This window comes from Rhynchophorus ferrugineus, unplaced genomic scaffold (genome assembly GCF_030347505.1).
Source record: "Rhynchophorus ferrugineus isolate W39M unplaced genomic scaffold, kcgeb_rfMv2 rfM8, whole genome shotgun sequence".
Taxonomy (NCBI): Eukaryota; Metazoa; Arthropoda; class Insecta; order Coleoptera; family Curculionidae; genus Rhynchophorus; species Rhynchophorus ferrugineus.
The window spans coordinates 6483712-6627890 of record NW_027472587.1 but is presented as its reverse complement, the minus strand read 5'-3'; the positions used below and the strand labels follow the sequence as shown (position 1 = coordinate 6627890).

At 32.5% G+C, this 144179-nt stretch overlaps 8 protein-coding genes and 1 long non-coding RNA gene across 14 annotated transcripts; 5 read left to right on the top strand and 4 right to left on the bottom strand.

Annotated features, from left to right (window-relative positions):
* The first annotated feature begins 318 nt into the window (after positions 1-318).
* LOC143200929 (uncharacterized) lies at positions 319-64719 on the top strand. Of its 3 annotated transcripts, none has more exons than XR_013006850.1 (4): positions 319-1336; positions 32179-32261; positions 54484-55295; positions 55732-56607. XR_013006850.1 is itself a non-coding variant. In XM_076411724.1 (4 exons), the coding sequence occupies exons 1-4, from the start codon at positions 611-613 to the stop codon at positions 64476-64478; spliced, it is 1164 nt and encodes a 387-aa protein (XP_076267839.1). In that variant the 5' UTR covers positions 319-610; the 3' UTR covers positions 64479-64719. The 3 variants fall into 3 exon arrangements, 1 of the variants encoding a protein (XP_076267839.1); XR_013006849.1 differs by having other exon boundaries at positions 54484-55309; positions 55735-56607; XM_076411724.1 differs by lacking the exon at positions 55732-56607 and adding an exon at positions 64365-64719 and having other exon boundaries at positions 54484-54724.
* A 3568-nt stretch (positions 64720-68287) lies between these two features.
* On the bottom strand, positions 68288-76500 carry sax (type I BMP receptor saxophone). Of its 2 annotated transcripts, none has more exons than XM_076411721.1 (9): positions 76407-76500; positions 76134-76238; positions 75650-75892; positions 75266-75596; positions 74887-75174; positions 74613-74835; positions 74372-74559; positions 74005-74230; positions 68288-71266 (listed from the first exon to the last, which is right to left on the bottom strand). In XM_076411721.1, the coding sequence occupies exons 2-9, from the start codon at positions 76192-76194 to the stop codon at positions 71117-71119; spliced, it is 1710 nt and encodes a 569-aa protein (XP_076267836.1). In that variant the 5' UTR covers positions 76195-76238; positions 76407-76500; the 3' UTR covers positions 68288-71116. The 2 variants fall into 2 exon arrangements, with proteins under 2 accessions (XP_076267836.1, XP_076267837.1); XM_076411722.1 differs by having other exon boundaries at positions 76304-76433.
* Positions 76423-78916, top strand: grsm (probable aminopeptidase NPEPL1 granny smith protein). The gene is made up of 8 exons (XM_076411723.1): positions 76423-76557; positions 76843-77181; positions 77243-77524; positions 77580-77804; positions 77862-78007; positions 78057-78213; positions 78272-78559; positions 78625-78916. The coding sequence occupies exons 2-8, from the start codon at positions 76852-76854 to the stop codon at positions 78772-78774; spliced, it is 1578 nt and encodes a 525-aa protein (XP_076267838.1). The 5' UTR covers positions 76423-76557; positions 76843-76851; the 3' UTR covers positions 78775-78916.
* LOC143200934 (carbonyl reductase [NADPH] 3) lies at positions 78903-80015 on the bottom strand. Its single transcript, XM_076411733.1, has 4 exons — positions 79875-80015; positions 79564-79824; positions 79286-79518; positions 78903-79235 (listed from the first exon to the last, which is right to left on the bottom strand). Exons 1-4 carry the CDS (start codon positions 79896-79898, stop codon positions 78926-78928), a joined length of 828 nt encoding a protein of 275 aa, XP_076267848.1. The 5' UTR covers positions 79899-80015; the 3' UTR covers positions 78903-78925.
* LOC143200931 (carbonyl reductase [NADPH] 1) lies at positions 79910-81937 on the top strand. 3 transcript variants are annotated; one of them, XM_076411728.1, is made up of 6 exons: positions 79910-80019; positions 80746-80789; positions 80852-81112; positions 81170-81408; positions 81460-81614; positions 81673-81937. In XM_076411728.1, the coding sequence occupies exons 2-6, from the start codon at positions 80769-80771 to the stop codon at positions 81834-81836; spliced, it is 840 nt and encodes a 279-aa protein (XP_076267843.1). In that variant the 5' UTR covers positions 79910-80019; positions 80746-80768; the 3' UTR covers positions 81837-81937. The 3 variants fall into 3 exon arrangements, with proteins under 3 accessions (XP_076267843.1, XP_076267844.1, XP_076267842.1); XM_076411729.1 differs by lacking the exon at positions 79910-80019 and adding an exon at positions 80367-80399; XM_076411727.1 differs by lacking the exon at positions 79910-80019 and adding an exon at positions 80560-80691.
* Positions 81938-81959: 22 nt separating this feature from the next.
* On the top strand, positions 81960-83683 carry LOC143200933 (carbonyl reductase [NADPH] 3). The gene is made up of 5 exons (XM_076411731.1): positions 81960-82115; positions 82448-82708; positions 82763-83001; positions 83127-83281; positions 83337-83683. Exons 1-5 carry the CDS (start codon positions 82092-82094, stop codon positions 83489-83491), a joined length of 834 nt encoding a protein of 277 aa, XP_076267846.1. The 5' UTR covers positions 81960-82091; the 3' UTR covers positions 83492-83683.
* An 860-nt stretch (positions 83684-84543) lies between these two features.
* Positions 84544-85764, bottom strand: LOC143200935 (general odorant-binding protein 83a). The gene is made up of 7 exons (XM_076411734.1): positions 85607-85764; positions 85481-85556; positions 85372-85424; positions 85282-85317; positions 84838-84943; positions 84718-84785; positions 84544-84658 (listed from the first exon to the last, which is right to left on the bottom strand). The coding sequence occupies exons 1-7, from the start codon at positions 85676-85678 to the stop codon at positions 84641-84643; spliced, it is 429 nt and encodes a 142-aa protein (XP_076267849.1). The 5' UTR covers positions 85679-85764; the 3' UTR covers positions 84544-84640.
* Positions 85765-85984: 220 nt separating this feature from the next.
* Positions 85985-127302, bottom strand: LOC143200923 (uncharacterized). Its single transcript, XM_076411715.1, has 2 exons — positions 126973-127302; positions 85985-91681 (listed from the first exon to the last, which is right to left on the bottom strand). The coding sequence occupies exons 1-2, from the start codon at positions 126973-126975 to the stop codon at positions 86354-86356; spliced, it is 5331 nt and encodes a 1776-aa protein (XP_076267830.1). The 5' UTR covers positions 126976-127302; the 3' UTR covers positions 85985-86353.
* Positions 112673-116481, top strand: LOC143200730 (uncharacterized). Its single transcript, XR_013006798.1, has 2 exons — positions 112673-112879; positions 116449-116481. It is a non-coding gene; the product is annotated as an uncharacterized LOC143200730 (long non-coding RNA).
* Positions 127303-144179: the final 16877 nt, after the last annotated feature.

Sequence of the window (144179 nt, the reverse complement as noted above, 5' to 3'; positions counted from 1 at the left end):
TCATCAGGAACTTTCTTAATATTTTTATATATCACAGATATTTTGCTAAAAAGTAAAATAGGCAATTAATATTAATTTTATTTGACTTTATGTTAACGTCTTCTTGAGATGGTAAAAGTTTTGAAACGCTTTTTCGTTTCATAGAAGTTTCAAAAACAAGGTATTAAATAGAAATATAATCAGTGTATATTCTAAAGATAGAATGCGTTTAAAGGGTACTGTATATGTTAAAAGGCCAGCTTGATCCCACCATATGTCACTGCGAATAAAAAAAACGGACCAGAGGAAAGAAAAAAAAGTTTAATCACGACCGCGTTCGCTCGAATCCGATCGCCAGACGGCGAATGCAGAGTGCGCCAGCTTCTCGCGCATTTATTCAGATTGGGTCTGAGGCAACTGACTCGGAGGATCGTCGGCCAGACGGGCTCAGTTCGTTTTTTCGTTCACGCTTGTAGTTGTGCAGCGCTCGACTCGACGATTTCGGCTTCTTGGTCGGCATCGCGTCGTTGTTCCCCCCTCTGGACTCTCCGCATTCCACACGCTCGACCTTTCGCCGCCGGTAGCCGTTTTTGCTTTTGTTGCCGCTCGCCCCAAGAGCCGATAAACCACCATGCCTGAAGAAACCGAAACGGTCAATGGTAGCCCGGTACCAGAACAGAAATCGGACGCTGAACATGGTTCCGAAGGACAGACCAACGGTCAAACCGTCGAATCCGAACCCAGCCATGAAGAAGTCGACGTTTGTACGCTAAAAGCGAAGATCATCGCTGAAGGTGAGACTATCGAGGCACCCGTTTGTCCCTTGGTGAAGGAAACTGAACCGGAACAAGCAGTTTCCGATCTAGTGGAGGAAACCCTTAATAACTCAAACGAGAGCAACGGAACTGCGCTGGAGGAATCTCCTCAAGAAACAGTCCCTGCAGTCGAAGCTGAACAGACGGTCGTTGAAGCGGTTCAAGACGAACCGGAACCAGTTCCTAGCGAGCCCGAGACCCAACAAGAAAGTGCCAAAACTCCTGAACCAGAAGTGCCCCAGCCGGAAGAACCAGAACCAATTTCGGAACCGGCACCCGAACCCGTAGCTATTCAGCCTCGCGCCGTACCTTTGGAAATCAGCAAACCCGTATCAAACGGACAAACCAACGGTGATCACGTCGAGTTAAAACCGGAAGAAACTGACGAAGACCCTAGTACCAAAGCCAAAGTTTTAAATGGTACTATCGCCAACGAACTTAAGACTGAAGACTATAAGCTTCCAGAAGTTGTAGAGGTCAAAAAGCATTTCGAACAGGTCGAGTCGTCAGCCCCTGGTGATGCCCCTCAGCTACCCAGAAAGGTAAGTGAGAACAGACACTTTTGGCAAGAAAGTAATTTTGTTGTGTGTTATAAAAACTGATATTACTTTCTTGCCACCCCAATAATGAAAAAACACTTGACATCAGGTGACAAGAAAAACGGCCAGGTTTTGTCGAAATTCTTCACATAATTCTTCTTTAATTTTCTGTATTTCAACTTAACTCTTTTATTTCATATATTTTATACTTAGACTTTAATTTTAATATATGAACAATGAAATATAGGCTTATCTTCTATAGAACTCATACATTGTGCTATTATCTCTAATATTTTACAAACATTATAAATCTATTTTTAAATAATGTTTAACCGAAAACTGATTCGACAAAATTCCCTATTCTTATTTTCACGTTCAATTGTCTATCTATTTGATATTAATATTTTGAAATTAAAAAGAAGAATATTTATTATACGAAATATAAACCGGTCGATGTAAAACGATTTTTTTAATACCGATTTATTTATTGATTTTTTTATACATACAGAAACACATAATAAAAACGAAATGGTATATATAGTTTCGATTTTGACACTGTCATTTTTAGGGCTAATGAAGTTAAAAAAATGGGGTTAAGATTTTCAGTATATGTCATTTAGAAAACATTTTGAGAGTCGCTGATCTCAGACCATCGGGAATTCCCGATGCGTCTTCTGTGATATCGACCTTTTGTTAGGATACTGACCTTGGTTATTGCGAATAACGTTTCAGCTATGTCCTATACGTTAAGGAACTTTATATCTAGGAAACTATACGATTTATATATATTTTTTATCTTTTTTTTTAATTGATATGAGGTAGGATGATACATAAATATTATAAATTTGGTTAAAAATAGATGATGATTCGAAAATTTTTGATCAATGCCTGTCTGCACGCATCGATCGCTCCATTCTGCCCATCCCGTGTGGATTCGCACTGAAACTTTTGAACGGTGCTGTATATGCGACGTCTGCTGCAGGTTAAAAGATACCGATCATTATTTTCAGTCGAATTGGTCGGGGAAAGGGGGCGTGCGTTTTCCATGACTTGTTCCCTATCCATGTCGCGACAAATTCTCATCGTCCACCTTTTGTTTCCTCTAGAACAATGATACTATTGTCGTTCTTGATTCGACAGCCTGTCAAAGACGTAATTAATCGATTTTCCCGCTGTCTAACTCAACAGCGATAAAAATCAGTGATATTTCCAAGATTGTTTTATAATAATATCCTCGCGATATTGGTAATAAGATTTATTACCTTTTGCGAAACGATCGATAACACCTAATATTTGGCATATGTGAAGTTCACGCCAATCACGGTGATTAATTCGTTATAATCGACATGCACATACAATTATTTATTTTTTCCCTGTCTTATAATTCAATACTTCGTAATCTATCCCAAGGAGCCCATTAATAAATTAGCCCGTCTTCAGATAATCCATACAATAAAAAACAAAACTGAAATAAACTGGAAGGGTGTGCCAATATCATATAATACACACAGTGTTGTTAGCTTTATTTTTTTTCCCCTATTGATATCTGCTGAAATAAGTATCAGATTAAGTACACATTAATTTTGGATAGTGTTAAATATAATTAAAATATTAAAGGCTGACATTAGCAGTTACTTGAATATCTTCGTATAATTTAAATAGATTTATTCATAATATATTTTAAGGATGTGTAAATTTAAAGTTAATAAAAAATTATTGTTAAATTATAAATTGACTTATAAGACAACATAAAACAAAAGCAAGAGGGGATAATAAAACAGTATTGTGTTGAAGGTGATGAAATGAATGAATTAAATTAATTGAAAGTCATAATTAAACTAACGAATTAAGAAAGTTTCTTAGCGATTTACTTAGTTTCTTAGCGAAGTACGAAATTTATTGGTGAGATGGTGCGAATGAAAATGTTTTTTTAGGTTATTGTCACGTTTTTTTTAATCTTTGACCCATTTGGATGATTTTTTTGGGTGTGTTTACGTAGATTCCAGAATAGTTTAGATTCACAACCGGACTCTATGGAGGCACTGCGATACGGTTCCAGGATTTTCTAAAAATATTTTCAAAATTTTTCCATTATAAGAATATATCACAGTAAAATCACTAATTGGATGTAATGGTGAACATTTTATAGAATTTATTTATTGTTCAAACAAAAAGCCAGTGTTCGTACAAGACATCTGTTGGCTCCGCTAGTATCATATAAAATATTATAAATATTCCTATTCAGTAACCATTTTGTTCGTTGCAAGAATTCTTAACCCAATATATGACATCGACTATTAAATGAATTTATTTTTATTGTGGCTAAGAACAATGAGATGTTAAAATATTCTGTGTCTGATTATGAAATCAAGAAACTACATGTGTTGGAATAATTTTCATGTATTAAGGATAATTATTTATAGAATTTATTTCACGAGATTGTTGTAACGACTTGCATCAAATAATATTGTTTATAATTTATAGATTATAATGAAACTGAACTACATATAAACGTATTTTTTAGCGATATTGTTGTAATTGATGAAATAATCAATCAAGTCGGTCAATATATCGTTGATGTTGACATGTAATGGTATTGTGATCCAGTTATCGGATAGTATAACCGTAAAATATGACCTTTCATCATTTATTTTTATAGCCAGTAAAAATTGCGTTTAGTTCAATGTCTTTTATTAACTTCATAATTCTTCAACGTTACAAAATAAATAAAATTTCTTCGGTAGATCGTCAATATGTCCCTAATATTATGTTATGTTATCTTAGTTTGATTATCTCTTCCTTTTCGATGATATTTTAGGTTAAGTAGTAAGTGGAAAATATAAATTGAAACAAATATTCTTTTCATAGCCCTCTGATCTTATACTTATTTATGTCATTCTGGTAATAATTTTTAAATTGGGATCTTTTTTATGGAATTTAAAGTTTTCTGATAATACTTTTCGTTGTTACATTCACTATATGTTAAATATTCGTTTGTGACAAGAGTGACTGTTTCTTCTTCTACTTTGGAATTGGCACAAACTGTTTGAAACGAATATTTTGAATTTTATTTATGCGAAATAGTATCGTTCTACCTGGACAACGAATTATTACGTGCAAAATAATTTTGTTGACGCAAAGGTTTAGTAAAAAATAGTTGAGTCACATCATCACATGATAGTCATGTTTATGCATATAAAAAGATTAGAAGCTCAAGATATATCAGCATTACAATTGTAATTGCAATAAACAGTTTCCTTTTATTGTTTTAATTTCGACACAGGCTTATATAACAACATTTTAGTTTTTAAGTTTTCCGTTTTAAAATATTTCGTAACTGGTCCATCATAATCTCGAAAATTATTGCAGGTGGGTCATAAAAGATCTAGTGTTGAATTGATAGTGATGGGTATTTGTAATTCAATTACTTCTTAGAATGTAATTTGTATTTCGTATTTTAAATACATTTTTTTAATGAATTACATCTTACATTAGATATGTTTAGTACAATCTTAATTTACAAATTAATTTATTACTACTGCTCTGTTGTACTTATATACAGATCATACATCAGTATGTATTTCCCTAATTAGAATAAAACTAAACAAGTTGATATGGTTTGGTTCGCTTCAATCTTCTGATTTCCTTGCGTGTTGTCCAGTGTATGTATTGCTTCCACGGTGCTGCGATTTAGCAACCTTATTTCATGTTTTAAGGCAGAATCTTAGATCACTTCGTAAATCCTTTTGATTTGGAGGCCATTGTGCCGCCACAGAATTTTGTTTTCTATGCCTTGGATTACTAGTTGGTTTGATGTTTTAATACAACCCCATATTTGTACCCCATCGGTCCAAATTGGCTCTATGATTGACTGATTAACCAATATCTTTGATTTTACGTTGAGAATATCGTTGAGAATTAACCAGCACAGTTGTTTGACTTTGAATTTAATCTGCTCTGCTTTCTGTCTTACATAATGTTTCTAATTTAATCTACCATCGAGATGTTTAAAATACATGGGAGATAATATTTTGTAATAATAATTCTATTTTGTATTTCAATTAAAGCAAAGCATGTATTTTGACCAGCTCTGGGTTGATGAAAGAGTTTAAGAGTTCAGTGTATTGCTTTATTAACATTTTCTAAAGAAGTAGATAATCGAAACATTTTACAATGTAGCTCCAACGGCATTAAAGGTAGATCATGTTTGAATTCTGATTTGTGGAGAGTACCTTATTTTGTTTCAAATTTAGCGTAACTACTTTGTTAACAGGTCAATTGAAAAGTCCCCGGCCTACCATAGTAAAACACATTTTTTGGCGAAATTAGTTTTTTCAACATAATTCCCTTCAAGGGTGATACACTGATTATAGCGACCCTCCAACTTTTGATGCCATTTTTGTAGTACGATTTGCGATTTGCTTCAAAATAGGCCTCAGTTTCGGCGATCACCTCTTCATTCGATGAAAATTTCTTCCTGGCGAACATTCTTTTGAGATCTGAGAACAGGAAATGGTCGCTGGAGGCCAGATCTGGAGAATACGGTAGATGAGGAAGCAATTCGAAGCCCAATGCGTGGATTTTTGACACGGTGCATTGTCTTGGTGAAGCAGCACTTTTTCTTCAAATGCGGCCGTTTTTTGGCGATTTCGTCCTTCAAACGGTTCAATAATGATATGTAGTAGTCGCTGTTGATGATCCTTCCTTTTTCAAGTTAGTCAATGAAAATTAATCCATGCGCATTCCCACGCTTTGGAGCGGGTTCATCGTGTGCAGTCCACTCGGATGACTATCGTTTCATTCATCGTCACATATCGACGCAAAAACTCGGGTTTATTACGCTTTATCATCTTCAAACACTCCTCCGAATCATAAATTCGTCGTTGTTTTTGGTCAAAAGTGAGCTCGCGCGGCACCCACTTTGCACAGAGCTTTCTCATGCACAAATATTCGTGAATGATATGATGTACACGTTCAGTTAATATCTTTAGAGTGTCTGTTATTTCATTCAATTTCAATTTACTTCACTGCGTTCACCGTCTTCACCACGTCTAAACTTAGCATACCAATCCTTGATGGTTGATTTTTCTGGGGCAGTGTCCGGAAACTCGGCATCAAGCCAAGTTTCTGCTTCAACTGTATCTTTTCGCTTCAAAAAGCAATATTTTATCAACACGCGAAATTCCTTTTTATCCATTTTTTTTTCACAATAACAAAAGTTGCATCACTCAAAATGCTATAATTCACAAATTAATGATCCGGCAGCGGTCAAATTTATACACGCATCTTTTGAGGGTTATGGCTAACTAAAAAACATATGGATTTAATTCTAGTAGTATCTATGTGTCAGGCCGGGCCGGTTCAATTAACCTGTTACACTTCACACCAGAAACAGTCACACTTCTTTAAAAGTGTATGGTTAAAATGCCTCAGATTTTTCTCGAAAGATTTATCCCATTGGGAAACAAGTGAAAGTTGGAACTTATTTATTTTATCTTATATATCTTATATTTTAAACGATCTTATATATTTACAATGAAGCAATTTCATTTGTGCAGTAACATGTGAATATTTGGACAACACTTGGACGTATGCTGCGCACATGAAAGCTACTGCGATCCGTGCGAAAAAAAAAACGAAATCGACCAGCTGTCATTACAGGCATGGCCAACTGAGTTTTATCCGTTATAGATAATTAACCATACCGGTTTGCTAGGTTCAATGGGGATTTTGTACAGCTTTTGCATTATGTATCGCCAGTGTATCGATATAAATATGTATAGGAACCGATTCCTGCAACACGGTGTGTTTACAACAAAAGCCTTCGCGAATTCGGAATCTCGCCTCCTCCTTCTTCTTCTTCTTCTTCGTCCTGGTAGTCGTGCTGGCACTCGTTTAAAACTCGTTTAAGACGGCATATTTTCGGCCTTTCGTAAACCGAGCGACGGACGCTTTCGGAACATTTTAATTGACTGAAGAAGAACAGAAACCAGAAAGCAGAATTTGTAATGGAGGCAGGTCACCGCACACATGTTCAAATATTTTTGTTTCGCGTTTTTTAAGAGCATGTATTCCATGAGCCGGCATAAATAAATTCAAAATTAATGGATGTTTCATGTGGTTTATAACGATGAATAGAAAAGGGTACCGCAATATCCAGTCGGTAATACGTGACAGCTCTCAAGCTATTAGATGATTGATATTGATATGTTCTACACAGTTTACATATAGCGCTAGATACAGATTTATCTACAACGCAACGGCCAGTATTCATTCACATTTTCCTTCTTAAGAAACGCTTTTTAATTGAATTGAAATAAACTAAGCTCATATTTCAGTCAGATGTACAACTAGACTGGAAGTTGGAAAATACAGTTTAATAGCTCCCAATCTGTCCATGTGTATTTTGCGTTGCGTCGAAATGACAAAAACCAAATTATATCTCTTGATGGATACCTATTTTCTCAAGCAGAATCAGCTAAATACCTTGGAATACATCTCCATGGTAGTTTAAACTGTTACATCATGTTAGACAAAAAGCAGAGTAGATTAGACTCAAAGTCAAGCAACTGTACTGGTTAATTGGAAGATACTTTCAACTTGACCTAAAATCAAAGAGATTGGTCTATTAGTCAATCATAAAGCCTATTTGGTCCTATGGAGTGCAAATATGGGATTGTACTAAAACATTAATAATCTAAAGCACCCAAAACAAAGTTCTACAACGTTCTACGTTTAGATTTATTTTAATTTGCGAAATACATACTGATGTATTAATTAAAATATTTGAGTCTCATATCTCAAATAGTCCAACCACTTTTTAATTATTTGTCAATTCACCTTACCATTACTTTGATGGATGATATCCTTATGCATTAAATACATTCACAAAAATAATCTTCCGTCAAAGTAACCCACTTGCTCACACAGCTCAAGAAATCCTCACCAAAATCGTTGAAATACTATATAAACGGTTTCAACATCGAGTTTATTCACCAGATTTAGTACCCTCTGACGTCTATTTTTTACACCTCAAACAGTTCTACGATCAGTTGCTACAATCCAGTAACTTTTTTTTTATTTTAAAAATACATGACACCCATATCACAACTAATTATTCAGTATCTAGTAGTTTTTCCTTTAATATTGTTTTTAAGTTGCATATCTAAGATTTTAAATCCAAACTTAATTAGCTTCTGATGGGTGTACTACCACTGGTGCACTCTACGTAAGTTTAAAATACGGCATAGTCTTCACAATACTAATTTGTTTATAGTATAAGTTTGTAGATGTGAGTAAATCCACTATTGTCGAGCAGTTGTAGTATTTAGACGTTTTTATGTTTACACAATCTCTCTAGGTGCTTTCTTGCAAACTGTTTGATTTCTCTGACCTAACTCTTGCTGTAATCTAACAATGCTGCGAAATAATTTGTTTTGATAAACTTGGATCAAAACGATATTGAATTTCTTTGTGGAACCCCATAGTTACACATAGTAGGTCCGCACTGGCTTCAAGATCTGTTTATATAATAACAATCTGTTGTGGAGTAATAATTCGAAATGTCATCCAAGCAGCCACAACTTTTTTTAAGCCTCGATTCTTTTGTTTTGTTTGTTGTTTTTTACTGTTTGTTTTGTGTTGTTTGTTGTTATTTTTATAAAAAAGAACACTATGAAACAAATGAAATTCAATTCAATTCAACTGCCAATAAAAAGTTATTTAAGAGTTCTTCATGATTTCTGACGAGTTTGGAGTGTTCTTCGACAATATTCAATAATACACCCTTCAACGCCTCTGTAAAAGTAGATATTACCAGGGAAGATCAACGCTTTTCCATACATACCCAAGTATTTCGTTTTATTGACAATTTCTATCTATATTCTATACAATAAAACAATGTACGTCATCAAAATATATGATGTCATCACGTCGCAATGTTGCCGCGTTAACTTAGAATTTGGGTTTGCCACATTTGCCGGCTATTATCACTAAAGTTCTGATGAGTTTAGTAGACAATTTGACAACCCTGCCGACCAGTACCAATACAAATCGAATTTTATAGACTGATTCGGTTACATGTTCCGACGTATCAGCCAGTATTCTTTCGCTTTTTAATTAGGGTAAAATGAGAAGGAAAAATCCGAGTTTAAATCGAATTATATATTTTTACAAACTGCAATTGGCAGTGTATTCGACATCATCTATGACCTGCATTGACTGTTTTATTGGACGGTCTATAGGTATTACTGATTCCAAATTATCTCTTATCTGCAGTTACATATTCCAATTTCTCTTCAATCCAATTTCTTGCTGATGATTTGCTGTCATTACTGAATTTGACCACAAGCATCCATTCTCTAAATCAAACAGTATATCTTAGTAGCATAACAATAAAGCTATATAAATAAATATAATAAACTTTTGTTTATCAAATTACATCTAACCTTGTTCAAAGTTCACAGTATAGTTCTGATATTGTCAACATGATGGCACTGCTAAAAATAACATTTAGCTAATTTTGACGTAATTTTTACATTAATTATATTCAAACATAATTATAAAATCTTTTCCCAAAATAAAATCAGTCTTATCTGTTACTGAAGTTCAACTTTTACGTGTTTACAATTATTAGTGTGTACATAGTATCTATACACAATAATAATACAATAAAAAAACTTACGAAATTTAATATAATTCAGATTACAAGATCCTGATTTTCTTATGGCTTGTTATTAAATATGTTCTGAAAATTACCAGTATAAAGACAATTAATTTTAAATGTCAAAGAAATATCTTGAAACCCGCCAATATGTTTCTAAAATATCATGTTCTTCCGTTCTTATGTTTTTTTACAAAACGATAAATAATGTTTATCTGTTGATAACTTAAGTGTTGATTCATGTTAGACAAGTTATTTTCTTTGTTAATCACCCCGATTAAGTCAACGATGAAGACGAATTTGTTACCAAATTCATGAGTTATACATTATTCAGTCGCTAACATCGAGAGATCAGACTATAGGTACAAGCTGTTGATCTGATTGGGCGTTGTATAGAAAAGCGCGTGAAAGACACCTCATGCTCGTACGTAGGTGGAACCTTAAATAAGATCGAGACCGAAACAGCCTTCGAGACAAATGCAGTTTTGTTGCTTTTAACAAGGTTCGCTTAAGAAGGTCAAACGACATATGGGATTTTACTAAAATCGGATTAAATAGCCGAGCGATAAATTACTGAATTGTGTTCTCTGTTTTTACATTATGTCGATAATTACATTAAAATTTAACAAAACGACGTATTGTTTGGTTTTTTATTACCTAACCTTAAAATAAAACGTCACTGGATACATATGATTTTCTAAACTTGGATTCCAGTTCCAGTTCAGTCCACACAGGGACGCCTGGAATGCGTACTAAATTTCTAGAATCCACAAATTAATCGAAAATATTCTTTTAAATTCAAGTTTTATATATACTAAAAGTACTATCAAGAACTTTTTATAAATATTTAATTTTAAATAATTTTAATTATTAGAAAAAAAAAGAAAAGAAAATAAAATATGTACGGTTACAAATCTAATTAAGTTATCAATTTATAGACATTATATTACAAAGTAACAGCAAGAACTTTTTATAAACATTAAATACAAATATTGGATTTTGAAATAATGTTTATTAAGGGAGAAAAAATGAAAAATCAATATGTACGATAACAAAACATAATTTATTTATCTATATATATATACATTCAATATATATTATATACACATATCTATGTAAATACCTATGTACACATACCATCTCTCACTCTTTCATGTCTTATAAATTCCAGATCGATTGCCAATTAATATCAATTAATTTGCTATTGTATTAAATCAAATTCGAAACATTTAATTAAATAATAGAACATATAGTCGCCTGGACGAAATTTCCTCAAATGCCTATTCGGTGGTTTGACAATATTCACAACTCGATCGCATGCAAATGTCAACGTCGTAGAATGACGCGAAACCTGTCGAAGGTAACCGAGTACCGACAATGCGCCACTGAAAGTAGCGACTGTTATTTTTTAACCTAAAAATAGAATACTAAACGCAAATGTTGTTATAAAATGGATATATAGAGCTTCTATTTTTTGTATTTTGTCCCAAAAGAATCTAAAAATTCACTTGCTCAGTATTCAACAAGAAAATCTTACAAACTAACATGTTTTCGTTTATTTCAATTTATTAAGCTTAAAAAGAAATCGTCAAATCGTTGAGACGCATATAAAAACGAAAACACCTATTATAAAGAATATACAATAGGTTTCAGTTCAATTATCACGAAAATATTAAAAGAAAACAACAAAGCAATATTAAATTTCGACTAGTTTTCATTTCAGCTTCGATCTGTTCCATTTAATCATCGATTATAGCGATTTTTCCGACGTTAAATTATTGTTATTTAAATGAAAGTGGTTGCAGATAAGAATAAGAACGAGACACGATCTTTATATAATCAAACGTTATTTAGTTACTTTCATTTTGTTAATTACCTTGATTAAAAAAACTGATTATTACCATGGTAACGCTCGTTTCTACGGTTAAGTTAAGGCTATATCGTTGTTATTAAATGCGATGCAGTCGATTACGAAATGTTTGTTGTTAGACTGCATTGATTTATGAGACCTTCGATCAAAAAAAGTGATGTGTACTTCAACAACATTCGACAGTAAACACTCCCAAGACTCTATGTTAAATATATGACTTTTCTCTATACAAGAGCCAGTATAGGAGGAAGAAAAGTTAGTAGAGGGCGCTGTGACTTGTATCGAGTGGGTATAAATTACCAGGGATCAAAATAAAGTTTCTCTTTTGTTCCGAGGCCATAAGTGGTGTATTAATTCCGTCCCGTCCCGAATCATAAGGTATTCGTAAAACTCTATAATATTTATCAATTTCCCAACAAAATATTTAGCTATATTAATACTTTCCATCTAATTAATACTAATTCTAATTTATTTTAAAATTAACAGGTTATGATAGATTTCTTCTTCTTTCAATTTGACATAAATTTGAGAAATTTGAATATGACTAGGGGTTTTCTATGAATGTCTAACATTGTGAAAGCATTGCTTGCCAAGATTGGTGGTCACATTTTGACATGGTTATGTATATAAAGGACCCGTTTTTAAAGGTTATTTAAGAGTTCTTGAGTATTTTTACAATCATTAAAGAAGTCCAATCAGACAGTAACAGTTTGATCTGCTTTAATTATATTGGAAGGACACAATGCTTGCAAGGCATTGAAGGCAGGATACTTTCAGTGTCTATATAGTTTTTCAGAATGGTTGAACTTTGTCACAATTCAAGATCGCCAAATTTTTGATAGCAATCTTCACGTTGGTTTCCGTCAATTTGAGATTTATGCATATCAAATGTATTTGTCATTTAGGTTGTACTAATGGTTTCAAAACATCATTCAAACATTTCAAAACTAATACCCATACCTAATAGCACTGGTGCGACAATAAAATAACACATTACAAAAAATAAATCCTGTGATACAGCTTTGACATAAACATAGTTACAGAAATATCCAATGCAATAATGGCATAATTCACCGTATTCATTGATTGCAGCATCTGTTGTTCAATGCTTCAAAATTAATTCACAGACTTACAAGTATATTCTATTAAAAACTGATTTTTTAATAACAACCACACCACAAATATAGTGGTAAAAGAAAATATGAAAATGTATTTAAGCGATGTAAGCAAACCCTTCAAATGCTTTTCTGTTATTTCTGAATTACTTTTCTTTTTGATGCGCCCACTATTTATTTATTTACGTAAGATTACTATTAAATAAGGTACATTGGATAGGGTTGCGTATGGAATGACACATTGGGTACATACGGCCTTCTTGGTACATACGCGCTCACTATCCATGACTGTTTTAAATAAAGATTTTTGTTGATCCAACATTGAATAATACGTAATTGAAGAAGTCTTTCTTTATTACAGGGGTGGTAGTGGATTTGTTGTCATGGGGTAAATATAAATCAATTAGTGTTAAATAATATGGACCCAGTTCTAATTACCGTCACCTAACATCGTCTTGTTGAAGACACACATAGTCTAAATCAATATGATCCAATATAGACCGATAGAACTTGGTAATATCACAATCATTTTTGAAGTTTTTTTTGGTCTATGATGTCTCGAACAATGAGAAGTTGTAGATGTCTTTGTTTTTTGACAATAAGATGTAGATGATCTAGGCTCAAAATGCGGAAATATCAATAATTAACCAATCAACCAATTAATGTTCGTCTGGTCGGTCGGTCCGTCGGAATGTGTGGCTGTCGTTGCGATTGTTTGTTCGAACACTCACTACCATTTTGTGGAAGGAATTTGCACGGGAACTGAAAACACTGGTTGAATAAAAACTTGTTTATTTCGTCATTGAATGATACATTTAGTCGACGGGAGAATTGACGGGATATTAGGTTAGGTAGAGGAAGTATGGTAGCGCTGTGAAAGTGGTACTGTTGCAAGGGGGTAAAGAAAAGAAAGAAAGCGAGACGTCATCGTGGTGGTCTTTTATAGCCTGGAACCGCATGGTACCAGTCCATTGTCAACTTTTGAACTTGCTGTATAATAATGCATGGTGGCCTAAACGGTAGTAACGGTCGTTTTTAATAACGATGTTTGTACTTTCGGAAAAAATTTTTTCGGACATATTTGATTAAAATAATACCATCAAACTTAATAAACTAGCTCATTGGACTCAACATAATCCAATTATGAATATTTATTGTATATTTGTTCACAATTTCATTAACAGCTTACAGTTTACAACAAGTAAAGCCATCACGTTGGTAAATAAAGCCTTTCTTCATAGGTTTGATATGAAGGATAGCAATATATTTGTAAATTTAGTTATGATATCGTTTTCTACTCATACATATCAGGTTAAATAACATAAATAAAACAGAGCACATAACAGGGAAACAACAACATGGAAACGATGATTTTCTTTAAAACATAATCGTTAGCATGAAACCAAAGTAGCTACTGTACAAAATCTGTCACGAAACACTTCACTAAGAATGGAGTAATGATAGGTATGAGTTTTCAGACAGCTATGGTTCATGACATAATAAGCCGTCTCCCCAGGTATAAGTGTACATCGATTATTATGGTAGAATTTGCTACAGATTTAGGCTTTATACTAGAAGAAACAGTTTTTTGAAAGCTCCCTATACAGATACTCAGTCATTTGCTGTACTTTAATCCCTAAATATTATATTTTAATACTTATATTTTGGTTAGGTATTCTGTATATTTTAATGTGACTATATTTATTACTTTTTATCTTACATTCATTGCTTAATTATCTTCAGAAAAAGTCAATATTTTAAAGCTTGAACTAAGTTCTATACCTAACGTTCTATGTTTAAATCGTTTAGAAAGTTCAACTTTACTATAATTTGCTTAACGCTTTCATTATTTTAAATCGTTTTCCAGTGGTATAATCAAAGATCCAGTTTTACTCTGACAGTTTAATGATATTTTCAAATGATTTTAATAATTGGTGTAGCTTCTATCATTATATCATAGAGTTAAAATTGGTAAATATATATTTTCAAACCATCTTCACGAACGACAAATAGAAGTTAGAATCTCATCGCGAGATTATAATAGTTTTTGTTGCTCTTTTTCGCATTTTTTTTTGATGGTTAGAATGCTCGCTAGGAAAAAATTTTCGTCAAATGAAGGAGTGATCGGCGAAACCGAGGCTTATTTTGAAATAAAGGGCAAATCGTACTACAAAAATGGTATCGAAAAGTGGGAGGGTCGCTATAATCAGTGTATCACCCTTGAAGGGCATTATGTTGAATAAAAAAAATAATTTTGCCAAAAAAATGTGTTAGGCCGGAGACTTTTCAATTGACCTGTTATTTCATGCTTTAAGGGGAAATATTAGATAACTTTGTAAATCCATTTGATTTCGAGGCCATCGTGCAGTTCTTCGTTGGTTACGTAACGATAAGCATTGGTAATTAATCATAGAACGTTATTTTGGCAGCGTTGTATTACTAGTTGGTTTGGTATTTTAGGTCCAACCCTATATTTGCACCCCATATTTTTGCAACCCTATATTTGTAGGTCAAAATAGGCTTTATGATTGAGTGATAAACTAATCTCTTTGATTTTAGGTCAAATCGAAAGTATCTTCCAAGTAACCAGTACAATTGCTTCATTTTGAGTCTGATCTGTTCTGCTTTTTGCTTAAGATGACGTTTTCAATTTAACATACAATTAAGATAGATGCCGAGGTATTTAGCTAATTCTGCTAAGGAATCGGGCATCCATCGAGTTATATAATTAGGTTTTTGTTATTTCGCCGTAACGCAAAATTAACATGGGCAGATTTGCAGCTATTAAGCTGTATCTTACATTTTCTAGTATATTTGTATATCCTGTTAGCGATATATCTTTTGTCATAATAACTGTGTCGTCGACAAATGTTCCAAGTACTGTTTATTTTGTTCTTGGGATATCAACAGTGTTTCGTTTAGAAATCAGGGTATGTTATTTGTTAATGCTTATTCCGTAAAAAAAATTGGGCCCATTCTTTTTGGTTTTGGAAATATTCGACCCAAGTTCTTTGGAAATAGCGATCTAAGTCAGTGCTTTGTTAGATATCAGGTCACAGTACCATTCAAGTCGCCGATAAAAGTCAGTAATGAAATATAGATCGATAAGTTAAAGATATATCCTGAAACGTTTACCACGGGTATTTCTGTTCCGATTTATGAATATATTCTGATATATAATGTTCTGATATCAAAAACCCTAACAGGTGATGTGGAAATCACTATCTCCAGCTTTTTTCGAACATATTTTTCGTTTCAAATATATGTTCATCTGTATATAACGAAAAATCATGTTGAACTTTTGGACCTTTCCCATATTTCTCGTATGTTTTCAACATTTTCTAAAAAAAATCGCAATTTAATCAAGGCATAAAAATCACGCATTTATTTTAACAATGATATAGATAAGCCAACGTCAAATAAAGGCATCGCACTGGCAAGACGCCATTGGTTGATGTTTTACGTTCAAGAATCTTATCAGGTTGAATTTAAGAGGATTTGTGCTGTGTATGACTATGACGTGGATGGAGGATTAAGATAAAAACGCCTTTTAACGTTGTGCACACACCATCCTTGCTGAGGATCTGCAAATATAGAGCACTTTCCTGTCAGTCGAATAATTACCAGATTTGGTCAACGTTCAGTTTGGCACGTTTTTAGTTATTTTTTTAAAAATATTTTCTCGTTCGTTTTATAAAATATAAAATGTTAGATAACCAAAGATGTAATGAAAGTCATTAATTACGTTTTGTACATACTTTAGAAAATATTTGAGAAAGAACTTAATATTTTCCAATGATTTTGTCTTTTCTTCATTAATTGTCAAGCCATATGACTCTGTAATACGAACTATATCATGAAGAATGCTCGAAATCTCAACATATATGTCAATGAATATAGATCAGTCTCAGAATCAATGAACTGTATCGGTTAGTCGGAAGATACTCCGAACTTAAGCTAAGATTAAAGATATTGGTTCATCAGTCAATTATAAAGCCCATTTTGGACTTATGGGGTGCAAATATGGGGTTGCACTAAAACATCAAACCTAGTAGTAATATAACGTTACCAAAATAATGTTCTTTCATTAATTACCAATGTTTAACGTTACGTTACCTACGAAGAACTGCACGATGACCCCGAAATCAAATAAATCTACGAAGTTATCCAAGATATCGTTTTAAAACATGACATAAAATTGCTAAATCATAGTAACATGGAAGCAACTGGACAACCCGAAAGAAATCAGAAGATTGAAGCGAACCGAACTTGAGAGTTGAGAATGTAACTAACCAGTACAATTATTTGATTTTGAGTCTCATCTGACCTGCTTTTTGTCTAAGAGTATGTTTTCAATTTAACCTACAATTAAGATAGATGACGAGGTATTTAGCTGATTCTGTTTAAGGAATCGCAGGTTGTATAATTAAGTTTCGGTCGTAACGCAAAATTAACATAGACTTATTTGTAACTATTAAGCTGCATTTTCCAGCATCTAGTATATTTATAGGTTTTATTCACTGCCATTTGTACTTTTTCCACAGTCAGAGATATATCTTTTGTCATAAAAACTGTGTCGTCAGCAAATATTTCAAGTAGTGTTTCTTTTGCTCTTGAGATATCAGCAGTGTATCGTTTAGAAATCAGGGTGTGTTATTTAGTATTTATCTGATACCTTAGTCCCAGGTTAATTTAGATGCTGCGCTGGTCCTTTTTCTCTTCGTTTCCAAAACTCTCTTAACCTATTTTGTTTCTTTCACGAGAAGAATATTACTATTAAATTAATTTGTAAATTAAGATTGAACTAAGCATATCTAATATAAGATATAGTAAGAAAAAAATCACCAAACAGTAAATCATTCAAGAAGTTTCTAGCATCATATTGAACGCCATGTCAATGACACACAATGATTGATGAATACGTAGTTGATACGTTTCCAAATATCTCTTAAGGTGATAGATCGGTAAAACGAAATAAATCAACGTCCACGAATAAATTTTCGTTATTCGAATGTAATTGTGATCGCTACTCGATTAAGTCAGATTAAAAATCCCGGAACTTAACACGAGAACTTACGATTTGTGGTAATAACAACCGTAAGCGTCTTGAAAATCAGTTTTAATTAATCGATAAACGTTCAGATTAGCGAAATCTACTCGAACAATAAAGGACGGTTAATTTGAAATTGATAAATTGCAATAAAGTTAATCCATCAAAGCTCGAAATGATAAGCTGTCTACAATTTAAGTGATCATTGATTAAATATATCACGTATCATTTTTGAATAACGAATGTATTATTGGTGATTTATTTCCTGTGTGGAAATGTTGAGAAAAAAACAACGATCGATTATCTGAATAACTAAGTGAAACAATACAATGTGTCGACTAAATAGGATGTCTACATATCCAAATAAATACACTACTATGTTTATAATGATATATTATTATTTAATAGTGGCTCCTGGAAATTTGTGTATTAAGGGGCTATACTAGTCTAGAAATTTTAAAACTGATTTTTTTATATTCTCAACCATTTAATAATATGCCCTTAAGAGGTTGTTTTAAAATTTAAATTATTTTCGATATATAACGATTTATTCGATAGAGAAGTATCACACCAAGATCTTAAGTAAATGAGTTTAATAGAACTTGAGACATCATATCAACCGTCTCGGAAAAAGTAGTTTCGATGAAAATGCCTTTAAGTTTAATTTTTAAACGTCGTGGTTTAGATGCCACGTTACTAAAAGTGAATTATGGCTGTAAAAACATGTTAGTAATTCAAGCTTTGATTTTATATTTCGGGAATTGGCAACACTGTTGTCATGTGAGTCCATCTGACGGTTCCATCGTAAAGTTTGACATTTTTGATGATATACGTACTCAGAACATTTTGTCGCACGGACGCTATTTGTTTATTTTATATTTAGTTGAAAGTTTCGTCTCGGCAAAAAAATGGAATTGAATGGTGAACATTTTCGTGCGATGATTTTTTTACGATTTTCGACGTGGATTATCACAAAAAAAGTGCATCAATCAACTTAATTTGACTTTTGGCGATGAAGCTCCATCAAAAACCACCGTGTATCACTGGTTTGGTGAATTCAATCGTGGTCGCAGTTCGCTGTCCGACGAGTTTCGTTAAGGTCGTCCAAAATCGGCTGTTGTGCCAGAAAACATCAATGTTGTGTGCGAAATGATACAGCAAGATGGTCATGTCACCTATTGTGAGATTGAGGCATCCCTAATTATTATGTTCGCATTGGATCCCACACAATTTGACAATCCCTCAAAAAAAGGCTCGTGTCGATTGGTACAAAGAAATGCTTAAGAAATTCAATCGCGGTGCTTCGCAAGACTTTTATAAAATCGTGACAGGTGACGAATAATGGATATATTCGTATGAGCCTGAAAGTAAGCAGCAGTCGACTGTATGGGTGTTCCAAGATGAACCAAACCAAATGAAATTTCAAATTAAAATTCCAAATGAAACCAACAAAAGTTGTTCGCGCACTTCAAAGAAAATGGTGCATATTGCAGCAGTGCCTCTAGAGGATTGTGGAACAGTAAATTCTGATTGGTACACAAGCGTTGGTTTGCCAGAAGTGAAATAAGGAAAACAAACAAGAGACGCCGGATTGTTCTTCATCATGACAATGTGAACTCTTAAACAAGAGAATATTTGAGCACTCAAAACATCGAATTGATGGGTTATCCGCATTACAACCCTGATTTGGCACCCAATAACTTCTTTTTGTTCCCATCCGTAAAGAATAAACTGCGTGGTCAACGATTTTCACCGCACGAAGAAGCTATTGAAGCGTTCAAAATGTTTTGAAGATACCTCATTCGGAATGGAATAAATGCTTTGAAAATTGGTTTAAGCGTATGTAAAAGTGTATCGATCATCGTGGCGAAACCTTGAAAAAAATATATTCGCAGCTTAACTATTTGTTTTTTTTTCCTATTCCCGAAATATAAATAGTGACGCTCGTAATTATAATTATTAATCTATGAATTCAGAGTAGGAATAACAAAAAAATATTATTTTAAACAAACAATATGAGTTATCTCTACCATCCGAAAGGTCGATTTGGTCACACGAGTGTGTGGGTAATTCGACGAATTCGATTCGAAATCTTTTATTCGACAGAAATGTCCAAACCATTGCAATATGTGTCTTTAGATTTTCAAATGTTTTACCGATTCACAGATTGTTGAATGTTAATCGAATTATTTCATATCTAACTTGATATCGGAGGAAAAAATGTAGTATTTGCTTTAGGCATCGCATTTGACAGGCTCAAAGCTTACAGATATCAGAAACTAACAGTGTCTTTATATTGGAGCCACTTAAAAGGATTTTCAAGTGTTTGAAATAATTTTAATTGGATTTTAGCTTTGATAGTAATATTTGCTCTCTTCCACACGCAATCTTCTCCAAAATCGGCTGTTGTGCCAGAAAACATCAATGGTGTGTGCGAAATGATACAGCAAGATGGTCATGTCACCTATTGTGAGATTGAGGCATCCCTAATTATTATGTTCGCATTAGATCCCACACAATTTGACAATCCCTCAAAAAAAGGCTTGTGTCGATTGGTACAAAGAAATGCTTAAGAAATTCAATCGCGGTGCTTCGCAAGACTTTTATAAAATCGTGACAGGTGACGAATAATGGATATATTCGTATGAGCCTGAAAGTAAGCAGCAGTCGACTGTATGGGTGTTCCAAGATGAACCAAAGCAAATGAAATTTCAAATTAAAATTCTAAATGGTTCCAAATCAAACCAACAAAAGTTGTTCGCGCACTTCAAAGAAAATGGTGGTTGTTGAATGTTAATCGAATTACTTCATTTCTAACTTGATATCGGAGGGGAAAATGTAGTATTTGCTTTAGGCATCGCATTTGACAGACTCAAAGCTTACAGATATCAGACACTAACAGTATCTTTATATTGGAGCCACTTAAAAGGATTGGCAAAACAAGGGTTTGAAATAATTTTAATTGGATTTTAGCTTTGATAGTAATATTTGCTCTCTTCCACACGCACTCTTCTCCTGCTTCACTGATTCCAAATACTTGAAGTCCTGCACTTGCTTTGACTCGAAGCCGTTGAGATTTATAATAACACTTTTATCCACCGGTTGTCAATACTTTGGTCTTACTACAATACATTGATTCATTGATTCTCAAGCCGTATTGCTGTGCTAATATAGAGAATATGGTGTTATCATCAGTGTACATCAGATCGGTTAAGAAGTTTATAGCATTATGTTAAATCCCACATATATTTTATATAAGTTTCATTGTTAAAGAGCAGTGGATAGGCGACATGTTTTTGGCAAACACTGGATTGAATTTCAAATGGATTTAACAAATCACTTCGTACTCGAACACTAGCTCGAGCTAACATAAATGAAAACAAGGAAAATCACTAAAAATGACCTTGCAAACGATTGCATGCCTTTCAAGTCTGACACTTTCCTCTACAAAATGATGGAGCGCGAAAATGTTGTCTACACAACCACGATTCTGTCTAAATCCTTCTTGCTCATCTCAGTTTTTTTTTCATTTCAATCTCTTTGAAATCTCATTTGTATAATTTTCTCATTTATAATACTTTTCCAACAATTAGTAGAGGACTTATTCCTCCATAGTTTTTGCAGTCTTTACTTTTTTCAATGTGCATTTTTTTATACTGACGAATACTGATCTTACATTTGATATGCTTAGTACAATCTTAATTTATAAACTAATTTATTACTACTATTCTGTTGTACTTACATTAATATACAAGCAAGGCATGTGCGGGACTAATAAAACATTATGTATTTCCCAATATGTATTATGTATAGTATAAAACTAATCTACTTAAGCTAAACTTAAAAATACACTTATACACTAAACTAGTTCGTGTGGCTTGGTTCGCTTCGATCTTCTGCTTTCCTGCGTGTTGTCCAGTAGCTATATTGCTTCACGTCACTGTGATTTAGCAAACTTACTTCATGTTTTAGTGCGAAGTCTGGAATCACTTCGTGTATTCGTTTGATTCCAAGGTTATGGTGCAGCTCTTCGTTGGTTACGTAACGATAAGCATTGGTAAATAATCGTAAAACTTTGTTTTGGGTGCGTTGGATTACTAATTGGTTTGATGTTTTAGTGCAACCCCAGTTTTGCACCCCATAGGTCCAAATAGGCTTTATGATTGACTGATAACCTGATCTCTTTGATTTTAGGTCAAGTTGAGAGTATCTTCCGACTATCCAGTACAGTTGCTTGACTTTGAGTCTAATCTGCTCTGCTTTTTCTCTGACATGACGTTTTCACTTTAACCTACCATCCCGATATATTCAGTTCGCCGCAATGCAAAGTTAACATGGATAGATTTGGAGCTATTAAATTCTATTTTCCAGTCTCTGTTCCATTTGTATATCTTGCTGTCCGCTACTTGTATTTTTTCTATAGCCTTAGATAAAGATACATCTTTTGCCATTATAACTGTGTCGTCGGCAATGTTCCAAGTGTTGTTTCTTTTGTGGTTGGGATAGTCCCAAGACACTACCTGGTGTTCAGTCGAAATAGGTTTAAGTGTTGAGAATGCCATGTGAGACTAAATATTCTTTCGAAAATATATGATCCAGCAGTCGACAGTAATTCCGCGGTAGCAATTTGCTGATTTTGTAGATTAATCCCAAATACCATACCCGATCAAAAGCTTGTGAGACATCCAGGAATATTGCAGGACAGTATTTCTTTTCTTCGAATGCCTTTTTAACAACCGCTGCTACTTTGTGCACTTGGTCGATTGTCGAATGATGATTCCGAAATCTAAATTGGAAATCTGGTATTTCTGTAGATGATTTAATGCGTTTTAACAGCAGTTTCCCAAATAATTTCGATATAGCAGGTAGCAGAGCAATAGGCCTGTAACATCCAACTTGTTCTGCCGGTTTGTCAGGACCCTTTAATTTCAAGAAATCTGCAGATGAGACACATTGATGTTTCAAGAGGAATAAGTCGTCAGGAGTAGTTTCAAAAACTTAAAAGGAGTGTATTAATGAAAAAAAAAAACGTCGAAATGAAAGTACACAAAAATCATCATCGGATATCGTTCGATAAATTGAAATTCAGATGTTTGAGTCAAGCTCTGAATGCAAATTGTCGAAATAGAAGTAAAAATCTGATTGCGCAATAAGAAGCATTTTGCATTTTTTTTTTGGCCTGGAACAGGATAGGGGAATCCTGTTACGAATATCTAGTCGGGAAGACCCGCAGGAATAAGCGAGTTGGACTGGTTATGTGGAGACTACCTCTGGACTACCCACTGAACCCCACCCTATCAGCTGATCTAATGACCCTAACTGATACTTCTTGCTGTTAGTAAGGAGGGTGCCCGTAACCGGTGACACCGTTAAGAGACACAAGGGCCAGGCAAGGACGTGGCGTCGTTATCACACCACGCACGCTCATGCGGTACATGAGAATCGCTCGCCGGAGAAGGTCGAGACAATTTGGAGTTAGAGCACGACGGGGAAGTGTCGGCTGTGATAGAATAAGGCCACGAAGAGCCGAATGAGTTATTGGCCTAAAATATCGCCCAGCTCGGTAATACATCTATTGTCCGAGAGACGAAGAGTGGAGAAATATCTCGAATAAACCTCGGATATAAAATCGTGAACTTGGGGGACGTCTGTTTCTCTATGAATTTGATTGTTCCTGACGAACCAGGGGGCATTGATTATTCTCCTAAGAATTTTGTTTTGAAAGACTTGAAGACGTTCCACCTGGCTAGATGAGACGTATTTTAGATAGACACTGAAGCCGTATAGAACGACTGATCGAACCAGCATCTTGTATAGGAGAGATTGTATAGAGAGGAAGCCTGCTGGCCCGGTTGATAAGCGGGAACAGCAAATTTACAATACCTTGACCTTCATGGAGGGACTTTTGAATGTGGGAATTCCACCTAAATTTGCGATCGAAGACCAGACCGCGATAGGTGGCTTTTTTTGACCATGGGATTTCGGCGTTCTCGATTTTAAGACGCGAAATGCTCGGTGCAAAACGCACTCTCTTGTGGAAGAAGGTGGCCTAAGTTTTCTGTGGGTTGACCTGCAACCTCCAGAAATGTAACCACTGGACTGTCTCATCGAGTTGTTTTTGGAGTCTGCCTCGGATGTGCGGTGCTACACTTGAAGAAGCAAAGTAAGCAGTGTCATCTGCATAAAAAGCTGCCTCAACTTGTGGTCTCCTAGGGATATCTGAAAGAAAAATATTATATAGAGCGTGTGCCAGGGCGAAGCCTTGTGGAACTCCTGCGTCGATGGTTTTCCGGCTAGAGAGAATATCTTTAATCTTCACCTGGAACGATCGTCCTGACTGAAATGATTTGATAAGAGCTGTTAGGTCATCAGGTAGACCTAATCGGATGCATTTCGCCACTAAGCCTTTGCGCCAAACCTTGTCAAAGGCTTTGGTTAGGTCCAAGAAGGCCGCTCCAAGTCTTTCACGTCGGTTAAAAGCACAGTTGATTTTTGCGGCCAGCCAATGGGCCTGATGAACGGCTGAGTGTTGGCGCGGAACCCGAATTGCTCATCTGGGATGATATTGTTTGTCTTCGCAAAATCATTAAGAGCATAAAGAATTGTTCTTTCAGCAAGCTTGGAAATGGAACTTAGTAGGCTGGTAGGTCTGTAGTCAGAAGTTGATGCCTTGTCTCCTTTTTTTGGCATTATATGTTATGAGTATACCAAACATTATAGGTATGCTATAACACTGGGAAAGTAATAGCTGGCGTCGGACAAAATTTTAAGTAAACTGAATTTCATTCATTCAAATATCATTGCAAAGGAATTGACAGGCATTTTGATATATTATGTAAAACTGAGGGTTTTACCTCAACTAAATAAAAATGTAAAAGAATTTAAAAGTTAATATTGGACAAGGTTGCCATAAAATTACATATTTAAAAACTTTTTAACTTATTTCTTGCTCGCTGCGTAGTTGTCGTTAAAAATTATTCAAATAAATTGGAAATGTAGTCAACACTTTTATTTCTCTTACTAAAATCTTTTATTTTACTGTTAATTTTTACTATTAATTCCAAACACTGTTTCCGTGTAAATTATGCGAGGCATATGTATTGCTAAGTTGACATGTCAAGTTTTGTAGGTTATATTTCGGTCTATTATACTATTCAGACACTTTATGAATCCATACCGCGAAGAAATGTAGCTCTTTTAAAAACAAAGGATGACTCGACACTTTATTAACAAATAAATATTGTGTATATGTCAGGTGTTCATATATTTTGTCCATTCCCTATATATGCCCTTCTATACATCGAAACAGAAAAATATCGATAAAAAACATCGATACATAGTGTATATCCCTAGTCTAGACAGTGGGAACTGACAAACCACCGAAAACTCTTATAAAAAAGGCGGATGGATTTCAAACCGATCGATTAGCGCGTCTAACGCGGCTACGTTATCTCCAAGAGGATGTAGAGTCGCCAAAAATCCGAACTTGAATGCCGAACGGGGCAGCAGAACAATTTCGAGTGCACTCGAGTGGGCCATAAATCACAAAGTCGGTTCTTCAGACGAATGAATCATACATATACTGGAAATAAACGGCCAGCGGTAGCTGTGCGTAGTTGTAAATTTGGCTGGGTGCATTATGGCGTAAAAATGCAGCCAATGACTCACGTATTAGATACATAATATGGCTTAACTCACCAGAAATTTTGCTTATATCACTAATGCTTTTAATTATTATGATTCAAATATGCATTCACAGAGAAAACACGTATATACATCAACATGTATAATTATTTATCAGCTCTCAAGCGCCTAAGATCCCCATGACTTATGAAATCTATTAAATATTTTTTAATACTTGGTGCTTGCATGTATTCTGATAGTTAGTTGAGTTTTAAAGAGCATTTTTCTTAATTAAATACACCATACATTAGATATGCGTAGTACAATCTTAATTTACGAATTAATTCATTACTACCTACACTAATACACAAGCAAGTCGAGTGCGGGATTAATTCATCAGTATGTATTTCACAAATTAAAATAATACTAATCTACTTAAGCTAAAGTTAAGGATACACTTACACACTAAACAAGTTCGTGTGGTTTGGTTGACTTCAAGCTGCTGATTTGCTGCGTGTTGTCCAGTAGCTGTATCGCTTCCACTTTACTGTGACTTAGCAATCTTATTTCATGTTTTAAGGCGAAATCTTGAATCACTTCGTGTATCCACTTGATTCCAAGGTTATCGTGCAGCTCTTCGTTGGTTACGTAGCGATAGGAATTGGTAATTAATCGTAGAACTTTGTTTTGGGTGCGTTGGATTACTACTAGGTTTGATGTCTTAGTGAAACCCCATACTTGCACCCCATAGGTCCAAATAGGCTTTTAATATTGATTCTTATAGGGCATTTGCTGTGAAAATTGGTACAATATGTATTAAACAAAATATTTTCCCTCATTTTCTACAAATTTTGCGCTGTTTCGGATCTTTCTGTTAACATGGCGATACCATCTTCGCCGTGTGCAAGCCAAGGCAGCATGGCCTCGATTGACACAAATAGTAATCATCGATTTTTGAATTTGTTTAATTAACATCGGTAGACATCTGCAGTAACGGTTTCATTCGGTTTAGTTGCTCACCATACCATATGAACAGCAAGACTGGCCATAAGTATTCTGGTCCGATGTGGATGACTATTTTGGACCAACCCATGACTTATTGCACTTGGGGCTGTCACAATAGATCCATTTTTTAAACGGTAAACAATGAATCCGCGATGTTGAATTTACTAAAAGTTACATTTTCAGTCAATTCATATGCCATCTCCATTTGAATCTTTCCTATCGCATGTAAACATCTGTTACAGTTAATTTACATAAGTTATTTGAGAGTTTAACCCGAGTTTTCGTTCAATAATTCTTGCAATTTACTGTCATCAAACTTTTTTGGTCCTCTAGTATCTCTAAAAACCAAAAAGTTTTTATATGACGCATCAATATTACTATAAGTTTCTGAGTGTGTTTAGATAGGTATCGACAAAAAATTTCTTCAAAAAATAAACAGTGAATATCGACAATGCAATTACAATTTTTAAATTAAATTTTATTTCAAATTGTAAACAATTTGTATGCTCAATGGAATCAAAGAACCAAAAATATATTGGGGACAACTTAAAACATGAGGCTGAGGAGCGATGCGAACTCGGTTCTTCGTTGTTAAAGCAAGTTTGTTTCTAGAAATCGACTAAGCAACTTATAGCGTCAATTTTTGAGACAACAAAGAAATTCTAATTATGGATTACTTCCAAACTGGTAGATCAATACACAAACTATTATTGAAATCTTTTAAACCAGTTGGCTTGTTGGAATACATAGAGTAAGTCGAGGGAATCCTCATCGCTCAATTTTTTATGGCTTCAAAATACCTTTTTTAAAGATACAATTATTGATATCAGACGACTATAATAACTTTATTTTAGTGATCTATTATCTGTCAATTTATGTTTAAAAAAACGTAGCTATTTGAAATAATAAAATCTGAATACTTGTTATTCAGTAATAATGTAATTGAAGACTGATAAATTGAAACTAGACTAAATTTGTTTTAGTTTTTTCGATAATTTAAGTTCAAACCGTTTTATTGTATTAATTGAATACAGTAATGCTTTCAAGGAAAAAATGCTTTTTTTTCTATTTTATAATTTAATACTTTCACTGATATCGTATATAGTAAACAGTGAATTTTGGCGAAATTATCAAAATTATTTATTTCGTGTATTATGAGATCTAAAGTGAATAAGAGGTGTATAAGTGACTAAATCGTTGAAAGACCAGGAATTGTAGATGTTTGCATCCCAGGCATGATGAAGCCTGGGATGCAATGGATCGATATATCCAATAAAATCGATAAAAGTATATGTATATTTTCTTGAAATAAATCAGCAATAGAGATATATTTTTCAGACCAAGGACCTTTTTTTGGTTGGGGTAGTAAATTTGTAATATATATTATAATATATAACAAGATATGTCGACATATCGACATTTTTTACCGCATCCGACGTTCTTATAGCATCCGTCATTGAACACTGACGTAATTCGAAACGATTAGTGTTCAACTTATCATAGCGGATTACTGTATTTTCCGGTTATATTTTATCAAATACATTGTCAATCTCGACATAACTATGAAAATAAACTCATTTTTATAAATCCATTTTAATACGATGCATACAATTTTTTTTCGTCAATTTTGGTATCATTCACAGTACATTATGCACTTGATTTCCCAGTTTCCTGCCAGCATTCTGTAACTTTTAAAAACAAATGATAATAAGGTCTCATGATAATAAGGAAAATTTATTTGAAAAATGTTTAACAAAATTGTAAAGAAAGAAAAAAAGAACACAAAGTGTGTAGAAAATGTTTGAATTGGACACGATTATGTGCACGATCTGACGCTAGAAGAAGGCTTCGTACCACAGATCACTTCAGTGACATGAAAAGAACTGTTATTATGAAAAAACCCTTGGAGTAATAATTACTTCAAAACATTCGGTTATTCAGTTACGCACTATGACTCATGTTGAAGGAATTATAATTACTTTAAAATTTGCTACAACATTTTGTAGTAATATTGCCTTTCATTCATAAATACGTTCGTATGTATAAATATGTTCGATGGTAAAGATTATTCTTTGTCCAAAATCAGAGTCGCTTTCCAAGCAGACACCGCAGACATAGACTTTAAACAGATAGCGCTAACATGGCTGCCTATACAACTTCGATCTATCCTAAACGAAACACCCTATACTTCCTCTGGGACCTCAGATTCATTTTAATTTGGAATTTCTTGGATACTATACATCCATATAATAATTCGATAGCTGTCAAATTTATACACGCATCTTTTGAGGGTTAGGGCTAACTAAAAAACATATGTATTTAATTCTAGTAGCGCCATCTATGTGTCAGGCCGGGGACTTTTCAATTGACCTGTTAAGGTTTGTTTCTCTAAAATATTGACCAAATAAACCAAATGGTTACGATATCTGAAGCTGGTGTGTCTCTTATAAACGGTTTTCATTTAAGTTTACATTAAAATTAATACATATCAATCCTATTCTGGACTTAAGTCATATTTTATCAAGTGGAACTGTGGTTTATGGTATATAAAAATGTCACATACTGAAACTGATAAGCTGAATGTAGTTGAGTAAGTAAAAATACATAATAAAATATTGTTGGATAATGTCAGCTAAATTTTTACGCTTTGATTATATCTCGTTGCTTTTCAATAGATATCGCTAGTTTTTTAGTAATATGTGGCAGAATCCTTGAAAACATATTTGAGAATTCTTAAACAGTAAGTCTATCTGAACACTGTTTTTTGAAAATATGTTTTACAATATAATCATAAATATTATTATACGCATGCCCAGCATTAACAAGCACACATCGACTTCTAATTGGAACTAGAACAATACTGTTTCATTTATATTTTAATTTAAAAATAATATACTTAGAATAAAAAGCGAAACTTTTTAAGCGTTTAGATTTAAGAGCAAAATATTTTATTACACATTTTATATTCACACATTTTTTGCTAGACAACATAACTAGATTGGTTAGACTTAAACTATTCATTGTTGGTCTAAATGGTTTTTGATCAATTTTAATTTCTCTTCCAGCGGGCATTGCTTATGGTAATTGTGAAGAATATTCACACCTATTTTTTGCATAACTTACAGTACCATCTTCCCTTTACTCCCGTTTTTCTATCAACACCTCTTCCAAATTATTGAATGAGCTGGCAGTCTAATGTAAAGTCTTTTTTAAATATGTCTGTGTATCATTGGCTTCATGTAGCAGCGGTTGTCAGAAGCCCAGGACATATAGAAAGGAAAATGCTAACATTCTTGCATCTAATTTTCTTGAGACAGTGTGTAAACAAACCAAGTTTAATAAATGATTTGAGTAAGGTACGAATTGAATTTTGAGATTTATTTCTTTAATTCTTTGCTAACCTCCTCCTCTAGCCATAACAGCAGCATTATCTTATGCTTGACCTCTACAATTGCTTATATCTAGGCTATCAGTTTCAAGCTTGCTCAAAATCATATTTGAAATTCCTTCAGCAGTTTTGTATCTTGTTTCTTATTAATATGGTTATTTATTGTGAAATATTTTGTCAGGTATGATGACCATATTATGGCTGTCTTATTGTATCTAATCTAATACTATTTTGAGTATTTTGATGAAATCGTTGTTCCGATGAAGAAACGTTTGCAGTTCTTGGATAATAGTTAGCTTCTCTGTTGAATTATGAACACAAGGCCTATGAATTCCTACATCCGGATTGCACATAACAGCGTTCCTAATAAGTGATACATGTGTCCTTGTATCTAAAATTCTTTAATATTGTGTTAACTTATTTCTGAGATAAACTTTAATGTTACCGAAAAACTTTTATGGTATAACACCTGCCATATCTACTACAGCACGAAATGGTCCTGTGTAATATATATAGAACTATGTGTATACATAGAACTATGTGGCAATTTCATATTTGACATATATGCTGACATATATTTGACTTATATGACATATATTTTTCACGATATCGAATCGATGTACCTATCAAATCAAAATATACACATTTGTATGAAATATAAGTCGTATTAAAATATTAAACGGTCAGTGTCGAGAAAATGTGTTCAGTGTTTATATTATATTAATAAATAATAGTTTACATTATATATTCTAATCGCGGTTTGATAAGAATGGCCGATAACTTTAACATGGATTTATCGTTTTTAGCCACAAAATGTTCTAGAATAAATATTTGACAACTAGCAAAAATGTGAGGGTTTGTAACGCTTGAAAAATTAAACTTTGGGGTAAAATGATATGGCTCAGTGAATGGAGGTAATACGAAATGAAACAGTGGTGTTTACATTATGTGACCGTTATTTATTAGCAATATAAAAAATTTAGAAAATTCAAAATAGATAAAACGGATGGCAGCGGTGTTACCCGAAGGCGAGGCTTGGGCAGTCGATGGTGGCACGTCTAAACCAAACGATGGTCGGTTACTGAATGATGGAAATACCCTTCAATAACATCCCAGATAAATGTCTCGGGGTTGCCAGCTATTCGTTATCATGTTCTAGTTGTCGCTGCTGTTATTCCACGATGTAAATTTCGACATACCTCAAGGTCCGACAAAACTATTGATGACAGTAACACAATAACACAAAACACAAATAAACCTTGACTAACGAAGCCTTCTTAGTCACAAAATAAATTTTCTAGAATAAATGTTTTACAACTAGTAAAAATGTGATCTTTTGTGACAATTGAAAAATGAAACTATTAATGACAGTTACTCTTTGCACGGGAAAATAAATTGTTGTTTTGACTATTTTCCTCGTAATTATTCCATGTTTTCTCACCGTATAAACCTTCCCTGGACTTTCACAAATATTATCAAAATTAGCCAAATCGGTCCAGCTGTTCTCGAGTTTTAGCGAGACTAACGAATAGAAGATATAAATTTAAAAGTATAATTTAAAATCGAAAGTATAAAATAGAGCAATATATATAATAAATTTCTTTCTACATAACATAATATATTGAGCTTAAAGAAAATTCTATTACATTTATGTTAAATATACATTTATAGAGAAAGAAAATAGATCGTGTATTTGTTTATTTTTCTGGTTACCGAAATACTCCTGGGCAATTTGGTATTCCTAAAAAGAAACGCATAACACAAATAAAGCTCTTGTTCCTCCGCGGTCTTCCACATACAAATTAACGATCAACTACTAATAGAATCGACGAAAATTTCGTATTTATTTACGTTTACCATCTAATTTTAAAGAATCCTCATTGCTGCAACCTATCAACTTGACCAGATCCGTGTATAAATATGGTTCTTTGTCGCCCCGCATCTGGGGCTAATGGCTGGAGAACGAAAATAGAAAGCTCCGCTCGCACCGGTCTTAAAATACTCCACCACCCCGTCGGGGAATTTATAATGCTGAGTGTCGACGTTATTCACTACATTCATGCGAACTCTTTGTCGAATCATCGGATCGTCTGGATACGTCCATTAAAGATATTGTTTTTGATTTTTTCCAGGGGGCCCTCACGACCAACTTGGATGCAGCTAGCGTCAGAGGTGCCTATGAGGACGTGAGACGTGATGGCTCTGATACCCAGTGGTAAGGATAGTATTTTTATTTTTTTAATGCGTTAAAAGTATTTTTATTCTACTGAATAAAGTGATAGTATTACCAAATCAGATTAGTCATAGTGTTCTTTATAACTATATTTACATTTAACGAATTGCGTATACATCAAACATACATTTTTACAATCTTTACAAATACTGAAATACCGTGTTAAAACAAAAACTGTTGAGGATGGATTTCCTAACTCATCGTTGATGAAACTTTTTATTAGCCCCACTAGATGAGTCGGTAATTCCTTTCCAGTTTTTTTTTTAGCTGAAGAAAACACGTTATTTACGATTGGTAGTTAAAATTTATGGGTGACATTCCAAAAGAACAGTTCCTCCTGCGAGTCAAACCATATATCGAGCGATTTTTATTACGGCACATAAGTACTGTTCTGCGAGTGAATGCCCCATCCATGCGAAAAGGTATCAGTCAGACGGAGTCAAATCTGGACAGTACAACAGATGTGATAAAACTTCCCATCCAAGTGATTTCAAAACTTCTTTGAATTGTTTCACTGTATAAGACGGCGATGCGTTGTCACGCTCCAAAATATCTTTGCGCGTATTATGATGAACGTTTTTCGATAATTCGTTGTCGGTAGATTTCAGCAGTTCATAATATATGACACCAAGCTAGTCGCACCAAACACAGACATTTTGTTGCGACTACGATTTGGCTTTGCAGTCGATAAACCGCCACTTTTTTTTCGCTTGTTGTTTTAGAAATAAATTAATTTTTTATCATCCGTTACTATTCGATGCAGAGATGACTTGCCTTCATAACTTTGAAACAGCATTCCACCGACAATTTTTCGATTTTCTATTCGCCTGTCATTCAATTAATTCATCTTTTGGATCTTTCCCATCGCTTGTAATCATTCATTCGTTTTTGAGTTTCTATTTGCTGTTTCTGCAATAATTCTTGCAGTTACGCATCTTCAAACCTTTTCGGCCTACCTGCACGTTTTTTGCCTTGAACCTCGAAATCACCACATCTGAATTGTAGAAATTATGTTTCACATGCTCTTATGATTGGAGCATACTCACCGTAAGTTTCTACCAGCAGATCGCCGACTTTCAGTATCACAAATGCACATTTTCTGTCACAAAACTCGATATTTTCAAAATATTACAAATCTATAATTCTACTGTGATCTGTTACAAGAACCGGAAAGTAATTACTCACACAATTGGATCAATTATTTACAAATAAACAACACAAATTTACCCAAAACTTAATAATCAGAATATTTATAAACACTGAAATAACATGTTGAAACAATAAAAGAAAAAAAAATTGAGTACTATAGAGATTTCTAACTTAGCATGTATTAAGCTTTTTGACAGCCTTATATATAAAATACGACTTGATCAATTATTTTTAAGTAGACAATACAATTTTACCCAAAACTTAATAATTAGAATATTTATAAATACTGAAAAAACATGTTGAAACAATAAAAGAGAAAAAACTATTGAGTACTACAGATATTTTTTAACTTAGCATGTATTAAGCTTTTTTACAGCCCTATATATAAAACACTATTTGATCAATTATTTATAAGTAGACAATACAATTTTACCCAAAACTTCATAACTAGAATATTTATAAATACTGAAATAACATGTTGAAACAATAAAAGAGAAAAACTCTTTGAGTACTACAGCTATTTTCTAACTTAGCATGTATTAAGCTTTTTGGCAGCTCTTTATTGAAAAATACTATTGAAGCATTATTATCTATCTTTGCCAACAAAAGCAGCTTGGTAGCAGCAGTGCTCAGGGCGACAGAAAGGTCATTAGGATCGCCGGGATATCACATTTCCAAAAGACCGGACCAAATGAAAGACTTAAAATAGACCGTAGAGATATGAAATAATATATTAATACCGATATTTGTTAATTTTATACGGTAACAAACATAATGGTGTAAATCAATTTATTTGGTAATGGAAATTTTATATTAGTAACTATTTTGTAACAAAATATTATATGCGTACCGTTTTACAAATATTTAATATTAATCGTGTAACTTACATCATTACATTTCTTACCATATCAATTAACAAAATATTAATTTAAATGACTTATTATTAGGGCATTTATTGACAAAAATTAGTACAATACATATTAGTTTACATATTTTCCATCACATTCTACAGCCTTTCCCTATCTTCCTGACAACATACCTTGTCAAAGAAATGCTGTTGGTTTGGCAGCGAAACAATCATAGACCAATTTTCAAACTTCTTCAGCATTCCGAGCATGCTGCATCGATCTGAGAAAGTGGTAATCAGAAAGCGCAACGTCTTGTGAGTACGGTGTGGCAGAATTTCCCATCCGAGCTGCAACAGTGTATCCTTCACAATTTAGTAACGTGTAGCTAAGTGTTGCGAATAAATTTGTGTCTATTACTCACTCTTGCTGGTTCTTTTTTTGCGACAATATATCATTCAATTGACGTTGGTAAACTTTTACGTCGCAGTCATAACCTAAAAGTTTCATTCAATTTTAGTAGATCGAAATACACTATACCTTGATGATATGTCCCACCATATTTCTTGGGCAAGACTTTTCCGCAAGCAAGAATATTCCACTTCGGTGTCAATGTGGATGGCTCATTTTTTTATTGTCATTCACAATACGCCACAGAAAACTGCCCTCTTATTACCTGCTAAGCAATGAAACCGCAACGTTGAAACAGTTCAAAAGGCCATTTCCAGTCAATTCGTGTTGTAGCCATTTTCACTCCTTTTTTTAATCGTAGGTAAACGTCTGTAGATCATTAGTTTATTAACTATTAAACTGTCTAAAAGTTATTTTTGTATCATCCAATGTCATTTTTTGTGATTGATATAAAAAACACCACTTTTAAACCGTTGAAATAAAAAGAAAACAATAATTGGCATGTTAAAGAACAGGATTATTATAAACTTTTTAAAAACTAAAAGAGTTTGAAGGGCTTCGGCAGCAATCTTCTTCAAATTAAAAGACATACAAGCACCTAATATCGCTGAAAGATGACGTAGTTTTCACTACAACTGATGGTACTTTTCCACTACATCGTTGTACCATCAGTGCCTTTTTCACTGCATACAACCGTCCATGTGTCTTGTGCAAAAAGAAAAGTCTCCAAACACAACTAAAGGAAAAAGCAGACGATCATATTTTTTTTGTGAGAACTAATCAAAACAATAACTTTATTTTCAAAAGACTGAAGAAAAACTCCATACAAATTGCTAAAGTTTTCGGAAAGTTCCCATCAATAAAGATATACTGCAAAAATATGCAAAAGCTTGGCTTGGGTTGTTATTCTAGGGTAGAATGGAACGGTTTAGCAGAGTGTTAGTGAGAAGGATTGTGAAGCTCTCGATTTCGAGCCAAAAGGCAAAGAAAAGAATATCCTTTATTTATTCCATTATAATCATATACGGTCGATGTTTGATTGATAAGTTAAGTATATACCTACAACTGCCTTAAATTTCTGAAATATTTTAAATATATTGAAATTTATCTCAGCATAGTACCGAAAATACCGGTCTTGAAGTGATGGTTAGTTGGTCATCCTACTATAGCAATAATTGCGAGTTCGAATCCAACGTCACATGTATTTTATGATTATTTATACATTAACTTAATATATATATATATATATATATATATATATATATATATATATATATACTCTTATTATAACTTATATATTATACATTAGATGGTGCGAAATATAATAACACATTGATTAATCATAGCACAGAGAGCAAAATTTCTTAAAGAATTAATACAAGAATACATACAAGAATTATACAAGCTGTATAAATACTATAATAAAATGTTCAATTAACAAAAGAACTGTTTCTGTCCAGATTTGCCAGATGGCGTTTTTTGAACAATTGTAAATGAAAACTATTTTCATTACGGTAAATTTGTTAAAAATTAAATAATTAGTCTTGTTAAAATAAGATATTTAAATGACCGAAGAGGTTTTTCCAACTTATATATTCATTAAAAATTTTATTATACAGAACTGTTGTATATTCTATACATTTTCTAAATTAATATTGTCCAGATGACACTGTTTCAATTAAAAAATTGTGAAAAACCAACAATTTACGGTATAGGCAATGCAAATTTATCAGATATTGATTTTTTAAAATAATACTAGTCGTTGTCGACTAACCTACAATTTGTTTTTTCCAGTAACTTAAAAACTAGGTATATACCTACGAGAACTCATCGGTCCTTACTTGAACACTGCTGTTTTTTTCTGTCAAATACATTTCACTACACTAGAAGATCAAACGGTTTGATTCTTTTCAGTCTGTGTCTTGCTCGAATGTTCCAAAAGTTGCAATAAGTATCTCTGTCACGTCTCATTGCGATTATCTTTATTTTCAGAGTGACATTTGGTACCTGACAGTTACTACCTTGCACAACATCAATTTATATACGGACAATTGATTTTTTTTCAATTAATCAATACATTTTCTTATATTTCAAGTCCACCTCTTTGGTGGTTTGCTTCCTCAGTGGTTTGCTTTCGTTAATTTTTATTCTCCTTATCAGGCTTCAGTTATTTATATTGTCACTCATCTGTTGTAATTTTATGGTTGCTCCTTCAGTGTTGTCTCCAACAACAAATATAGCAGCCTCATCAGTAAATGTATCCGTGGAGAAATATTCCATTTGTGGAATATTACATGTGTAAAGTTGGTAAAGAATTGACCCAATACACCTTTGTGTTACACCTGCTTTAGCTTCTTTTATTGTAGATTTCCTCTTGTCTGACTACATATTCTGGCTGATATTTAGGAGTTTAATTCAGTTTGTTGCTTTGGTAACATAAGTTTGTGAACGAATCTTGTATGCCAAACCTTGTCGAAGGTTTGAGCTATATCTAAAAATGTAGCTGAACAGATTTTTTTGTCTTCGTAGGGTTTTCCATTGAGGTCTGTGATTCGATGTATCTAGTGAAACATTTATTTATAAAACCGAACTGAAATATTCGTTTTTTTTCTTCGTATAATTGGGTTTAAACCTTTCAACAAGAGTTTTTTTAAATGCAGTGAAATAGGTCTATAGGATATATTAATAATTAGCTAGTTATTGGTAATCTCACTCATCTTCAAATTTGGGACGTTTTAGTTGAAATAATGGTTAGTTTTCCGTTTCTTTGTCGATTTTGTAGCATTTACAGTTCAGTTAAATTTGGTTTGAAAAAACTGTTTAATCAGGACCTTTACGACTACTAAACTAAAATATTCTAGCAAACTGTGTTCTGAGTTTTTTATTCAAGAACTGTTGAGTTTTAAATGTATTTACTTTTTAACATACATTTGACCACTAACTGAATGAAAATATATTATGTTTATTTTTTCTTTAAACAATTTACTATAAATAATAGCTAAAATGTAACGTAATGTAAAGTAAATAAAATGAGTATAGATTATTTCTCCTATGTACTGGTCTTAAAATATACAAATTCTATTGAAATACTTTCATTGTGATCGGAAATAGTTTCCGATAAGGAAGGAATTCTACCCACCATTAGTCAACGATACATTCTTCTTTACTTTTCTCTTTTTTTTCAACATGGCAGCTTGAATTAACATACAAAATATTCACATAATTGTTTCAAGTAAAACAAGAATTAATTTTTTCTAACCAATTCTACATCAACATAATCTCCATTCAATTATCAAACGGTCTATTGTATTATTTTCGTGCATTGGCCGAACATTATTAGTTATTCAATGAGAGCAAATTTCAAGGTCGTCTTCAGTTGGAAACTACTTTCATATGCAGCATACATTTGCAAATGTTTCTGATACACCGCCACTTTCTTGAGTGGAAGTTTGGTTCGGTTCGGTTCAGTAATAACCATTAAATTTATAGGAGGATGATAGAAGAGAAATTTAGGTTGCTTTTCGGACATAAATTACCTTAAAAGTATTTTCGAAAATGGTAATTTGATAAGTAACAATCATGTTTGTGCTAGTATCTATGACCAAGTGTTTCATAGCGTATATTCGTATTTTCATAGATGATTTATCACTGCAAATATTTGTCTTTATAACAGTATTTACATAAGCAGTTCGCTACTTTTTCCTGCTAAATTAATTCAATGTCGTATTAGTTTATTTTCTTATGTTAAACGTTATTTTGCACGTATATGTTATAAAAATCACTCCTTATTTGTATATTGTTGAAATAAAACAAGAAAAGCAGCTGTTCTATGACCAGGTCGACGTCAGGTGCGTAACACGGTGACTATATCCACTTAAAATTAACGCCGCATCAAGCAGGATGTAGGACAAGAATCACATAAAATCGGCATTTCTACTTTCCATGTTTTATGAAAAATGTGTGGAAAAATGAAGTGGGAAAAGTTTATTGAAAACTACTAAGCAGAATAAATTGTTTAAAATAAAAACTGGAGGATACTGACCTTCAAAGATTGACATAATTTTCGTACTGTAGGTTGATCTTATTATTGGTGATTTTTGCACCACTAAACTTACAAAAACTCTTCGTTGCATTCACTTTGCAACCCTACAGTTATATATGATTATTTATGTACTGATATTTTGGATTTTCTTCGAAGAAGCCAATGTCTCTATTTAATCCATTATTTTAGTGGTTTATTTAGTTTATATATCAAATTTTCATGCCAAACTTTGTCGAAGGATTGTGGTAGTCTAAAAACAATAGCAGAGCATTGAGAGCAATAGAGAAATAGCTCTGTAGCATTTAATATCATTCAGTTGCATACCAGGCTTTCGAATCATAATCACTTCCACTATTTAACAGTATGCTGGTGCATATTTCATTCTAAATAAGTTAGCAAACTTTGTTGTAGCTCTTCTAAGCAATTGTTTTAACATTTTTCAAGTAATTATATCAGTGGTGCTTCTCTGGATTAAGATTCATCTGTTTGCTTTTTCACACTACTATTTATCTAGTTATTTAGCCAGAAGCTTTACTTTTTGTCTATTATCCTTGACCTATGGTCCATTATTGCTTCTTCCAGGGGGTATAGTTGTTACAGGTTATCATCAGTTTTTATTTATATTTTATTTTATTTATTGTTAAATGTGTTCTTAGCTGTAGGATTCCTGGTTTGTTTTTGGTAGTTATACATTGTAGCATTCAATAACCATGCACTCTTATCTTTATGGTTGGAAATTCTTAGTGTATTACTTGTTAGGTATTAAATAAATACTACTAAGGGCTGTGAAAAGGATGAAGATGCTAGAAAAATACAAACCACGAAGAACTCAGGCCCAAAAGTTTAATAGGACCAACATGAACAGTAAAATAATTTTCAGGGATATTTTAAACATTCATTATTTATTGCATACATTAACAATTGTGTACATTATTGTCCATCAACTTCTTTACACTAATATTAGCGTGTACAAAAGGTACGTGTACTATGCTAGCTCAAAAGGCGGATCATCATATCGTCGAGAAACTGCACTGCTTGAGTTGATGGCGATAATTCAATTGATAAATTATTGTTCCTGATGCTGGACAAATTTTTTACTGGTCTACGATACCACACGATATTAACAGCACTCCTCAATATTTTATTCTGAAATTTCTGGATTATATCCAGGTTCGCTTATACAGCAGTACTTTATTGTATGTTGACAGAGCAAAATTTCTTCTAGAGAGCCAATACACTGTTAGGTATTACTTGTTAGGTATTAAATAAATACTACTAAGGGCTGTGAAAAGGATGAAGATGCTAGAAAAATACAAACCACGAAGAACTCAGGCCCAAAAGTTTAATAGGACCAACATGAACAGTAAAATAATTTTGAGGGATATTTTAAACATTCATTATTTATTGCATACATTAACAATTGTGTACATTATTGTCCATCACTTTACCCCATATTTATTATAGAAATAGCATTGTAAATCTAAAAAAACAACTGATTCATTATAAAAATGGAAGTGTACAACCAGATTATGTCTCATCATTTGGTTTGGACTGGAATAAAATGAGATATTTTTAACATGAACTAATTTATAATTCTAATATTTTATATTAATGTTATTATAGATCAAAGAATGTTGTTAATACTGTAAGGGCTTTGACACCTATCGCCGACTTGGTAACATTTTACGCGACAAAACTAAATAACATTTTTTTAATGACTTTTATAACGGTTCTCTTCTCTTGTTCTCAATACTTCATCATACAGTAGACAATTACGACTTATAACATTTCCAATCTCACACGTCCCAACCGGCAGCATCAAGAAACCGTTTAACAGACCGATTTATTAATTGCTTTCCATCTTCCGTTTCCTACAATAAAGCCGACACGAGATCGAGGAGAAAACAATAAATATGCGACGCGAAATCAGTTTCTGTCAGAAATATCGAACGATATTTTCTGTTTTACGTTTTAAATGGACTTCCATCCAATTCGGGCGGTAATAGGTTTAGTTCGAGGCGGTTTTTTCAGTTTTAAATTTCCATCAACTGATATTATTGATGTCGAACCGTTTATCAGTGTACTTAAGGGGTTATATCTGTTTTTCCCAAAAGACAAGAATTTTTCGAGACTACATTTTCAATTAAATTACATTCTGATATACTTATGGATCAAATAAGCCATAAGGAGTTCAGAAATTTTACGAATTTGAAAAGATAGGATTTGTGAGCCCCCAAATAAAATACAACCTTTATCAAATACCCTCCATGGCAAACAATGGAAGTCCCTTAACACCTAGAATCATACTTGGATTCTTTTTTTATATTTATATGGGTTTGACTAGTCGAAATAGTTAAAAAATGCACTATGCAATTTCACAGACACAGAGTTGATCCCTTGGAATGTTAAATAAAAAATATGTCGGATCTCAAAGTCTTCTAGCCTCTCTTCTGAAGTATTTATCTGATACATTTATCCCAGGTTCACTTAGCTCTCCCTTTACTTGTTTTGTGTCCTCCATGTGCTATAAGTGTCCTCACCAAGTCAGTTGTCTCCGTTCTATGTACGCTTCTATGTCCGTTCTCATTTTGTCATATTTGTTACACCTCTAACTCTTCTGTATCTTATTTTATCTATTTTTGTCCATTCCCGCGTCACGCAACCGAATGTTATGGTTGGTGTGTAAATTGATTTTTACATTTTGTATTGATTGATATTTCCTTTAGATTAATGAACTTGCTATTTATAGCAAAGTACAAATTAATTGTTGTTCCCATTCTGGTACTCATTTCATCTCCTGGCTTCCAATACTTTCATTTATTTTCTGTACTTAAATCATCTGCAAAAGCTCCTACCGATATTTCTATTTTTTCCCATATTTCTATACCCTCTATCTGGTCTCTCCTCTTGTCTATTTGACATTGATTTATTATTTCATCCATTATATACTCATAATATTAAACATTACATATAAAAGTAGAAAAAATTTTAAGCAATAGTCTTCACACTAGAGCATCAAGAGTCAACTCTAATCAGGCACTATCATACTGCAACCTTGTATCTTCTTATATATATATATATATATATATATATATATATATATATATATATATATATGTATAAAGTCGCCCAAATGCAATTTCACATCATTTTCAATACATTCAGTATTCCTTCTAGTAACAAGCGTAAACAATTGAGAGTTCATCAATGATTTTGTCAGTCAAATGACCTTGGCGTCGCAAATCTTTGATTGATTGCACGATTTCACTACTTTTTAAAATAGTTAAATAATATCTCAGTGATATTACTAAAAATTACAATCTGAACAATACTTGTTCAATAAAATTATAGAAGCCTAAATTATTACAAAAAAAAAACAATGATTTTCGCATTAAAATCCTAGAGATTCCATCAACTTCTTTACACTAATATTAACGTGTACAAAAGGTACATGTACTACGCTAGCTCAAAAGGTGGATCATCGTATCGTCGAGAAACTGCACTGCTTCAGTTGATGGCGATAATTCAATTGATAAATTATTGTTCCTGATGCTGGACAAATTTTTTACTGGTCTACGATACCACAGGATATTAACAGCACTCCTCAATATTTTATTCTGAAATTTCTGGATTATATCCAGGTTCGCTTATACAGCAGTTCTTTATTGTATATTGACAGGGCAAAATTTCTTCTAGAGAGCCAATACACTGTTAACATATGGCACTTGGATATTGTTTATTCTGATGGGGATGTGTTTGGTGGATGTGGGCAAATTTAGTTTCATTCAAACTGAATCTCCATTGCTTGGTCCAATTGTTAATTGTATTTACTGACGTTTTCATTGCTGCTTCTTCATGGTTTTTACCTGCAGACATTATAGCAGGATCTTTTGTATGTTGCAACTCTATTTTACACATTTTGATATTTTAAAATCTTAGAATTGGTCCTGAAAGATTTGATCAATTCTCAGGATATATACTAATATGTGGATATAGTTACTAATTTTGATGCTAACGATGGTCGTGGAAGTGAAGCGACCAAAATAAGTATCCAAACTGATATAACCCCTTAATGTAAACTATGGTTAAATTAAACTCAAACTATTATATAGAATTATTAACTATTTGATGTTTTCAAATGAGATCAATAAAATTCTGATAAAAGCGTTAAAACAAATTAATACATTTTTTCCCAATTTTTGTCGTTTCTTTGTTGTTAATTTGTTTATTTACGACTCGACAATACAACGCCTTCGTGAGAAATAATTGTCACTAACAACAATACTGGAACTATTACCATTATTGGTTTAATTAGAATTACTAAGCATAAAATTTTACGGTTTTTATTAAGCCGATTTTGTAACTTTTCAATTAGTTTAATTATCACACCGTGAAAGAAACAACTTCATCGGAACTAAGACGGTCTTCGGGTGTTCGCGATAAATTAAAACGTGATTCTGCACCAGGTTCAATTCTCGCCAAACGCCAAACGAGTGGACAGGACTAACGATACTAGATCATGCAAATATGATGGACGGACACGAATAGCTCCATTAACTTGTAATAATTTTCATCCCCAATCTCCAGTTAACTTGCATTCCTCCACTTGTTCTGGTCATATCCTGTCATATTCGTCAATCTACGTTTTACATGACCTCTTGGTCTACATTCCAGTTTATTATTCGGTGAGAAATTTTAATGAATGAGCGTATCCGCTGCCATATAGCATCTGCTTTGCTTACTAATATGTCATTATGAAAAGCCATTAGCTTAATTTATTTAAATATATTATTAAAAGATGTTTTCAAAACAATAGTCAATAATCAGTGACCAACCCAAGAATCATTGTCAATGAAAATATCGGGAAGTTCTATTTTTTTACTTATTTTAACTATAGGTTTATCTGGACTGGACCTACTATTTAACGTGAGCTCCGAACCACGGTCCTCGACATTAAGCCTACCGACTGGCGAGTGACCAAGAAATCATCTCAGAAAACATCCGGTCTAACCCAGCCTGGTTACTGGCGGGACTGGGAACATTTTCCTTGTCGGATTTTATACTCTTGCCTAGGACAATTGCAAATATTAAACATTCACAAACATAAATTTATTACCATGCCCCAGGAGTATTCGAACCCGCGGCTATCGCAACAGTAAGAGGATCGTCATGTTACCTTTACCACTGCGCCACCAAGCCGGCTGAAGTTATATTTATTAACCGACTTCGAAAAAAAGTCGGAGATTATATGTTTGGTTGTATATATTTTTTAAACGTATGTTCGCCGATTTCTCCGTCAATTGTGGACCGATTTTCGAAATTATTATTTTATTCGAAATGTTATTTAGTTAGGATGTTATTTAGTTAGAACATTTGTCAAATCACCTAGACTAGATAGCTGACCTCGGGGTCTAAAGCGCATCTTCTTTTCAATCATTGTTTCTTTATTCCTATGTTTCCTCATACGGGCCGCACCTTTACTTGGCTACCCATTGTAATATTAAATAAAATATCTGCGTAATTTATTGAATAAATATCTAACACTAAAAATACAATACAAAAATAATAATATAATTTTGTGACATATACAAAAAATTAAATTACCAACAAAACAAATTTAAATTAACATAACTGTTTGGGTTCGGCACTGACTTCAAAGTAGTCAATTGATAGTAGTTAAAATAGTAATATAAATAGATAAATAGGTTTAGGTAGGTATTAAGCTAAATCGTGTGTATATAGTAGAATATGGAATACATGTGGTATATAGGTTAAATAAGGTGTTTGTTTATTTTTATTTAGTTATTACAGCGATTATTACGATTATGTACATATTTTATTCTAAAACTTATTTTTGTGTATTTGTATATTTAATAGTTTTTTATACAATTTAAAAGCTGGATGTCAGTGGTTTTAAGAGAATTTAGGCGACCCTATCAGTCCTTTCTTGGTCTCTAGAGTAACCATGTTCATTTATTAATTAACACTAACTTAAATACACTTCTCTACATTACAAGATCAAATAATTTGACCATTTTACGCCTGTGTCCTGCTCGAGTGTTATACTCCACTGTACTGACACCTCTTAGGACTTTGTTCTTAGAAGTCTGTATTTTATTTTATATTGCTTTCCACGAAACATCCCCACAACTCGATTCCATAGATCCATATTGGTTTTAGAATCTGCTTATACAACAGAAGCTTATTATGTACGGATAATTGAAATTTTCTTCCAATTAACCTATAATTTTTCAACTTCCAAGAGAGTTTTGCATTGAGGTTCATCCCAAAATACTTGACATTGTTGTTACTGCAAACTAATTTTGATGTAAGATATTAGTGAAAATGAAATCATAAAATTAATAATATGTAAAAGTTACAATATAGAAAATAAGTCTTATTTCACACTACAAAATAGAAATAGTTTTTTTTACCAATTTAGTAGCGTCTGTAGAATCATTGGTAACAATTATTTCTCACGAAAGCATTGTTGTTGAAAGGTAAATAAGCAATTAATAGAAACCGCATAATAACAAAAGAAATATATGAAACTTGGCCGTTCTCTCTTAAATTGTTTTAAAAACATATTCGGCTTGTTATTGTTTTAACATGAATACAAAAAATGAAACGGGTTATTGTTAATAGCAGTTGAAGCTATGATGCATATAGGATAGAAAAAGCACGTTTAAATCAACTTGAGGATGTTAAAACCCGCTAACGATTCTTTTAAATGAATGTAGATAAAATGAAATAAATGTAGGTAGATGTCCTAGATTAACAAAAAATGGAAAACGTGACTAATCTAGAAAAATTGTATTATAGAAGAGATCTGTCATTATCCATCATCTCGGTGGAAGCGCTGAAAAAATAGTATCTGATGATTGTCCTGAATTACTTATATATAATAACAAATTCCTGTATAAAGCAGATAGAGTGAAAGGAATCAAAACAGCTGAAAGCTCGTTTGTTTCATATATTATCTTGGTTTTTGCAAGTTTGAATTTTGAGCCAAACACCATTGAAATCCATCAAGCTCTGAGATTAGCAGGCGAACTAAACAACATTTTCTTTGACGGAAATCTCATGACGTATTCTTTCTAGACCTCAATAGGGTATTTGCCAGTTTAGGGGTTATCGGTGATGGAGATAGGGCGAAAATAAAACAGTGATGGTTACATGATATGACCGTTATTTATTGACGTTAAATTAAAATAGAAAATGCAATAGATAAAAGGGAGCGGCCCAGTGTTATCTGAGAGACGCTTGGGCAGTCCATGGTGGCACGTGAACTGAACTATGGTCACTCGCTGAATGAATGAAGTGCCCTTCAATGATATCCGAAATCAACTTCGTCCAGCTGGCACGTGTTCAACATCTAGATTTATATTTCTGTGTGTTTTGTAGGCTGCTACATCAAAATCTTCATATACCAATCAACGATTCGTTCCATCTCTGCATTTCTAGTCTAGTCTAGTTTAAAATCTCGCTCAGATTTTTCAACATAAGATATTATGGAAGATATTCCGAACACCCATGGTATGTCAGAAATAACCAAATACATCGAGAATCTGGGTTAACTTTCAATTTAATGCAATTCATTCCATAATAATATAATATCAACAGTATGCTGAATGATAATTATAAATGGTTTTCATACCACTACCTGTTAAGAGTCATACATGTCCCAAGGTTTTCCTGTTGGGATATTAAAAAATCCCTTTTACTCATCCTTTGGTTTCTTATTTTTTGCATACTGCAAGATTAAACAATAATATTCATAAAAAATCGAAGTTAATAAAATATATTGTTGCTGTTTAACAAAATGACAAGTAACAAAAATTGTACCCTAATATCAGAACAGCTAATGGTAACAGAAGTGTCCCGTGTTGGTATGTCATAAGCTGCGTCTCCAAAAATGAATTCGGAGTTTAAGTTAACATATTTTTCTACAGTATTGATGTAAATATTAGGTGCTTACAGTTATTCTGATCGGTTTGTCATTTTAAAAAGTCTTTTATTGAGAAAAATTGGAACAATATATGTAATAATTAAAATATTTTCTGTTATTTTCTACAACATCTTCCTATCCTTTGTCGAAAGAACAAAATGCCAAGTCTAGTAATCTAAGCCAGTGGCAAGCAAAGAAACGATTCGAAAAACCGTCAATCATTTTTGTTATTTTGGATATACCCCATCGCATTAAACACCTGGAAGCAGTTGATTCATGAGCCATTATTTGTCAATGACATCAAAATTACAACTTGTAAGTCGTTGGAACTAAAGCCGACAACTGAGATATGACGGAGTAGCATTATCGGAAGTTCGTAAACGTCTCTTATCTAAAAAGTTTAGACATCAGATATCTTCAAATCAAACCACAAAAGTAATGTATGTCGAAAATGTAATTTTGAACATTCCATGAGTAGCACCTCTATACATCGAATTCTACAATACTAAATGAATAACTATTATTTCATCTAGATAAATGTCAAAACCATCGAATTTATGAAAAGCATATTTACATTGATACCTCGCATTTTCACGAATAGATATCGCTGATTAAAATACATGCAAGCAATTAATATATTTTAAACTGCTGTGGCCATTTTTTAATTAAATTATAAGATATTTCTGCTTATATGAAAGTTTGTTTTTTATGTTTCTCTAAATACATAAAAATACTTTTGGTGTAATGAACCAATCCACATAGGTTTTTAAGTTTTATCACCGGAACAAATCCGTATTTTATATGACACTAGTTACAATTCGAAAGAATCGGAAATTTTACGCGACGAATCTGACACCGACAGTCGTAAAACAAAAAGAAAATGACCCTGTTCGATGCGAGCTATTTGTTTTATTGCTGACTTTGGTTAACATATTTCAGTCACGCGTAGACACTTTCCTGTTTTGGTTATATTAAGACACTTTGATTGCCTGACAAATAAACAATTTGTAATATCCAATTTACACGGCATACTGATTAGCTTACACATGTTATCCAAATGGATGTTGTCATTGAATCATTTCGCTGCAACCCTGGTATTTATGGCGATCCGATCTACCTGTACGCAGTCCGGATATTGTATATCCGGACTGACAGCGATGGGTTAATAATAGGCATTAAATCGTCTTTATTGGGACGACTTGCCTTAGACCATCGGGTTTCTCCGACGTAAGGTCATGCCGGTGAATCGATAATTATTTACAGGCAACTATGACACACTGAATTCATTAACATCGAAGAAACTAATTTAATCCGTGTTTTAATAAACTTTATCACGACCCCTGGTATAAGAATCAGTTCAAAATTATATCTAGACGGTTTCGATTACGACCCAAACACAAATGATTGTGAATGGCCCATGAAAATATTTAAAATAATCCAATATCGGGGCGCTATCAGTCTCTGAATTCATAAACATAATCCCCGAGAATACGCATCCCTTCCAAAAGAATAGATAACAACCAGCAGTGCGCAGTCACAGTCATACAAAAGGCTAAACTATTACCGGAGACCTTACCAGTCTTAGATGACCAATCAACTTTATTAAAATCTCGACATCGAAATATTACTAATACGATCTCCAATCTAACTATAGTTTAACTAATTATTTCCAGCAAAGGCTAAAAACTCATTAAAAAACCTAAAAAGCTCCAAGTCCAAAGCAATTTCAAAATCTTCCTCGCAAGCCTCTTACACCTTCAGGTAGTGCATCATATTAAACAAAAGCAATTCGTCAGAAGATACTCCCAACCTAATCTAAGATCAAAAACATTGATTTATCAGTAAGTAAGTAAGAACCTAACGGTAATATCACTCAGAAACTTGAAAATCTTTCTGGCAAACCTTTACAAAGCCTCTTACATCTTCAAAGAGCTGCTTAGTCGGAGACTGACCTAATATTATAAGATTATTTGAACTTATAGGGCGCAAATATGGAGTTACACTAAAAGATCAAACCGACTAGTAATCCAACGCTGCCAAAACAAAGTTGTTCAATTAATTACCAATCCTTGTCGCTACGCACGATGACCTGAAAATCAAATGAATTTGTGAAGTTATTCAAGACTGTATCTATAGAAGATTTACCGTTTAGAAACGGGACTGTGGTAGGAAACCCAAAGGATGGGGCAAGAGAGTTTTTTTTTCATTTTTGAACACGATGATTCCGGAATAGTATGAAGACCTTTCTTAATCATAAAGCCCAATGGTTCCAGGGCTACGGTGGCAGAGTCGTAATGGAGCGAACTAACGTATTATTGAGGTTGAAAGTTCCCTTTACGAACCTCTCGGTGATTTAGTTTGTGAATTCAGAGACTAATGACACATCCATTTCTCGATGTATTTGGTTGTTTCTGACATACCATGGGACATTGAGAATCATCAAATAATTTTTGAACATTCGCAATTTTTTGATGTTAGCAAGTTTGAGGTATCGAGACCATTCTTGTGAACCATATAGAAACACGGAACGTACCATTGCCTGATATATAAGGATTTTAATTGAGACTGGTAGTTTATTTGATCTACACAGGAGACGGCGCTCGAAATAAAATCCGAAATATGTAACTTTTTGTAAGTTAATTGATTTCAGTAAGTTTATGGTGGAAATTTATCACTTTGTATTGTTGTTTTTTGTATTAATTTACAGTTTTCAAAATTTCAGTCATTTGATTGTTCGGTTCTTGGAGTTTGAGGCGTGTGTGTTTGGACGATCGAGGGTCTTAGTGCGATTTTTACTGTTTGAACTTAGGATCTTGTCGAACACCAGACTGGATGGATTTCCTACTCGAGAAAGAATTATCGACTTAGAATGACCGGTTTTCCAAATATTTTTATTATCAGGTTTACAAGATCACTAGCAGTGCCAAGCTTTAATGCCTTGAATATCCAAGTACATGAGGTTCTTGTCATGAAAAGTGCAATTTACTTCACCCACTAACCTTACAGCTTGATGGATTGACTAGTGTTTTACTCGAAATCCAAACTGCTCGTCTCTGATGATGATTTTCGTTTTCGCAGCATCAGCGATGGCGTTAATAATTACTCCCTGAATTTTTGAATTTGTCTTAAATTACCAATCCATTTTATTAAAATCTCGACACCAAAATGTTACTAACACGATTACCAACCTAAGTATAGTTTTATCTTATTTTTACATCTTATTTTCTGCAAACGCAACTTGCCACTTCAAAAATAATAGCACCAATCATTAAAGAAAAACGAAAATCTCCAAGCCCTAACGGTAATATCATTCAGAAACTTCAAAATATTCCTCGTCGCAAACCCGATAAACAAAGCATCTTATTACATCTTCAGGTAACCCATCACATTAGAGAACAAACAGAGCAGAGATTCAAAATCAAAGAACTATACTGGTTAATCGGAATATACTTGACCCAACTTGACTTGAGATTATAAAGATTATTTGAACATATGAGGTGCAAATATGGAGGTCACTAAAACATCAAACCAGTTAGTAATCTAACGCTACCAAAACAAAGTTCTTCGATTAATAACCAATGTTTATCGTTATGTAACCAATGAAGAACTCCACGATGATATTAAATCATAGAAAAGTGGAAACACTACAACTAATGTACAGCGTGCAGAAGATCAGAAGACCGATGCGAACCAAACAACACCAAATTGTATAGTGTATAAGTATTGCTCTTAATTTTCGCTGAAGTAGACTAATTTAATTTTTAATTTAGAAAAAACATATTAATGTATCTATTCCACACTCGTCTTGCTTATGTATAGATGCAATTACAACAGAACAATAACAAAAAATTAATTTGGAAATCAAGATTGTTCTAAGTATAATAAAAAAAAACATGGTGAAAACGTCAACATTCCCGTGTATTTTTGTTAATAGCCTGTTTATTTGAAATTCAACAATATTGCTTATTTACATAATGTCTTAACCAAAAATGCAAGAAAATATATATAAAATTCATAAAAAAATAAATAATACATAATATAAAACAAATTGTAATATGAGGTGCCTCATTGATTGACTATACTTCCAATCTTCTTATAAATCTAATATTATCCAATCTTTTCGAATTTTATTATTATTATACTCTTGCAAAACTATTAGTATTATATTAAATAAAAAGTAAATTATTTAAAAAATCAATATATGCATAAATATTTGACAAATACCAATAATTTTATAGCTGTTTTCTGAAGTAATAATTTAAAATCACGTAAATCGTGGCTGTTCGTTGACTTGATGACTTACGATCGTCAGAACACAAGGGATGGATTAATTTTCGACGCTTTTGCTAAAAAGGAAAATAATGATCAAACAGTAGTCCAGTTTCAAGTATCGTTGGATTCTCGGAAGGCTTATCGACGAGGGTATGACTGTGTCTTTGTAATAGGAAGTCGTCCAGATGCTTGAACAAATGGTGTTCGATGAGCGAGGGGTCTGGTGGATAAGGTAGATTAGGCCGAATTTCAGGGGCTATACCAAATAAATTTACGAACACTACTATTCCATTAAAATTCTTCTTATAATATCCATAAAATGACTCCAAATAAATAAGGCAGTTGCCTAGATTGGTGAATTAATTTCCAATATCATATTTAATAAACCAGTAAATTTATTATATAATCTATTGAAGTTACATCTATAAATATCTTTAAGAAATATTTTATTTTGTACATTATCAACGATTTGACCCATAATTCGAGAAGAGCCCGCTGTATTATTAGGTGCTTGCATGTATTCTCACCATTGTTTCGTTTTAAAAGGCATTTATTGAGAAAAATTGGTACAATATGCAATAATCAAAAAATGTCTCATAATTTTCTACAACTTCGAACAAGACGACGTTGATATCAGCCAAGCCATTATTCATCAATCTGAACAACAGGAAATCAGAACGTGCCATGCTTGGTGAGTATGCTGAATGCGGCAGAACATCTCATTCGTGCTGCAACAGTACATTGAGCAAACAACAAAGTCAATTGAGTTCTGATACATAAATAGCGCTACTATAATTATGAATAATATAATATAAATCCATATGTTTTTTAGTTAGCCCTAACCCTCAAAAGATGAGTGTATCAACTTGACAGCTGTCGGATCATTAGTTTGTGAATTATAGCATTTTGAGTGAAGCAACTTTTGTTATTGTAAAAAAAATGGATAAAAAGGAATTTCGCGCGTTGATAAAATATTGCTTTTTGAAGGGAAAAAATACAGTTGGATATGTGACAATGGATGAAACATGGCTCCATCATTTCACTTTGAAGTCCAATCCACAGTCATCCGAGTGAACTTCACACGATGAACCCGCTCCAAAACCTGGAAAAACACAACAATCGGCTGGCAACGTTATGACGTCTGTATTTTGGGATGCGCATGGTATAATTTTCATTGATTACCTTGAAAAAGGAAGGACCATCAACAACGACTATTAAATAGCGTTATTGGACTGTTTGAAGGACGAAATCGCCGAAAAACGGCCGCATTTGAAGAAAAAGAAAGTGCTGCTTCACCAAGACAATGCACCGTGTTACAATTCAGTGAAAAAGATCGCAAAAATTCAAGAATTAGGCTTCGAATTGTTCCCTTATCCACTGCATTCTCCAGATCTAGCCCCCAACGACAATTTCCTGTTCTCAGATCTCAAAAAAATGCTCGCTGGGAAGAAATTTTCGTCTAATAAAGAGATGATGGCGGGAAACTGAGGCCTATTTTAAATCAAAGCACAAATCGTACTACATAATGGTATCAAAAAGTTGGAGGGTCGCTATAATCAGTGTATCACCCTTGAAGGGATTTATGTTAAATTAAAAAAAATTGCCAAAAAAGTGTTTTACAATGGTAAGCCGGGGACTTTTTAATTGACCTGTTATGTTTAATTCGATTTCGTAACACACTGCAAGACTTATGCCCGAAACAGAATATGCTTGGATGTCACTGTTGCTGAACACATGATGTTTACACCTGGGATTGTCATAGTGTAGATTCAGCCTTTATCGCTAATCACAATACGCCACGAAAAACGCTTCTTTTTTTGACATGGCAAGTAATCAAACTACCAGATTGGACAGATCAGTTAGTCTATGTTAAATGTTAAACATTAACATATGTGTCAATGTTAAGTTCGAAAATAAACCAAGATCAGTGTGATTTATTACGTTGTCAAACTTATCGCACAACCAGCAACTCGTAAAATATTTTGTTTAAAATATCATAACCACAAAATCGGACATTTTTGTTGACACAATATTAATATAACATTTCAAATGAAAGCGAAACAGTGATAACTTTGTTCAAATATATATATGTATATATGTTTATCTATAATGCGGTTTTTGTATGAAAACAGCAAGACTACAGTCGAAAACGGTTCGACCCGAATGTATTTAACTAATTAATGTTTTAGTTTCAACAAATGAGCCTATTCTAATTATGTGGGGCAATTAGAAGCAATGAAAGCGGTTATTCGCGTGTCATGGGACGCGTTTTCGTCTTCGTTTGCCGGCGATTATTCATTTTAATGTATGTTAAGTGTGTCAGATGGAAGAATAAAAGGATGTTAATGCTTATATCAATCATATATAACAATTGCATACTTAGAAAAAATTATCAGCAAAATACATAAACGTAAATCAAAACCAGTCACCACGCGACAATCGACCAAGTTCGCAGAGTAACAGCGGTTCTTGAAAAGGCATTCGAAGAAAGGAAATACTGCCCTGCAATATTCCTGGACATCTCACAAGCCTTTGATCGGCATTAATCTACAAAATGAGCAAATTTCTAGCGCCGATTTACCATAGACCGCTGGAATTATATCTTTTGAAAAGAAAATTTAGAGTTTCGCATGAAGGGACATTCTCAACACTTAAACCTCTTTCGGTTGGAATTCCGCAGGGTAGAGTTTTGGAATCACTATATCTGTTATATACTGCTGATATCTCAACAACATTTGCCGACGACACAAGTATCATGGCAAAAGATGTATCTCTGTCTGTAGTCTGTTTCTCAAGGCTGTAGAAAAAGTGCAAGTAGCGGTCAACAAGATCTACAAATGGACCAGAGACTGGAAAATTCAACTTAATAGCTCCAAATCAGTCCATGTTAATTTTGCGTTACGGCGAAATGACAAAAACCTAATTATATAACATGACGAATGTCCGAATACATCTCGACGGTAGGTTAAATTGGAAATATCATGTTAGACAAAAAGCAGAGCAAATTAGACTCAAAATCAAACCACTGTACTGGTTAGTTAGAAGATACTCTCAACTTGATCTAAAATCATCGAGATTGGTTTATCAGTCGATCATAAGGCAATTTGGAACTTTTATGTGGGGCAAATATGGGATTGCACTAAAACCAACTAGTAATCCAACGCACACAAAACAAATTTCTACGATTAATTACCAATGCTTATCGCTATGTAACCAACGAAAAGCTACGTGATGACCTCGAAATCAAATGGATACACGAATGAAAACATGAAATAAAGTTGCTAAATCACAACAACGTGGAAGCCATACAGCTACTGGACAACACGCAGGAATCAAAAGATTGAAGTAAACCAAACCACACGAACTTCTTTAGTGTATAAGTGTATTCTTAATTTTTCTCTTTCTTTTCGTACTCGCCGTGCTTGTATATTAATACAAGCACAACAGAACAGTAGTAATAAATTAATTTGTAAATTAAGATAGTACCAAGCATATCTATTGTAAGATATAATTAATAAAAAAATGTTTTTGTTTCAGGGCCGTGTTTAAATACGAGGGTCCGAAAATCGTCACCTCCGCTACTGGCACCGACTTCGATCAGTTCCGAAACCAGTTTGGAGACGAAGACCGCGCGTTCGGCTATCTCAGGGTGCAGACCGGTGACGAGATGTCTAAACGCGCCAAGTTTCTGCTGATTACGTGGGTGGGGCCCAGCGTTAGCGTTCTGAAGCGAGCCAAGATGTCCACCGACAAAGCCCTGATCAAGGGTGTTGTATCCGTAAGTTAGACCTATCAGTGTTTATGTTTTCGCCTTGTAATCATTCCACAATTAAAAATATTTGTTTTTGAATAATATGAGGTGTGTAATCCACATAACAACTTTTATTTAGTAAAGTTATGACCATTGGAACATTCTAAAAACAAGAAAATTCAATAGTGATTAAAACTTTGATCCTTTGAGACAAAGGAAAATTCAGTCTCGGTTGTTCAAAAATTAGATAGAGAAAACATATTTTCCAGCGTTTCCTTCCCACGACTTTCTTTCGAAAATTATGTGGTTTTAAAAAAGAAATTAATTACTGCCCCCTTAGGCAATGTCTACTGAATACAGCAATTGGAATGTGATGTTTCTACAATAGTATGTTCAATCATCATTATCATGTACTTCTAAAAACGATTCTTGTGTGTCAACTTCAGATTTCATCAAATCAAGGAAAGGAAATAAAAGATCTTATTACGATATAAGAAATGGAAAAGTAATGATTTAAAATACGTTGAAATTTATATAGAAAATAGAAATAAACTAAATAGGAAAAACAAATTAAAAAAGATCAATTGCACCTTAATTAGTACACAACTATCAGTATCTATATACAAAGTTTTGATTTAACTTTGGGTGTTTTACAGTATGGTACTGCTGGGTCAAAACATTTCATGAAAAAAGACATGAGTATTAATAGTTGTATATCGATATAAACTACAATTATTACCCAATCCAAAAATGCCGTTTGACAGGACTCTTGCCTCAAAAAATTTTATTTTTCCACCGTAGAATTCAAATTCTGTCAGAAATGACAATAATAGAGGCTAACAACGGAAGTACTTATATTTTTATTTAACATTAAAAGCATTTATTGAGAAAGATCGATATAATACATGTTATATATCAAAATATTTTCTGCAATTATTTCCCATCTTTCTGACAACATAGCAATATTGTGTCGAAGAAAACGACGTTAGTTTGGCAGCAATCCCATTTCGCACTTCTCGAGCATTTTGAACCAGCAGTACGATGCTTTATCGATCTGAACAAGTGGTAATCAAAAGGCGCTATATCTGGCGAGTACGCTGGATGCGGTAAAACTTCCCATTCGAACTTCAACAATGCATTCTTAATAACTCAATTCAACTTTGCGTCGGTTGTTCGCCCATTACTAGCCTATTCTGCGACAGCATGTCAATTAATTTGTTTAGTTTACGTTGGTAAACGTCTACAGTATAGTTTCCTTTCGTTGACACCAGCTGATTACACCGTATGCACAGCAAGGCTTTATGGCTATGGATACTCTACCTAGGTGTCGATGTAGAGGGCTCTCCTGGAATAACCCGTGGCTTTTTGCGCATGGGATTGTCGTCACAAGCAATAAATATCGCGATATTGAAATGGCAATGAAAACAGTCGATAATCAAAAAAGTTGCGATTGAAAATACGATTAAAAGAACGATTCGACTGGTTTTTTCAATTCGTGATGTTAGACGAAGATGTACGAACCCTTTCCTGTATAAATTGTGAAAGAGAGAAAAGGGCGGAGATAATTGCTTGGAGCAGTTAATATTATATGTGCTTATTTTTACCAATCGCAGTATAAGCGAAACGAATATGTACATATTCCTTCAAAAAACATTAAAAAAGAAAAGGAAAAAAAATAATTACTAAATACTATTTACAAGCAATTAATAATTTCATTTTAAACGAAGTAGAATTACTTTTATATTTCAATGTTCTGTGGATCTGGAAAAAGGAATGAAATTTTTCTATGGAATGGAATAATACCATACAAATGTATCGTATTTTAATATGTTAATTGATATTTTTGAATAATATACTATATTAAATATAGACAATATAATAGAACTTAAACAAAACCAAAAAATTAAAAATGTACAATAACCATACATACTAAAGAAAAAATCAAACATATCATAGAATAAAAAACTAATTCATAAAATAATTAAAATGACCGCGTATAACTACTAGAGCTTTTTTAAATAAAGTAAATGCTTTATTTATTATTGAAATTTTTCAAATAATCGAAATATTACCTATTATTGCCATAAAAACAGTCAAAAGTATTTTACTATTTGTCATTCACAATTTTAATCTTTTTACCATATTACATTAACAATCTTGAAAAATATCGTTCCAAAATACTGCTATGTTAATATATAATATATTGTTATTTACAAGCAACTACCAAAAAAATCATAAAACTATATATATTACATATAAATCTATGTAAACATAAATTGAGTACATTTTTGTCAAGGTCGCGGCTAGGACGACAAAGACAGAATGTTAAAAATCAGTTGAATGAAACTAGTAGAACCAAAAAAATAGTAACTAAAAGTACACAACTGAAACAGTCGATAGTAAATAGTAACAAAATCAGTCGGACCGAAAACAGTCGACTGAAACAGTAGCTGGTAAAAAGTAGTAAAATTAGTCGAACCAAAAATAGCGACTGAAACAGTCGAGAGTAAAAAGTAGTCAATTACTAAACAGTCGATAGTTCCCAACACTAGTTAAAACCTAAACCGACAATTGGGATATGTAAATTTGATCGTTAAGATTAGCGTCTGTGTACACCCAATAACTACAATTTACTAAATGAGAAACAGTTATTTTATGTAGGAAATAATCAAAACCATCGAATTTAACAGTTGAAGATTGTTTAAATGTTAATTACATTGATACACATTACATTTACATATTAACTAATTGATATCACTGCTCAAAATACCTGCAATATATAATTGGTATATAAAAACTTAAATGGTTACCAATCTGCAATTGCTGCTTCATGAATGCTATAAATATCTGGATCTAATAATCATAGTGGTCTGAGGGACTTGATAAAATATTTTTCAAATTTAAATTTGCTCTAAAGAATCGGGACCAGTGAAAGTAATCAATTCATAACAATATGAATTACTGCCATTATGTTGTAAAAACAGTTTTCCAGATAGGCAAAAAGTTTTAAAGAAACAAAAAATATGTGGTACTCATAGACATTTGCCAGTACTTTTAGGTTATGTTAACGTCCAATCAGATGTCCAATCTTCGATATAATATTAGTATATATTATTAAATATAGTATATTATTATAGTATACTATTAATTCGATTATTACTCGAGGAATTCACTAGTGTGTCCTACACACTAGTGAATGTAAGTGTAAGACGCACTATTTTATCTTCCTTTAAATACAGTTCATGTCTTCCGATCTCCGATAAATAACAATAACAATATCAGATTATTTATAGGTTTTCCCTCGTAAATTACATTTTTCAGTTTAAATAACAGCAAAAAAAAGATTACTTACTTACCTATTGATTATGATAAATCCAGTGAATACACCTTTATAAAATGACTTAGTTAGTATTAGTTAGTGTTCCACTCTAATAATCCACTACTAATTCATATAATCACCAAAACCAAACCAAACCTCTGCTGAAAATCATATAAATTAAAGAAATGGAAAGCTGAAAATTTACCACATACATCATGTAATTCAGGCAGTTATTCATGTGAATCTTATGTATTTTTGTCTTTATTTAATATTTTAGTAATAAATCAGATCAGTTGTCGTAACTAAATCCTCAACATTGCAGGATAAAAAAATGTTTTCCCCAATAGTAATTGGGATGTATTCTCGGATACCTTTAATAATAATGTGATAATCTTGGAAACCATGTTAAACCACATAAAGCTTCATTAGGAAAAGAAGATTATACAAATATAAGAAAACTTTGTTGAATTGACGTGATACCAAAAACGTAGATTACTTTTTCACGCATTTAATATATTTGATATTTATCGAATTCCTTGTGATATATACCAAATAATGGTAATTATCCTGTAAAACATTCGAGACAATCAAGATATGACACAATTCGAAACATATCCAGACGTATATTAAAAAAATTATAATTAATCCATTTTTAAATTCGATTATTAATCGAGGAATTCACTAGTGTAAGACGCACTATTTTATCTTCCTTTAAATACAGTTCACGTCGTAATAACAATCTCTGAGAGATAACACAATAACAATATCAGATTATTTATAGGTCATCCCTCGTAAATTACATTTTTCAGTTTAAATAACAGCAAAAAATCGCCGTCATTACAATAAGTTTATTGTATGCATATGCACCGTATCAACCTTGCATATGCCCCTCCGTTATCCTTATTTAGATAAACAAAAGACATAAACAATCGCTTTCTTTGGACGAAAGTCCATTATTATTCTTGGTCAACTTGCGTGTTTGTCTTGTCTCGTCCGATAATAAAATCTATCTGACTAAGGAAACATTTTAATTCATATCAGCGGTCAATTTTTTACACGACCACGATTTAGTTTTATATTTTTAACGTTTACAACGTTACAGATATTGCATAGAATTGTCTGTTGAAAGCGTAGACACTGATATTGTATTTTAAAAAATACATTTGTGGGACAGGAAACTGTTTAACCGACGACTAGTTTTATCTTAAAATGTCACTTATCGTTAACAGAAGGCCCGATTGACGTTTTAAAATGTAAGGTTTAACTTGTCTGTTGCCAAGTTCTTTAAACCACTTGATCCAGTAAAGACCAAAATGGTCTGCCTACTGTTTCTGATAAAGCTTATCTATGAAACGGACTCATTTACAGCACTCCCGTCTGGTCTAGTTAATACTTTATAGGGGCTGCTCGATATATTCCGAAACATTATTAATGAATCTGTTAGGTAGAATTTCCAAGAATGTGTAAATATGCGGTAGGTTTAGACATATTTTATGTGATATCGAATACAACTGTAAAATGTTTATTATGGATGTTCTAACTGTTAAAATCTTATGGATTCAAACAGACTGTAAACGGAGCTATATAACATATCTATATGTAAATTCCATTTCACATATTTATCGATACATTTGTGAGAATTAACAAATAAATGGGATTTTATTTGCAGCATATGTAGAGATGTGAAATTTTTATTTTAATACTTTTCCTACACTACTGACTTTGAACTGACTACAACTTTGAATTTCAAATAAGATTATACGGTTGGATATTTTACGTATAGTTTTAGTTCGTGTTTTTTAACACCTGTTTAGGTTGAGTGAATAATTTCTAATTTTTCCTTTCCTATAATTGCATATTTATATAATTATGTCATTTTGGTTTGGCGAACAATTAAACACTAATCAATGATATATAGCTTGTCGAATAAAACAGCCGATTCACGTTATATATGACGTCGAATATATTGCCAATTGCAGTTTGTAAAAAAATCGTAAATCATAAAATTAAAAAAGTAAAATTCGATTTGTATTAAATTAATTAGGATTAGTGGGCTATGTTGCCAAATGTCTGCAAAATTCTTCAAAGCTTTAATAATAATAATTAGAGATTATAAACCGGCAAACGTTGTAAACCACAAGTTAAATTTGATGTGGTTGTCTTATTGGATTTTATGGCCTTTTTTATCGAACACCTTTTGCCACTTTTCTGATAAAACTGCAATTCCATCACTGTAGACCTGAGTGAAAAACTTGAAAAAAGCGATTGTCGCAAGCTTCTTTTGACGCAGTTTTACAACATTAAGAGTAGTGCAAGGACCGGAACTTGGTAATCGGAAGAGATAAGATTCAGGCTATATGGTTGATCCACCAATATTCCCCAACAAATCTTTTACAAATCTTAATCACTAACGAACGAACCACTAAAGATATGTGTGGTTTACCATTGCCATGATAGAAGACAAGGATTTTTCCTACCTTTTCTATTAATCAGTTCTTGTCCTTTTTTAATCGAACTAATGATTTTAGCACGTTAGAGCACCTTATGATAATTTTCTTTCCCACCAAACATTAAGCATAACCTTCCTTGGTATCACTAGGCACTTCGAAACCACTTCTACGACGATCCTTTTGAACGTATGCGATCCAATTTTCATTGCCCATAATAACACACTTTTAATATCCAGTCTTATGTAAAGGGTTCAAAACTATTGTATGATCGATGTTTCGTTCCGTAGTGATATGATAGAATATGTGGGTCAGACTTTTTTAACATGGAACTTTTCGGGACGAAAACTAAACCAATTCTGACACTGGCATCACCATGAGCACCAAATAATTTTCGGTGATCCATTTCGCTGCAAGGTATGGACAAAATAAAATAGACACATGACGTATACAAAATATTTATTAATTAATAATATGTTGAGACACCTTTAAGGAGACGTCGAGACTTTTAAAATAGCTGCATTTCTTTGAGGAATAGATTCGTAGAGTGCCTGAATAGTTTCAAACGGAATGTCGTTCCTTTCTAATAACAAAACATTCGCCAATTGCTTTAAATTTGCCTGAGTCCTTTTGGTCATATGTATGGGCGCGTTATCATTTTGGGATAGTGCTTGACAGTAATATGCTAGTCATAGTAAGAACTTCAGCATCTGATATCCATTCACAGTAATCCGGCCAGTGATTTGAATGAGGTTCTCCATACATAAACCCGGTCATTTGTAGGAGACAATGTGATGATGATGATGATTCACCCGACGATACCACATTCTTTCATCAAATGTTCAGACTTTATGATTATTGTTCCACTTCTTCGTATTGTTTTTGTCGAAGCAGTATTATTCACGAGTTTTGAGGTCTTGAGGTTTTTGATTTTAATCGCACTCCTTTTTAATGATCGTCAGTATTTGTCAGTTAACTTTATGTTAGGTTTCGCATACTATTTCCTCTTCACCGTGGTAACCGTGGATACTGTCACTCCTTAAATAATTCAATTATTGAAGTTTGAGAGAAACAGATTGCCAACATGCAACAAGATATACTATATCGCATGGTGTCCATATTATTTTATCTATCCCCTGTATCTTTAACGACCAAATATTTGTTTTACATCAAAGAGCGATGCGTCGACTAATAGAAAAGCGTTGAAACGTCATCAGCTCCTTGGTCGTCATCAAAATCCTATTCGAGATAGATATGTCATACCCAGAAATTTCGAAGCTTTCTTTACTATAAACCGCATTAATAAACCTTTCGAGTATCCATGTGAAATTGATTTGTCTATTTAACCCAGTTATCTTATATTTAATTTTATTAATCAGTCTAATTTCATCTTTATAACTTTTACATTATATTTGTTTAATGTTGTACTATGACGTTATATTATTACCATATACATCATGTAATCCAGATTCATGTGAATCTTATGTATATTTGTCTTTATCTAATATTTTAGTAATGAATCAAGTCAATTGTCGTAACTAAATCCTCAACATTGTAAAACAAAAAATTGTTTGTCTCAATAGTAATTGGGATGTATTCTTGGATAGTTTTAATACTAGTATGATAATGTTGGAAACCATGTTAAACCACATAAACCTTAATCAAGAAAAGAAGACTATACAAATATAAGAAGACTTTGTTCAATAAACATTATACTAAAGACATAGATTACTTTTTCACGCAGTTAATATATTTGGTATATATACAATTCCTTTTAATATATACAAAATAATAGTAATTACCCTGTAAAACATTCGAGACAATCAAGATATGACACAATTCGAAAAATATCCAGACGTATATTAAAAAAAATTATTATAAACATTTGTGCTCGATAAATTGTTATAACCCTTGTGAGATCATCATGAAATTTACAACGATTCTTTGAATAATGAAGTTTTCAGGCGATACCGTCAGCTGTTCGAACAAAACAATTCTAAACGCGATTTTTTTCTGGTATGTTTGAAAACCATCTGTTTTTGAAACAATAACAAACCTCGCAGATGACGATGATTTAAGAGAATAGGAAAAGCAATATGTCCTACTTCTTTTTATAATCGACCTAGTCTGATTAAAATAAATAACCGACAATGTATTAGGTGTACAAATAAGTCTCTTGTGTTCAACAATAGAGGACGCCACCAAATATGACATCACATACATTTTTATTTCCTTCTAGTCAAGTTTTGAGTCCAGTCGGGTCATTTGCTTAATTTTACGTCTTTAATTTGAAAAAATATACAGGTGAGACCATCATTTGTGTATAGAAGTACATGGTAATGCGGAATAAATGGAAACAAGTTGTCACAAGAGGCTTCAAAAATTTAAGGACTGTGATTTTGGCGTCGAAGGCAATAAACATAGTGAGAGGGCAAATGTGAATGAAGACGCGGAATTGGAAGTTCAAATCGAACTAAATCAGCATGGAATAACGCTTTAAAGTAAAACTAATACGATTGCATCAAGTATTGAATACTAAAAATGCGATCAAGTGACTGTAACTTGAGAACATTCAGTCACCTTTTACAAAATCCGTGAAAATCTGCATGAAAATTCTTAAATGGAATGTCATACTTCACTCGCCAATATTCAAATATCGCTTATTTTAGTCGATGTATCATGGCCGGCTCGAACAGCATCCAAGTTATTTTTCGACCTGGAAATCCATATACTGCCAAAACGATTTGAAAGAGTTACAATTGAATATATCATTCACTTCAAATATACAAATATTAAACAAAGTGCGTTTTATGTGAGGAAAACGTTATTTCACCACAAATGTAACAACAGTTGTTGATATAATTGAACTGTTATAACATTTATTCAATGTTGATACATTTCCGTAGCATAACTAACAAACAAAAAACTAACAAAAAATATATTTTGGTGAGAAAATATGAAATTCACAATCACAACATTAATATTATGTTATCACTTTGAGATTATTTGTATTTTGACAGTCAACAGGTGCACCGATATCGAAAAATTAATTTTCCACAATCTGAAAATGTAGAATATAACAAAAATAAATTAAGTATATATAAAACTAGAGCTATTTGGTACTTCTCATGGTAACTTGAAATACGCAGATGAAAATACATGGGAATAAGACATTTTTGAGTTTGAAACATTTTCATATTTGGGCACTTTAATACTTTGAATAAAATGCACTGTACCAGTTTAAAGTTACAAAAAATATTTGTACACCCAGTATGTAAGCTTAGAACATTTTCGAACCCTATGAAGTCTTTAATAATTATTATTATATTTAATGTACTAAAATGTTAGTTGATAGCAGTATGCTCCTATTTAAATTTATTAATTAAGAATATTATCAAAAGGAATAATGACAGGTCAATTTAAAAGTCCCCTGCCTGCCATAGTAAAACACATTTTTTTGGCAAAATCAGTTTTTTTTTATTCAACAGATTCCCTTCAAGGGTGATACTTAAAATTCCTTTTTATCCATTTTTTTCACTATAACAAAAGTTACTTCACTCAAAATCATAAACTAATGATCCGACAGCTGTCAAATTTATACACGCATCTTTTGAGGGTTAGGGGTAACTAAAAAGATATGAATTTAATTCTAGTTGCGCCATCTATGTGTCATGCCGGCGACTTTTCAATTGACCTGTTAATATAATGAATAATAATAACACAATTACTGTGTTACATTAATTATGTCATTATTATTCATTATATTATTATTCGTTCATTATAATGTTTTTAATTAATTTAAAAATATTTCTATAACATTAATAAAAGTACTGCTAACATTGAACCCATACTGAAACTAAAGTAAATTAATCATGAAACTAATGTTTATTTCCCTTTTCAGAATTTTGCTGTGGAACTTCAGACCGAGAACATTGCCGATGTTAACCTTGAAAATTTCGAGAACGAATTGGCAAAAGCAGGTGGTGCCCACTACGGCACAGGCATCAGGAGCTAAACTGAAGGAGAATAAAGAGAAAAAACGTGCATCTGCTGCACTATAAATATTCAATAACAATCAATGTATAAGACCAATTTTGTATATACGATTTTAACTTTCGTGTGATTCACACTATTGCTGTAAACTTTTAATTAAGATTATATTTTATTTTACTTACGACTTACTATTATTTAAATATATATATTATATTCATAACGTTGTATTTTCAAATATGAATTATAATAAATTATAAAATGACTACAGGAGTGCTTTTACTGATTCCTATACAGATATCTGCTTCTATTCTGGTGGCTTTTCATTTTAAAATGGCATTTATTGGAAAGAATTAGTATAGCATATGTTAATAAAAATAATTTCCATCATTTTTACAATTTTTTCCCATCTTGGAGTTACCCTGTCGAAAGAACGATATTGGCCTGGCAACGAACCAATCCAATTTTGCCATTGCTACAGAAATTCGAAAAAATTTGCCAGTCATACCGTGCTGCATAGATCTGAATAAGTGGTAATCAGAAGATGATATGTCTGGTGAATTCGGAAAGTGCGAAGTAAATTCTAGTTCGAGGTACAACAGAATATATCCTTCATAACTCTGGCTGTTTGGTCAAGCATTTTTTGATCCTCCAGGCCGTTCTTTGTTAATGACATCAAAATCATTTCATTACAATCAATTTTAAATCATTGAGACCAAAACCGATAATTGGGATATGATGAAGCAGCATCACTATAAGGTTTTAGAAGTGTTTGATCGGATTCGGCAGAAGATTTCTTCAAATTCAACAACAAAAGTAATGAATTAGCATCCGTATACATTAAATAACTCAATAATACTAAATGGAAAACTGTTACTTTATGTAGAACCATGTCAAAATCATCGAATTTAACAATTAGGTTGTTTAAATTTTTACATTGATTCACATACATAGCACCTTCACCAATATATACCGATCATTTAAACTTATATAAGAATATTCGCTATTGTTAGTTTCTGTTTTACAATAACCATAAATCGCAAGAGTAACTTTACAAAAGTTTTCAGAAGATGGATTATAATGTAGAAGAAATGTTGGAGTCTTAAATATTTGCGAGGTTATATATAGCACATAATTTAATACTCCCTTTCACAAAATTTTTGTAAAACTGTTTTATCCCAATATAATTATAGTATTGCCTACGTAGAAAAGATATCCAATCCAATCTCTCAAAGTTCATCTCTTACTGACTTATAAAAATTTGTCTACAGATGATTTATTGCAAAGATGCTTGTTGCAGTAATGTTGCCAATGTACAAATAACACACGGAAAATGGTATACAGTATAGAAAACACAAGAAAATATAAATCATATTAATCTGAATCAACACAAAACTTAAAAAGCAAATAGTCAGTGCCGTTTTTAAAGACATCAAATTACATACATTAACATGAATACATGACAAAATGGCATTTGTTTAAATATTTACTCTTCCTGAATAAAAACCTAAATGTTATATAAATGAAATTTAACAAATACTTTATGATTTAGACACAACTATAGTAAAAGATGGTACAATAACATTTTACTCAACCGAAAACCATCAGAAATAGGAAAATTCTGTCAGCTGTTTCGATTATCACCTGTCCCCATATAAACTCCCCAAATGAAAATGAAAAATGTCTACTTTGTAGAACCAAATATGTTCTCATAATTAATTATAAAAATTCCAGTATGGGCAATATTTTGGATATAGAAAAGCCGTAAGCACGATGGCAAAATACCATTTTGAAATTACATTGAAATAGATTTAAAATATATTGTGGGTTATTTCAACATTGCATATGAGACTTCGATATAATATCTAAATAAAAATAAGAGTTTAAAGATTGAATCCACTATTAAAAGATGGCTCATAATTTTTTTGGAGATCTAAAATAGATTTTGATCTAAATTCGTATGCAACCTCAAATTACTACTGTATGTCTTTGAGCCAGCTGGATGTAAAAATCGCTTGGGAAACAAATTCATCAAGACCACGCATTTTCTGACATTGACTATCAATACAACCATAGCAAAAATTGATGAATTATAGTATGAATTACTCTATTCGCCAAACTTACCTCCCTTCTAGCTATTCGTACACATCACATATCGTAACTACAAAATTTTCATCAAATAGTATATCGACAACAGGCGTCCAAACTCACTCTCACTAGTTTTGGAATCCATAATATAAATTATTGATAAAATTGTATTGAGTTTCCAAAAATTATATTAAATAATAGCGACAAAACAACCTAATGTACTTCTAGGGAATCAAGACGAGGCGAGGAACAAGTTTAAGGATAGAGGAAACATTTAAAGTAGAAGGAATGTAACAGAATAAGAATTGAGAAAAGTAAGTTGAAAAAAGTTCAAAAAACCGTATAAATCTTTATTACAAATCTATATTACAAAAATATTCTGCAAAGAATTTACAACTCAGGTTGATATTCAGATAGGTTTTCAGATAGGATAAACCACTAATCTATCTATTTAAAGCCATCTCCTAATGCACTCGCAATTTGTGCAAAAAAAACTAAATATATATCCTTAAAATATAAGAACTATACTAGAATCAGCACAAATAAGGAAACTAAAGTGAACTATGAAGTGGAAAAGAAGGCAGGTATAGATATAATACGAAAACCAAACGAGAGCAAAATTGGTAATGTAATGACAAGAGACCAGGGTAGATGCCAAAACGAAAAAGAAAAGACCAAGTTAGAGGTGGTTAGATGACGTGAAACCTCGTTTGCTGGATAAAGGAATAGCATAAAAGGAAGTAAGGACAGGAAGACATGGAGACCCAGGCCAGATCTGGAGAATATGCTGGATGAGGAAGCAATTCGAAGCCCAATTCATGAATTTTTGCCATGGTTTTCACTGACTTGTGACACAGTGCATTGTCTTGGTGAAGCAGCACTTTCTTTTTCTTCAAATGCGGCCATTTTTCGGCGATTTCGTCGTTCAAATGGTTCAATAACGCTGGGTAATAGTCGCTGTTGATGGTCCTTCCTTTTTCAAGGTAGTGAATGAAAATTATTCCATGCGCACCCCAAAATACAGACGCCATAACCTTGCCAGCCGATTATTTAGCGACACTTTAGGGCGGGTTCATTATGTGCAGTCCACTCGGATGACTGTCGATTAGACTTCGGAGTGAAATGATAGAGCCATGTTTCATACATTGTTACATATCGACGCAAAAACTCGGGTTTATTACGCTTGATCATCTTTAAACACTGCTTCGAATCATCAACTAGTCGTTGTTTTCGGTCAAAAGTGAGCGTGCGCGGCACCCTCTTTGCACAGAGCTTTCTCATATCCAAATATTCATGAATGATATGATGTACACAATGATATGTTGATATCTTTAGTGTCTGCTATTTCATTCAATTTCAATGTACATAATGCACTCGCAATTTTGCAAAAAAAAAATATATTTCCATAAAATATAAGAACCATACTAGAATCAGCACAAATAAGGAGACTAAAGTGAACTATGAAGGGAAAAGAAGGCAGGTATAGATATAATACGAAAACCAAAAGAGAGCAAAATTGGTAATGTATTGACAAGAGACCTGCGTAGATGCCAACACGAAAAAGAAAAGACCAAGTTAGAGATGGTTAGATGACGTGAAACCTGGTTTGCTAGAGAAAGCAATAGCATAAAAGGAAGTAAGGACAGGAAAACATAGAGGAAAATGTGTTAGGTCATTCTTTCATTATACTCCCAGCTAGCACAGTATAATGGTAATGTGTCTTAGGCCAAAAAATAAACGGTTATATCGGATTGAAACTAAATATATTGCTTAAGTAATTGTCAGATATATAACAAACATGAAATATATACAAATGAAACAATGGTTTATACTACCATAACAAAATATCCATAATGACATCGATCGATATACTCGATACTTTCTCAATATTGATAAATAAATCTGATATGAATTAGTTACCTAAATTTAAAAGTTTGTAAAACTAACCAAATCACAAATACAGTTTTTCAGGCTGTATACATAATGCGTTAAGAAGAGATACCTGTAATAATTCAAAATCAACAACTTAACAGAACAACCTGTTTCTCTGGCTTTCCAAATTGTCAGAAATCAGATATAAATTCTTAACGATGAGCTAAATTGAGTCTTGTAACATTGTGTACAAATTCATCACCGTATAGAACATATTAAAAATAAGCAGGGTGTCTTTCTTATTGTTAACACCCTTCTCTAAATTTTTTCGCTTTTTGTATGTATAATTTTGTATGTTCATTTAATATAGCTACAGTTAAACAGATATGAACTCCGATATTATACATAATATGTACAATAATAAATCATTATTTTGAGTCAATCAAAATTAACAATTTATGTAATTGAGTATTGATTTTCTTCTGATATTTTTTCATCTTTTATCATTAATAAAATGGCGAAAGTAATTAAATTATGAAATTGACAGAATCCATGCCCTGTGTGTGTACAGTAAAATGTTCTATTAACCTTATAAATAAAAAAATGATGTTATTAAAATTCTCCTATCTTGAATTATATCTATATCAAATATAATGATTGAGAAATTATATGGATCGATTTTTTAAAAAGTTGTTAGGTAAACCCCTTTATTATAAAACCTACGTGATTGTCTTGAAAATATTTGTGAAATCAAGATCTCCTTAAAACACCTTATGTAAGATGATAATAAAGTGGATCATAAATCATATCCATTCGATTTGTGCGCGTCAAAAACAAGATAAAAGAGGCGAGTCGATATAAAATGAAAAATTAACAAAAACATCTAAAAACTAAGCTATAAAAAACTATAAAAATTTGGCACTTATAGTTACATTGTATATAGTAGAGGAAAATATTTTGTTAGCAACACTGATATTTTATTGGACAGAATTGTTAACCATTATATTTTTTATATAAGGGTTTCATTGATATTTTTATTTGATATATAAAAATAGCAGTCACGTATGTTGTTTAAGCTTTTCCTAAAATTCTCACACTATGAGCGAGAAGGCATTTTTAACAACATATTTTTTACTGGCTACTGAGATGTATATATCATAATTATATTCATTGCATTTTAAATTTTTCGCACTTTTTCGGAGCCAAACGGTAAAGATACTGTAAATCATAAATAATTCCAGCAATTAATTCGAACTACTCAAAATTAAAGTTGGAGAAATGCTTTTTCTTATTTTAGTCCTACAAAACTAGGATAAAATTGAACCCAAGCAGTCCCTGCTGCAATATCGTAACGAAAATCACCAGTTTGAGATTAAAATAAATTATTGCGATCATGATTATATCAATCATGCCTAATAAAGAATGAGCATTGTTAAGTTTATTTATCGAGCTACACCTAAATATTTGTCATTAAACTAATTAAATTATATTGATATGTAATAAATCTCTTCGAAAATGAGTATGCAATGAAATTTGAAGCGGAGATGATTAATGAGGTAGTCAAGGTGTAAAATTCAGTGTTGCTAACATCCAAAACGGACAAGAAGTGTATTCAAACGACCACGGTGTTCTTAGATGAATGTTGAAAATAATTGAAGAGCCAAATAAATAAATACCGGTCATGTTGTGCGAATTTTGAATATTTGAGCATTTTTGTTAATGTTAATAGCATATATGCTAATTCGGTATTAATAATGCAATCCTTGTATTATTAATCGATTGTGGCTATAACAAAAAATCTGCAATTAAAAATTAATAAATGAGCTTTTTATATTAATACCTAATTTGCAATCTACACCATCTAGTCTAAGATTCTAATGATTGTCTAATATGATGGTTACTACATCCATATCTGTGACAGATATGGAACTGTCGCCTACTCCTACATTCAAATGTTCCACAAAATTAACCAGTACTTAAAACGTCAATCATTCAATGAATATCGAGAAAAGTAATACCAAACCAACTTTTCAACATAATATTAAGAATCACTGGTTCGCCGAATAAGTTAAAATGTGTGCTGGATAGTCACCCAATAAAAAAAGCAATTATGTTATGTAACGAAAACCATCTTGTCTGTTTCTTTAATACAAAAGGAAATATAAAATGTGAGAAATACTCTGGGTAAATATCTTATATTCTAAAAATTATTACTGGGATGGGCTCCTTCAGTGTAAAGCTAAACATTACTTATGTAATCAATATACATAGATATTAGTTATATGGATGTATGTGTCTAACAAGTATAATAACTGTAAATGAAAACGATTTCGTCCTTTAAACAGAAAGTATAACATCACTTTGACTGGCATCTAAAAGGAAATAAAATACTTCTTTGGTAAGATTATATCATATTGAACACAAAAGTGCCAAGAGGATAAAGTAATAAAATCTAACAAAATATAAATAGATCTAATTTTCTATCGTAACACTTTAACAATGGCACTGATATTGAAGATCTTTTATCGTTCAGTTCTTTTTTTTAATTTTAACAAATACCACGAAAGAGTTCTTGACTGCCTTCATTTAAATATCTTAAATGCGAGTCTCACAAGAAAATATCTGTATGAAAATAAATCTTATAATAAAGATTCGTTTTGAGGGAAAATGTTTTGTACAAAACTTATAAGAGTCGTTCTTTTATCAAACACATACTTCCATCTCTTCTAAACTAACGAGATTATCCGAATTAGCTAACTTTATAAGGGTTTTTTTAATTCGCAAGGCGGGTAAGCGGACATTCGGATTCTGGTGCCAGCATTCCTTCATCAGTTTTGCCATGCCACTTAAAACCTGTGAATAAATACATCGCCATCATAATAATATATTTCCTTTTTATACCCAACTAACAGTTTTATATTGCATTATATAATTATAAATCTAACATTAACGATTTTAATTTAATGTTTAAGACGGGTCGACATCGGCGGCCTGTAGCGATTGTTTTTGTTGCCTGCGCAACACATAGAGAAATAGAGATTTAACTTTATAGGAATTAATTTTGGGGAAATGTTTCGCGACGTCCAACATGTAGAAGTCTCTACTTTTAACTTATTACTTATTTTAATCGCTATGCTAGGAGCCACAACGGGATCCAATTGGTTCACTTCGCGTCTACAGAACCTTATTTGTTTCGGGTGCCATTTTCAGTGTGCCTAACCTGCCAAGGAGCGATGCATTTAAATTTTTGTAACGTTTAGAGATTAAGTTATTAGTTCATTAGTATTTATAAGACGGTAATACAAGTAAAATGAATTCTCGATCTAGAAAGTGTTGTCTACAGTGATGCACAGATAGTAAGGAAATGCAGAATCGTTTTACTTCGAAGTATTTAACTGTCTTTAAAAATGATTGATAATGTTCCCGAACTGACTGGATTAACCATCAAACAGATTTATAATCGTTACAGCGTGTTTTGTTGTTCATATTAATAATCATAAAATATCAAACATTAATTTATTAATTTTAGAAATTAATCCCCTTCCGAAAGAAGCTACACAAACGGCCATATTTTTTTATGCTTGGATCAATTATTTGATAGTTGAAACTCCAGTAAAATAATAGCTCTTGAATACAAACCTTATAAGAGAAGATTAACCAGTTATAGGAATTTTGGCGCAAAGCGACTCAGGAATTAAATAGTGCTTACATTATATTACCCAAGTAAGAACAAATTTCTTAAAGTGAATTATACATTTAATAATCACCTTGAGGGGTTTAATTTCACCAAAGAAAAAAAAGTATAATTATCCCAATAAATATATTGGCTTAAGGCTACTTAATCAAGATAATTTGGATTTTTTTGGGTCTATTCAGTTGATGGATTGAATAATACCGTCTTTAGGAAATTGTGAAGAGGATTAATTCCATACTAACGGAAGATGTATTACCAGGAGTTGAGAAACTACAACTTCACTTTATACCTTCAATTGCAGATGTTCCTAAATGAACAAATGAGGCAAGGCAATATCACATGCACCAAAAAATTGTTTTATATACTGTCAGTAGTTCTTTGAGCTCTCTTTTTATTATCTCACGATATAATATCGATTCGTCGATAATATAACATATTTTATGTCAAACATCTTTAAAAAAATTGTACACTATTTAATGATCGTCCATATTGAATGTTAAAAATAATAAGCACTTTATACTATTGAATAAAACAGGTAAAAAGAATTTTAACAGAGAAAGACTCTTTAAAAAGTTTGCTTTCAGTACAAAAAACCAAAAACCCACAACCCTAACAGATCCTATTCAATTGATGGTCTTAAACAAATATGAAAAAGGGAAAAAACAAGAGATAATTTTGATTTGTTCCAAACTTCTTTGTTTATGATAATATTTATATTTTATAGATATATTTATTTTTATACTATATTTATATTTTATGCATTGCAGTTTTACAGATTATATTTACTTAATTCATTGAATTTTATTTAATAAATTTATTTCAGGAATTTAATTGTTTCTTATTTAAATTTTATTGATCAATTAAACGTGACGTCAGGACAGCCACAATGTCTTCACAGCAAAATGTTTTCCTTACAGGTGCCTATTATGGAGATTTAAATTGACCAACTAAATTACTTGAATGTCCTATTTAACCCCATCTGGATGTTGGGCAAAGCAAAACTTTTCTCCAGAGCCCCCTATTGAGTTGTCTCTCTATTACGCTATGGCCCAACACGATTGAGCAGAACGCCCGAGTAACAAAATTTTATTACCAAATGAGTGAGGCCAATGACGCTGTGCGCGTTTAATGCTTTGTCATATACGGTTTGGTCAAGCGAAATTTGACCAGTTCGGCAAACAATCAGACATGTGTGTATGTCAAATGCTGAAAGTTAACCGAAAACACCGTATCTGTCAAGAAGTATGCAGAACTCGGCTTGCACAGCTAAAAAGATCCAACTGAATCATTAGTTTAAGATAATGACCTTTCATAAAGCTTCAGAGCGTTTGGAAAAGGTCTCTTAATGTTGGTCGAAAAATGATTTGTAAATGTTTACAAGTATAATAGGAATGATTGAAAACTATTTCCTGAAAATGTATTATTTCTGCAGATTTTCAGGGAAACAAACACTTTCCTAATTTAAAATTTAAATTAGCACCAAAACGCTCGCCAGTATCATATGTCGTTAATAAACAATCAATTTGGACAAGAAAGCATTAAAATTACTATATATTTGTGTGCGTTAGCGGTATAAGGTGATGTGCTGTCCTGTACAAACCCAGATGAGAAGATTAAACAATAAAAAACCCAGAAAACTTCGAAGATCGCAGAGAACAAAATGACAAACAGATACATTTTAAAAACCTTTTCCAGATCTTTTTTGGATTCCGCCCCTGAACACCGACGTAATTCGCTTTGATTGGTGTTCAACTTATCATGGCGGATTGCTGTATTTTCTGGATATATTTTATCAAATGAATTATCAATATCGATAATATCATTAATACCTAGCACACAGCACATTTTATACCATCGACCCGCCCTTATTCAGAAGTTCTACATTACTGAAACTTACCGGATCACTAATCCAACGATTCGGCACACTTGGTCGTTGCTGATCAACGCAAACCACCTTCCTCATATCTTCAAAACTTGGATCATTAGGCACCACATCATAAAATGGTGGCTTACACTCTTCTGCTATACCATTACTGATAGTTCGACGGCATATCTCCCACAAAACTAGACCGAAGGCATAAATATCTGCTCTTCTGAATGAATCAAAGTAATCCATGCGTATCCTATATAAATATATTTACATTAATTACAGTGACAAAATGTGATTCTCAAAACAATGTTGTTTAATGTTTTAATCAATTAGGCAGTAAACAGACTAACAAATTAAAAACTAACGAATTTACGATAATTTAATAGTTACGCACGTTTCATCTAAAACTTCTGGAGCCATATATCTCTTAGTCCCTACACGAGGGTTACTTCCTATGTCAAGTTTATCTGTAGTTTGTGTATGAGTTACAGCTAATCCAAAATCAGCTATACAACATGTACCATTTCTTTTTACTAATATATTTTTACTTTTTATATCTCTATGTGCTATTGCTGGTTTTCCCTATATAATAACAATTAATTTTTCTTAATTCAAATATAGAAGTTTTTACTTACTTGGGTACCGAATATTTCAGTATGCAGATGAACCAATCCATTTGCTATTGATAAACATATCTTCATCATCTGTTGATGGGTTAATGTAGTGTGATTCAAATAATCATATAAACTACCCAGGGAATGATAATGAGTTATGAGCCATAGCTGAGTACATGAATTCCTTGATGTCATGTCTGATCCAATGTAGCCAAGAATATTTTCATTTCGCAACAATATTGTACTAAAATTAACATATTTAGTTTCACCCAAATTGCCTTAAGTTAATATTAACCTATATATTTCTGTTTCTCTATTCCAACTGGCTTCATCTCTTGAAAAAAAAATTTTTACAGCTATGCTCTCTCCATGCCATACTCCTTTCCAAACTTCACCATATCTGCCTTTACCAATACATTCTACTAATGAAATTTGTTTTGCCATTGTTCTTTGGATTAGCAAAGGAAGGCCTGATCCACTTCCTGAAGTCATTGATTGTTCTAAATATTCTCTTAAGGTGCTATCCCCAGCAGCTGTAGCTCTCAACAAATCATCAGTTACATAATACTGTTCTGGGTCTGTTCTAAAAAATGTAATTCCACTATATATTATATGATATTCATATTTTAACTCCATATAACTACTGTATGTTTTTCTTTAATTAAAATACTAACCTACTCTCACTAAACAGTCTGTTTCGCTGAACATTTTTGAAACAATACATTACTGACAAACCCACTAATCCAAGAATAAGTACTGGTCCTAAAACAGCAGCAACCATTTTCAAAACAAACAAAAATGACTCTGAGAATGGGTTTTGTTCACTATCATAACCAGCAAGTAGAACTGGAAAACTTCCATTGTTACAAAAATCTCCTTCACAACATTCTACTTTATAAAGGCCACTGGCATGTCTTTTATGATGAGCAGTAAAAGAAGGAGTTTTGCACATAAAATTAAGATGTTCAGAGTTTGTTGTACAACCCCTTGACACGGTTTCAACCCCTACAATAAAATATAATATAATAAACATTTCTGTTACATTATCTGAAATTAACCATTGCTCTGGCGCACTCTAGATTTCCAACACTGAACTGCATTATAACAAATTGTTTCTCGAGAACAGTCTGGTGGATCACATGAATAACATTTAAAACTCTTTTCTACATGATGTATACTATTCAAATTATTTTGTTTATTGAGTAAATCACTAGGAGGAGGTTCACCTGGATTATAATCATTATAAAGATCTTCATCTTCTTCAGAATCTTCTCTCAAAACAGGTTTCTTTAATATCTCACCTGCAAAAGTTAAATTAATATTTATTACGCTTCTCAAGAAGGAAGTTTATTTGCACTATATGTAATATCTTAATCTATATTTATAAAGTATATTTTTATTAGAATTAATTTGAATTTCAAATAAATATATCATGTATGATATCGTTACATATATCATGCTAATGAAAAACTATTAGAAAATAAGGAGGGCAGTTTAAGTCATTTAATTATTAAACCAATGTAAAAAAATAAATAAACTTGCCTGCTACACAATTAATAATTAATACCATAAATAAACAATTCACAAATCTAGAAGCAGCCATTTTTCTGGCTTGATTGCCATGTTACGGTGTTGCCACTATAAACACTGAAAAATAAATTACATTATTCAAGTATATAAAACGCTTTATAAATTAACATTATATCCATTACATAAATAATGTGATCAATTGTTGATATATGTTAAAATGACTTTCTAGGAAAACTAAATAAATTAAAAATCAGCTTATATACTATTGGAGACCATGGACTTCACCTGTCAGGAATATTTCCCACAAACGATAAATAACAAACAAGATCGCCAACGGAATACGTATTTAGATTTTTTCAGCTGAGGAAAGGTGCTGCTGGAATCTCTTGTGTTCAGATTTTGATCAAATAAGGGCCATTAGGTGGAATATTCGTAGGTTTGTATGATATAATTAAAATACGTTTATTTCAGCTACCATTTTAATATTGCTTCATAGAGATCACTTAAAATAAATGTTATGTTTTTCAAAGTTGTTATTGTTTAATTTGTAATAACGCAACATGTAACATATCTATTCAAATTATTTTTGTACTACAGTTATCTAAATAATTCTTTAAGTTATTTATAAAAGATATCAGTGGTTTTAAGATTTTATTTTTCACTAGTAATGGTGATGTAGTTTTCTACTAAACACAGTGTTAATAAAACAATTATTTTGTAGGTTTTAGCAATGACTATTCTGACTTTTAAGTCAGGGGTGACAAAATCTGATCCTCAGAAAACACCTGTTTTAATTATTGGTCAAGTGAAACATCTCACTCAACTAAAATTTAATGATATTAAACCAAAATTGGAACCAAGAGTTAATGAAGAAACATTTAAGCTTGCCATAGCTAGTTTACATCCATCACCAACTGATATTAGATCACTTTGGTTAAATTTAGCTACTGTAGCAGCATTACCAATAAAATGTAGCCGCCATAATACACCTTCTAGAGCTCATTCTATAACAAAAATTGTTCAAAATCATACTTATGGTGATTCAGATGAATGTATTGTTGTAAGCATTCAGTTCACTATATATTATAGCAATGAGTATTGTATTCAATGTTTATTTACAGATTGTATGTGAATACAGTGATGTATATGCTAGTGCTTGTGCTGTAGCTAGAGCATTCCCTTTGTATTCAAGGAAATCCAATGTTCAATCTAGTGAAATAGCTAAAGCTGTTATTTCTATTGAATTTCTGATTGTTCCTAGTAATAGTACTAGTTCATTAGATGTTACTGTGTTAGCAGAAGATACACTAAAATGTCTTGAATATGCAACTTATGGCATCAGGTTAGCAGCAAGAATTGTTGATACTCCATGTAGTGAGATGACGGTGGATCACTTTTTAGAGGTTAGTATTGAATAGTACATAAACTGCAAAATTTTATATAATGTATGATTGGTAGGAAATTAAAAGTGTTGGAAGGGAGCTAAATATATCTCCAGTAATAATTTGTGACCATGAATTGGAAAAAAGAGGATTTGGTGGGATATTTGGGGTTGGCAAAGCAGCCAAAGTCCCACCAGCACTTGCAGTTCTAAGTTACACTCCAGAAGGAGCAACACAAACTATTGCTTGGGTTGGAAAGGGTATTGTCTATGACACAGGTGGTCTTAGCCTGAAAGGCAAGGTACTTAAAAACAAAATTAAGGCATATTGTCAAAGATAATGTAATTTGCTTTAATAGACTGCCATGCCTGGCATGAAGAGAGATTGTGGTGGCGCAGCCGGCATATTAGGTGCATTTTATGCAGCTGTGAAATCTGGTTTTACTGAAAACTTGCATGCAGTTTTTTGTCTAGCTGAAAATGGAATTGGTCCAGACGCAACCAGGTAAAGCCTAAAGTTAGTGGATATTAGAGTTGTTAATTGTTATCTTCAGGCCAGATGATATCCTTACACTGTATTCTGGAAGTACAGTAGAAATTAACAATACTGATGCTGAAGGACGTTTGGTTTTAGCAGATGGAGTAGCTTATGCTAATAAAGATTTAAAAGCTAACATTATTTTAGACATGGCAACATTAACTGGAGCTCAGGTAAATACTTTATTGCACATTATTTTTAGGGTATGTTGCAGTGTCTGATCACTTTTAGGGTATCACAACAGGGAAATATCATGCTGCTGTTTTAACTAATAATGGCGAATGGGAGGATACACTTTTGGAAGCTGGGCTATCATCGGGAGATTTAGTTTTTCCTATTCCCTTTTGTCCAGAATTGCACTTTTCTGAATTTTCCTCTGCAGTTGCTGACATGAAAAACTCCGTTGCTGATAGGAATAATGCACAGTCTAGCTGCGCAGGCCTTTTTATCGCCTCTCATTTGGGATTCGATTACCCAGGCACGTGGATTCACGTTGACATCGCTTATCCCGTTCATAGTGTAAGTGATTGTCAGTGGTGTTCTTGCCTTTATCAGAAGTTGGACTGGAGTTTTTCTTATTGTAGGGCGAACGCGCAACTGGTTATGGAGTTTCTCTATTGACAACACTATTTGGTCACTATAGCAGAAAGTCAATGCTACAGGCCATATCTCCGCAAATATCTGCTAAAGGTGAAAACTTGGCCAAAGGGCTAGGAATAAATAGGACCTCTTGAAGGAAAGGCAGAAATCATACGACAAACAACTTTTTTCTTATCTTCATGTTGACTGTAATATTATTTTTGATAAAATATGGTGATTATTTTATTTTGCAAAAATATTTAAGGAATATAACAATAGTAACTGACAACTGAAAAACTTTTTTTATTATTGTGGCATAGGTCCATCCCAATCAACAACTCGACAATCAAACCAGAGATATTTGCCTTTTAATTCTGATTCTAAAGCTAAAAATAAAGCAGCTTTTGCACCTTCTTCCACAGAAATTTCACCTTTTTTATTCATGTCTGTTTTAACAGATCCAGGGTGAACAGAATTCACATATATATTCCTATAAGGCTTCTCTTCATTAAACAAGTTTTGTTGCAAATTGGTCAGTGCTGTTAGACCAACTTTAGATACAACATATGCTGATGTACCCCAACCCTCTGCTTCATTGCGATCTTCCTTGGTATCTCTAATTTTAAATTAGTTAACATAAAAATGTATGTTCTAAGAGTAACTTACTTTATATATTTTTCCATAAGTTTTGATAAATTTGAAATAGTTAAATTCTTATCTTTAAACTTATTTTGCAGCTGTGTAGATGGAATTCTTTGCAAGCGTCCTGCAGAACTTGATATGTTAATAACTTTTGCATTATTTCTTAATAATGGAAAAAGGGCTTCACATACATTAAGTGTCCCGAAATAATTCACTCTTACATTATATTTTGCTTGTTCTTCTTTTGGCAAATCATGCTAAAACACTCACTTAAAAAAAAAACATATAGTGGACATACTTACAGATGCAGCTACTCCTGCATTATTGATCAAAATATCAAGACCACCATATGTAGTTTTAATATGATCCTTAAAGGCATTTATGCTGTTTTCATCAGTAATATCTAACTGATGAAATAGTGGATTAAATCCTAACTGTTTCAAGCTATTAACTGCAGCTAATCCTTTAGCTGAATCTCGAGCAGTTAAATATACAATGCCCTTGAATTTTTCACATAGCCCCTTAACTATGGCATATCCTATACCTTTATTACTACCAGTCACCTAACACAAGCTGTTAAAACATTTAAATTATAAGTTAATTATAATATTACCACCGCTATTTGATTTAAAGACATCCTGTACGCTTGTGAAATTATCGAATTTAAGGAGTTTAAAATCACAGAATTGTCGTATTTTGTGGTTAAAATTGAGCTTTTATAGCTTAAAGTTGTTTACACCTATCCCTTAAAATACGCGGTATGTCCTATTGTTTAATAATCAATGTAATAACATGTGGTAGATTGGTAATATCAAAATACATTATTTAAAATTAGATAATATTTCTGAAAGCATTTGTCGGAAGTTTAGAAATATTAGGTTAAAGTATTAACATTATTTAAATACAATATTTTTAATTTATCACGATGGAGGCGCCCTCTAATGATTTAAATCATTGGATGTATTTATATACTTGAAGATATTTTATATATATATATATATATATATATATATATATATATATATATATATATATATATATATATATATATATATATATATATATTATATTGATTATAAAATTTGTGGTTATCATTAATTATTTTACTATAGATTATTTTTGTCCAGCAATATTTGAAGTTAGATTTTTATTATAATATATTACCGTTAAAAATAATTATTTATATATTGTAAAAACAATGTACTAGATTAATCTAAATTATAATGTTGACCTCAAGTTTATTTTTCTTACTAATTCTCATTGGAAACTAAATGTCACAAACCTGATCACAAAATATAGGGAACTTTTTACTATGTTTTTTTTTACTGTTTTTAGCGTGATATAAAATCATTTGTCATCATAGTAATTGTTTTAAATGATTATAATTGTTAAACCACATTTTGTTGAATTCCGTTCATATATAGATAATAGTATATTTAGTATATTACTGTATTATTTACTTTATGATATTTTTGTTGTTATAGATTGCAAAGAATAATACAAAAAAATGACACGAAAAATCGCAGTAGTAAGATATATTTTATTCATATTTAAGTTATTTCATAAATCTAATATTATGTGTTTTGTTAGGTAACTGGAGGTAATAAAGGTATAGGTTTTGCAATTGTTAGAGGTTTATGTGAAAAATTTGATGGTGATGTGTATCTCACCTCAAGGGATGTAGGCAGAGGTGAATCAGCAGTAGAATTACTAAAGTGTGCTGGTCATTCCCTCTTGTACCATCAACTAGATATTACTGACCAAAAAAGTGTCGACTCATTTAAAAATCATCTAATTTCAAAATATGGAGGCATTGATTTATTAGTTAATAATGCTGCAATTGCCTTTAAGGTACAGTAAACTGATATTTTTGTAATATGTTTTGGTGTATTACATTTATATTTCTAGAATGATTCTACTGAACCTTTTGGATTACAAGCAAGGGAAACAATCAATGTGAATTATTTTGGTACACTCAGAATATGTGAATCATTATTCCCTATTCTTAGGCAGGATGCTAAAGTGGTAAATATATCTAGTGCTCTCGGTCATTTGTCCAAAATTCCCTCCATTCACTTGAAGGAACAATTTAAAAATAAAAATCTGTCAATTGAAGAACTCAGTGAATTAATGAGAAAGTTTGTGAAGTATGTTATTTATGCATTAATAATCCATTTTCTTAAATATTAATACTCCAGGGATTCGGAGGAAGGTAATAATGTTAAAGAAGGTTGGGGTGAGTCTGCATACAGTGTTTCAAAAGTTGGTGTTAGTGCATTATCTTTTGTTCAGCAAAGATTATTAAATGCTGAAAACCCAAATAGAAATATTTCAGTCAATGCAGTACACCCAGGTATTTTTTATATTATATATTTCCATGTATTATTTATGTTTATAGTTATTTTTTATAGGATATGTTAAAACAGACATGACTAGTCATAAAGGAGTTTTTACAATTGAAGAAGGTGCAAGAGCTCCATTATTCTTGTCTTTAAAATCAACATATAAAGGGCAGTTTGTCTGGAAAGATAAAAAAGCCATAGAGTGGGATGGACAACTTCCAGAACCATATTAAGAATTTTTTATGTTATTCTAAAAATATCCTTGTTATTGTCTCTCAGAGCTATATTAAAATGAATATATTCTTATTAAAAATAAATGTTTATGTTTATAGTAGACACTAGTTTTTGTATTTATCACACTTCATAGATAACCTCTATCTTTTATGGGAAGCCGCTTAACTTGATATCTAATTTATTTTTGTCACCTTGAGATATAAATGCTGAGTAATGGCTTTTGATTCAGTTCTTGAAATCAGTTGTTCATTGAAATGGTGTCTCCAAAGGTTGCAGTAGTAAGTAAAGGCATTTATTTTGTTAGATTTTTTTAAATGTATACAAAGATGGCTTGTGTTTATATTTTAGTAAATTTTTGTTTTTTCTTGTCTATATTTTTTAATTTTTAATATGTTGCAATATTAGATTTTATGATAGTAAATATTTGCAAATTAATACATTAAACCTATTTAGTTTTATATATAATTATCAATATGAAAGCTTTATGACTGTAATTTAAATTAAAAGGTATGTCTTTGTGCATTTGTTGTTCTTATATTTATGTAGAAAATGTTTCTAAACCTATTTCTCTCATTTGAAAATCTAGAAGCTATATTTGTTTTATTTAAAGGTAACAGGAAGTAATAAGGGCATAGGTTTTGCCATTGTTAAGGGATTATGTGAAAAGTACGATGGCGAAGTTTATCTAACAGCGCGTAGTGTGCAAAGAGGCCAGGCTGCTGTTGATGTCCTTAAAAAATTAGGCTACAAACCATTGTTTCACCAACTTGACATTACTGACCAGAACAGTGTCGACGCGTTTAAAGAATATCTGAAACAGAAGCATGGAGGCATAGATCTTTTAGTAAATAATGCCGCTATAGCTTTTAGGGTGTGACAATATAGAAAATTTGCATTTCCCTTTTTATAAATCTGTTAATTTCAGGAAGATTCCAAAGAATCTTTCGGCACACAAGCGAAAGAAACAATTCGTGTAAACTACTTTGCGACTTTGAAGGTTTGCGAAGCTTTATTTCCACTTCTACGTCAAAATGCTCGAGTAGTAAATATATCGAGTATGATGGGTCATCTCTCTAGAATACCATCTGAAACTTTGCGAGATAAATTGAAAAATAATAATTTAACCATTGCAGAATTAAGTCAACTGATGGAAAAATTTGTAAAGTAAGTGTTTTTTTTTGTTTAGATTTGTAACCTTGAAGATCAGTCGAGTATTCAAATTCTATTAACTTTTTGTTTGAATTTATTAATTATTCAGATTATAAAGAACTGTTCAAATATTTTTTTAGAGATTCTGAAGCAGGTAAGAACGTAGAAGAAGGATGGGGTTCATCGGCATATGCTGTTTCGAAAGTGGGAGTTAGCGCCTTGACATTTGCTCAACAAAGGCTTTTCGATTCCGAAACTCCAAATAGAAACATTGCTGTTAATGCTGTGCATCCTGGTAATTGTCAGCTCATTTGTTTGTTTTATTGACGTTTTAATTCATATTTTTCTAGGATATGTTGATACTGATATGACCAATCATAGAGGAATTTTAACTCCAGAACAGGGCGCAAGAGCTCCACTATTTTTGTCTTTAGAAGCAACCTTCAAAGGAAAATATGTCTGGAATGACACTACTGTGGTTGATTGGATTAAACCATTGCCATAGAGAAAAAAAAACAATCTATTGCTTCCATAGCACTACATTCTAAAACATTTTAAAACAATTTTCTGTTTAAAATATCTAAATACAATATTGTATATATGTAACAAACATCGGAAACAGTATATATTTTACAATAGCAAATAATCGGTCACCATGTTTCGAGACTTATTCTGAAATAAATGTTACTTATTCTTATATTTTGTTTTAATTTAATTTGTCTTGTATTTAATTGGATATTTTTTTTGCTTTTGTTAGAACCGATCTTGCAGAATTTATTTGGTGAAGGTTCTTGGGCAATTAAAACACTGAATTTAACTGAGTCGCTCTCTATCAATTTTTACAAACAACTCGGTTAAAGCCCCAACACAGAGTGACTCAATATAGCGGGATCTTCGGCCTGTCCGGGTGACTACTTAAGCAACCATATATACACGTAGGCGCACCCACCGAATTATTTATATGTCCAGCACTTTCTAACATGTTACAATATTAGATTTAATGATATTAAATATTTACAAAGCAATACATTAAACCTATATACTTTTAGAGATAACTGGCAATGCTTAAAATTGTGTTGGGTATTAAATTATTTTATTTTCCAATATTTATTCCAAAATTTTTAAGTTTATTCTTATATATACAATTGTTTCATCTCACCGCATTCCTCCAGCTTCAGAAATGACAATGATATGATATGATAATGACATGATAAGATAGGACATTTGAACACCTAGCAGCCACATGTCAAAAAATCGGCGGACAAGCCAAATATATAAATTGTGGTAATTAGTTTGTAATTTTAAGGGTTTGATAAACTCTGTTTCTATTTCTTTGTCAAACTACTAAAATTCCATCAGAAATTTCAAGAGAAAAATTAAAAAGCAATAAACCAACCCTTGCAAAATTAAATCAAATAATGGAACATTTTGTGTGTGGGAGTTAGAAAAAATTTGTTCTTTTATTTCTAATCCTAAGGGCCATTTGAGCATATCACTCAGGTCACTTAAACTTATTTGTTTAAACAACTGTGATCTATTGACATAAAAAAATAAATGTTATTGTTGCATAACTGTGAAATATATTTAAATATATTTTACTACATGATTAATTGACTAATACTACTCTAAAATTATTTCTCTAACAGCTTTCCGTTCAAAATACATAGTATATCTGAAACATAATAATGTTATGTACTTAGTTAAATTGATTATTGCGTGTATGTAACTCACATCAGGGTTGACACTATATAAACATTTTAAAGTTGCAAAGGCTCGGTCACAGTGTTCTGCGACTTGTTCTGAAATAAATGCTAGTTATTCTTATATTTATGTTACCTTAATTTAAGTTACCTGAATCTTTAGCACACTTATTTACATCTTTTATTACAGCGTTTCTGATTTGTTCCGGTATTAGTTCTACAGCTGCTTCTATGTCGATATGCCCTGCGAGATCCATCTATAAATTATTATATTGTATTAATAAATAACTATAAAATATATTTCCATTTTTTTCAATAACTTTAGATGTAGATAACGCCTTGATTGGCCTATAAGTATTCCCAAAGGGCGGTAGATGGCGCTCCTATATGCTTTCATGATAATAATTTTACACCACTAAAACACTTTTTGTTGATATGTCTGCTTTTTTGGGAGTAATTATCTATGAACTGAAAGTTTTCTAAATAATAAAATATATTTTTGATGGAGGGAATTAACAAAAATCAATAAATAAAATACAAAAAAGAGCGTTGATGCCGGAATGTATAAATTTTAATCTAATGGTATAATACTTACAGATCCCGTTTGGATTAGAAGACATTGCACGTAACACTGAAACATTAATATTTAAATACACGACAAAATTTTTTAATTTCTTGTTCTTACTTTTAATTTCTGGTCCTCAGTGAATTCGGCATCTTTTAATTTTTCAATCAGCACTAAAATTTCATAAAATGGTTAAACATTTAAAACTTGCTCTATATTTGAAATATACCTTCGTCGACAGCTGTCTTACTAACACAAACGTCATGCAAGCCTTTCAAAAGTTTCCTTATATCCTCTGATATAATCTTTAAAACACACAAATTAAAAAATAGCTGGTGTTAAAAGCAATACCTACCGAATCATCAAATTTTGCTGTTGATATGGATAAAACAGCGAGGAGTACCACTAGTTCGGTTAAACTGAACATTTTTAGGGTAGAATTTATTTAGTTTTTCATTTTAGGATGTTACTTGCTTTTATACCTAACTTTTTAAAAATAAATTGCATCTAATTAATATTGGTGTCACCTGCTAATTATATTATAATTGTTTAATTTGCAGACTATCGAAAAAAAAATACGTTTATGCAAATATGACATTTTATATAGGGTGTCATAGCTTATAAGCCAACGTTTTAATATATTTTTTTAAATTGACATTTAACATATGATTATTGACGTTTATGGCTTATTTTGTCGTAACACACAGTTTCGGGGAATATTAAAATAACAACATTATATTAAAACCTTTTATTCATTTTTAATGTATAAACAATAAATAAAGAATATAATATCTTCTTTGCGAGAGCTCTAGAATTTAGCTATTAATACTATAACGAAACCATGAAATAATTTAATTCATTTTAGTTCACTCTCTACACATCCATACATTTTTTTGCTATAAAAATCATATTGAACAGACCACAGTGTGTAATGTATCTATTCAAATATCTTACATATCGTATAGGTACTTTGCTTTTTTCAAATTATGCATCTATAATATATATGGTAATTTATTAACTAAGTATTATCACCCACTCAACAGTCACGTTTATATATATACATCAGCTGTTTATTTAAGTCTACAGATATAAGATACGTAATCTATATAGTCGTCGTTGGTTTCCCTTTAGATTTGACACACCGACCTTTGTAACATATTTCAGTTTCGTGAGATATCTCAGTGGAGGTGGAGGTTTTTACGACCTTCATTTCCCAGGGTTCTACGTCATATTTCCTGGTGGTTGTCGAAGTAGTTTCGATGTCTTCCGCTGAATCACTGTCTTCGTTTTCTTTATAATCGTTTTCTTCGTCGTAGTTACGATCTTCAGAATATAATATTGTGGTAGTAAGAATATCTTCTGTTATTTCTTCAGGAAAAGTGGGACTAATTGGTGTTGTGGTAGGCGTCGCTATCGTTGTCGTTGTAGTTTTGGTGGAGTTATCAACTTCAGTGGATTTATCTATGATGCCGAACATTTCGTAGATAGTCTCGAAAATATTTTCTTGCGATTTGAATGTTGGTTGTGTTGTTGGAGTTGGTTCTTCTTCGGTTATTTCCGTCTCTTCGTTGTGGGATATCGTAGTGCCGTAATCATCCAGATCCTGATTATTTATTTCGAATTCATTATCGTAAAAGTTAGCTTTATTATAAGAGCTTTTTTTCGTTGATGATTGTTTGGGACTGTGCCATTTTTTATGATATTGGTCAACTTTACCGATTGCTTGAAAGTCGTTTATGACTGTTTCGTACTGTTGGGATTCGGAAACATCCAATGGATCTACTGGTTGCGTCCTGACTAGTTTCCACACTCCTCTTCGTCTTCCTTTGGATTTCCCTCCGGAAGATGCTGTATATCTTTCAGTCGTTCTAACTGTTAATCTTTCCTCTTCGGATTGTTGATGTTTCGATTTCGATTCGCTCTCTTTTTCTTCTGCAATACTGGTCATGGGTAAAGCTTCAGGTTCGGTTTCTTTAAATTCTGTTTCTTCTTTTTTCACATTTATTGGTTCGGTTATCAGTTCGGGAAGGTCATAAGACTTCTCCTCTTTATGTGTGGTTTTCTTTTCATCTTGTTTCAGTCCGTTCGGAGCAGGGACTATTTTAGCCGAGTAGAACGACGAAAATGAAAACTGATCTTGCGGTTCTGCTGCTTCGTCCTCCGAAGGATCTACCGTTATCTGAAAACTGGGAGCGGTGGGTTTTGGTGTGGTACTCGTCTCGAACTTCTGCAAGAAATTGACGGGGTAGTTTTGATTTGCGACGTCTTCGTCGTTGTTGCCTCGTTTTACGTTTTCTTGGCCCCGATAGTGAGAGGAGCCTCTTCCTCTAGTTCGAACGGGTCTTCTGGTCGACTGTTCGCTAACTTTAGAGCCGTTAACTTCGTTATCAGTTTGTCGGTAACCGTTGTTGGTGGTTCTTGATGATCCCCTTGTTCTGGAACGAATCCGAGACCTGGGAGCCTCGGTTGTTGTCGTCGTTGTAGTGGTTGTGGTGGTGGTCGTTATTGGTTCTTCTGCGATTTCTGGTGCCGAGGGGGCGGACGTATATTTCGGTCTGATTTCACCAACAAATTGTATAGTTGGTTCGTTATTCGTCTCCTCTTGTACGATGGGTGCCAGATGATTTTGCTGATACTGATTTTGAACGGAATTCGTTTGGAAACTGGGAGGTCTAATGAAGCCGTAAAATTCTTCCTCTTCCTTTTCCGCCGGTTCCGGCGGTGTGGTGACGGCCGCTCTGGTGACGGTCAGCCTTGGTTTTGTGGTGGTCGCGGTCGCGATGCCAAATCGGGACCTACCCCGCGTACGACCTCTGATTCTCGGCGTTGATTTCGTGGTTGTTTCTGGATTGTTGTTGAGAATTCCGCCGGATCGGATATTTGCGTTGTTGTATCGCGTAGGTTTTTCAATTTCCGGCGGATTCGTGTTGATCTCGTGAGCAATGGGAGGTGGATGGGTTTCGGAGGGGTAAACATTGGTTGGTACTGGAGCAGCAGGTGCTAGGGTTGGATTGTAATTGTATTGGTCGTAGTTGTTCAGAGGTTCCTTTGTGGTTTGTGCTGGTGCCACATAGGGATTTGGCAGGTAATTTGCCTCAGTCGGGGATAATTGTTGTTCTTCCAACGGTTGGTATTGTTGGACGCTTTCCAGTAATTGTTCGCTGTGCGCTGTGGGGTATATCTCCTCCAATGGTTGTTGTTTTATAATTGGAATTGCTTCAGTTGTAGTAGTAGTGGTGGTTGTTGTTTGATGATAACTCGGCCTGCCTCTGGATCTAGTTCTTTGTCTTGGATTTACCCGAGGAGAATCCTCCTTGTACTCGTATTCAGTGCTTGATGGAACTCTTTCGATTCTTTCAGTAGTTGTTCTCGATATAGGTCTTCGTCGATTTGACGCCCTTCTAGGAGCACTAGTAGTAGAATATGTTTCGACGCTAGCATAGGTTGTTGTTGATACGCGACTTCTTCCTCGTCCCCTTCCTCTACCCCTGGAGGTGGTCGTTTTTTCAGCTTCAGTGCTAGGAACTATTTCTACAGGAGGCTCAGTACGTGGTACAAATGACTTCGGTTGTTCTTCTGGGGTGATGGGTGGCAGGGCATTGGGTGTCAATAGCGACCTAACTGCTTGGTCCTGCAAACTGATATACGTCTGATCGAAGTTCGGTTGGAATAAATTGGGAGACAATTGCTGCAGACGGTGGACTTCATTTTGGTTCAGGGAATCGTCAGCGGTGGGTGCAGTATTGTAAGTTTGTGAGGTGGGGTCCGGCTGCACTGGATATTGATTGGGTTCAAAATTGGATGACGGTATTGGTTCGAAACTGGGTGACGGCGCTTGCTCGTAACCAGGCGATGATATTGGTGGTTCCGTGTTGATCTCAGTATTCTGAGGTTTCTTTCTCATCGGTCTTCGTCTCTTTGTTGGAGTCGGTGAAGGTATGGTTGTTACTTCGAGAATTTCTGGTTGACGTACTGGAGGATAAGTCGGGTTGTGATATTCGACTGGAGGCTCCGGATTTCCAAATCCGCTGGGAGAGTAATTGACGGGTGATGGCGTCTCTGCGGGTATCTCAGGTTTAATTTCCGGTATAGCACCGACGGAGTGTGCTTTAGGCTTTTCATATTCGGTGTTATCGTATAGTTGCGGTTGCGCTAAACTATAAATATTTCCCGTGTTTTGGTAGAATTGATTGTTATCGGTTTCTTTCCTTGTATTTTTGGGTTGCTCTCGGCTGAAGTCATCCTGCTTTGATGACGTACTTGAGAAAAATTCATCTTCAGAAAAATAGTTTTCCGTTGGTTTATTCATAGTTGACAAGAAGTCGTCTAAAACCGTGTATTTATATTCATCTAAGGGTGGTTTATTTGAGCTTTTAGGAGTACCTCGGTTTCTACCTCTCGTTCTACCTCTGCTTGCCTTTTCGGTAGTGTATTGGTAGGTATCTTGCACAAATGGTTGAACAGTAGTCGTTATATAATCGTTAGTTGGAACATGTTTTGGTTTCGAACCAGTAGCTTTTCCTTTCTTATTATTATTATCGACAAACTGATTGTTGACCTGTTTTAACTCAAAATTATTGATGGCTAACTCCAACGAGTTGACATCATCTAAATGTGACTTATTCTCATGTAATTCTCTTCTTGGGGTTGTAGTTTGGACAACAGTTCGGTAGTTCTCCTCCGTGGGTCTGTATTGACTAGACCCATGTTGACCTAAGTCTGTCGAATAAACTTCCTGTGGTTGCCTGACGTTGTAAGTGTCCTGCACGTCTGGAATAGGAGGAGTAAATGTGGGCGAAGGCGCCGGATTATTTTGATACGAGTCCACCTCCGTTTCGAAGGGTTGGAAAGTCGGATTAATGTAGTTCTGCTGGTTGTAGTCAGGAAAACTGAATCCGAAATCGTTCGGGTTGAAAAAAGCCGATGGGGGAGTGGTGGTTCGAGCTGGGGTCTTTGGCAGAGAAACAACGACGGATCCTACATGCGGCGAAGGCAGAGGAATCTTAGAGTAACCAGCGGGAGTACTATAACTCGCTGGCGCAACGAAGAACGGTAATTGGTCGATTTTTCGTTCTATCCTGTTTCCGTTTAGATTATTTAAATAAGGTAGCGCAAATTTCGTGTATCCCACGGGGGAATCCAACGTGGAAGGTCCGATGAATATATTGGGGGAGTATCGGGTTAACGTGTCTTGTACAGCAATGGTCTTGGCGTCCTTGAGCACGTGAAGCACATCATTAACTTCCGCTTCCTGTTCAGATTGTAAGAACACTGCGAGCGCTGGTTGGTGTGGCCTGCGTCTCGCCTTGGAACCGTTCTCTTGATTCAGAGGATTGATCTCATCCTGAAGGGTTTTTTGAAGTTTGTGGGCGTACAACGCTTGTTGAATAAAGTCTCTCTCGATGCTACTCAGCTTTTCCTTTTTGTTATCCTGTGGAGGCGCTGATGTTGGTTTGAAATTAAAACTGTTTGGTTTTGGTGAGTTGATGATTCCAAATTGTTGAGGAGGCCGTGCGGCTAACGATGGATTGAATGACTGGGTCGTTGATGCGGTGGGTCTTGGTGGTTCGGGAACAGGAGGAGGTAAAGGTTTGAATTGCTGAGTAACTGGTTGATTGGGTTTTAAGTTTTCAACGGGCACATATACAAGTTGAACGTTTTGTTTCGGTTCCTCATTGCTTTGGGTGGTGTAATGTTTTTCTAAGATCGGTAATGTCTTGTGGATCACCGTGGATGAAGGATTTTGTGGTGGTACCGGTACATGTTGATTCTTGCTGCTAGTGTCCTGGTACAGGCCATCGTTAATGGATGCCGGATTTACCGATTTATAAAGGCTCGTGTTAATTTGGGGTTGGTACTTATCGTAGGTACTTGGCACATTGACGGGTGGTACTTCCGGATTTATATTAGGTGTAGGTACATAGTTTTCCGAAGGAGATTTTTGAGCTGGATTAAAGTAGTTTTGTGGTTGTTGTTGAGGCCGTTGCTGGATTAACTGAGGAGGTGATGAGGGTTTTGGTGGAACCTCAAAAGCGTAAGGGGCATCCGCACTACTCCCACTATTGTACTGATTATCATTAGAATTTTGTTTGGGTGGTGTGGGTGGTGTCTCGAATTGATATTCTAATGGGTACTTCAGCTTCCGGGATGTAGGACCGGCGATTTGTTGCGATTTCATCTGGAGTTCTTGTTTGGCGTTCTGATACTCTTTGTTAGGAGGTTGGAACTGTTGTTGAGCGGGTACTTCGAGGTTTAATATCCTGTCATTGACCGTTTCTGGTTGGTTTCCAGCAGCTTGGCCTTCGAGAGGTGCTGACGTCACAGGTATCCAGTCGCTTGTATCGTAAATTCGTCCACCTTGAGGATGTACATTTCCAATGAGGAGAAGCGAATAGGTGAGGAGTAAATACCATTTGCATTCTCGAGGGATCTGAAAAAAAACATCAATTATTAAAAATTATTGTTATTGTTAACTTTAATAATTATTGTTAATTGTTAATTATTAATAATTATTGTTATATACAGAATTTGTTTATAAATATAAGAGTTTTAAAATAATTTTGTGGGTAAACTGATAAATTGATGAGTTTTGAGCGTATGTTAAATTATTGAGTTAAATTATAAAGGTGTATGGTCGCTAAACATTTTAGGAAATTTAGACATGAGTCATCTCTAAGATAACTGTAGTTATCAGTCACAATAAAATAAACTCCTTGAAGTTGTTTTACGTAACTATTGATGGATGAAATGCTGAATTAACATTTCATACATTATTGTGAGATGAGCCAAAAAAATTGGCCCGATAAAAGAACTGGTTTCATGAAGATAATGTTCACATCATGGAAGTTAGTATCAATATATTAACTGTATATATGCTAATAATTATGATCTAGAATTTTGTTTTGATCTTCTTTAGTTATAGCATTGGCCTGAGGTATCACTGAGGTAATATCTGAATTACTTCAGGACAAGCAAGTCATCAGATTTAACCCTACTGAATTATTTTCTCTTTCCAAACTTTAAAAAAAGTGACGAAAGTGAAAGTTGGTAAATTAATTATCAATAATGAGGAGTTACAGTCTTTAGAGGTTAATGTTATTCGGATATATTAGGATACTAGTAAAATATTAAGATATGTTTTCATTTTTATTTGTTCCCATTGTTGGTTGAACAATACTGCTGATACTATCCAATATATTATTTTTAACGCAATGTGAGTCTATTAAATAAAGGGACGAGGAAAAGTAATTTCGTTTTTTTATGTTTTTATAGCATTGTATCAACTCTAATCAATGATATTTGTACCGTTTTACTCGATGGCGTTTTCCAATTTTCCTGGTAAAACATTTTCAGATGAAAATCTGAACTAAGTGATGTTTACTTTCTCTTTTGAATGGTGTTTTGAGCTTTATACCGTTAAGACAATTTTGTAGAGACCATATCAAATAGTAATCAAATGTGGCAAAGTCTGGGCTACACGATGGATGCATCTCAGTCAATTTTTCTCAGTTTTCTTTCGAGCTATTAAATATATGGGTGATCTAGTGTTGACCGAATGAAAGGCACCGCATTTCCCAATTTTTGGGCTATTTTTACTGGTCTGGTTCAATAACATTAGCTGTTGATAGCAGAGAGAAGAATTTACGCTGTATTTTTTCTTTTTTGGTAATAAAAAGTAAAACTTTCTGGACCTCATTAACTTTTGACTTAGTAAACTAATGATGCTACCTTTATGTTTAGAATAATTGATGAGCTGTTACCTTTAGACGCGCTGTAGTATGACTTCACTGGACAAATATTATTAGAGATATGCGACTTTAAGATTATCTATTCAGAAAAACCGAAATTTTTTCCGCCCAACCTAATTGAATTAGAACGATCGATATAAAGAGTTAATAATATTACATAGCAACGGTGTATTAATAGGAGTTAACAGTAATTGAATATAAACTACTTATAATGAAGTTTCACGAAATAGTAAAGCTATTTATTTTACTTTATATATGTTTTCATACTCCGTATTATTGGATATTATTATTCATTAATACGATGTTGTTTTTTTACAAATTCACGTTTAATGTTTACTGGGGTATTCAATATGTTCGCATAAAGGAAATGTCAAACACGAAATGTGTTTTCGTCAGTATTCCTCTCAGTATGAACATTTTAGTTTGTGTTGGATATATAAATAATTGGGTGAAAGCGCCGACATGTAACGTCCTCATGTATACATGGTTGCATAAATCAATATTAAAATAGTTTCCTGTAAATTATCCATCCGGACAAGATGAAGATCCCGCATCTTGATTCATTCTATGTTGGAGCTCTGACCGAGATGTTTGTCGAAATAAATAGAGAGCGACTCAGTTGAATCCAGTGTTTTAATTGCCCAAACACCTTCACCAAATCGATCCTACAAAATCGGTTCTAACATTTGATAACAATTTATTTCGAGATTTGTCATTTAGAGATATGTCATTTATTTCAACGTCAAAGCGCCTTAAACCCGACAAATAAACTGGGTGTTCGATCGATTGAATATATTTTTAGCCGTGTAAGTAGGCGGATGAACATTGGAAATTGTTTTTTTTTTGATTTGGGACTTTTTTCAAGTTTATTGTTGGTGAAGTTTCTTCAAAATATTGCTAAGTGTACCTAGTGAAGTATTAACCTCTCTCGGCCTTTTTTACGAATTAACCATTATTTTTGAAGCACAAGATTGATCTCACATATTTAGAACTATTAAACTTAAGCATTTAACACTTTCTTCCATAATTTATTCACTGCATGGTGTTCTGTTCTTTGAAAACAAATTTGTAAACAAAAAATTATTGATGAAATTCAAATTTTGTATTTATTTTTATAAACTATTCTATATTAATATGTCGTCGAAACTTCAGTTTTACCGTCTTTGTATTTGTTTACATCTAGAACAATAATAGTTATGGAACATTGAAATATAAGAAGAAGCGCTCTTAAGCTAATATTGTATCCAGTTATTGATATACGATAATGTTTAGTAATATTTCATGACAATAAATAACCAATTAAATTATATAAATATATGGGTTGGACGCACTGAACAAAGAAACTCACAATTTTAAGTTAATGTATTTCAACTGAATTATATACAACATACGATGGATACAACATATGTTTATTAGCCCGAAATATATATAAAACTGATTTCTTAAGTGGTTTCTTAAGTTGCTAAAAGGGCCCGTAGAACTGAGGATATGTCATCGTTATTATTGATAGAAATCATTTCAAAAGCAATGATCGTCGATATACAAAAACAATTCCGTGTTTTAATTTTACACTACTTTTTGATGGGATAAAATACATAGTGATATACATAAAATAAAAGTGTGACTTCAAACGTGATCGTAGAGACACCGATGATGCAGAACGCAATGGACGTCCAAATGAGATGGTAACAGCAGAAAACATCAAAAAACATTATAGAGATACCAAAAGAATGTTATGGTTTTATATTGCATGAGAATATAGGAAAATGTATTGGCTAATTGGAAGAAAATCACAATTATTAGTACATAATAAATTGTTATTATATAAGCAAATACTGAAACCTATATGTTATGGTTACAATTAGGGAGATGTTCTGCAAAGAGTCATATAAACAAAATAAAAATTTTTTAGAACAAAGTCTTGAGAAGTATTGTGGGCGCACCCAAATATTACAGGACTGACTACCTACATCGAGGCCGTTAGATTCCCACAGTAAGTCAAGAAATCAAGAGAATTGCAAGCGGGCATGAGGAAAGACCGAATTCTCATGAGAATATTGAAGTATTGCAACTTTTGGATACTACCAGAGCAGGACACACACTCAAAAGAATCAAACCATCTGATATTGTGTAGTGTTGTGCAGTGAGGTGCAATTAATAAAAAATACAGCAGTGACATGTATAAACTTTATTTCACCAGAGACTGAGATAAGGCCGGTCCTCCTAGTTATATACCTAGATTTAAGTTATCATAAAGACAAATAGTAGGTTAGTCGGAAACGACTAATAACAATGTGATAATTAAATAATATTAAAAAAATTGCATGAGCATTTGTCTATGAGAAAGCTCTGTTCGAAGTGAGTGCTCACTGTTGACCAAAAACAAGAAAGTGTTGATGATTCTGAGCAGGCTTTGGCCATGTTTAAACGTAGCAAACTGAAATTTTTGCATCGAAACATGGATCCACCACTTCACTCTGGAATCAAGACCATCATCATTTGAGTAGACAACAACTGGTGACAGGTCTATTTTGAGGCAAAAGATAAATCGTTCTACAAAAGTGGTATTGAAGCATTAGAGCCACGCTGGAATGATTGTGTGGCTCTTGATGGAGATTATGTTGATGAATAAAAACAATTTTGAACAAAAAAAAACGCGTTTTCTTTGTTATGCCCAAGATTTTTCAGCCCATCTGTTAAAATTAAATTAAATTTAATTAAAGTTCAGTTCCAACCTTCGTAGGGTGAAGACGTATTTTCAATACGGTCCAAGCTATAAAAAGATACCTTTCTTTAAAAAAAAACCCAGTATTTTATTACGGTTATTTAATTGAGTGTTAAAAACGCATAACAGATGCGGCTATCCGTCTCTCAGTGGACCTAAAGTGTAGTGAATACGTGTTTACGTGACCAGACAAAAGGACTGCATCTCATTTTTATTAGTGTTTAAAATAATTTCATCTTATTTTACAACAGTCCTTTTGAAATTCATTTATAGTATTTATAGTAAAAAACTAGTGCTAAAATAACGTAAGTGAAAAATGAAGTGCGTGAAATAAACAATGTATTTATTTTATTTTTTTTATCCTCTGGAATTAAAAAAAAATTAAATAAAATATTAAAAATTAAAAAATGGCAAACAATAGCGATTCAACCAAATCACCTGCACACTTTGATATAAGATTAGAACAAACAGCAATAACGCAAACTCCACCATCAGAATGGACTACAGTCGTTAACAAAAAACGATTGAGAAGTCCAGAAGAAGAAATCGCGAGGAAACAAACAAGAATCAGTGACTATTGGTTGCAGAAACCGATAGAGACAAAAAACAGTTTTAGCAACCTGTCGGAAGAAATTGAAGAGAACATACAACCAAGCCCTGAAAAAGTTGTTCCCAAACCACCACCAATAACAGTCTATAAGGTAGGAATAATAAAAAACATCCATGATTTATTAAAAACCATTACTACGAACTACACAATTAAAACAGTGAGCTATGAAACAATTAAAATCCAATTGTTCGAAGCGGATCACTTTAAAGTTCTTATAAAAGAATTAGATGAAAGAAACACCCAATACCATACATTCAGGCCAAAATCCGAGAGAACATTTAAATTCGTATTAAAAGGATTACATCACGGGACGGACTTTAACACCATCAAGGTAGCACTAGCTGAAAAAGGCCACGAGGTCGTAAATATTCACAATATACGACATCACACGACAAAAAAACCTCTGCCTATGTTTTATATAGACATAAAACCTAATGGAAACAATAAGGCGGTGTATGAAATCACCAAATTGGAAAATAATATTATTAAATGCGAACCACCACATATAAAAAGAATTATACCACAATGCACAAGGTGTCAAGCGCACGGGCACACAAAGACTTACTGTCGCAAATCATATAGATGCGTAAAATGTGCAGGAGAACATAGGACAGGAGATTGTACTCGTAAAGTTCGCGATGAAAAAGTGAAATGTGTTAACTGTAACGGAAATCATCCAGCGAACTACAAGGGTTGCGCAGTTCACAAGCAACTACAGCAGAAACTCTATCCTGCCTTAAGGGAAAAAAGGCATCAACAAAAACAATCCACTACTGCCAATCTACCCACCAGAACAAGTCAACCAGACATAACTTATGCCCAAATAGTTGAAAATGGTTCAGCACAAAAACGAGAGACAATATCTCAACCTACTGAAACTAGCAACATCTCAAGATTAGAAAATATGATGGCCAAATTAATGGATCAAATGAGTACGATGCTTGGTCTACTCACAACCGTCGTAAGCAAACTTGCCTAATGCCTGAAACCAATAGCTACAAAATCGCCGTCTGGAATGCCAATGGGCTCCAACAACACGCCAGGGAACTAAAAATGTTCGTAATTGAACAAAATATTGACGTTATGATGGTTTCCGAAACACACTTTACGGACAAAAATTATTTGAAAGTTCCTAAATATAAGCTTTATCATACAAATCACCCTGATGATAAAGCACATGGAGGTACAGCCATAATAATTCGAGATGATATAAAGCATTTCGAAAAAGAAAAATTCCGCAAAGACTACCTGCAAGCCACCAGTATAACCATAGAGGAAGCCCATGGACCATTAACAATTTCTGCGATTTATTGCCCACCCAAACATAACAACAAGGCAGAACAATTTCAAGAATTCTTCCGTACGCTAGGTAATAGATTTATAGCAGGAGGAGATTATAATGCAAAACATTTAATGTGGGGTTCAAGAATAATAACCACAAAAGGTAGAGAACTGCTCAAAGCCATAAGGATAGATAACTTACAACATATCTCTACTGGTGAACCAACATATTGGCCTTCAGACAGAAATAAAAAACCAGATACAATAGATTTCTGTATTACAAAAAATATTGATCCAAAAAAGTGTCAGGCAGAATCATGTTTCGACCTGTCTTCTGATCATTCACCAATAATAGTAACAATTTCTTCAAAAATTACCATCAAAGATAAACCCCCTTCTCTGTGCAATAATAGAACTAACTGGCCCTCATTTAGAGAAAACTTAGACCAAAATATCTCTCTAAACTTACCGTTACAAACTGAAATGGATATAGAAATAGCAGCAATAAATCTTACAAAAAATATACAGGAGGCAGCATATTCCGCGACTCCCAACATTAAAACATTTCCAAGAAAAAATACACATATATCATGTACAATACAGAAAAAGATAGCAGAAAAAAGAAAGTTACGACGAAATTGGCAACAGCAAAGGACTGAAGAGAATAAAAGAAAATTTAATAGGGCCATAAAAGAGCTGAGAGATCTAATCCAAATCGAACAGAACCAAGGCATTCAAGAATACCTAGAAAACTTGACATCAACTGAGGCTACAGACTATTCGTTGTGGAAAGCAACAAAAAAGCTTAGGAGATCCCAGCAGCATAACCCACCTATTAAAACAAGCGAAAATAATTGGGCGAGAAGCAATAAAGAGAAGGCCGACATTTTCTCAAAACACTTAAAAAATGTTTTTAAACCTTTCCAGTCTCAGCTACATAAAGATGACGAAAATAAAATTACTAGCTTTCTAGATTCCCCATTTCAAATGGATTTACCGCACGAGAAATTAACGGTCAAAAAAGTTAAACATACAATAATGAGAGAGATTAATATTAAAAAAGCTCCTGGTTATGACTTAATTACTGGCAAAATTTTAAAAGAACTGTCAGAAAAGGCTATAAAACTATTAACATATATATTTAATGCTATGCTACGAATTAATTACTTCCCTAGTATCTGGAAAGTAGCTAAAATATTAATGATACTTAAACCAGGAAAAATACCAGAAGATGTGACCTCCTACCGACCTATAAGTTTATTACCAATAATCTCGAAAGTTTTCGAGAAGTTATACATAAAAAAACTAAACTATATAATAGAAAAAAGAAAAATTATTCCAGAACATCAGTTTGGCTTTCGCAATAAGCATGGGACTATAGAACAAGTGCATAGACTTGTAAACCAAATAAACGCTGACCTAAATGCCAAAAGATATTGTTCGGCTGCTTTTCTAGACATATCTCAGGCTTTTGACAAAGTATGGCATACGGGCTTGCAGGTTAAACTAAAGAAACTTCTCCCTCATCCGGACTATCAGCTACTAAAATCGTATCTCACTGACAGACATTTTATTGTAAATCAAGGCGATGAACATACCGAATTAAATCCCATATATTCAGGAGTTCCGCAAGGTAGTGTACTGGGTCCAGTACTGTATCTTCTGTATACGGCTGATCTGCCCACCACAAAAATAACTACTGTGGCAACATATGCAGACGATATAGCAATCTTAGCATCCCATGAAGATCCAGTCACAGCATCAATAAACCTACAAACCCACCTGGAGCAAATACAATTATGGTTGAAGACATGGCGCATTAAAGCCAATGAATCAAAATCCACGCATATAACGTTTACCCTGCGTAGAAGAACATGTCCACCAGTAAATATCAATCATCGTCAACTCCCCCAAGCAGACCATGTTAAATATCTTGGTATGCATTTAGATCGGCGCCTAACCTGGAAGAAGCACATACTCTCTAAACGGAAACAACTAGGACTAAAATTATATCAAATGTATTGGCTCATTGGGCGCAAATCCAAGTTATCATTAGATAACAAGGTATTGCTGTATGAGTCTATACTCAAGCCCATTTGGACATATGGAATTCAACTATGGGGTACCGCTAGCAAATCCAATATATCCATCATTCAACGGTTCCAAAATAAGGTGTTGCGTGCCATTGTTGATGCTCCGTACTATATTTCAAATAAAGTGATACAACGCGATATTCCTCTAGAACCTATAACGAGTGTAATCCAACGTGTTTGTGTGAAGTACTTCGAAAGAGTGTCAATGCATCCCAATGTACTCGCTAATCAGCTAAATATGCGACGTGATAGTGAAGTGCGTAGACTAAAACGTTTAACACCATCTGATCTAATTACTGGACATATGTAGAGTTTAGAATAAGCATTAGAATAAGACTAATTAATTAAGATAATATTTTATACAGAAGATTGCTTAATGAAGTGATTTTCTACATGCCATGTATATATAATATAAACAGAAGAAATACTTATTGCCAATAGGGCAGATTGTGGACTCACGAAGAGTAATAATAAAAAAAAAAAAATTTAATTAAAACAATAAAGTTGCAATAACTTGTATTAAGTTAGTATTTTAAAACATTTCAGGCAATGTAGGTGATGTAAATACATTGTAAGTAACATCTTACGGTCAGTTGATTGCATTTGCAATGCACAATGTGAGTCGTTAAAACTTGTGTAATCGACATTGCAGTAATAAATTCTTCATTTTAATAGCCTTCATGTGATGAACAAGTACGGCGTTCTTCAAGCGACGTTTCGAATGTCTAATGACTTTACTTATGTCAATGCACGGTGATAAACTGGTTAACTGTTATTGCAGAATTTTCCAATTAAATGGAAAGGATCGCATCGGATAATGGTCTATAGGGGATTCTACAGTATGTCATATTTGATTTTGTCATTTTGTTTTACGCGAAAGAAAAGGTTTTGTCAATAGAACAATAGAACAGTGGTCAGTTAATTACAATTCAGAAATATAATAACTCGTGGACAAGAAATTAATTAAAAATTTAAGTAGACTTAATTAATTAATAAATTTTAATACGTAATTAAAAAAAAAATAATTTAAATACGTAATTTTGATTTTTTTTAATAGTTCATATAGTACAAGATATTAAAGTAGCACATAAGAATAAAAAATCATAAATTCTATGTAATATTTCAGGTTTTCAGATTTAATTTAGTAGAGAACTGAAAGCTACCACTTTTCAAGCTTACAAAGTTAGTTCTGAAGCCAACTTTGGGACACCCTATAGATAGGTTTCACTTTATATTATGATATTCAATTGATTAATGATTCTAGGGAAGAAATGAAAGAGAAAATGTCTAGTTGTATGTTTCTCAATGATTTCTAATGCAATATGGCCTTGTATGATGGGTTTAACAATCAATTATTAGGTGCTTCCATATATTTTGATCAATTTTTCATTTTAAAAGGGTATATATATATATATATATATATATATATATAATATATATATATATATATGTATATACATATATATATATATATATATATATATATATATATATATATACATTGCAACATATATATTTGTTGTATATATTCAATATGTTTAAGCCATCAAGGACCCAACTTTTTGGCCGACGTATCAAGAGAAAACCCCAGATCATTCGCCAGTGATCCTGACGTTGAGCGAAAATATAATAAGAAAAGAAAGAATCCCAACGTAAACAAACAAGAGAACAGACTGGGAAGGATCTGCTGAAGAGTTGAACAAACGAATTCAACTAAATGTACCCCTCAAGACAGTTGAACAATTAAATTTTGAAGCAGAAAAATTCGTAGTAGGTATTCAACAAACTGCTTAGAATAATATTCCAGAAATTAGGAGTACAATTAAAGGAATAAATTATCCAAAAGTAGTGAAGGAAATGGTAGCTGAAAAACGAAAATCACACCTGAACACACCTGAAAATAACAATACTTTAAACAATATAACCCAAAGACTGAAAAGGAAAATACTGGAAATTAAAAACAAAACCATAAATCACTATCTGAGAAATTGAACAGATGATAAAGAAACTGATTATTCATTGTGGAAAATCACGAAATATCTAAAACGCTCATTTCTACACAGTCCACCTATAAGAAACCTATGTGGGAATTGGACACGTGATAATCACCAAAAAGCAGAACTATTTGCTGAATATCTAGAAAAAAAAAACCTTCAAGCCAAACGGAACTAATATAGAATATAATTGCCGGACATAGAAGCTGAAAATTCGATTATTGACTTAGTCACACCGACAGAGCTAACCAAACTGGTATTAAACCCAGGAAATCACCAGGCTACGATTTAATAACGGGAGAATTACTGCAAAAACTACCAAGAAAGGGACTTATAAAACTCACCAACTTGATCAATATAGAATTTAGATTAAAACATGATTTGGATGATGGCGGAAATTATAAAGATCCCAAAACCTGGGAAGACAGCAAACGAAATAAAAGCCTATAGACCTATATCACTGCTACTAGTAATATTTAAGGTTTTTGAAAAACTCCTGATGAATAGAATAAAACCGATTATAGAGAGAAAAAACCTAATACCAACACACCAGTTTGGGTTTATTAACAAGTACTCAACAATTGACCAGGTCCACAGAATAACAAATGTTATTGAAAAAGCTTACGAATGTAAAAAAGTATGCTCAAATATATTCTTAGATGTAGCACAAACCTTCGATAAGGTTTGGCATGAAGGCCTTGTTCATAACCTACAGATAATATTACCAAAACAACATATCGAACATGCATATATTAAAAAATTCAGCAGTGACATGAATAAACTTTATTTCATCAGAGACTGAGATAAGGCAGATGGGTCCTCCTGGTTATATACCTAGATAGTTATCATAAAGACAAATTGTAGGTCGGAAGCGACTATTAACAATGTAATAATTAAATAATAAAAAAAAACGTTTACGTGATGTCGTCAAACATCTGTAGTTAATTAAGACAACAATGTCAACAAACAATCCAATTTAGTGGTTAGACTAGATTGTTTAAGAATTGGTACATTAGTACTTCGCATGTTTACCAATATATATCCATGATTAAAATACATGCAAACATCTAATGAAAGCGTTTCACTATAGTTTAATGTACCATATACATATATAAGTTAAATTATTATTAGATTGATAGTATATACATTTCAACATTGTTTCACTGTCTGTTTTTTACAATAATTTTCTTACTGTAGTTAAGCATTTCTTGGATACATTATCGATATCACACCACACCCTTTTATATTAATTATATTTAATGCCTGTTAAGTTAGCTGTGCACACAAAAAAGCTGAAACTCGTCAGTCGAATTTTAGTCGCGGAAAAAACTGAAACAATTATAGAAAGTGTGGGTTTGGCAAAATCAAAAATGAGAATTTTGATTTCAAGGATGCATTCGAGTGCAGTCGCTGGTTCGACTGATTGGAATTTTGACGTCTCCTCTAAAAGAGAATGGTGACCATATTGAAACTGACCGTACACCTAAAACGCTGCTAAAACACCATTCTTCAACATATCGTATTAAATGGTAAAAGTTCAAGAAACTTAGGTGTGGTGGTATACCATTTGTTAGAACATAAAAACGTTAGTAGTTTGTAAACCATTAGATTGTAATAAGATAATTAAAAATACTAAAATATTAAGGATAATATTTATATATAAAAATTCACCTTCCGTATATTTATACCCGTAAAACCCGGAAAATAGTTAATGGTTTCACTTTATATGATTACACAATATTGGAAATACATCGCAAATGACAATTTTTAAACATTTTAGGTTGGTTTTATAATTTTAGTTTAAACGGTAGAAATTATAATTACAATTTCAATTTAATTTTAGAGTTGGAAAGCCACATAATATATAAAGCGCTCATGTCTACACAGTCCACCTCTAAGAAACCTATGTGGGAATTGGGCACGTGCAATATCACTACTGCCAGTAATATCTAACACATAAGTTTGGGTTTATTTACAAGCAGTCAACAATGGACCAGGTCCACAGAATAAAAGATGTTATTGAAAAAGCCTACGAAAGTAAAAAAGTATGCCCAGCTGTATTTTTAGATGTAGCACAAGCCTTCGATAAGGTTTGACATGAAGGTCTTCGTCAAAAACTATAGAAAATGCTACCAAAACAACACACCGAACTATTAAAATCATACATAACAACCAGAATATTTAGAGTCAAACAAGAAGAAGCTTACTCTACAATAAAATAATCTAAAGCAGTTGTACCACAAGGAAGTGTACTGGGACCAATGCTTTATTTACTATACACTTATGATATACCACAAATGGAAAATATTACGATGGCTATAAATGCTGATGATACTGAGATTATAGCTATCGGAGACAATAGTGAAGAAGCCTCACGAAAATTACAACAGGCAAGTGACAATATAAATAATTGGACACAAGCTTGGAAAATAAGAATTAATGAAAGTAAATCTGTACATGTGTAGTTCACCTATAAACAGACCAAGCACCAATAACATTAAATAATACTATCATTTCATATAGCAAAAACGCTAAATATCTCGGAATGAATCTCGATGCAAAATTTCGCTGGAAGGAACATATAAAGAATTAAAGAAAAGAACTGGAATTGAAATATAGGAAAATGTACTGGCTAATTGGAAGAAAATCACAATTATCAGTACATAATAAATTGCAAATACTGAAACATATATGGACATACGGAGTTCAATAATGGGGATGTTCTGCAAAGAGTAACATAAATAAAATAAAAATTATTCCGAACAAAGTCCTGAGAGATATTGTGGGTGCACCCAAATCACAGTTATCACAATGATAACACCACAGTCAGCCAAGAAAGAGAATTGCAAGGGGGCATGAGGAAAGACTCCATTCTCATACGAATATTGAAATATTGCAACTATTGGATACCAAAAAAATTATTATTTCAATTTGTGTAATTAGATGAGACATGTATATTTCAGAATGGGATCAATATACCCATCAGTCACTCATGGCAAGATAATAATAAAAGTAGTGTTAAGTCTAGTTAAGAATAGTGTACACAGGTAGTAGCAAAAGAAATAAAAAACACAGTGATATCAAAATGACTTGACAAGGAAACACACCATCAATGGAAACAAGAACTAATCCTAAAGAGGTAAATATGCTCTCTAATGAAAGTAAAATACATTACTTGGACATACAATTGTTAATTAGGTGAATTAGGCCTCCAGGGGGATACCAATATATAAAAAACGTGCCTAGAACTCTACATCATGGGTGGTGGTGGAAAAAAATTTAATCTAAATATAATAAAACAACTTTAACCTATAAATTGTTGTGGCTGTATAATTAACTGTAGTTTAAAATATTCGATAATATATGCATTAGATGTACTATAATGTTAAAATAAACTATATATATATATATATATATATATATATATATATATATATATATATATATATATATATATATATATATATATATATTTGATAACATTTTTGTTTCATTATTTTATTCAAACTAGAATTTTGTTATATGCCAAAGCCAAACTGAACTAAAACTCATAGTTAATACGGCAACATTACGATATTTTGACGTCAAAAATTTGGATGACGTACGTTCACACCAACTTTGGATTCAGTAAGTCTGCTCTAAAGTTAAAATTGCTATTAAATATTTTTTGAGTGGTTGTAAGTTAAAGGTAGTTTAACAAATCTTGCGCGTAACTTTGACGCGAAAGCAATTCGTGCTTATTATTTATAATTTTAATATTTATTTTTATTTTATATATTATAATAGCTGATTAATTAGTAGGTTGTTTAAATTAATTAATTACTGCCGTATATTTACCTCTACTACTCTAACTTCCAAACGCGTTTTTATCGAAAAAATGATTTATTTGTGTACATTCCAGATCTTAGTGTTTTTAACCAATCGTTATGAATTTTTACACATACATTAATATATACATATATAAGGCCAATTGAAAAGTCTTCGGCCTACCATAGTAAAACACATTTATTGGCAATTTTTTTTAATTCAATATAATTCCCTTCAAGGGTGATACATTGATTATAGCGACCCTTCAACCTTTCGATACTATTTTTATAGTACGATTTGTCCTTTGCTTCAAAGTAGGCCTCGGTTTCGCCCATCACCTCTTTTCTTCCCAATTTATTCTCAGCGAGCATTCTTTTGAGATCTGAGACCTGGGGACGCTGGGGACCAGATCTGAAGAATACGGTGGATGAAGAAGCAATTCGAAGAATCTTAAAAATGACTGGAATTACGCTATCTTTTACTTATTTTTCCACAAGAAACAATAACATGCAAAGACAGGTTATACTTCTATCCACTCCAGTCACAAAGCCTGGGGTTTTATAAACATACTGGTACCTCACAGTGCAGCGGTTAGATTAATGAGCATGGGAAAACTAACTATGGATAAAAAACATGCATTTGTGTTAATTAGTTGCTTTAGAATTGAGTTTGGTAACAGTTTTAGCATGTCATGTTTGGTGAGTAAATAATTACTAAAACAACATGTAGTATATGCATTTTGGTCTAATTTCTATAGTCTTTCTATGATCCAAAAGCAATTATTCAACTCAAGATAACAGATGCGCATACTTTAGCAATTAAAACCATCATCGTTTTTATAATATTATGAAACAAGTCGCGCATAACTGAACGCTCTACATAAATATGTCGATTGGTAAACGATAAACGCCATTTACTTTTCCGGTCATGTTTTTAAAGCCACATCGATTATCCTCGGTGAAAAATCATTTTTACGTATTGCCTGACATACTTTTACCGGTTCACGCTGTCTAGCGAAAAAACCGCTTTTTTGCGAAGAAATAACCAGATCGTTTCGCAATCCTTTACACTCGCCGGTCCATATTCAAATCGCGTTTCGATCTAAATCTAGTGGTCGGGGTGTTCGATTTGTTTTTCTGATGTCGTGTCTTACCGATTTTAATGATAGAGAACGTCAGGATCGGTGTCGGGTCTTATTCTATCATTATTATTGGTGGGGTAATTCGTGTTTGTCAAACTATCACGTCCGTGACCTTGACCTTGAAATAAGTAACGTGTGTTCCGAGATTGTGATGTAACGGAAAAAGTCTCAACTTATTTTGGTGCTTTAGTTTCTATGTACAAGGAATGGACAAAATAATCTGAACACAATATATACCTTGTATGACATATACGCAATACATTTATTAATAAGGCTTTTAGAACAGATGTAATTCTGCGAAATGTTGTTTTATTCTCGTACCAAAACATCCAACAATTGCTTCAATGATGTTGGTGATGGAAATCTACACCTCACTCTCTACTCGTAACGAATGAATTATGTAGAACACTGCCAATTTTGCTGGTCATCGAACATGTGAATAACGCTGAATCTTTCATTCATTCATTAGGGTTCATTATCATAATGGAATATCGCAGCGTTTGGCAGCAACATACTAGTCATAGTAAAAATTTCATGAGGATGCCAAGATATTAACTAGTAGTAATCCGGCCAGTCATATGAAAGAGAGGATACTGTCTCCCAAATTATGACGGAACCTTCCCCATGCGACCGTTTTTAGGAAGAAACATAAATGCATAATACATTCTTCTAATAATAAAGTGTCCAGGTTTTATGATCGTTGAACCACTTCTAACGCAGCATAACGTTGCCTTTCTCTGCACCTTGTATGCGTTATTGTAGTTTTTACTAAATCAGACTCTCTTGTTCTTTTTTAACTAGATGTTCGGATACTGAAGGTTGTTTGAAAATTTATGAAAGTTTTGAGTTACTCGCCAACTGTGCCGTAAAATGTTGGCAACTCAAAAAAAAAACAATTTCACAGCCAACGGTTTAGGGTCAATAAACAAGTAGCAATATACGAGTGTAATTTTAACAATAGTTGAATAGTAATATATTTTTAGCAATCATCTTATGCAATGAAGCTTATTCTAACCCTGATTTCTTCGAAAATTATTAAAATAATCGCATGTGAGATTCAGATAACCCATATACTGTTTTCCTAAAAAGTAAATTCGTAGATAGAAAGCTGAGCAGATCGGACTAAAAATTAAAAAAAAAAACTGGCTAGTTCGAATATACTCTAAGCTTGACCTAAAATTAAACAAATTGGTTTATTAGTGAATAATAAAGCCTACTTGGACTTGCACTAAAACATTAAACCGACTAGTAATTCACTGCTGTCAAAACAACGTCCTTCCATTTATTACCAAAAGCTTCGCTTCAAAAGTGACTTATTAATCAACGAAGAACTGCATGACGACCTCGAAATCAAACGGATCTATGAAGTTATTCGAGATTTCACTTTAAGATATGAAACGGGCTTACTAAATTACAGCAATGAGGAAGCGATACAACTACGGGAAAGTACGCAGGAAATCAGAATATTGAAACGAACCAAACAAGACGATACCAAATGACATACACCCCCTGAAACAATTAAATTACTACATGAGACCTGGTCGCGTACCATCTTGTTTCAATGATCAAAATTGAATTCATGAAGCATGTGATTTAATATCACTTGATCTATTTTGATGGAGTTATTTGAAATTAAGGGTTCAAACGCATGATACTGAACAAATGCGGCAAGTTATATTAGTCTCCAAATGCTGGGAGTGTCAAGATGATGGGTCATCATCATCATAAACCATTAGAAATTAAACCAAAGTCATTACCATAATAATATTTTACGCAGTATTTTTTCTAAACGTTGGTTTAGTAAATTAATTCGTATCGTTCGACAGCCTTTAAACTCCAATATCCAATAAAAAAAATTAACCGAGAAACTATTCATTTAAACTCGTTAAATTCAATCGTATTCTAAGGGACTTGGGGGACGAAACCGTTTGGGTTTTATGTTAGTTCTTACAAATTTTTGATCACAATAACATAACTACGGCGAATTAATACAATACATTGAACTGTGTACTTGATTATTTGTCCAAACGATTAAAACAAGTAATAAACAGTTGTTCTTTCAACGTTCAATTAAATTGTATCAATTGTAATCGATGGATAGATTGACATACTATCCTCGAACTGGCATAGTTATTCTTGTCTGGTTTTGTGTTTTTGTACAATTAGAACTAGAAATAAACACAAACATTGTTATTAAGAGACTCTCTTCGTCGTTAGAGAACTTTTTCGATAGCTCGCGTAGCGAACTGCCTTTGCAGCCCTTTTATTTGTTTATTGTTGTTGATTCACTCTGCACTCTGGTTGTTCAGAGCTGACGGTTGCAGCTAGACTCTCTTGCGAATTAAGGAAAAGGCACTAATTACAATTTAAGTCAAACAAGCCGATCTTTAATATGGGTTTTTATATCTAGAGTTCTAGATCCTGATTCACGAATTATTGTATATTGTGAGTTTAGCGAAATTAGTGAATGAATTAGAACCCTTCGGTTCGCTTTATTTAAGATGACATGTATGCCATGTCTAGTTTAAACGCATACAGCATTTGCCAATTACTTTCTCTTCTAGCCAGTAGTCAATCATAAAGGTTTTTTCATATCCCAAAAAGGCAGGGATCAAATATTGACCGACAATCTGTAAGAGAAACCCAAAATACCGCCATAAAGCTATAGAAATGCAGATTATAATATCTATATATAACCGGTATTTTGGGAAATATCCATTAGAATTTTATAGACATAATTAATAATTTTACTCAATTATCTCTCTGACATCCTTAACAAACATAAAGTTAGAACCATGCCTCGATGGGATTCGGACCCGCGACAATCGCAGCAATAGCTGGACCTGCCGCTTTGACTATTGCTGCAGCTACCAATCGGGCGTCTTTTAAGAAGTGTCTGTAAAAATAAAATATAATATTCTTTCATTGTTTCATGTTAACTTAATCGATTTCTTTCTGTTGAGTTTAAACAGATTGAAAGAGGATTTCGACAAATATTGTGCCTTTTTAATCGTTTTATCGATTAATTTAACGGCAAGTGTTACAGAATTACTTAATAATGTATGAACAATGTCTGCTGATGAATACTAATGAGCTTAACTGCTCTACTAATCTACAAGTTCAAATACAATTAATTACAATTTTAAGCATCGAGGTCATCCTTAATTAATTATACATTCACTAGCGAATGGACGTTTTCACACGTAATTTAATTTTTAGATGATTGTGATTGATTTATTGTTTATATATGGTATACATGCTTGTTATTGTATATATAGATATTTTCAATATGGGTGGGGTACAACACGGGACATGGAACCAAATTACACGATTGAGCAGCATATCTAAATGGTTAAAGTTTATTATCAAAATGAGAGTTAGGAATTTTTGGGCCAAAATTTTTTTTACCAATGAGGTTCATCTTTGATTGAATAGTAAACAAGCGTATTTGCCGTTTGTGGAACTATGGAAAAGGTCTTAGTTTACATCGGTGCTTGATAGTTTGTTACAGTTAGTTGTATCAAACCAAAGATTGAAGCAAAAATGAACTGAAAAAGCGAATATACACGAAAATGTAATTTTTGTTTTAATAAATAGGGAGAACCTAATATTTTTAGTCTATTTAAGAAGGCCAACAGTGTCTTAAGATAAAGATGTGTATTAAAATTGAAATACTGTAGACTGTTATTGTTACTAAGAAATCTCTTGCCACACTACAACATAGCAGAATATTAATGTAATATCTCAATAATTGTAATAAATTGAATAAAATAAAATAAAATTTTTGAGTGCAAACATTACTATCAAGCTGAAATTTGAGTTGATTAAAAGTATAATATTGATGGTATTTGTAATATTTAAAATAAATTACTACTATGACCAAACAATAAGGATAATTTTTAAGTTTTAGTTTTTAGTTTACGTAAAGCGCAAATGGATTATTTATTTGTGGCAACGTTTCAACAAGAATTCAGTATTTTTCTCGTAAAACAATTTAGCCTCCAGAGGTTTTTTGAGTATAGGGAATAGTCAGAAGTTCGACAAAACTAAATCAGGAAAATAAGGAGGTTGTGGAATGTCGCGAGTTGAAGGTTTGATAAGAAAATTCGAAAAACTCAATATTCAAATGTAGGGCAGTCAAACTTTAATTTGGTAAATTTTTCACCAGAACGTTATTATGCACTTGTACAATATCAAACTGCATCAATATCTCTATTCTAATAATTATAAACAATAGTGTTTTTTCACAGTTTGGGCTGAAATATCATCTTTAGTAAAGTTTCTTATGGAAAATGATGGCCTGGGTTTTCAGGGGGTTGATTTGCAACCTCCAGAATTTGAACCACTTGATCGCATGATCGAGCTGCTTCTGTAAACGTTCATGAATTGTAACTTCGAACCTGGTGGCCGCCAGGAAAGCAGTGTCGTCAGCGTAAAACGCAACGTCAATGTGCTCTTTTCTCGTCAGATCTGAAATAAAGAGGATAAATAAGGCTGGGGCCAGCGGGGAACCTTGAGGTACGCCAGCATCGATTTGTTTACGACTGGAAAGTGATTCCCTGATCTTGACCTGGAAAATTCGGTCTGAGAGATAGGACTTGACGAGAGCGGTTACGTCTTCTGGGAGGCCCAACAGCACGCACTTTGCGATCAAACCGTCGTGCCAGACCTTGTCGAAGGCTTTGGTTAGGTCCAGAAGGACTGCTCCAAGCTTTTTACGTTGGTCAAGGGCGTGATGGATATGTGCGGCCAGACGGGTAGCCTGATGGACGGATGAGTGGTGAGCGCGAAAACCGAATTGTTCATCAGGAATGATGTTGTTTTCTTTTGTGAAAGAGTTGAGAGCGTAGAGTATTGCCCTCTCGGCAAGCTTCGAAATGGCGCTGAGAAGACTGATAGGCCTGTAGTCAGATTGAGATGATTTTGCTCCTTTCTTGGGGACAACCGCTATATCTACGTGTTTCCAAGACGCCGGGAAATGTTGCAGCCTCATGATGGAGTTAATGATATTTGCCAGTTCTGCGAGCTGCTTATGCGGGAGCTTTTTTTAACTAGGTAATCGATATTCCGTCGAAGCCTGGATATTTTTTGGTTTGAAATTTGCCGATCATCTGTAAAGGCTTTGGAGACACGAAATAGTTGAGAAGAAAGGCTGGAGTTACTGGTCTTTTAATGGAGTTGGATTCGTTAATGATAGTGTCATTGTCTTTAGCTTTAGTGTTCTTTGCGGGTGGGAGGCATTTCATCTAAACTTCGTAGATCTCTGCAAGGAGCTTGAGTTTTTTTTGGTCAGTGACTGCGAAATATCCTGTAACCGCTAACTTCAGGGAGGATTACATTGTGCGTCTTGGAGACACGCCAGAAGCAAGGGGGGCCATCCAGTCTTTGGTCCGCGAGAAATGAATTGAAATGGAAATGCTCGCCAAGTCGAGACAGTTACCCTTACCCCCTTGCATGCTCTGTTTGCCTCCCTTTTGTCTGTAGCATCAAGGGTGAATCGAGCTAATCTGCATAAACCGTTTTTGATGCGAATTTCACGTTTAAGAGAAGCGGGAAGGTTGTTTTTCCATGGTTGGGTTGTGATGAAATTTCGAATCAGTATTACCCTAACCAGATAGACTTCTTAATTCTTGGTTGACAATTCGAACATGCAAAAGGAATTCATAACAAACAGCACTATTTTTTCCACTACAGTGGTTTATTATAATTTATCTAAAACGTATTTTTTAGTCTATAATTTAAGCAGTAATTACTATAAATTGGCAAATTAAGATTTTGCATGTGTTAAAATATGTAATTAAGAAAAAAATAACGAACCTTATTTAGCACACGTAATACCATAAATCATATAATTTAGCCAAAATGAGCCCAATTATTTTTGAACATAAATTATTTGCAATCGTAATGTGACTAATAAAGAAAAAGTAACCTTTAGATCTAATCCATTATCTTTACTGGTACAATGTGACCTTAGTCTGCAGGGCACGGATCTAAATCCCAAACATTTTAAAACAAACGAGTAACCACTCGGTTACTACGCCTACTGCGAGTTGATATCGAGCGCAGTTATTAATTCTCAATCAAATATGTTGATTTTGTTGTTCTTGTTACCTTGAAGTCGCCATAAAATCATGTCGGAATTGCGACATAGTCATCTTACTACGACTGTGAATCATACTGCAGGAAATCCGACCGTCCTGACCTTTTAATTAGAATAGAAAATTAAAAGGTTAGTTTTTTAAGAGTAATACTTTTTTATTAGTTGTAGATAAATTCGTTTAATGTTAGTTTTATTTCTAAAAAATATTGACCTCAGATATTTTAAAAATAATTCATTAAACTATCATTTAGTTATAAATATATTTGTCAAACTACATCACTAAATGAATCTTGAGCCTGATGGTTTCTAAATCTGACTTAGTAGTTCATACTCAAAAAACACCTTTCAAAATACCCTTTGGTAAAATAGCTTTTATTGGAAAACAATGTACAATGCCATAAGTGAAGTTAGATGAAAATATCGGTTAAATTAACCGAATTTAGATTCAAATCGCCTTGCTATCCAACTCATAGTTCAGGACTGACCTTCATTGACTACTGGCTGCTGCGATTGTCAAAGTTGAAGCCTATTTTAAAAGTAAACACAGATTGCTGTATGAAAAATGTATAAAATAATTAGATATTTGTTGGACTGAGTACATCACTCTTAAAGGAAAATATTAATGATTTTTGATATTTGAAACATTGTTATTATGTCTAAAGTATGTGGTACGGTAACTCTTCCAGTTTTTCGCTACTAAATTTTATTGCTTTTCAGAATCCACTCTTATATAATCTGCTAATCCACTCCGTATAGTAATAACTATAAATCGTTGTTATTTAGTTTTTGTCCAAATAGAACTAGAGGGAGTGCTAAGTAACAGCTGTTTAGAGAGGAATTAAGCCACTTCTTCTTTATATAAACGCCATACAATTTTCGATGAGCTGCATTTTTCCCTTTTCGGAATTCAATTTCAAGAAAATTTTTTCTGAAATCTTCATATTTAAATCTCAATACCTTTTGGCTGAGTAAATAAATTACGGCACCTTTATATCTAGAATATTGTATGAACTATTACCTTTCAAATGCGCTGTAGTATGGCTTCATTGAAAGTACTTAATCTATTTTGTAATTGTTATTTATTTTTATCCAAATAGAAGTGAAGTAGGTGCTTACTAACAGCTGTTTAGAGAAGAATTAAGCCACTTCTTCTTTACCATGAACGCCATACAATTTTCGGAATTAAATTTTAAGAAAATTTTCATCTTAAGTCTTCATATTTTAAGCTGAATAACTTTTGGCAAAGTAAACAAAAATGACGCCACCTTTGTATCTAGAATGTTTTATGGGCTATTATCCTTCGTACGCGCTATACTATGGCTGCGTTAGATAAGCGTTACTTGAACTATGCGACTTTAAATACATCTTTTAAGAAAAACTAACACTAATTTTTCATCGACATTATAACTGATATATATTTATATTTCCCTTTACTTTTTTATGTTTGAGTCATTTATTCACATTAGTTCATCTATTTCGTAATTGTTATTCACGAATTTTCTTAATCTATATTCACGTATTGAAATAGACATGATTTGTTAGTTCTTTTTTTGTAATTAACTAAACGGACGATATTCTTAAGAAATTGTAATTATTTATATTGGTTCTCTTTGGAATATTGATACATGATAATTGATTGTATTTCAAAAATAATTAACAGTTTTTGGAGAAACCTTATTAAGTATTGCATGAGTACTCCGCATCATTTCATAGTGACCACTGAATATGGTTGTGTAACCTATAAATTATTTCAAAACTAATTAAAATCTCCATTAACTAATTATTGAGAAACCGTATGTATATGTAAAAGTTAAGAGAATTATCTGAATATTGATGATTTTGGAAGAATTTATGTTCTCTTTGTTAAAACTGACGCAACTTTATATCCGAAAAACAACACATTGCCAATAAACTCAAATCCAGGTTAATAACTAATTAAAACTAATTATTTTATTGATACGAATCAAAACACATCGAACCAGCTGGCTTCCTTCAAAATACAATCAGTAAAAGGGGCAAAAACAATCAGTATTAAGATTGTAATAAACGTTTTTGATCGATATGTGCGTCCCGGATCTATGTAATTAAACTCATTAGATACAAACTATCAGTAGTTTGTTCATACGCGGTGAAAACCGTTCTTCTTGTCCATGGAGGCATTACGAACTTTGGAAGAAAGCGCGTATCATCGATGAAAGTAGCTACGTTTCGATATAAAAATTGAAATCCAGTTTCAAATTGGATTTTAGAGTTAGAGTTAATTAATATTTCATATATATACCTATAAAATTAATAATACATTCATTAAACGCAATTACCCAATTATCTAGAGCATTTTTTGTAATTTGTTGTATACGAGAATCAAGAAATAATTATTAATTGTTTACAAAATGAATGGTTGCTTAGTATTAGGCGCTTGCGTGTATTTTGAACAGCGATATCTATTGATGAAAATGTGAAGTATCAATGCAAGCAACTGTCACATTCGATAGTTTTTACATTTCTCTACATGAAATAACACTTTTCCACAATATTGTTATTGAGTTATTCAGTTTCTACAGACACCAGCCATAGAACGCTCAAAATTGCATTAATTTGTTTGTTTGATTTAAAGAAATATGCCACCGAAGCCCATCAAATACTTTTTCAAAATTATGGCGATGTTGTCCTTCATAACTTTGACAGATTGGACGAAAACCCAATTTAAACTCTTAAAGAATATCCAGCCAGCTTAGCAGTTTATGAATTGTAAACATTTCACCTTATCCTCATAAATGACTCTTTATTAATTAATAATAAACATAATTTAGTATTACAAACATTTCATTTTAATTTTTAACTACTGTGATACATTTGTTATATATTAATCCAAATTTTCACAACTGTACGGTAATGTATTTAATATTAATGACAACTATATTCAAAAACTTTCTTCTAATAATTATTGGTTGAAATTTTAAGTAAAATTATTCATACCTGATTTTCTGTTTTCCTTAATGTTGTAAGAAAAGTTAGCAAAGTAAAAATATAATAAGTTAATATCTATCATTTATTGAACAATAAACAATTTTTAAATATTAAGAGATCATTAAAATGAGAAATAGTTGAGTATTAGAGATAGATGTGTTAATATTTTCATTATTTTTCTTGAATAATTTTGCTTCTGAAACACACAAAATATATATAAATGTCTATTATGAAATGTTGACTGCAGTGGCTTTTAAAAATTAGAAATAGGTAATGCCAAAGCAATGGTTTTGCTATAAAGCGTAATTTTTATATTTTGTGTATAAGAAAGTATTTTACTAATATTCGAGTCACTTTTAACGCTCGATTATTGTCGTGTAACTTATTATTTAGACTTTATTAACTGTTCGGTAATATATTACGTATATCACGGAAACAAACCATAACATGACAACCTTACGTAACACACGAAACGGCTGAAATTTGAAATAAAACACAAAATTATACATTATAATGTACGCGCGTTTAGTTTACTTTCGATTCAGCAACATAAATGTTTTCAATCAAAAAAATTAGTTTGAAATGAACAAAAATTACTGCCAACCAGAGCATATCAGCAAGTAAAACAAGAAGAAGAGAAAATACATTAGAAAATTCGATTTCTTCGTTCGGTCTTTCCTACGGAACCGGCATTGGTGATAGTTGAAGTTAGCGAGGTGATTTCGTTTCAGATCTCACGTAATTGGGGAAAGGATTTTGCGAAGGTAATTTTCATTTATGATTACCGGTTAGATCATTACAAATCCCTTGATGATGGTGTGTTTTATTATTACGAGTTAATAATCTATGGAAGGACAATTTTGAATTAGTTGGTGCAAAATGCTTGTGAAAGTTTGGTTGTTGTAAGTTTACATGTTTTTTTTTAATAAATAAATAAAATATTTGACTAATATTGTATTTTTTAATTTCCCCCTGTAATATAAATAAATTTTATTCATATGTTTTAATCCCCCCCACCTCGTATTAAATAAACTCACTTTGCGCGACCTCTTGTGGCAGGGCATAATGTGGTCACAGTGTTATTCAGGGGACATCGCATTCTAAGTCTGTATATTTTGTGGTATATATCACAAAATTATTTTAATATTTTTGTATTGTTTGGATTCGGCACTGACCTCAAATTAATCAGTTGATTGTAGTTAAAATAATATTGTTAAAATATATTGTTAAAAGATAAATAGGTTTAGGTAGATATTAAGCCAAATTGTCTTTATATTATAGAATATAAAATGCGTGTAGTAGATAGGTTAAATAAAGTTTCTGTTTATTATTATTTAGTTATTACAACGATTATTATGTACATGTTTTATTTTAAAAAGTTTTTTTTGTGTTAAAGTTTGAAGTCGGTTAAAAAGACAATAATTACAAGACTTATTGGACGCAATCCCAGCTCAAAATATCAAAAAAACTTTCGAGAGTTTAGCAGTTGTTCAATCAACTGTTTCCAGACATTTAAAGGTGATGGGAAAGGTCCATAACTAGATCCATAAAGAGGAGATAAAATTGCTACCGTATGAGGCATAGAAATGTCATTTCGAAAGGCTTCAACATCGCAATTATATTGCTTGCCAGGCAAAAAGGTGTTTTCTGTGGTTTCTGTTGTTGGTTGTATTTTTGTGACTGACGATGAAAAGCGATCTAGTATGATAATCATAAACGCAATAAGTGAATTGGTTAGTTTAGGAATAAATTCCGATCAATATATTTTTGTATCAGAAAATGGTGTCCTCTTTTTCTAACGATTCGCAAATTTATAGATGGTTCGAAGTTCAGAATAAAATTTTTAGTATGATGAAGGCCTTCATTAACTTCTTTAGTACATTTGTGCTCTTATATCGTAGTATCAAAACATTTACAGGAGTATGCTCTGTTATAATTCGTAAAAGTATTTCTATTCTCCTTGAGGTTATCGTATCCAGAAAAAAATCATTGGTTCGCTCTTTGGTTACTCTGTTGAGAATTTAATTTCAACAAGCCAAGTCTGAACCGGAAGCCTCATTAAAGACATGTCTAATTTTAAAACCTATTGTTGTTAGATTACTTAAATTAAACTAGAAATGTATACAGGTTTATGTAGACTGTATTGTTAAAAACATTAATTAATTATCCATTAATTGTAACGTTTAAATTAGATACAACCTGTTGTCATTTTTCGAAGATTCTTGCCATGTTCTGCTTGTGTAACAACCGTTTTTATTCAATGTTTGGTTCAAACGTATCAATTGCCAGTTCTCGTTATTATTTTGCTTCAAATGTGTCTTCGTTTTCTCATATTCGAACTGTTTTCTTGACTGAACAATTATTATTTTTACCAGTTTTATTTTTATGGAAACCTGATACTGTTTGGTGCTGTGATGATAACAGTTTTTGGATAGTGTACACGTTATTCAGGGCGTGGATATTTACTATATTTTCTGCCCAAAATATTTTAGCATTTGCCTATATGACCACATATCAAAAGCTTGAAGACTTTTATTTGTTATTGTTAATTTCCAAATTTCTACAACATATAATATATTGGTCAGACGTAGCATTTTAATGAGTTTAATTTGAGCTTTTTGTTAATATGAACTTTTATCAGCCAACAATAAAAACCAATTTTGAAATATTTTTAATAACATAATCAATAAATCAATAACAAGTGCTTTGCTTTCATTAATGTCTAATATTACTGATAGCGATTCTTTGAGTTCATTATTAGAAGTATTCAAGAGAAAATTAAGTATATTATTTTCTGTTTTAATAAGTAGTTCTATCCTAGTTAATCCAACAGAGATAACTGAACAAAATAAAAGATACGATAATAAATTTGAAAGTGTTTTGAATAATTAGCTATTAGAACGCATAAATCGAAATATAACGAATCGCCAAACACGACTTATCGAAGTGAAAGGAATAGAGGAAATACGTTGCTGTTCTGTTTTCAATCGACTTGTTTCAGTTTTGTTCTGAAATGTTCGATATTCTGCCAGTTCTGTAGCCTAGTGCGAAACTTTCTTTTACATCTTTTTAGGTTGTCAGTGTAGGTATTTGGTCAATAGATTAACGCATATATATATAATGAATGTATTAGAATTTCTAAAACATGCGAATTGATGATTTATGGGCGAGAAGCGCGAGTTATATTTAGTAGTTCATCAGGTCGTTGTGTTTAAATAGGATATACCAAAACGAATAAACACGGTCTATGTATTCTGTTATTCTGACCAGTATTTTCTCGTCTTATGTTAAAAAAGCTCTGAATTGAATATTAGCATGGGTAATTAATTTTGATTAGGTATACAAATATGTTTTCTATTAAAAAAAACGCTACCAGTTAAAAACAGTAAAATAGTTCGGTTTAAAACGTCATATACCGACATTCAAGGTAGTGTACTGGGGCCAACGTTTTATCTACTCTACACTTGTAATATACCAGAAATGGAGAATATTATGATAGCTACATTTGTTAATGATACTGCGATTAGGTATATATAGCTGTCGAAGACAACAGTGAAGAAGCCTCACGAAAATTACAACAGGCAAGTGACAATATAAATAGTTGGACACAAGCTTGGAAAATAAAAATTAACGCATGTGCAGTTCACCTACAATCAGACCGTACAAGCACCAATAACATTAAAAAATATTATCATTCCATATAGTAACAACGCTAAATATCTTGGAATGAATCTTGATGCAAAACGTCGCTGGAAGAAACATATAAAGAAGAAAAGAAAAGAAAAGAACTGGAATTGAAATATAGGAAAATGTACTGGCAAATTGGAAGAAAATCACAATTATCGGTACACAATAAATTGCTGTTATATAAGCAAATACTGAAACCTATATGGACATACGGAGTTCAATTATGGGAATGTTCTGCAAATAGTAACATAAACAAAATACAAATTTTTCAGAACAAAGCCCGGAGAGGTATCAAGGTAGGTATCCTGTAAGAAATCAAGAGAATTGCAAGGGGAGATGAGGAAAGACTCTATTCTCATGAGAATATTGAAGTATTGTAGCTTTTGGATGCCATCAGAACAAGACACTCAAAAGAATCAAATTATATGATCTTGTGTAGTGTTGTGTAGTGAGATACATATAATAAAATATACAGTAGTGACATGTATAAACATTATTTCACCAGAGACTGACATAGGACCGATGGCTCCTCCTGGTTATTTACCTAGATTTAAGTTATCATAAAGACAAATTGTAGGTTAGTCGGGAACGACTAGTAACAATGTCATAATTAAATAATAAAAATAATAAAAACAAAAATATACCAATATTGGCATATGTCAACAATATAACTTCTCGGGCATTAGGGATTTTGTAGTAGTATCATATAATTTTCTGTCTAATAATAGTCTTAATTTTCTCTTAAATAGTTTCTTTAATAATTTCAAAGAATCTCTATCAGTAATATCAGACATAAACAAAAGCAAATCTCTTGTTATTAATTTTATAATAAGAAAGATTCGTTCAAAAATGGTTTCCATTGTTAGCTGATAAAAGTTTGTGATTTTGTAGAAGTACTAAATTATTTTTCTTTTCTTCTATTTTATTTTTACTTTTCGAAAACTTTGTCGTCTGTTAGTGTCATCGATTGGTCACATCTTACAAAATTCATGACAATCTGCATGGAAGCCTTTAAATGAAAAGTCCTACCTTACTGTTGTGTTTACAATATATTGTCTCTTTCGACTGCGACTGCCTTTACCTAGTCGAGTAACACTTTAATTTTTGCGAAGTCACCAAATTAGGTCAATTATTGAATCTCCTGATGCCTTAATAACATATATTATAATCTAGAAAAGCCTCAGCTAACCATTGACAAAACAAGTATTTGGTTTAGTTGTTTAAATATATCTCAATTAAATCTTGATACTGTGTGAGTAACGGAAAGACTGAAGGAGAACATACTAGTTTAAATCATCATAATCACTTTATAACACTTTTATGCAGCTATTAGAAAGTAAAAGTACTCTAAGACATACCCAATCTGATATACTTTCTGCTAATACTTCCCATTTAATTATCTTAATGCTGGTCCATTGGGATGACACTGACACACATCGAATGAAAAGAAGGAAATTTTGGTTATGTATACCTCTCGCAAAGCTGATAATTGACCATCAACATCAAATTCAACTAGATCTATGCAATAGAGTTATTGAAAATTGGTACTAGGGTGTATTTATTGTTAAATGTAAAATGACTGATAAAATATTTAGAAATAATAAATGCAAGAACACTTTTCCTTTTATTTTCATTGTGGTGATAATAGGACCCTGAAGATCGTTTCAACACTTAGTGATAATAGATAATAGATAGTAGATAGAACCCAAAAAAACGTCGATTAAAATCATCGAGAGCGAATTGAACAATGAAGGGCGTTAATTGATTTACATGTATTTTGGAATGTTGAAAATAAAAATAGTATGGAAAAAATTCCAGAACGTTTTTGCTGCGTTTCAATACGAAACAGCTCAGTGGCGACTTTTCATCAAAATGAAGCCTTAAAACAAATCTGGTTCACAAGGGCGTATTTTATGCTTCCATTCTTGTAGGTCATTTTGTATATCGTAAAGAAACCTATAAGAACTTCGGAATTCATTTTTCGCAGATTGAAATATGAAGCCCATCGTTTTGCAGCTCTGCGACGATTTTAAAATTTTGTATATTTTTTCTTGAACAACAATCTGTGTTACCAAATTTTCTTTCTTTTTTGTGTCTATGGAAATAGCAAATACGACCAAATTACCGGATCAAAAAACGTTGGTCTAGTGATTTAAAGAGCTTAAAATTGGCGAAAAGAACCTTCTCGTCCTCCTAGAGATATTTATACCTCCATATAAAGTTCTTTTACCATGGCTGCACATAAAGTTGGGATAAAGCAATTTGTAAAATCAGTTCTCAAAGATGGAGAATCATGAAAGGAATGCTAAAAGCATCTAAAGCTTCAGGTTGCCTAATCAGTAAAAAGTTAATTTTGTTCTTTCACATCTCAACTATCTCCCGGTTAATTTGGGAGATGTGATTGAAGTTCAAGCTGATAACTCACTTAACATTACTCACTGAACAACCTAAGTTGTGTAGAAACATGCCATCTTATGACATAGAGGACAGCTCAGCTTATGACAGCTCTTAGAATCTTCTTCAGGTTTATGTTATGGGTTAATACAGCAATGGTAGTTGATCATTAAGGAACCACAAATTAAAAATATATACTTCTAATACTATTTTAGAAACACAATTACAATGAATATCTGTAATTATTATTTCCATTTAATATAAACCATTTCTAGGAAATTAATTACACCAAAGAAATATCAAGCAAAAACTATTATAACCAGATAATTTCATTATAAATTACGTCACATTTCATTGTTGTTACTTAACGACAATTACCATTAATTATATTCGTTGATATCGTACGTTTTATTTTGTTTATGATAACTGTAACAGTGGTAAATAGTTTCACATTATGTTCGCAAGTAACTGGTGATTTTTTTCAGTTTATGCTTCGACACAAAGTGAGCTTTAAAACGAAATTGTTAAGATTGTGTGTTAATTAAGACCATTTAATGTATTTTGCTTAAGCCTTTGTATTAAGTATGAAGTAATATTCGTTTTGATATATTGTTTTTCCTAGCCTTGCACTTAATTGCATTTGCCTAGTTGGGAAGGGAAATTAAATGGTATAAAAGGAAATAATAAAATAACGATTGTTTCTTCTTTAACACTACCATTTGATTTTGAGTTGAATTTTAATATTTGTATTTGTGGAAAACGCTAGTTCAATAGAACAAATTATTTATTCCATTTTAAATGATGATTTAGTCTTAAGTCACAATAAGGTCATATAATATGGAAAATTTGGGATTTATATCTATATAATTTTGGAAATAATGGTATTTTGAAATGTGTATGTAGGAGCATTAATTTTATGAAACATATTTTTCCTTTGTAAACTTTATTAATTAAGAATAATCTTACATCTAATTGGTGTAATTGCATCCATATTCCTTTTGCATACCAAAAAATTGACTTCAATACTTCCTGATCGATTCGTGAACACGAATTCGTATCGGACTCGGATAAGAATGATGATGATGGTAGATTACACCTTTTTAAATTACACTAGAATGTATTATTGTTCTATTGTTAGCGACGGTGGCGCCCATTAAACTTGCTGTTTCTTTAACCGTTTCTAAATTAATTTAATATGATCATAACAACTTTGGCTACTTTACTAAGAAAGGTGAAAAATTAATATTTAATTTAATTTTTACTTCTGACATCGATAAATAGATCGAGTTTTGCGAATTTTTATTTGTGCAATTTTTTCTATATAATTCGGAAAAAAGTGCTGCTGAAAATAGTCAAGTATTATTCGAATACGAGGGTTGTTATATATATTTTGAATCTAATAATGAAAGGATAATAATTTATTAACAAAAATGGCTTTATTGTTTCTTGAAATATTATCTATGACAATCAATATACTTTTGTGATTAAACTATTTTTCGCAACAGTTTTTCCACCCTGATTGTGGCAACCTTTGTCATATTATTTCAGATTCGGCTTTAAAAAACTTTTTACAGCTAAATGCCCAAGAAGGACTCAATATCACGGTAAGTTACATAACGATCTTGCAATATCATTTCACAGCATAAATATTTCTGACAAAACAACTGATTTTGCATGACTTTTACGACTTTTGACAGTGGTCAAGGATGAGACTTAATCGCCAAAGGTCAAAGTTTATACCAAAAAACCTAAAAAATCAACGCATGAAAATTTTTACCAGTTAACTCAATTTTTCCATTGAAACAAACAAAAATTTTCAAGCCACTGTAAACAACATAAGTTATGCCTTAATAACAAAATATCTGAAGAGGGTTATTGTTATAAAGGTCAAACTTCAAACTGATTTGACGTTTAATGGAGCCTAACAACACTCGCATATGGTAAATAAATTTTGAAGGTAAAAACTAGTGAGTTACCATTCTGGGTAATCAAAAACTCTAAAGGTAAATAATTGGTATATAAAATCGAAGAAAAAGCATGAGTGCTCCTGTATATTACAGTTATTGCGTGTGAACTAAAAATTGGGAAAAATAACATTTCATTTAACCTATGCTAAATTAAAATTGAGATAGTGGCTACAGATGGATGTTAAAAAATAATAATGTCTACTGAAGAATGGTTTCATATATTTTGAATTACCCTTAATCAACAACAGCTAGTAATATTTCAATTAGAATAAAATTTGCCAAAGAAAAAGATAAATATAGTTGTCCATGTACGGAGATTAAAGAAATAAAAAAATTTGAATGCAAAATGGTTCACTGCTATTTATGTATCGAACAGTTGAGTAATTGGGAACAAAAACTGATATGACTTCAAGGTCGAATAATATTTGGTAGGTCTTTGTTAAAAACTGAATTCGAATTATTTCATGTTTGCTTAAAATCAATAAATATAACAATTGTTGTTGAGATCCATTTATCGATCGAATATACTTCACGATATAGTGAATGATAAATATAAGTTATTGTTACATTATACATAATTTTTCAAGCGTTACCCACAGATACAGACACTGAACTAACATAAGCAAGCCGCAAAAAGAGGTCGTAGCTAATGGCGCAAGAAGTAGTGTTAGAAATAACCAGAGTATAATAACTATTGTGTTTTTATTCAGTTTTAAAACACTAATATTTCTTCAGACCTGAAATTTCCATCGTTTATTCGTATCTCTATTATTTAATATTTTATTTAAAAAATTGTTTCTTAAGATATTCTTTTTTTACAATATACTACCGTGGACAAACAATAGTAAGGTTTCGAAATAAAATATGGTTTATTCATTCCTAAAAATTGTTTTGCGTATCTGAGAGTTCAGATGTTATGTCAGCGCTTGTGAGTCTTCAAAACAGTTGTTGAAATCGATTTCTGCAATGATTTATAGATACCTTATCAAAACCATATCTTGGAGGTATTTTTTTGTTTTTGAGGCTTCTGACTAAGTCATGCTGAGCCAAATCAGACAAATATGGCGATTGTGGGGTATAAAACAAGACGTTAAATTTAATTCACAGTCATCATCATCAATCCATGTGTCTCTTTCTAATTAATACACTCGTGTTAATCCTGCAAGGTTTCGTCACAGAACTCTGTTACGAATCCGCTCATATTTCATAGGATTTTCGTTCTATGGCGTTCAAACCATTATAATTTACGTGAGTACAAAAGAAAAAACTTACAAAACCTTATAAATATCAGATTATACAATTCACTGTACTTATTGATTATGCATGTTAATACAACCACCAGTGCTAAGTAAGAAAACATATATCATAATGAAAAAAACCAAAAATTATCAACCTTTTAGAAAATAGTTCAATTCTGTTACAATCTAGGTTATATATAACAATATCTTCAAGCAGCAAAGCTTTGGTGAGTAAAACTACTAGAAATTAATTCCACTTATATTCTATTAAATCCTAACAAAACTATTATTAAAATATTTTCTAAAAGACAAATCGTGATTCCTTCTCGACATACACTACTATTGAAATCTGTATCTAGTAATGAACTAATTAAAACCTTCACACTGTGATTGTTTTTTATGAGCGAAAGGTTTTACTCAAATAATAATATTTACTTAAAATAATTATAATTATTAATTACTTAATAATAATTACTCAAAAATATAATATAATTTCAGTAAGTTGTGGTAGGATATCTTGCTTTGTTAATATATTAGTTCTTGTTAATATTGTATATTTTGTAATAAGAAATAAAACGATAAGAATATTATATTAAGAATAAAATGAACAAAATTATTATTTAAATATATTTCTAAAAAAAAATCGTGGTTCCTTCTATATACACGACCGTTCAAAAGTTTAGGAACAATAAGGTAATTAAAGGAAACTTAGTATTACCACAACTGTGCTGAGATGGATGGACATCGATTCCTCAGATGCGATGTTCTTGCCATACTAATTTCATAGGAGAAATTTCATAGATAACATTAAAATAAGCCTCTTGATTGCTTGATTTCCTCCAGTGTAACATAGAAGATCCTTTCTGAGTCAAAGTAAAGATAGCATATCGATGTTCAAGAGAAATCTGTTTACTTCTTGCCATTTAAAGATCGTATGAACTGTTGTAATGATTACATGAAAGTTGCAACATACAATGAACTCGAAATTAACCGTTTTTGAAATCGTAAATCTATATTAAAATATTAGACTATATTCAATATAGAAGCAATGAGTATCGCCCTTTGAGGTTATAAAAACGAGTCCTATATTTTATATTGGAGGGAGTATATCAAGAAGAAAAGAACTGAAAATAAAATTTAAAAAATGTATTGGTTATTTACAAGAAGAAGTTATACGAGCCAAACCTATATGGACATATAGAATTCACTTTTGGAGATGTTCTGAGAGAAATAATATCAACGTAATACAAGTATTTCAGAATAAAGTCCTGAGAAGTGTTGTTGGGATGCATCTAGATACTACAGGAACCGAGAGCTTCGGATTCCAACTGACATAAAGGAAATTAACAGATTTGCTTAAGACGTTAGGAAAGACTCCACTCCCATGTAAACACCGAAGTGTTGCAACTATTAGACAACACTAAAATGGGACACAGAGTCAAGAGAATAAAATTGTGTAGTGAACTGCACTAAAGGATAAAAACACTGAACAGTGCTACTAACTTTTAATTTATTAGAGAGTAAGTAAGGGCCAATAGGTCTTCCTAGATAAGTACCTAGTTTTAAGTAACTGTAGAGACAAATTCAAAGATAGTCGGCAACGACTAGTAATGATATATTAAATAATAAATTTAAACAAATATAAAAATGTGTGCCGGATAGTTTTCAAAATTGGGGCCAATTGATAAAAAGTAATTTTGTTGATTATTGTTATACATACGGTCTTAAGACTAATAAATTCTAATATCAACAAGTTTATTTAAAAAAAATTGCAGTAATTTTTTATATCGATCAAGAACTTTTGAGCGGTAGTGTATTTATTAAGATACTTTTAGTTCCTATATCGTATGAAATTATAAATATTTTTATTTATTATTTTTAATAGGGTTCTGTAGATCCTCCTGTCATGATATTATTTTTTTCTATATGACATGGGAACTAAATTTATCGCGTAGAAGTCTTCTCTTACCATCGTTATAGTAATCCAAGATAATTAAAAATAAAATGTCAATTGTACGCACACGTCACTGTTATCTCATGAACCGATCAACATCACCAACGCACACTCTGTATCACCGACACGCACTTGTTTATTGCACCACTTCGGATCGGTCGATTTTAAAGAAAGTCTTCAGGAGATTGCCGACTCTGTTCTTATACGACGCCCACTGCTGCTGGCCAACTCCAGCCGTTCTGGGGGTACCGGCGGCTCGATTTTCAATAATTTTTGTTTTTCAATGGTTTCTGCGGACGGTTTGGGTTCATTCAGTCGTCCGCTCCTTCGGTCCGAGCTCCCGATGGCGTGGTTGCAGTCATTTTGAAAGTAGGACATTTTCTTCGCAGAACTTGTTTCAAATCGAGTTTTGCAGTCGACTTTCGATTTTATTTGTTGTATTTCTAATTGTTTCTCGTTCTACAGGATGTCTTATTATTATTTTTAAGTTGCGTATAACGTTTGCCATAAAATGAACAAACAAGGAGAAAATCCATCGTTCATCTGGTGAGGTATCCATGTAAGGAAATGAAATTCGTGTTATATAGATGTTCTTTATTGTTCTACTGCATTAATTTTACCAATGACTTGTAAATGTATACAAAGAACATCTGTTCCAACATGCAAAAGATGTAAAAAAACTCAATTGTATAAATCAACGATAAAAGTAGTACAAGCATTCAAGACACTTGAAGACAAAGCCTTGGTCTAAATTCAATGAAGTTACAAATTAGACATATAGTCTACCCAGAGAAGTTTTTAACATGGGGCATCTAAATTTGTAACTAGACGAGAAACTCTGAGATTTAGTTCAGTTTGGCTTTAACACCCAACAAAATAATCTAAATAAATAATATTACTAATATAAATAAAATAATTAAACAAAAATACTGTTATCTAATATAATTTATTTTAATATTATAGTAGATCTAATTCGTATATTATCGAAGGACTTAGGACTTGGAAACTACAATTAAGTATACAGTTATAATAGTTTATAAGTTAGGGTTGAGTTTGATAATATTTACATTGAATCCCTTTCTATATGACCTGTAACTTAGAGTTATAGGCGCTTTTTTATGTAGTTTTATCCACTGGAGGCCTAGTCCACCTAATTTATAACTGTATATCCAATTAATATTTTTACTTTCATTAGAGAGCATATTTACATTTTATGCTTAGTTATTGTTTTCTTCGGTACAGTGTTTTCTTGTGAAGTCATTTTGATATCACTGTTTTTCGCAGCATGAATCTAATCATATTCAGAAAGTTTCATTCAAGGAAACAACTAAGATGTTAATATCCAATCTATCTAACATTTGCTCACAATTCCGACCACAACCGAAGCTGTATTTAACCATTTCTGTTTCCAGCATGAAATACAATATATCTGTAATAAATTATTGATAAATGTTATGACTAATAAAACCTACTCAACTGTTATTCCAACCTTTACCTTTTTCCATCAACTTGTCATAATACTGATTTTATAATGATCTTGCCATGAGTGACCATTGGGTATATTGGTCCAATTCTGAAATATCCATGTCTCATCTAAATACATAAATTAAAATAATAAGTCTTCCTTCATTTTATTATATGCTTTATAAATTGTATTCTTTTAAAGCAATATCCAGGAGTTCCATTAGACCTCTTCGATACTTTTCAGACTTTGAGAGAATTTTCTTTGAAATAAATGTATTAAATTATGTTTGTATTAAAAAACTACACACTGTTTTTATGCATTTAATCTCTGATAGAGCTAATATCAAGTTGATCTTGATTCGTTACCCGTTTTGCATCAGTATTGTTTTAAAGAATTTTGCATACGTATTACAACCGGAGGATTTTGGCATTCTAGTTCGGTTACACGTTCGAACTCATCAGAGAGCATTGTGTCTATTTTTAATTAGAATAAAATGAGAAGGAAAATATTGCCTGTTCTTAAACGAATTTACAAATTGCGGCAGCAAAACATTAAACATCTTGATGACGTATGCTCTAAACTTGTTTGGATAGACTATATATTTCCTTTACTCTGAAGATATCGAGTACCTAGCAATGCAAACTCGAAATATGATATATGTGTTAGGGTGACCATAGTTTGTACTGAAAATCGAAAGATATTTCATCATTCAGTATTATTGGAATTGAAATAGTAAAAAGTTGCAATAGCGTCAGTTAAAAGGAACATCTAATCACATGATTAGATTAAGCAACATCATGTATCACATCAAACAACCAAAGAATATAAAATATTTGATTTTTTTATCTGGGATTCACTTAATGAAATTCCTTTCAAAATAGGCTACAATTTCGGGGATCATTTCTTTGTTTGAGCTAAATCTCTTTACTAGGATTCTTTTAAGCTCTGCAAACAACTGTAGTTACTGAGATCCATATCTGAAGTATACTGCATACTACACATTAGCTGTTTATATGTGTATTGATCTATAGTCAATATTAATTGGTTAAAATGCAAATTATCAATGTAAAGAAACGTTAAATAATATAATATAACTATTAAATTCGATTGTTTTGTCTCGAATTAATCGTCTCCATTCCAGGGATGCTATCGTCACTAGCTTTCAATACTCTCGAAATCGTCATGATAGTTATTATAATAATCGATCCAAGAAAAGGTCAGCTGTATTCACTCATAAAATGAATATTTATTTTAAAATAAATCAACCAACATAGTACATTGGATCATGACTGAGTTAAAAAATTCCGCCTTTTTTTCTCTCGAAATATAATCGATTTAAATATAGTAATCGATTAAAAATGTATAATCTATATTAACCCTCAAAATAAATGTGTTTAAAAAAAAGCAAATATAACTGCTTTGAGACTATAAATGTACTATAAATGCTAGTATAAATATATCGATTATAATTTAACCGAAAAAGAACGAGTCGAAATTTCCAAAAGGGATCTATCTGCCCAAGAATTTGAAAATAACACCATAAACATTAGGACATTAACACTAAAATGTTAGTAAAATATTTATTTTTACATGAAGGTGTTAATTGATAGTCATAAAAATGTATAAAATCTTTTAATTAATTAATTTCCTATCTAATAGATATATTTTTTATACCATTCAAATGTAAATGACTAATTTCAGATAAGTTTTTTATCCAAACTTGCCATAACTCTTTAATGATTACAACAATAGGGAAATAATCGAAAGTAACATAAAATCTTAAATACTACTGTTTAAAATTAAATAACTTCGTTTAATAATGTTTTAAACACTGACTTTCTGTTTTAACATTATTTCAAAAGTTTTACAGATTTTTCTTCCGATTCAAAATTGTCTGCGGGAATTTTACGGTACAACGTTGCCAGATTTTGATTTTAAGAATTACCCGCCCGTGGTTGATTTACGTATAACAGAAACAACGAATAATTTACCGTATAAGAGTTGGAGCCAGCAGCGCAACGGTGAAGGCCTAAAATATTTGTTGTATTTATTGTCGTCCCAACACAGTTGTGTTATTTAGCGATATCAAACACTCACTTAATTTTAACGAACGCCTTGATGGCGTAAAGGCGATGGGACGGTCCTCCTACTGTTGCGATAGCTCCGGGTTCGAATCCTGCTGGGGCATGGTCGTAAATTTATGTTTGTGATTGTTTAAAATTTGTGAATGTTCTAGGCAAGAGTGTAAAATCCAAGTCAGTCACGTCAGTAACCGGACTGGGTAAGACCGGATATCTTCTGGGCTTTTTTCATTTTATTTGAATATATTTATTTATAGCGCATATTACACAAAAACATTAGGCCTAGAAATTCTTCCTCGATACAGGCAAATTTCACGCCTCCAGGTGCCCCGGCTTCCTTCAAAAATAAATTACCATAACTTTGAAAAAAATAAACAAAAAACGAAATTATTTCTTCAATAAGGCAATATATACCGAGGTAGGTGTTTAACGTCTTTCTATTTCTACATAACGATAGAGAATAGTGAAAACAAGTCTAGAAATTAACTGTTGAAGAGACGCATCAGTGAAAACTTAACAACCGTAAACGGTAACAGGTCTATAGGAAGTGGACCAGTGAGAATTTTTACTTTTATACTGTTGACAATCCGATGATGAGAAGTCGACAGCTCCAATCCCGTTCGAACACCGTTTATAAGGATCGTAACGCGTATATGATCATAAAAAATTTAGCACGCACGCAAATGCGTCGGTTTGAACATAGCCTACGGCCAGATCTTGATTTCTTTTCTGAGTGAAATTATTTTTGACGAACTGACGTAGAAATTTACGTTCTTATTAATACTGTCACTTTCTTCCACAAACATATTTATTTTATTTTCGTTATTAGACACCGAATTGTGATTATTAAAGTCAATATTCCACCAATTTATCTAATACATTCCGTTATAATTATTCATTATGACGCATACCAAAGCAGTGTTGAAGTGATGTCAGAGAGGCTCATTTAACATTTACATGATGATCAAGTTTAATGACATATAGTACGAGGGTCACTATTTATATTTCGAGAATAGAATAAGAAACAAATAGTTAAGATGGAATATATTTTTATTATTTTTCAAAGTACTCGCCACGATGATCGATACACTTTTGCATACGCTTAAACCAATTTTCATTTATTCCATTCCGAATGATGTATCTTCAAAACATGATTTTTGAACGCTTCAATAGCTTCTTCGGCCGATGAAAATCATTGGCCACGCAGTTTATTCTTCACGGATGGGAACAAAAAGAAGTCATTGGGTGCCAATTCAGGGCTGTACGAAGGCTGTATGAACAACAATCCAGCGTCTCTTGTTTGGTTTTATTGTTTCACCGAAGGCTTCTGGCAAACAAATGGTTGTGCATACCAATCAGAATGTACTGCTCTACGATCCTCTAGAGGCATGGGCGCGAACAACTTTTGTTCATTGATTTGGTTTATCTTGGAAGACCTATACAGTCTGCTGTTTACTTTCGGGTTCATACGAATATATCCATGTTTCGTCACTTGTCACGATTTTAGAAACATCTTCCGAAGCATCGCGATTGCATTTCTTAAGCATTTCTTTGCACCAATCGACAGGAGCCTATTGTCAGATTGCCTGGGATCCAACGCCAACGTAACTTTCGCACAGCTAAGTGTTCATGTAAAATCGCATATATGCTTGTGGAATTTAGGGATGCTTCAATCTCACAATAGGTGGCATGACGATCTTGCTTAATCACTTCGCAAACAGCATCTATGTTTTCTGGCATAACAGCCGATTTTGGATGACCTTCACCAAACTTGTCGGACAGCGAACTGCGACCACGATTGAATTCACTAAACCAGCGATACACGATGGTTTTTGATAGAGCTTCATCGCCAAAAGTCAAATTAAGTTGATTGATGCACTCTTGTTGTGATAATCCACGCCGAAAATCGTAAAAAATCATCGCACGAAAATGTTCACGATTCAGTTCCATTTTTTTCCGAGACGAAACTTTCAACTAAATATAAAATAAACAAATAGCGTTCGTGCGACAAAATGTTCTAAGTACGTATATTGTTATTGTGTATATATTGTGACCCTCGTATGTCACATTTTCTCTTCCCTTAAGTAAACTTTTAAATAAACCTTTTTGTTAACTCTTAGTGGTTCAGTAATATACCCAGTGGGCAATAAATACATCATCATGCATATAGTATTTCTTGTTGCATGTTGGCATCACTGTTTCCTTGTAAATAACGCAACGCGTATATATTAGTCAGTTTATATTACCAAGTCTTCTAGGTTATATATATATATATATATATATATATATATATATATATATATATATATATATTTGTCCGATGAATCATCGTTTACATTGTTTCCTACACATAGCCGGGTTTATATGCGAATAAAATGAGCATCTACCCAAAAGAGGCCTACGATTCGGACTGCATGCTTCTTAGCCTTCAGGCTTCCTTCCTGTAAGCTTGGGGATGTTCATATTCACAATTCACACACAGTTATGTTCCAAGATGATAATGCGTCCATGAGCATAGCCAAAAAGGTTTAGTCTTGGTTTAAGGGCAACTAGAATATTATCAAAAATCTTCCCTAACCAACATAATCGTCAGACCTCAACATAATTTTTTAACTGAACTCTACTCCTCAGTTTCTCCTCTAAGAGTTCGATCTTCAAGATCACTAAAGCAGTTGACGGATGTTTTGGTACAGGACAACATTTCACTGGAAACTATTCACGCATTCTACGAAACTATTCTAATGTAGTATCGATTTCATCGATTGTGGTACTTAATATTGCAGCAGCAGTACCCCATAATTGGATTTAGTAGTACCAAATGGGCTTAAATATTGATTTGTACATCAATATTTTGTTTCATTGGCCTCATTGCCGTATTGTCTACTTATATTGCAACAGCATATCGTTTCTATTATTTTTATATCAACATTATACAGAAGACGCAGTATTAGTACACTGCCTTGTGGAACTTCCGAATATCTTGGATATACTTCAGTGTATTCATTATTTTGGTTTATGGTATAGTACTATTGCCTGTTTGTAAAATAAGCATCCGTATCCTGAAGTGCTGATTAGGGAAAAGCTTCTCTAGTTTGACCTACAGTCCTGATTGCCACAATGTATCAAAGGCCTGAAATATATTTAAGAATACAGCCGAGCAATATCTTTTAGAATTTAGGTATCTCTTTATATGGTTTACCTGTCTATTTACTTGTTGTTTTATAGTTTCGTGCTTATTACAAAATACAAATTGATGATCTGGAAAAACATTTTTATTTTTTGTTTTTGTATTAAATCCTTACAACAACAATCCTTATTACACTTGAGTAAAATCCATTAAATATTTTTGGATTCTGATATAAGATAAATTTTACAATATAAAATATAACAATAAATTAAAGTGTGTATCAAGTATTAGCATTATGGTTCATAAATTAGTTTCAGGTACATAACGAAAAGACAGTTATGAGGATATTCTGAGTATCATTGTCACCGATTTCTATATCATCATTTTTATTATATTTGTTTCGGATGACCTTCTATGCAAATAATTATTGATATGGGGGTCACTGCCATCAAAAACAAATTTCAGGTAACTGATACAGTGTGATCAAGAAACCACTGAAACCATGGACCAAATAAAACAAAGGAGATCCGTTGATTAAAAAAACGTGTTTTTTTTCTTGCAGATTTCTAAAACCACATCGAAAAACATAAACAACTATTTTAAATAAATTTCAAACAAAAATCAAAGTGACATTGTTATGAATCATGTTGGTCGAGGAATAAATATTGTGAAAATCACTAAAAATAACATGTTTTTTTTTAATAAATAATAAGGTATTATTTTATTACATTCTGTTATTACCCTTAGTGGTTCAACTTACCCAGTGATCAATAAGTATTTCTTATGATTATAAGAGTATAAAAAATAATAACTGCCTGTGTTAGTTATCTTATTCTTAATGCTTAATGCTGCTATAAAGTCTACATGTCACAACATACTTTCGAACTACTTAACACAAACTCTTTGAATTATACTCCTAGTGGGTTATAAAATATAATAATATAAATATCACGCTGTACAACTTCATTAGAGACAAAGCACGGAACAATACAAAGGCAAGCAACAGTTCCGTTTGATAATTGCTAAGTTAAACTTGCTAACAGTACATGATAGTTGGATTTCACATAACCAAATAGATAAGATAGAAAAGGTAACACACTCTCATCTATATAAATTAGGATATACATATATAGTATAGAATCCGAAGGAAATATATCGCAACCGGATTATTTTGTTTTCAAATTAGTTTTTGAATTCAAAAATGAAAATAGAGGTTTCTTCAGTATTCAAAATAGTTATTGAGTTCTTTTTCTGGTTTTATGGTTTCATTTCGTTAGGTTTAAAATTGTTTTAAATTTTAGATTAAAAAAAATATTTCTTGATATTTTGTGCTAAATCAGGTAAATAAGGAGGATGTGGAAGAATTTATGTAATATGTATTATCGTGAAGCCCAATAGTACTCGTTTAATATGGAATTAACACAACAAACAAATGTATAATTTAGAATTAAGTAATAAAATTTACATTAAATTCTAATAGATGCGGTTAGTGCAATCTTAAATATGATTTAATGTATTACTATTGTTAATTTTTATTTGGATGAACTAACTTAAGATAAATTTAGTAGTAGACAGTTTTGGCAGTTGACTATAAGATATTCAACATCGTGTTAGACACGAAGCTTAGAAGATACTCTCAATATTACCTAAAATTAATTGACTGGATTTTTATTTATTTAGATTTAATAGATCGGTTTAACATCAAACCGACCAGGAGTCGAATGCTGTCAAAACAAAGTTCTCCGCTAAATTACCACTGCTTATCGCTAGGCAAGTAATGAAGAAATACACGATGACCTTGATATCAAACTGACCGACGAGGTTATCCAAAATTTCAAGTTAAAATGTTAAAAAAGTTTACTAAATCATAGCACCGTGGAAGCAATACAGTTATTGGACAATGTGCAAGAATATAGAAAATTGAAGGGAATTAAACCACACTAACTTGTATAGTATATAAATGTTAGTATTGAGTCTTTTTTTAATGTATGTTTTTTAGTTAGCCCTAATCCTCAAAAGATGCGTGTATTAATTTGACAGCTGTCGGATCATTAGTTTGTGAATTACAGCATTTTGAGTGAATCAATTTTGTTTTTCTTTTTTGAAAAAATTGGATAAAAAGAAATTTTGCGTGTTGATAAAATATTGCTTTTTGAAGGGAAAAAGTACAGTTGAAGCAAAAACTTGGCTTGATGCCGAGTTTCCGGAAACTGCCCCAGGAAAAACAACCATCAAGGATTGGTATGTTAAGTTTAGACCTGGTGAAGCACCGACAACGGATAACGCAGTGAATGCCCAAAAGGTTGTTACCGACAAAAATATTTAAAAAAATCCACAAAATGGTTTGACAAATGACCGTAAATTGAAATTGAATGAAATAGCAGACACTCTAAAGATATCAAATGAACGTGTCATCATATCATTCAGGAATATTTGGGTATGAGAAAGCTCTGTGCAAAGTGGGTGCTCACTTTTGACAAAAAACAACGACAAGTTGATGATTCGGAGCAGTGTTTGAAGATAATTAAGTGTAATTTACCCGAGTTTTTGCGTCGATATGTGAAAATGGATGAAACATGGCTTCACAATTTCATTCCGAAGTCCAATCGACAGTCATCCGAGTGGACTGCGCACGATGAATTCGCTCCAAAGTCGGCTGCCCAGGTTATGGCGTCTGTATTTTGGGATGCGCATGGAATAATTTTCACTGACTACCTTGAAACAGGAAGGACCATCAACAGCGACTATAACATAACGTTATTGGACCGTTTGAAATACGAAATCGCCGAAGAATGGCCGTATTTGAAGAAAAAGTAAGTGCTGCTTCTCTAAGACAATGCGCCGAGGCACAAGTCAGTGAAAACGATGGTAGAAATCCGTGAATTGAGCTTCGAATTGCTTCCACATGCACTTTATTCTCCAGATCTGGCCACCGGCGACTATTTCGACTATATTCTCAGATCTCAAAAGAATGCTCACTGGGAAGAAAATTTTGTCGAATGAAGAGGTGATCGCCGAATGTTAGGCCTATTTTGAAGCAAAGGACAAATCGTACTACAAAAATGGTATCGAAAAGTTGGAGGGTCGCTATAATCAATATATCACCCTTGAAGGGAATTATGTTGAATAAAGAAAACTAATTTTGCCAATAATTGTGTTTTACTACGGTAGGTTGGCCGACTATTCAATTGACCTGTTATCTAATGTAAGTGTAAATTAATGTGTACACTTACTGGTTCACTGTTCACTGTGTGTATACACATGGGTAATTAATCGAGAACTTGTTTTAGCAGCATTGTTATTTGCACCCTATAAATCCAAAATGATTCTATTAATAACTGGTACATAAAAGCTTTTACTTCATCGAATCCAATGCATAACAATTACAATAAAAAATATAAAGATTTGACTGCATATGTTTTGTCTATTTTTCAATAGTTTATGTATATTACTGTATTATTGTAAATAAATACAAAACGAGGACATACCGATTGACTTGCTCATATTATCCGGTGAGAAAAAACGAATCCTGTTGTTTTGAATAATCTAATGCGTCACGACACTAATTTGCAATACATGATAATCCACGGGGAGTGTAATAAGAGAATGCTCTCCTGAGACATTCGGTTTTTCAGTTAAAACACTGAAAAGCCTCTTTCTTACAGTTATCTGCTAACGGATCCGTCGCTGGTGGGTTGATTCATACCCAACACATCCATAATTGTTTACTTAAATGCTAACTGGATGTAAAAGTGAAAGGTTAGTTTTATAAATAAAAAAGATTGTTATGTTCCGGATTATCATTTTATTTAATTAAAATATGTAAAATAATTTTAATTTTTATTATGCAATCTTATACATTAACGTGCGTTGGAGAAAAATTGCTATATAGAGTAGATGCTCGTTAATATGAACTAATTCATGCCAAATGAAATTCGGTATGCCAAATTTATCGGAATACTTCCCTTAACGACCGCGATTTAAATGATTTAAATAATAAATGTTTTATTAAAACAAAAGGTTATTACTGTAGAAATATTTGTTTAATTTATTATAAATATGAATAAATATGTATTACTAGTGATCGCCCTGTAGGCGAAATTCGACCACAATTTACATTAAATTAATCATGTTTCTGTCATAATAGAGTAAAAAGACTAATTTACAAATTATATATTACTAAAGCTAGTTTTCACAGTATTTTGAATATAAGATCAGAAGTAGTAAGTATTTGATACATAACATTAATTAAAATAATAAATGTCTGTATATTAAAACATATTAAAATATATACGCAAGCGATCTCAAGAACTAACACTCACTAACATTTTTTAAATTACATTATTTAAATCTAATTTCCATTAACTATCAATAATCAACAATATATTAATAAGTATAAATTACTATGCTATAGAACATTATAACAAAGCATGATAAGTAAGATTACTTTCTGAACTGTAACAAGTTCAGAGATTAATGCAAGTATACATAATCTTTCTTTGCTTTTATGTTATAAACATAAGTATGGAATAATAATTGAAATAATACTTGTTTGTATATTAAGACAGAAAATATACGGATAAATAAATTTGAAATTAATATTTGACTTTAGCACCTATATTAAAAAAATAACGAACACAATTAGGTAATTTATTTATTACAATGTCTTTACAATCATTAAATTAACTATTGACTTTCCAAAACTTAGGTCTATAAAATTAATCATCAAAAGAATTGATACAAGGTTCAAAGAATAAAATGTCGTATAGTCACATATTACATTAATCAATAAACATCTTAATATTTATCAATTGTACTATGAGTAATTCATAATTTCTTCTATTTGTCTTATGTGTTCCATCTATGCAAATTATGTATTTAGTTTCATTTTAACTCCTGCACATTTTTACTACTTCATTTATGTATTCATATAGTCTTATCTTATCATTGTATCTTTATCCATATTTGTCACCTAAAATATATATTACAAAAACACTATATACATCAGGCTGATTAAAAGAATAATTTCTTTACCTAAATTTCATCTTATTTATTTCAATCCTCAATCCCGCTCTTGCAGATAGCTCATTTCTCTTTTGTCTTCTATGGTTTTTAATTATCTATTGCTTCCTGCTTTTTGTTATGTCCGACGTGGGAACTAAAAACTCTCCAACAAAGAGGAATTAGAATTTTATGAAACTATTGAATAACTACTAATATTCTATGGAACATTCATTTTATCTCTTGATGAACAAATTAACGTATTTATTACCTGCAAGATTTAGTTAGTGATTTGTTAAGAAATTTATTTACTAATGAAATCTGAAATTAATCAGAAGTTAATACCGATCAAATTTACAGAAAAATCTCAACAACCCTTAGAATAACCTCTAGTACATTCGATTAATAAGAGTCCTTAAGCAAGAATAATTTTTGTTTTTTTTTCTTCGCCAGAAATCAAATTAAATCACGAGGTGATTCCAAAAATCTAAATATATTATAAGCAAAGGTAAATTCTTGTTGTTCTTCAATTTTGTTAATCTATGTAGGGATTTAATTTTTATATATTTGGAGCTTTTTTTCACAGCTCTTTATTCCTTCTATATACCAGCCATTGGTAAGCATAGCCTTCTGAGAAATCATGTCTAACGACTTCAAAAATGGAATTTCGAGAAAAACGCAAAGTTTCAATAATGTATTTCAATAAGTATGTGGTTCTCATCCTCTTTTTAAGCATACTGGTGGCTGTTTGCATAAAAAGCAAAAAAGCTGTGATTCAGTCGTTGAAGTTACTAGTAGCGATAAATACCGCAATCTCAATTAGTTTTGAACCAGCAAGAAGTATTTTTTGGGTCATTTTCCAAATTAGCAGGCTCAAACTTTCATTATTATTCTGCGTAAAGCGTTCATCATAAATAGTCTTGATAGCTGATACATCACTTGATAATGAATCATGATCGTGTTTGGATGACGAAAGTGTGTTCATAGTCATCATAAGTCAAGGCCATTTGTACACTTATTGTGCTGTGAACTTCACTTGAATTTTGAACCCGATACTAAATTTTACCGACAGTTTCTACCCTACCACTGCAGATTTAATTCTTTTCATATTCATTCAGATTTCATAAAAGAAGATAGTGTAGGAAAAACTAAAAAAAAAGGTTTTTTTCGCTGACCTGCTGGTAAAAAATCATTTATACTTAGATGTTTTCGGATTAAATTATTGGTTCTTTTTTTGGTCTATATTTTTTGTAGGCGCTGCTCCACCAGATCTAGTAGCTTTACTTATTTTGAAAATAAATGAATACAAATCTAGGTAAAAATATAAAAACACTTATAATATATAAACACTACCCCAAATAAACCTCAAGAAGTAACAAACAACAACAGAAAAATAAGTTGCCCTTAGAATATAGAGACAAACAATGAAAATGAAAATTTGGCAGAATATTATACATACACTGCACTATTTAAATTAGAAGTGCTTAAAGTGTTTTAAGTTAAAAATTGATTTTTTGAAATTTTTAGACCCACCTAACCACCTAAAATACTTTTAAATACCCAATATAATTTTAATAAGCGAATATGCTATAATAATATTGCTAATGCAATAGGGATACGCGTATCAGAATACTGAATTTTGTACTATACTATTAAATAGTCACGTGAGCAAATATATTTAGTAACTTTAAACGCTGATCTAAATTCCTTACAACTTGCATTAGACTGTGCCAAGGTAAATCTTAAAGGTAAGAAGAATTATATACGAATAAACTTTTTAATCGTTATTAACATCTAAAGTCCCTCTTAATACCTTTCAATAAAACATCATTAATCTAGTTATAGTGACATAAATGAACTTTTTGTTTGTTCGTTTCGATTATTATAATATTACTACTATATTTTATGCTCAACAATAAGTTCTCTTAACAATAAATTACGCTGTATTCTGCTATCAGTCTGACCATGTCGTAATCGGGTTCGGTCCATTCGAGACTAAAAATTTACCGCATATTTTCGCCGTTCACTTTCGATCGTTATATTAATATTTGACGTTGCTTTAAGCAACTTGACACTTGCTGGTCTAGATTTTAAGGTTTACCTGGCTATTTTTGTATTATTATTATATAATTAGAGGTTGAACGATATAGCATATATATATGCACTTCGTAATACTGATGATATTGTACAGCAAAAGCAGGATTTCGTAAGTCACTTAATGTTCTTCCTGCCAGATCATGACCTGTACATTTTATTTCAATTAGTAATTCAAACCTTGTTAGTTTTTATAAATTTGGCATGTTGCAAACAAGAAGCTAGACGTACCCACTAATCCCTCTGTTAAATAAGTGTCGTATGTTTTGAAGCTTGTCCTCTTGCTACAACTTGATTTTGAATTTTGTATGTAACTAACACATGGGCTGAAAAGTATTACGGTATTACAAAGAAGATGAATAACAAAACAAAGAAGCATAACAAAGAAGTTTTTTTTGTTCAAAATTGGCTTTATTCATCAACGTTATCTCCATCAAGGGCCACATAATCATTCCATCGCCGTTCAAACATTTCAATACAATTTGTATAGAACTATTTATCTTTTGCCTCAAAATAGGCCTGTCACCAGTTGCTTTCCACTTAGATGACGATCGTTTTGATTCCGGAGTAAAGGAATGGATCCATGTTTCATCCATTGTTACATATCGATGCAAAATTTCCGGTTTGTTTCCGGTTTAACATGGCCAAATACTGCTCGGAATCATTAATTCTTATTTTCTTATTTTTAGTCAACAGTGAGCAAACACGACACCCACGTTGAACAGAGCTGGATTTTTGTGGATTTTTTTTATGTTTTATGGTGTTACCGCCTCATTTATATGCCCACTGCAATCTGCATCATCGGTGAATGCACGACCACGTTTGAAGTCAGTAAACCAACATTTTATTGTTGTTTCTGATGAAGCGGAGTCCTTACAACACTTTTCAAGCCATTGAACGGTATTTTATCCCATCAAGGAGCAGTGTGAAATTAAAACATTATGCACAATAACTCACCAATTTACTGGTAGAATATCATGACATTTTAACAGCTTTCTTTTGAAGGTTAGTACTAACTGAAAAATCGGTGAATATGTTTGTTAATACATTTTAACTATCCCTTATAAATAACGAGATGTCTTTATCGAAAATATAGAAAAGGAATTCCGGACACAATTAGTAAAGCATATACGTCACTGAAGTCAATTTAAAAGTACGTAATAATAAAATAGTAGTAATATCTATAATATTTCTCAATAAAATAATTTTCCAAAAATAAAATGATACAATTGAAATTACATATAGGCATTCGGTATAAAAAATATAATGTTTCTAATATTCCTCTAGTTGTATTATAGCTCCAGCTAATTATTAAGTTTTAGGTCAAATATTTGATACGATGTCAATATGATACCTTTATGTATTTTAGTTCATGTCATTAAATACTTGGCCTTGAAAAATTTTCCTTAGTCAAATTTAATCCGTCTTCATATAGTATCGAATTACTTTATTTCTGATATGATATCGAAGATATACATGTAGAATTCAAGATCACAGATGTCAGACTGTAAAGACAGGTGCAAAATGGGACGCAGCTTGGTGAGGTGACGCTGTGAGGGATACCCTCTATGATTAAATACCATAAGAAAGAAAATTAAAAATTACAATTATTGTTACATTTTAACGGTTACTTTTTTTGACGAGTATTTTGCATAATTCAAAATACAATTATGGAAGATCTTCTTGTTAGAAGAAAACATAGTTGGAAAACAATTATGAATTACGTAAGTCTAACTGAAACAGTATCCTTAAACCTGACAATATATAAAAGGAAAACAAATCCAATTTCATTACAGAACACAAACTGTCTATTCACTTCGAGCTTTTTCATTTCCTAGATGGAGAATAATTCATTTTTTCCTCGATCTAACCGCTGCAAAACAAGAAAAAACAACATCTTTACATAACAGCAATCGCGAAACAGTCTAGAAATTTTGCTTCCGATCACTATCGATTGGGTGAACCTTTCTATATCGAATTGAGAGTTTAGAAAATGCAAACTAATTGTTTTTATTATAGATAATAATGGTTGGATAATTTGATTATTTTTGTATTAAATAATAAAACAAAAAGTCTGTCAGTTCAAAGATTATTAAATTCGATTGAGATTGGGTTTTAAATAAGTAGCATAATATGGAGGAATAATCACAAGACATTTCTTAACAATGAAAATTATTTCGGATTATACTATTTAACGTGACTGTATTACCATTTGACCATGACTGAGTTATATAAAGGTAGGGTTTTTCTATTTGGTCTGATTCAGGATTAAATGAGACGTTACGAATGTATTAGCTCACTTCTATAAAACCATCGTCGAACGGCGATTTCATTTATAAAGGCGTGTTTAAAGGTAAATTCTGTCGTTGCAATGACGTTCAACAACGCTGGTCAGTTCACGTAAGAGTTCCTTAACATTGTTAACATTTTTGATGGTAGAAAGTATTTTCTTTCTCTTTAAAATAGGATTAAATTTAACACTTACACAGTTCTGCAAAAAAAGCTGTTTGTGTATCTTCAACTAATTTTTATGTTGAATAAGAATATATTTCTAGGATGTCAGGATTTTTTTTTCATAAATTCATAAAACTTACATGAACTTAGAGGTGGTTCTTAGCAAATTAAAATATGAAGATCATGGTAGGCAAATTCTCTTTATTTTTGTGTCTTGATGAAAAGAATTAGCCCCCTCAGCAGCTTAAGGTTGGTGGAAAGAACGTACTCTAACAAACATTGGTAGCTACACATAAAATTATTTTACCACTGATGCACATAAAGTTGGGAATGATGAAGAAATTTGTAAAATAACATTCCAGGGATGGAGATTTCCTAGTTTTTTATAGGATGATTTCAAACTTTCTGTACCTCTCAGAAGGAAAGGCGAAAGAAGGTATATTTGTTTGTTCAAATTCATCATGACCATGAGGGATACCGAAAAAGAAAAGTATATTGCTTTTAAGGACCATATAGAGCAAATTTTGACAATCATAAAAACACTAAACAAATCCATAAAGAGAGCAAAAAGATTAAAAGAAGTCAACATAATGCTAAAAGCATTCCAAGCTTTAAGTTGTCTAATAGATAATAATAGTCATAAAAACTACATTTTCTTCATTCCCAATTCGACTACTTTTGGGAAAATTGTGTGAATGGTTTTACTAGGACATTAAAAAGATACAAAAAGGATACTGGATAAAAATATACTAGGCAAATAGAGCGTCTCAATGATATACAATTACTGTTGGGTGCTTCAGAGAGACTTTTTAGATTCTTATAAAAGAAAAAAGGTTTTGGTGATTGCTAGTGAAACCGTTTAACATAGTAACCTCAATGGGTAAGACACGTGTCACACAAAACCGTAAATATTAAGTCACAAGACTCAAACAGATAACTCTTAGAATGTTTTTTTTTTCTGCAAATATGACAGTTTTGCAGATATAGAAAAACATTTTGA

What these genes read in the sequence shown, in the direction of transcription:
- LOC143200929 (XM_076411724.1), top strand. Translation starts at nt 611, where the DNA reads ATGCCTGAAGAAACCGAAACGGTCAATGGTAGCCCGGTACCAGAACAG. An exon ending in CCCCTCAGCTACCCAGAAAG is followed by an intron (nt 1,337 to 32,178) that starts GTAAGTGAGAAC and finishes GATTTTTTCCAG; the next exon opens with GGGGCCCTCACGACCAACTT. An exon ending in GATGGCTCTGATACCCAGTG is followed by an intron (nt 32,262 to 54,483) that starts GTAAGGATAGTA and finishes TTTTTGTTTCAG; the next exon opens with GGCCGTGTTTAAATACGAGG.
- sax (XM_076411721.1), bottom strand. Translation starts at nt 76,194, where the DNA reads ATGGCTGCTTCTAGATTTGTGAATTGTTTATTTATGGTATTAATTATT. An exon ending in CTGAAATATTCGGTACCCAA is followed by an intron (nt 74,560 to 74,612) that starts GTAAGTAAAAAC and finishes GTTATTATATAG; the next exon opens with GGAAAACCAGCAATAGCACA. An exon ending in CCAGAAGTTTTAGATGAAAC is followed by an intron (nt 74,231 to 74,371) that starts GTGCGTAACTAT and finishes ATATTTATATAG; the next exon opens with GATACGCATGGATTACTTTG.
- LOC143200931 (XM_076411728.1), top strand. Translation starts at nt 80,769, where the DNA reads ATGACACGAAAAATCGCAGTA. An exon ending in TGACACGAAAAATCGCAGTA is followed by an intron (nt 80,790 to 80,851) that starts GTAAGATATATT and finishes GTGTTTTGTTAG; the next exon opens with GTAACTGGAGGTAATAAAGG. An exon ending in AGTCAATGCAGTACACCCAG is followed by an intron (nt 81,615 to 81,672) that starts GTATTTTTTATA and finishes TATTTTTTATAG; the next exon opens with GATATGTTAAAACAGACATG.
- LOC143200933 (XM_076411731.1), top strand. Translation starts at nt 82,092, where the DNA reads ATGGTGTCTCCAAAGGTTGCAGTA. An exon ending in ATGCCGCTATAGCTTTTAGG is followed by an intron (nt 82,709 to 82,762) that starts GTGTGACAATAT and finishes TGTTAATTTCAG; the next exon opens with GAAGATTCCAAAGAATCTTT. An exon ending in TGTTAATGCTGTGCATCCTG is followed by an intron (nt 83,282 to 83,336) that starts GTAATTGTCAGC and finishes ATATTTTTCTAG; the next exon opens with GATATGTTGATACTGATATG.
- LOC143200935 (XM_076411734.1), bottom strand. Translation starts at nt 85,678, where the DNA reads ATGTTCAGTTTAACCGAACTAGTGGTACTCCTCGCTGTTTTATCCATA. An exon ending in TTCTAATCCAAACGGGATCT is followed by an intron (nt 84,944 to 85,281) that starts GTAAGTATTATA and finishes AATAATTTATAG; the next exon opens with ATGGATCTCGCAGGGCATAT. An exon ending in TAAGTGTGCTAAAGATTCAG is followed by an intron (nt 84,786 to 84,837) that starts GTAACTTAAATT and finishes CATTTATTTCAG; the next exon opens with AACAAGTCGCAGAACACTGT.
- LOC143200934 (XM_076411733.1), bottom strand. Translation starts at nt 79,898, where the DNA reads ATGTCTTTAAATCAAATAGCGGTG. An exon ending in ATGCAGGAGTAGCTGCATCT is followed by an intron (nt 79,519 to 79,563) that starts GTAAGTATGTCC and finishes TGAGTGTTTTAG; the next exon opens with CATGATTTGCCAAAAGAAGA. An exon ending in CTTATGGAAAAATATATAAA is followed by an intron (nt 79,236 to 79,285) that starts GTAAGTTACTCT and finishes ATTTAAAATTAG; the next exon opens with AGATACCAAGGAAGATCGCA.
- grsm (XM_076411723.1), top strand. Translation starts at nt 76,852, where the DNA reads ATGACTATTCTGACTTTTAAGTCAGGGGTGACAAAATCTGATCCTCAG. An exon ending in CGGTGGATCACTTTTTAGAG is followed by an intron (nt 77,525 to 77,579) that starts GTTAGTATTGAA and finishes TATGATTGGTAG; the next exon opens with GAAATTAAAAGTGTTGGAAG. An exon ending in ATTGGTCCAGACGCAACCAG is followed by an intron (nt 78,008 to 78,056) that starts GTAAAGCCTAAA and finishes TGTTATCTTCAG; the next exon opens with GCCAGATGATATCCTTACAC.